Here is a 144,179-nt window from a genome sequence, read left to right as displayed (position 1 = left end):
CAGTAAAGTACACAGCGTCATCTGTATGCAATTCTGTATGTTTTTTCTTCGTACGGATAAAAAAAAAACATATATTAAAAGTAGAAAACGAAATAAAACAAGACATGAAACTTCATCATATGAAGGTGATTCAAATGAAAGCGTACATTCGTTATAAATAGGATGCTTGCATGGAGTACAACATTAATGCTTTTTGGTCAACCAAAAAAAATACATGTACTTGATGTAAAACTTTTAAATTGAGAGTAGAAAATCGAAATGTTACTATAGTTTATGTATTCTAAAGCAGCATTTTCATTATTTATCAGCCTAGTATAATCGTTTGCATGTAATTTAGTTTCTAGTGTAATTTGTAAAAGTTTTATAAATTGGGTTGTGAGTGAATTGTTTACCTTGGCATATCTCTGCACACTAGACGTTTGTGCCGATGAAAGATGAAAGCTCACATGTAAAGAATGTAATTTTGTGGATGATGGCCATTTTGAATTACAATTATTTTAGTTTATTTCTACATTCAGTAAAACTAGGTGCTTGTCCAAGGACTCTTATTCCGCTCTGTTTCAAAGTATGCAGAATACGCAGTAAGTAAATTGATTTGTGGTATTTACAATCAAGGGCGTGTTTCAAACATCAAAACATCTGTGTTGTGTCGACTCTGTCTTTGTTGTTTGTATACAACAGCAAATGCAAGGTTCTGTCTGTTTACTGTACGTAATGTAGTAGATCCAAGACCCTGTTTGCTTAACGCGAAACTCATTGACAGAACAATCACAGCCATTTTTGGTACCTATAAATTGGGCATGTCTGCAGAGATACCTGAAATTGGATATTTATTTCCTATTGTATGTTGAACTTTAATTGAAAAATAAGTTAAAGGGGTTCTTTTTATTCCTTTTACATTGTTACATGCTTTTTTTGAAATCTTATTTAGGCCAAGATCAAGGTAACATTTTTAAGTAAAATAGCTTCAGGTAAAAAAATTTCATTATTATTACTGGTAACAGGTTTCCCTGACTATAGAGATGATATTTTATCATTTCTTTTCAACAAAACCATTGAATACCCGTGAAGAGCATAAACAACAAAATATTTAAAAAGACCATATATAGACATTAATGAAATGACACTCCGTGAACTTGTCTTGCGTCCCTCATCAGGTATTGGCCTAAAGTGTTTACTGGATGGGAAACAATGTCAAACGGTGTTCTGTACAGTCGCTAAAGTCCAGAATTTAGCCATAGACTGATGATTGATATACTTACGTACTTTGCAAATTGCTTATTTTGCAAATTACGGATTAAGAAAGCATACATTATAAGTAAAACGTGTAATACACACAACGAATTGAATTATGGTTCCACATACAGGAAACTAAATTCTTGTACACTTTTTGCATTTCGAACCTAATATGGTTTTTTTATTCATCGATATACCTTTCGGATATTCCCCAAATCTGTTTTGTTAATTTTCTAATACTGAATTAAGTGCAAATCGGTAAAAAGACTGGACAGCTATTCATTACAGAATACGCGATCTCTAAACGGATCATGAATTTTTACGGATATTAATCTACCTAGTCTATCATTACATTTCATTTTCCATATATAGACGACACAGATAAGTTTTACCATTAATAGACGGAATTGTGAAAGAAAAAGTGCATAATCATGTCAAAGATTTAAATAAATCAAACATTGAAGCTCTTATCTTTCCCATCCGCATAGTTCTTTTTTCTGTGTCAGCAAGCTGTTTCTACAGAGATAGATCGTTGACCTAACAATTCAGGAATCCAGTCTGTCTGTATTGCTGTTATCCATCATCTATCTTATCGTTAATCCATTTAGGTTATCAGTATCAGATACAGAATATGAAAATGTCGCTTTTGAAAGGACACCATTGTCATTTAGTCAGGAAAATAGATTTATAATCGAATCGTGGGAGCTACTTAGATAAGAAACAGACAAGGAGATGCAAATTGTGACGGTCTCTTCCGTACAGTACAAATTGTGACCGTCTCTTCCGTACAGTACAGATTGTGACCGTCTCTTCTGTACAGTACAGATTGTGACCGTCTCTTCCGTACAGTACAGATTGTGACGGTCTCTTCCGTACAGTACAAATTGTGACGGTCTCTTCCGTACAGTACAAATTGTGAAGGTCTCTTCCGTACAGTACAGATTGTGACGGTCTCTTCCGTACAGTACAGATTGTGACCGTCTCTTCCGTACAGTACAGATTGTGACGGTCTCTTCCGTACAGTACAGATTGTGACCGTCTCTTCCGTACAGTACAGATTGTGACCGTCTCTTCCGTACAGTACAGATTGTGACGGTCTCTTCCGTACAGTACAGATTGTGACCGTCTCTTCCGTACAGTACAGATTGTGACGGTCTCTTCCGTACAGTACAGATTGTGACCGTCTCTTCCGTACAGTACAGATTGTGACGGTCTCTTCCGTACAGTACAGATTGTGACCGTCTCTTCCGTACAGTACAGATTGTGACCGTCTCTTCCGTACAGTACAGATTGTGACCGTCTCTTCCGTACAGTACAGATTGTGACGGTCTCTTCCGTACAGTACAGATTGTGACGGTCTCTTCCGTACAGTACAAATTGTGACGGTCTCTTCCGTACAGTACAATGCGGTGTATGCATGTCTAGGGCCAATGGATATCTAATCCTGACTTTGATCTTACATCCCAGATTATAGTGATTCTTTCTAGTGTAAATGATTCTAATTGATTATGTAGTTTAGGGATAAAGAAAATTCAATATGGAGTACAATATGGAGTATAATATGGAGTATAATATGGAGTATAATATGGAGTATAATATGGAGTATAATCTTGCAGCTCATATTAGGAATTTAATATTTTCAGTATGAATGATTTAACCTTTGCAGAAATGTCGTTTTAATTCTTCAAATAGAAAACCACATTCAAAACTTAATTATAAAACTATTTAGCCCCAAAATGAGATTATTTGAAGGCTCCACACCGTCAAGGACCGTATCATTGTATTAATGGTAACATGGAGCAAGGTGGCATTTACTGCCATCAGATGAATTTTATGTGCATATTTCTAAATTCGTTATAATGATTTATATCTCGTTGTTGAAGATGGGATAACATTTTAAGGGCAATTACGTAAATAAGTCTATCTTTATATATACTTACCAAATGAGTCACTTGGTTGTCAGCATACCGGTGTTCAACGGAAATAGAACTTGCTTGTTTCACGAAACAACATTCTGCATCAAGCTCCAGTGCAATTTTATTACAGAATCATTACCCCCCCCCCCCCCCTTTTTTTTGGCACATCCTAACAAGTCTAGAAAATAGATGTCTTTGAATTGTGCAGATTGAAATACAAATGTTCCAGAAGGACAATGATTTGTCTATGTACTGTATTATTGGTCAACAATCATCAAGATAATCCATTTAAAAAAAAAAAAAAAACCAGAGGAGTAAGCACCTTTTGGTCGACAGATTCCAGAAGGTCCTGACCCACTGTCCTACAACTACTGCGACAGTTTCCATCTTAAATTAGAACCAAATTCACGCTTCCTGGAGCCATTAAGCATTTTTGGCGTGAAGTTATTTTATTGTATCAAAGAAATTAGACATTTGGATGTAACAAAGTGTTTAATGACTTTGACGGCCACATAACTTTGTTAATTTCACTAAAGTTGACTCCGTGTAGGCGTCAGAAAATCTTACCTGTCCATTATCTTATCTGTCCAATCTTACCTGTCCATTATCATCTAGGTCAGCGTGCTAGTCAGTGTTGGTCAATATATCCATTTATCATTATATAAATTACTGATTTATTTCATATTTTCTCATAAAGCTGAGAAAGTGAAGCATATTACGTTTTATTTTTAAATAGATCAGCAATTAGTCTTGATGTATTTATTACATACTAAAAATAAGAAAGTATAGTAATTAGATTTATACTAATTATTTACATCATCTTTGCTCTAAATACCACATTAATTTCTAGCTATGACGAATTTATCGTGCGCTGCTACGGAAACATGATACAAATGTTCTATACCTAAAACAGAAACAATTAAACGGGGTAATTAAAATTCTGCAAGACTTGCAATCAGAGCACAGTGACTGTTCATGCCACAAACGTGTAGATTACAAAAATGTCATAAATATCGCCAAACTCTTGCACCTTTCTGCACCCCATATCCATTGCAGACAGAAAATGCTGTCACGTGACTTTCACCATGCCTTTTATGGGCATGTTTTAAATTTAGCTATTAATAATAGTGTGATAAATTGAAGACCTTGTCACAAAAGTTTTCTTTTACATATCAAATTTGAAAACAAATGAGAATGGCAATCATTTTGCTGCGGAAGAGTTATGTTTTCATTTGGCCGTAAATCACGTTGCATATTTTTTTAAATATGCATACATGTATCATCAAGATAAATTTATGTAGAAATTTTTATAAATGTTTTAAGATAATTTTCAAGCAGGCTATGTTATTTCTTCGAATTTTTCTTTTTCTTGCTGGTGTTAAACATAATCTAATTTCGAGGACTCTTTGAACTTTGTTTTATTGAACAATTAATAGAACGATGAAATGTTTCATACTTTAAAAAATCATGATAGTTTCTTAAATATGCTTCACGATTCCCTTTCTTTTCGTACAAATAATAAATTGTACATGTATACGTTGAAAGTACGCCAGCAAAGTCCCTCGTCTTTAGTTTATTGAGTTACATACTGATTTCTACAATATGTATTTGAATTTCTTAACTCCTGATACCAGTGCACTAGCAAGGCCGTGTTCTGACATTGTGACACTGCGTAGATTTGAATTTCGTGATTGAGGCCATAAACATTGTAACAGTAATGCACTGCGCGTTTGCTATCTGATCGTGGTCGATGTACCTTCACTTTAACAACTCCGAGCATTCTTACAATCTAGTGATCAAAGTGAACAGAATCCACGTCTTATGAGATGCAATGACTTTGTACTTTATAAAAGTTTATTGGGTCAACTTTCAAGGTTTTCTTGAAATGAAATTTACTTTTTATTAAAGTAATATCAATAAATTTTTAAAAATATCTATCCAGAGACATTGTGCGAGGTAAACTGAAAACATTTATACGAATACTAATATATGACTTGTTGGGCGGAATTATTAAGTAGATGGTCCCTGGTCTCTGGTTCAAATCTGTATGAGTGTCATTGTGAGCTCACAGAAATAGTTGGACATTTTTTTTTTATCATGCTAAATCATCATCGGGGTATTAAAAGCTCGTTTATATATTATGGTAATGAGCTTAAAATGTTGATTATGTTGAAACAAAGAAAACAATTCTTGGTCTTTTCTTTCCGATGTCCAACAAACGAATTCCTGGGGTTGATTTTGATATAATAATCTGTTTACTTCCAAAAACATTTACGGGCAGCAATATTTTTTTCAAGAATTTTGGAAAAAAATATTGTTTAACATAATTAGATGAATGTTTATTACATTCCAATAATAATAAAGTTTTAACTATTTTAAAATAGATTCTATATGGTCGTAAACATTTTTTTTAAATATGCATCACCTAAGTAAATAAATCTAACAAGGAAATCCATTAAATATAAAAACAATATTTATCAACTTGGGTCTTAAAATAGAACAATTTTGTGGTGATGCATATAATCTATGAGAGTTTTTAAATTATCACTTGCATCAACAATCTGACCAAAATGTTTACATAAATGTCGTTTTGTGGGGCATTATACTTATTAGCCTTTAACATGTAGACATGGTGCCCTGTTTCTGATGACACAGTGTGGCTTCTTGAACAATTAGCAGTTATAAACATGGTACCATGAATGGGAGCCATCAGTGTGGCAATACACGTGAGGGTAGCAGGTAAACTTTAATGGCTTCATTTACGATTTCAAAATCACATCCATCATTTTTATTGTACGTTGTTCGGTTGTCACAAAATACATGGACATCTTTGGTTAACAAACATTACAAGAAAGGCGAGGGAAACGATTTCTCCGGGACAAAAAACACCATCGCAAAAAAATGAAAATAAAATAAAACTGGAATAAATAAAAAAAATAACGAAACCTCCTTAAACACCGTTTGAAGAAGAATTAAATATGAGATAAAATACACTTCCAATACAATTTATTTATATGAATATTACAGTGTTATTTAATACTTGTCATAGGTTTCTTTTAAGTTTCTCTACAGGGTGACACTGCCTTCGAATTTGCTAATAAAAGGTGTAGGCGGTTTGCGTGTAAACACGTGAAACATTCATGAGTCCTCTTTATTATTTTGATGATATTGCATAACAGCCTTAATACATCTGTGTTAGATTTTTGCATATGAAAACGCAAGTATGGAAACTATCACATTTCACTTTTTCGTAATATTTAATTCAGACCTCTTCGGTTACTTACTATTTGATGATCAAGTTCAGAAAGAGGGTCCCGACCCCTTGTGTGATACATTATCGGGACAGATTCACCATTTTGAATTGATGAAAGGTTTAGTATGCCAAGGTGAACATTTACATGATCTATGTTGATACAAAGTGATGAAAATGAGAGAGATCAAAGAGAGGATCAGAAAATTGCTTTTGTAAATAGTTTCATTTCGTTTCATGTGAACGAGTTACTAGCATACACATATCAACAATATTTGATTTTTATACAGAATTTTGTTTTGAAAAAAATGTTAACCCTTTATAATTGAACAGAAACCATATAAGAGTTGAAAATGTCTTTAGAAAATATGAAGTGTATGCAACTTAAAGGTCCTTCTCAAACTAACACGCTTTTTTAAACAAATACATATAATATTATAATATAACAGCAGATCTTGTAGAAGAGAAAAGAATGTAAATAGCTCATAACCTGATATTTTCAAGAAAAGACATTTACTGGAATATGATTTATGTAATCCGCCGTTTTAATCAGGAGATAAATCCTTCAAAAAGAAGAATAAGAATCGGGGATTACTTTACACATAACCTTAACTGTCAAGGCAATTTGTATTCTTATTTAAAAACTTAATTTTTTGGAATCATATTATTATGACTTATAATTAATTGTTGACTAGAAAAATCTTAATTAATGCCACAAATATGGCGGTCCATTTTAATTAGTATATATTTGCTCTAGTACCTTGCCTTCCACAGTATCAAATCCGGTTTTATACCGAGTACACTATATAAATAGTGCCTGTTTGGAAGGGTAACTGTTGAAATTAACAACGACGCGAAGCGGAGGTTGACAATGGTTTTCGAGGGGTGTCAATTTCAACAGTTACCCTCCTAAACAGGCACTATTTATTTTATTATACTGAATGTCTTAATTAAAATTTTTTTTACAGCTTTTAAATAGAAATGAAGTAAATTCTACGGCGAACCGTACAGGCATAATTTACGCGCATGTAACAATTCGTTAGTTACCCGTTGCCAAGTGTGTTGCTAACGCTGAGGGTAATAAAACGACAATATATAAACAGGCACTATTTATTTTGTTATACTGAATGTCTTTTTTAAAATTTTTAAGAATTTTACTGCTTTTATATAGGAATAACGTGAATTCTACAGCGAACCGTACGCGCATAATTTTCGCGCATGTAACATTTTTTAATGTTACCCGTTGCCAAGTGCGTTGCTAACGCTGAGGGTAATAGTAAATATTATTAACTGCGTCTTAACCAATCAGATTTCAGTATTTAACATGAAAGTATAATAAATAAACATGTTACAGGGTACCAACATGTATTATAGATGGGCTGAATTCAACAGTTGGTGAAATGGCTCTCGTGGAGATTTCAGAGATGCAAGGAACGATATTTCCAACTGTTCAATGTCTTGTTGAGAAATTCCTGCTTGTTGGCACACTTCTTTATTTCTTGAAAGTGAACTTACCGATTCATTGTAAAATATTATTTTCCATTTGAAAACTATAAATTTTCATGTATTTTGCGTTATTAATCACAAACTGTTGCTATTATATAAATAGTGCCTGCTTGGGAGGGTAACAGTTGAAATTGACACCCCGAGAAAACCATTGTCAACCGACGCGAAGCGGAGGTTGACAATGGTTTTCGAGGGGTGTCAATTTCAACTGTTATCCTCCCAAACAGGCACTATTTATTTTGTTATACTGAATGTCTTTTTTAAAATTTTTAAGAAAATTTTACTGCTTTTATATAGGAATAACGTGAATTCTACAGCGAACCGTACGCGCATAATTTTCGCGCATGTAACATTTTTTAATGTTACCCGTTGCCAAGTGCGTTGCTAACGCTGAGGGTAATAGTAAATATTATTAACTGCGTCTTAACCAATCAGATTTCAGTATTTAACATGAAAGTATAATAAATAAACATGTTACAGGGTACCAACATGTATTATAGATGGGCTGAATTCAACAGTTGGTGAAATGGCTCTCGTGGAGATTTCAGAGATGCAAGGAACGATATTTCCAACTGTTCAATGTCTTGTTGAGAAATTCCTGCTTGTTGGCACACTTCTTTATTTCTTGAAAGTGAACTTACCGATTCATTGTAAAATATTATTTTCCATTTGAAAACTATAAATTTTCATGTATTTTGCGTTATTAATCACAAACTGTTGCTATTATATAAATAGTGCCTGCTTGGGAGGGTAACAGTTGAAATTGACACCCCGAGAAAACCATTGTCAACCGACGCGAAGCGGAGGTTGACAATGGTTTTCGAGGGGTGTCAATTTCAACTGTTATCCTCCCAAACAGGCACTATTTATTTTGTTATACTGAATGTCTTTTTTAAAATTTTTAAGAAAATTTTACTGCTTTTATATAGGAATAACGTGAATTCTACAGCGAACCGTACGCGCATAATTTTCGCGCATGTAACATTTTTTAATGTTACCCGTTGCCAAGTGCGTTGCTAACGCTGAGGGTAATAGTAAATATTATTAACTGCGTCTTAACCAATCAGATTTCAGTATTTAACATGAAAGTATAACAAATTCAAATATTCACCAAAAAACCGAATCTGCATTTCCTGCACATTTCATTTACTATCAATATACTTTATCTTTTTAAATTCTTGATAAATTACACTATTTTGTTGTTTTCTTCTTTACAACATAGGAGCCTTATAGAATTGCAAAACTGTGATAATGTTCGCTGCAAACGTGAGAACTTATTGCACGTTTTCTTCGAAAATGGGTTTTAGCGACAAAATTTACGGTATAATTTGTATTCATGGTATGATTCAATTTACTTAAATATTACATTAGTTACAATAATGTGTCAGTAAATATTATAACTAGATGGAAATAATTCTGTGGAGGAAATAGGGTTAGTAGAACAAGTTAATGTCTTGGTTGAAATTATCTAAAAAGTTTCAGACTTCACGTGTTTCACCTGTAAAATAATTGAAGACAATGAGAGAGAGAAGAGAGAGAGAGAGAGAGAGAGAGAGAAATCGATCTTTTGATTTAAAATCACCAATGATATTTGCTGTCTTGTGTTACTTCTGTTGCTATTACACAAGGATTCTAGTCAATGGAATTGAAAAAAGAGCTGTATTTTTCTAACATTAAGTTTGTAAATAGGTGTAAAAGTTGTTTTACTACACGTATTCGTTGCAAAAATCACGTTTTAAGCATTACGACATTATTCAACTCTGCAATTACAACCATAAAAATATTTCAATTATGTTGCCAAAAACATCCATTACAAATGTTTTAGACCGAATCTTAAGGTGGATCTAAAGTGAATCTTAAAATACTGATCCATACATTTCAAACCAGGGTGATCAAAGCTGCAGAATTTGACTTTGTCTGGTGTAATGCATCAAGGTCGCACTTTATGAAAAGTTCACTGGGCCATTATAAAGCCCGGAGAGCTCTGTTTGACATAGAAAACAACATGAAGTATCTGGAGGATTTATATATATTTAAAAAAGTCTGAATGTCAAAAGTGCGCAATTTCTCAATTACTGTAATAAATATCCCCAATAATCCCCATCTTTCTTATAATTAACATATCTATGTCATTTTAATATTATCCCATCTCATGACAATGATTTTTATTGTCTTTCCTTTTTTGCGATACTCCACTTTCAACCTTAATTTAAAGTAGTAAAGTGGGAAGGTTTTCACATCAAGTTTCCGCATACGACGATGAAATATTGACATTTTCCCACATATTAATAATTTTATCAATGAACAAAAGAAAAGCTACTCAAATTTAACTATTTAAAGCAATAATGAAAGAATCAATTACTTAAAAACTTTACAACAGATAAAAGACAACACGTTGTTAATGTCAATTCATTTCATATCTTGTCCTTTTTTCCGCATTGGTGGTATTACTGGTTATAGATCAAAGCGACCAAGCATGGATGACTGGCAATAGAATACGGCGCCAATTAGTACAACACTATTAGATACTTTTACTTTAAAACAGTTTCCCTGGAAATAGTAGATGTCTCATAAGATTAATTCACTAACAATTTTAAGCACCTCGTTAAATAGTTTTCAATCGTTTAACTTCTGCCTAATTAATTAATGATGACATATTATACATAAATTAGCAGTGGTCCCCAAGAGAACTGCGTCGTATAAGATATCGTAATGGTTTTGTCCTCTGTGGTCTATAAAAATCATCTCTTATTATCACCGTGGTCAGTGGGCCTTCTTTCTATAATTCTGTTCATATAACAGCTAAAATCTGGCTTGAAGTGTTTAGAGCAATTATTTAACCTTCATTTGTATTGGATAGAAATGAACCCATGTGTTCTATTTGTAGTACTGCTTGGAACTTTTTTTTTGACTTTTTACCATTTATTGATTCCTTACAAACAAGAATATAACAACACGTCTTTCATGATGATAACATATCAGTACATCGCATATGGTGAAAAAAGATTTACAATATATATCAGGTTTTTATAAACTAAAAAAATGTAACGTACACTGTACAAATTATGTATTTGAGTTTATCAGAAAAAAAAATCTGCTTGGAACTTAAATGAAATCATGGTTTCAAGTTCACGTATATAAAATAATAGGATGTTAAAAAATCCAGTATGTAAGCCCATCTTAAAAAACTCATCGATTTTAGTTTTCGTTTTACGTCCAGAAGTTTAAGCTTACATTTTCTAGTGCATCATACTGTATTTAATACAAAGAATCTAAGAGAAAACAGAAAATTTGCCATTTAAATTATTGCTTAAAATTCAGAGAGTAAAAATAGATTGTGCCACCGAGTTCTTAATTGGACGAATCTGATTCACACATATAAATACAGAGTACCGCCAAAGTTTCCAACAGAAGTATTCTGCTTTTTAATTTTGAATGGTTGTGTCAATGGATAAATATACAGTACAGTGTTCTTTGGTTGGTGATGCCATGATTGGGAAGTCTTCCCTTGCAAAGGCCATCACCGGACAGAACTTCGACGAGGGATACATTGCTACTACAGAAGACAGCTATTCAGCCTCCTTATCCGTGGCTGGGGACAAATATTCTCTCAGCATTCTGGATTTATCTGGACAGGTATAAACATTAAATTGAATTTAACTATATTAACAGGATATTCTACTTTGGAAATGTAATAGTTTAAACTTTACAAATTTAAAATGTAAAATTAGATCAGTTCTTGATTTTTTTTTCATTTTAGCATGATTACGATCAAGTCAGAACGCAGGAATACAGAAGCAACGATATCTTTGTCGTCTGCTTCAGCGCCGTGGATCGGGAGTCCATGGAGAGCGTGCGTGACTTCTGGGTCCCCGAGATCCAGCAGGTGGACAGGAAACGACCTGTTGTCCTGGTGGCCACCCAGACGGACCTCAGACAGAGGGAGACTGACCACATCACCAAGGAAGAGGGACAGAGCCTCGCCAAACAGATCGGAGCGTTCTGTTACGTAGAGTGCTCAGCAGCCGACAAGACGGGCGTCAAGGAGGTATACGAACAAGTGGTGATGGCCACCTTGAAATGCAGGAAGCGCCGCTCCAGTCTCATCAAACGAGTGTTCAGCCGATGAAGATTATATCCGGGACCTGTGACGACAGACATTGGTGTATTGATCACCCTGATTGATCAGAGAGAAAATGGTATAGAGTCAGTCAACAGGTTAACATGTAATGGGGACAGAAAATTGCAATGCAACTAATTGCAACTATTTCAGAACAGTTTACATTAGTATACTGTTTCACTGACTCCTTGCGATAATCTGCGTTTGATTGACATTCAACAAAGAACACCCCGCGATAACAGGAGGTAATACTTACTAAAGATCACAGACAAAGGCAAATTCAACAAGGAATATACATATAATTCCTATCCACTTTACAAAGCCACCTGCTACATGTATCTGCAGTTCTAAAAACACCAGGAATCATTGTAAAATTTTGTTTTAAAGTAATCAATACTTTTGATGAGCTTTAAAGGGTGTTTAATAAAACATGTACAAAAGTGGATATAAGCAATGTAAGGATATTGATAGTGAATAAATACGACTAGTTTGATTTCTTTGATTTTTGTTTTTGCTTAAGAAAAAGGTTAATTTGATGTGGTTGATGTAATACTGAAGCGGAGGCCGCTGGACTCCTCATTATTAGACTTGACAGTGTTTTACGCAAGAATCATGTTGTACATTGAATAATGTAAAATGTTAAGGTTCCCGAATAACATGATACAAATAAATGTACAATATGATTCTTGCGCAAACACTTTCAAATCATGAAGTTAGTAATTTATTATTGTATAATAAACAAATACATTTTACAAAAATATACTGAATTCTGACAAATTATAATTGATGTGAACTCTTTACGTAAAGAACATAAGTTAAAGAAATTTAATTACCAAACTCGGTATCTTTAAATAGTGTGAACATTGCTATCGTCAGTACATTAAAGAATTCGACAACACAGCGTGCACTACAAGCATGTTGTAATTATTGAGGTATTGCAATAGAAAGAACCGCAATATTGTGGACAGATAAAGACTTATTCTGTAGCAGTAAATGTATGTAACCCATCGTTATCGAGTGATTGCGGTATAGGGTGATGTTTATGGAACGTTCACAAAATCAATCGGGGTTTCCCTTCTATCTTTAGGAATTGTGGTTGATTGGTTTCCTTCCAGTCTTTAGACAGTACATGCATTTCTACAAAAAAACCTCAAAAACAAAACCCCCAAAATGAAATCATTATACTAACGCCTACAAATGAAACCTCAACTTTCAATGTCACTCTTTTTTATAGTTCTATCAATTGTTGTTAACCAGAGAGTTTTCAACAAAACAAGATCTGTGATCATGCATTCTTTTTGATTTTGAAATTTAACTTAAGATTGTCATTTATACCACCCTAAAAAGCAAGGTAACTGCGCAATAAATCAAATAGGAATATCCCTCTAGTCTCTACAGTTCCCGACAAACAAAACCACAAAGGTCAACTCTTTTGTGCGTTTTTTTATTTTTCTTTGATTTTCAGTTAATACTGATCTACAATGGTTAACTGTGTTCCCGTTTTGCACACATCTGAAAATCTAATACAGAAAAAATGGGTTGTTCCCGTTTTGCACATCTTTGGAATTTTTTTTTATTGGAGAGACTTAAAAGTCATTGGTTCGAAATCTGTAGGACTTTTACGATATCAAACTCCCCTGTGAGGACTGGGTGGCCGTGGCTATGCTTAGACTGTATTAATCTTCTCGAGAAGAAGAGCTCGGTATGATGATATAGGAAATGCTCCTTAATTATTTGGAATGTTCTCTACTAAATGATAATCACCTTAAAATTGGTGACGTCACTTACCTCCCACGATGTGACAAGCTACAAATAATTTGTTGTATTTTTTCAGCAATATAATTCTTGAACAGAACACAATATAAGATTCGCAAATGATGATCTGTTCGGCGGAAGGAGGAAAAATAATTTCGTACCTGTAGTAACCAAATCTAGGAATGTTTAATAAATTTGCAAAATTTCCGAAAACCTTTAATTTTATTCGTACATAGGATATGAAATAAGGAATAAAATGTGCCAATAAAAAGAAAATGTGGACTTCATGGAAAATATGCACTTTTCAAGTTCTTATACCGTGCATAAATTTTATGCTCTCTACCATAAAAAAAATAAAAGTACAGTTAATTGTTTGATTTTCTGTTTCTGTTTGTTAATTCAATCGTTTGATCTCAAATAAATTAGTGTTTTTGTTGCTTGGAAGATTTATGGTCTTTCATGCGACCCTAATAATTATTGTGCACTTTTCTTTTCATACTAACTAACAGCTGTAACAAATTGCTTAATTTTTTATAGTTATTTTAGTATATATCTATAATCATTTGTAAAAATCAAAGTTCTATATGTATACAAGTTTCAGACCCCCTGGGATTTTTTAAGTGTTTTTTTTTAAATGGTCCCCAGTTATTCGGTGCAGTTCCACATCGACCCTATCACTGTAGAACACATTAGAACCGAGAAAACTGGGAGAACTAGCGTGTCTTTACCCCGATGTCGCGGGGTGTAGAGTTTTTGTTGTGTAATAGTGAAGTGGTCTGCATTCCCCTTTTTCGAAGCAGAAGACGTGCCGCTACTCGATATGCTAGTAATTATAATATTGTTTGTCGTACTTTATTGCACTTGACAAAGACGATCACTTCCTCATATTTGACAAGCTCCTGGGTCAGTGGTACTGGTCCAGCCACGCAAACAAGGTCTGGTTGCTATTAGCAACCAGACTGTGTAGTTCCGTACTTGAAACAAACATCACCAAACAACACAGTAAAACATTGAGGGCATTCCAAGACATAAATCATATGTAAAACATACGTCAAACATGGCATTTATTGTCCAATAAAACAATGTAATGAGCAGTTTAAAAATCAAAAGTCATTCTTATTGAATTCATTAACATGGAACGTCGGACGGACCTGGTGGTTTTTAGCACGGCGATTTTGACCGAGTTCCGACTCTCAGGTCGTTTGGTCATCACCGGTTCCCATGCAATCCGCCACCACACAGGTGGGGAGGCGTTGTCTTGTAGATATACATCGATGCCGTGATGCCCATCATAATGATGCTTAATTAGAGGTCTGGGATATACAAGGCTATGGACCATTGTCTCGTGCCTACAGACCCCCTACATCATGTTCCCTGATCTGATCTCCCACAATTAATCAAACGGTGTAAAAAAAAACCCTGCACATGCAGCACCTGAAAGCTTTTAGTGCAGGTGGGATAACACAATAAAAAAAACTATTTTCCCGTTCAAGAAGCGTGAAGACAATGATAACATTCAAACGCTCCGTTTGACACAAAGTACAAATTTAATCCACCTGTGTGCACCTCCAGTTAATTATGTTCAAAGTGCAAGGTAGTTAAGCTACCTTCCTCAGAGATATAATACGTGTATTGGATTCCATGATTAAATTCATTGTACTTCTATCCACATCACTAACTGATTTTTAGATACTTTCTTAAAATATGTATTAATTAAACACAAAGACAATCAGTTGAGTCATTTAATAATATTGCATTGAGTTTACATCATATCAGTTAACAAGACAGCTTAAAGCACCTACATGCATGCTCTCACTACAAATCAAAGCTTGAAACCAGTCCAAAAATCAGCAGAAATGTTTCAACACAGTGGTGACCATATAAGTTCAGTTATTGATAGTATATAAAAAAGAATATTGAGGGAAAATAGTTTGCGAGACAACAAAATAAATAATTTACTTCTTATAACTTTTGGGACGGCAGCACATTCATGCTAACTAATTTTATCTACCTATTTATCATACAACATTAAAGGTTTGAAAATAACAAGAAAATGTATCCTTTAGAAAAAAGAAAGAAAATCAACAATTTATGTAAAGAGCCCTATATATGTAAATAGTAAACTACATGCTGTAATTCTTTGTGGATTACAGAGTAAAGTTCTTATACTGTCAGGTATTCAAAGTATAAGATGAAATCTGTAAGCACTGAAATTCCAACTGGACAGGTAAAATTCCCTTCCTGTTGCGCAATATTGGACTATTGATTATGAATAACAGTAATAAATCTTCATTTTTACATTCTACTGAATCTATTGCTGTATAGTGCAAAATCAAAATAAAACGTTCAAAAAGTATCAGATGTAGGTGCCTTTACATATCAAGTGTTCCTGCAGTAAAATATGGATTTCTACAGACTTCATGCATCATACAGATCTATTTTTTAAGAACTTGCAATGACTGCAACTTTTGGGGATAAAAATCTCACGTTTACAACAGGCACATCTAGTTTATTTAATCAACAAAAATAAACAACTTCTCTCAAAAATAATCTGTCAACAAGTAACAGCACATGAAAATACTTGGTTATCATGCACACCTGCATGGAGTTATCTCCCTTTCACTCTATGAAGACATCAACAATTGCACAGAACACCTAATTTCATACATCACTTTCTCAGTTTGCTAAATCTGCCACATATCTTAAACATGTTTGATCACAATACAATACAGCAGTTTCTATAGAATACTGGAATGACTACAGTTTACTGAGGTTTTTACTTTCTATGTAAATGCTTTCATTAACTTGTACACAAAGATATAAGCATTCAGTTTTTTCACATTTATCTTATGATATGAAGTTCTTGTACATACACATACAGAAAATAAAATCCATCTAACATGATTCAAAGTCTGTGGCTAATGATTGCACCTGAAAGTTGATATCTACGCACGGCTGTATATATAAGTGACAGTTTAAATATTACTTTCAAACAGTCCATCTACAGTGCTGTAGGAGGGATATTATGTCTTCTTCAAAATTAATGCACAAGATTTCTAACAATTAGGCACTTTTTTTACATTACAAAATATAAATCATGAATTACAAAATGAAACAGTAAAAATGGATTATCGTGTACAATGTACATGTATTGATTTAGAACCACAGAAATCTTATTTACTAACTCTGACAAAGTAAATTAATTATGCAGTTTTCCCAACAATCAAGACTATCAATTATGGTAAATAACATCCTGTTACAATCTTAAATCTCTTGAACATCAATAAGACAACATCATTATAGGATTTTGATTTGTATATATCATCACTTTATACTATGACTATAAATAATGACTATAAAATGTACACAAAAAAAATTAAATGGAATGTCTGAATTCTCAGGAGCACTTATAGGTGACAATTTGGCTTCATTTTTTTCTCTGGACTGTGTCTGTCTATTTTTACACAGTAGATTCTCCATTTCTTTTTTATATAACAGAAATCAAAAATGCATTTGCATTATTTCATAAATGTCATATTACATTCTTTTAGCAGTCTGTCAATTCCTTTTCTTCAGCAGTATTTAAATCATACACAAGTGTCATTATACAATAATACATGTCACAGGTAATCTGATTGGTCCTATCACAGTCGCTATGGAAACAGCAAGGTTTCTCTGGATGCATCAATGTGCGCAATTCAGCTCCTCTCACTACACCAGATTATCTCGACTTTTTCCTTTCCCTAAAAGCAAAATCAGAATATATACATGTACTATCTATGTTGCTCTTTCTCTCTCAGAGTTTTCATTGTGATTCCTTGTTACTTCATTTATCACTAAAAAGTCATGATGACACAACATTTTGGTCAATTGTCAGACATCACATATTGGGCTTTTTGGTTCAGCAATATCTGGCCAATTCAGTCTCCAAAACTAACCTGAGAATATGATAACTTGTATTTTTTGTGGAAATTAATCCTTATGATAATAATTTTTGACAATTTTCCAAGTCTGTTCCTGTAAGTTAAGATGTCTTTTGAGCCAAATTTACCTGTTATATAGAATACATATAAATCACCAAAAAATAAAAACGAGAGACGTACTTGATGGAGGGAGTGAGTGCCCCATTACTGCCTTTTGCTTTTGGAGTCACCTCTGTCAAAAAAGATGTTCAAATAAATCATTCTGTCAACAATCAATCAATACACAATAATAATCAATAATTGTGTGTCTAGGTATTCAATTTTCACCAGTGGCAGAGAAATTCTGTTACAAAAACCAAACATATACATATTATTTTATTATTCATGAGGGAAATAACCTTCATTTTACTGCATGTACGTACCAGTAAATACAATATTCATATACAAACAAAATGACAAACAGTTTAAAGCTGATGATTAACTAAATCCTGAACTTTCACCGGTGATTTATGCTTTGTTGAGTGTAATTAATCATAACATTTCACAGGATCTGGGTGACACACTCTAAGGTCTATAGTAGGGCAGTTCTGTCACTGTAGTTGTTAAGATCAGAAATTTAGAGGAACTGGGGGAAGAAACTGTGAAATAAGGTACTGTAAACCCCGGGCTGGGGGTGAGGGGGACTGTGGGCCGGGGGTGAGGGAGTTCAGATCTATGTTAGTTTGTGAAACAACTCAAAACATCAACAATAAATCAATCAAGAAATCAAACTTTGAACACAAGTGTATTAATAGAAATTGCTTCAAAATCTGGATTGATTATTTTAAATTGTGTCTATTAAAATCAAGACTTGAATTAATGGTTTTACAGCACTCTGAAGTCTGATGCTTGCCAGTTAAAGCTTTAGCAAATTTGGACAAGGAATGGGAGGTAACTCCTATCAACATTTAATCACAATAATATCAATATGTTAATAGATGTAAATAAAAAGGGTAAATGATTATCAGAATCAATCAGTAACCATTTTTCATTCTGTTTTTAAAATTTTAACTTTGTCAGGCTTCTGTAAGTCTTTTTGTTATATCTACATGTAGAGTCTTTGTAACTGTATTTGGTTACTGGTAAGTTTATTTATTTTGATGCATAATATGTATTTAAATTATATCAATTTAAAAAAAAAACCAACAATTGATTTGGTTTACTGATATGTATCATATACCTAGAACAATGTAATTCCAATATGTTTCTTATCTAAATAATAACAATTTAATTAATAATACTGTGTTAGAATACACAGCTTATTGGACAAAAAGATGACATAAAAGATAAATCCTGCAAAAAATATCATTTAACTTTAATATATTATCAAAAATAATAAATTGTTGAACTTTTATATGGTGCAGTGATTTGGCATGTTTAATAATTTGTGTAACAAAGAATGATCCGTGTTGGTGAATGTCTGTGCAATGGATAAATTTTTTTTTATCTGCCTTTTTATATATTGATATAACTTATCATTTATATAAATAAATGTACATAAAGTCTAGCTAATATAAAACTAAAATTATAACTATTCTTAACTTGAAGAATATATAAAATTTCACTTTTCTAGTATAAATAATTATAACAGAATGTTGATATACTGATCAAAATGAAAATATGAGCTTATAGATTCTAGAATATCTTTCTATGTGCAAAAACTGAAAATAAAATTTGCAGAATTAAAAATTTGCACTTTAAGCTGCTTTACTGAATAAAAAACCTAATGATGATATATTTGGCAGAATCAGTTCCAGCTGAAAAGAAAAAACTGCAGAAAGGGTAACAAAGCTGAAAAAGTCAGCTGTCTAAGCTAGCCAAGCCAAGAACAGAAGGAGTAAGCGCATGTAACTACCGGTGGGGAGCTGACCGCTCAGAGATCCTCTTCTGCTGGTGGAGATAGTTGGGACCGAGGCCCTTCTGAAACACCAAACAACACACAGAGTGGAGGAGCAGCTACATACAACACCCAGTGAACACACACAATGCCGAAAGGTGTCCGTGGGATGGGTGACCATTGCTATCCCCCCCAAACTGATTCTTGATTATCATTGATTTTACCGATAGTTTTATTGAATTTTATTTTTTGATGTGTTGCCATTTAATACCCATCCCCTTTAATAAAATTTTGTTTAGAGATAATAAATAATTAACAAGATTAGTGTATACACATGAATTATGCTGTCCCAATATTGAATACCAATAAAAACCCCTGTATTATTAATGCTATCAATCAAGCCCCATGCAGTTAATCAGGCAACTTCAATAGCAATCCTTCAACCATTAATGTCCTTTTCCAAGTTCACCTAGTGTAAATACTCCATACAATCCTCATTGACATTTCTATCCCCCAGTTGAGTGTAAATTCTATACGACACAACTTTCCCATTTTATAAAAGTTACACTAACAAGAAACACTATTCCCAGAGAAAGTTTAATTAAACAGATACATGTAAATAGTTTATAACTACTCTACATCAGAGCAAATAGATAGTTTATCAATCAAGTTTGAACCATCATAGATGGATCTAACAGTCCCATACCTCCTACATCTAAAAGCAATCAAGTCAGGTACAAGGGCGAGTGAAAATTTAGAGTTGAATTGTTTTTATTACAATACAAATTAATTAAATTAAAAGACTTAATTATTATTCAGACATGAAAATATGAACAAAAGGTATCAAGGAGAATTTTCTGAGACATTTCTGAGTAGATATCTTTGAAGGATTGAGGAGTTAAGTCAATGAGCAGCCCCATTGTGAGAGCTTTATCACAGGACTAGCCAAACAACACAACATTTGCGTGGACACGCCCCTCTACGAGGACAGAAGCTGAGGGAGAGCCTACCTTGTTCCTGCACTCCCGGGGGCGGGGATGCCACTCCCACGAGTCGCCTTAATGGTTTTGTTGGTTGAACTTGTGGTTGAGGCTGAAATATCAAATCGGATAGTTATTTTCTCCTGCAAATAATTCTTTGCTACAAGTTGCTTCCCTTTGTGTGGCAAAATAAGAATATTTTTTCCACTCAATATGTATGTAATTTACTGATGCAATGATTTTGGCATTCGTTCATGAAATACATATGAAAACATGGTTTTTTGAAATCAAATGATCTCAGTTGTCATATGTCATTTCTGAAACAGAAAGTAATTGTGAGATAGGCACACAAAACTCTGATATACACATGCACAGCAATATAAGAACAACTATAAATACAAGATTTGTCAGTAACATTCAGCAAATTAAGTCACATATCACAGCATCTCAGCAAAAAATAAACACCCAGATGGTATTGAACATTCAGGAAAGAATTCCTAAGAGGAAAAATAAGATCTCAAACATACAGTTGTAAAATGGAACTAGAAAAACCAGAAAGAGAGCAATAGATCAGGCTTCTCCTTTAAATATTTTATTGTCAATCATCAAACAAATAATACATGCTGATGAGAAAAAAAGAGAGAGTTCTCCAGGAGTGATTAAGCCCATAGTGTAGACACATTACAGCTTGATACCCTGCCACCATATTGCACACAGATACAGACATCAAGCTCTTCCACATTCAAATCAGTCAGCCAACGTGAACAAGTTAGAGACACACTGGGTGTCCAGGTGTACGATACACAGAAACAGAAAAAGCTAGCACAACTTTGTCACAAGAAAAAACTGAAAAAAAAATATGAAATAGAACATGCCCCTCCACCAACACAAGGTTCCAGTCCTCAAACTCAGTTCATGCTGTACAATGCTGTTTAATGCTGTAAATGCTGTATAATGCTTCACAAACACTAGCCCTCCTCCTGGCTCACCTTTGATCGGGATGAGGGAGGGAGATGAAGGTCGTCCTGGGTGTAGATTCGGATTGGAGTTGTACAGAGGCAGTCGGGAGAGCTTAGGGGAGGACACTCTCTTTTTGTTAATGTTAGAGTCCCCTGTGGAGGCCTTACTGATGTTACTGTTCACCTGTACTTTGTTACCTTAAAACAGGAATTGCTCAATAGAATACTTCAAGTGACAGATCAAAGTCTGAAAATTAACTTCTGAATTCATATGGCGATAAAAATACTGAAAGAAGAGAGTACAAACTACAAAGTCAACTTGAACATGGAGGAATAAATTCCATCCCCACAATTTTTTAGTTCAACACAAAATATCTCAACAAAAAAACAACCAAAAAAATTTTCAATATACAACCAAAGTTGTTAAAGACAACACATTAGTTAACATAGAATAAAACCACCCATTTGGATCAGTCAATTAAATCAGAAATAAACCGAACACAAAGGCTTCTCCCAAACAAAATAAACAGACGGACAGTTGATAAATGGTTGGACACTTGATAAACAATTGGACAGAACAGTTCATAAACGGTCGGACAGAAACGTTAGACACTACAACAGCCAAGGGGACACAGACATATACTGACCTGGAGATTTTCCTGGGGTAGGGGCGGGTGAGACTATCTTAGTCTTGGACAGATCCTTGCCATCTGAAGCACCAAAACAAGAGATCAGACATGTCAAATCACACACGGAGACACGCCCCCTCACAGGGGGCTAATGTTTGCAACCAACATCTGGAGATTGCGCAACACGAACAAATCCACTGTATAACTTGAGTCACAGTTAAATTGTTGTTTAAAATTTGATGATTATTATCTAAATCAAATAATTTTTTTTTTATAAATGAGCATATGATTTACCTATATGAACACAGCATATATACATGATTCATTTGTTTCACAGAATGCATTCATATTTCATGACAATGAATTTTTTTTACATGTATCAAGCAAACGATAAAACCATAATCAGACATGCTAAAAACTTAAACATGTTCAAAGAGCAATTATCATATCTGGAAGAAGCTGGAAAAAAAAGGTCAGAAGTCAGAATTATTCAACCTACCGGTCGATAAAATGATTGCAAAGTCACAATAGAACAAGACACAGATACAGTTCACTTATATAATCCACATAATAAATACTAGAGTTACTGTAACTTAATGTAAAAAAGATTCCATTGGATAAAAAAATTACATTATAATACACTACACTATTGATGTTTTCAAAATATTTAATCCAACTTTATTGCCTGCAAGAAAATTTCTTGAGAGATTGGATGTTTACCAGAACTTTGCCACTTGGAATATTACTTTTCATTTTACTGAAAAAAAAAAGCTTGGCAACAAATTATTCACCAAGTGTTAGTTTATCATAATAAATTGTGAAAAGAAATTAATTGGCTTACAGTGCCAGTAACTGTATCTTGGTGAAAATATCATACACCTCATCTTTATTGCGCAAGTGAGCTCACAAAATCTAACCCAAACATTTGTAAACTATGTATGCTCTGTCTAACTTCTTGTCTTAAATATTTTAAATTCATACTGGTGTACCCCCCCCCCCCTTTAACAAAAAGAAAAAGCCTGTGAGATAAGTAAAAACTTTGGTATACATGTATACTGGGGTATAATCTAATTTAGTTGTTGTATTTCAGTGAACTACCGTGCTTTTGCCTGATCTTTGTATAACTCAGATAAAGATATTAAAAAATAAAGGAAGAAAAAATTATATAGCATACAAGAACAGTTCATGCTTTCACATATTTCATGAAAAAGCATGCTTTATTAACCTAAATCTTCGACATCTACAAAAATAAAACAAAAACATTACGGGAATGCAAGCCATCAAGGATTTTCAAACCAGGGACGCGTCAATGCATCAGACATCACAAATAGATACACATGCTTGTTTCGTTTACCTCGCCTCGGTATTTGAGAAAGACAATTGATGGACTTAGATTTGACCAGCTTATTGTTACTGGTACCTGCACCCTTTGTGTTGGGGGATATTGGTTTGTTGTCATCTTTAATAAAAAATAAATACAAATATTTTAGAAGTGAACTGTATCTTTACAAAAATCGCATTCCACCACTATGATCATCAATATAAATATCATTATTCTGTATCAAATTTTTCAATCTGCATGTTAAAGTCATGAGAATTATTTCCTGAAATATTTTTCTAAATTCAGTTTAAAGTCACATTATTTGACTACAATGCAGATTAGAGTTTCCTCTGGCTGGTAATTTTCATAGAATTCATCTTCATTGACAGATAGCTCTCCTCTCATTTATCATGAGGTCTGCCTACTCTATTGGCTATACTCCTAAATACATATATAGGTCTTTCTCAAAGCTTATAAGCTTTTTCTCAGCTAAAACCAGAGGAACTGACAAATCTATGGCAATTTCCACATATATGCTCAAAAGATGGACATAGGAACTCTCTGCTATTGGTTAAAAAGTTTACCAATTAACATATATTCATCTTAAATGTTTGTTCTACTGACAACAAAATCTGTGATATTGTGATTTATCAAGTCACTATTCTATTATACACTTACTGATCTAAAACTAAACAACGTGCTCATCTAAAGAGTTCCGACTTGTGACTGTACATTGTACATGTAGAATTAATGTACTTGAAATGCAAAGGAAAAATGAATTTGAAAAAAAAATCTACAAAAAACTACATGTAATTGTTCTTTTTACTTGATATATCTACAATGAGCTAGGTGCTTCAACACAAAAAATAAATGCTTCATATTGAAAAAAATGTGACTGGTTCTTAATAACATACATGTACAATGAATGAAACTTCTTACATTCATATAAAATAAATAGTTACAAGTTAATTAGTTTAGATAAAAAAAAAATGGGTATATATAAAAATTATTTATCAGTAACCCTTCACCATATTAAAAGTAAAATAGTATATGTCATTGGAACCTTTTATTTATACCAAGATATCGGTGACTCCCTATAGAATAAACAGAGTTAGAACCCACAGAGGAAATTTGGCTCTTTTGTGACTACAAGATTACAGTTGAACTTCGATATCTCGAACAGATATATAATAAATACAATGGTAGAAGTGAATCGAATATCCCCAACCACTGTTTCTTAAAGTATCTACATCTCTTTATCTCAAATCTTCTGACATCTCAAAGTTTTTCTTAGTCCCACCAAGTTCGAGATACTGATGTTTGACTGTACATACACAAGATAATCATCAAATAAAAACAGTAGTCAGGTCTCTTGATATAACAAGCAGATATATAACTTGAGCAAGCAAACTGTAGAGCTGAGCATTACCTTCTGGTGCTATGTGTGATGGGTATAAAAACTCTGTCAAAACACAAAACCTCTGTTACATTCAGAACTCTATTTATAGAGGTCAAATCACAGAGCAACCAAAAGGTGATGGCAAAGCAGACATTTCTTACAACACTGTCAATTGCATCTGTGTTCAAAACGGGCCGATACAAATTTTAAAAAAAAGGACAAAAAAGAATTACAATAGGGATGGAGGTAGGCATGCATTTTTTGTGTGCTTGGTGAAGACATGATTTGATGATAATAAAAGTCTGATGTCCAACTCAAAACAAAATTATTAAAAACAAAATCAAAATGGCAACAAAGAATTTTGATGGACATATTCAGAATGACATATGTTAATGTGCTCAGAAAATGCGGAGTATAAGTATAATTATCATAGTTCATAATTTTATTGTTTCTAGGAAAATAAAACCTGCGATGAACCAGACAGAGGTGACGGAGGTGATTAGTGTGAACGTGGAGGAAACAGACAGCAGGTGTACAGTGTAAAACTAGGTCAAAAATAAGTAGGTGTTCTTACTCTTTGTTGTTGAGTTTGAGCCTGACAAGCCAGCTCGTGAACCTGAAAACAGCATCAGTATTTAACACCTGTCACAGTGAAAGCAGACAAAATCTCAGATGTGAATGATTTCTTCTGACACCTGTGCCAGCCTCTCACCTTTCCGAGGTCCTGGGATCTTGCTGGAGGAGCCATTCTCCGAACCCTTCTTGGCCGACACCAGATTGCGTTTGTCTCCCTTCTTCTTCTCTGCTGCTTCCTCCTCTTTTTTCATCTCTTTCTCCTCCTACCATACAAAATTTTTTTAAAGTTAACAAATGAGAAGCATTCTTTAAATAAACACATAAATTCTTACTTAGTTTATGACTCTTTTAAATAAATAGGATGAACAGTAAATTGGTATAAATTGAAAAAAAAAATATTATACTTGTGCTTGATACAGCTAGAGCATAAAAACCTACATTATCCAGCAGTAATTTCTCTTCTTCCTCTTTCTTTTGATCTTCTAAATCTTGTTCAAATAAGTTTCTTCTTGTCATCTAAAATTGAAGGAAAAACATCATACTCCTAAACCATAAACAGAATAGTTCAATCCTGAACATTCCTTTGTAAATTGCATGGATATTTTGCAAAATTTTTAAACTTACAGATTGCATTGGAATGTGAATTTTGTCCAACTCTTCAAGTGCACTCTGAACTCCGTCCGTCACATCTTTATCTTTTTCTGCCACTAATAACTTACGAACACAAGCGTCTAATTGCTGTAGGAGACCTCGGTCCGTTGGAAGGATTAATAAACGTTTTAAGTCAGGTAAAATTGAACACAGATTGAGTCTTATATTGGGCACACTGTCCGTGTGTAATTCTAAAAGATATTCATAGAAAGTCTCCTTGAAGAATTTTTTAGAGTACAGTTCTATCACAATTCTACAAATGTCTACAAACACATTCCTCAGGTAACATTTCCTGGCGTGACAAAACTCTGCAAAAGAACACAATCTATGTCACTACAAACATCAATAACTCATCAAATTGTAAACAAAAGAAATCCCTGAAAATTTTTAAATTGCATTTTCAAAGAGTATGTATGCTAAACATATAGACCATGGAACACTTCGTAATGTGCCAATTATTAGATTCCTTACTGATAAAAGAAATTCTTACCATGAATTAAACCGTGGAAAATTTCATCCCTCTGCTCTCGCTTCTTCACCTTCCTTGTTAGTTTCAGCAAGGACCGAGCAGCTGCCACTTTCACTGGTAGGGCCCTCTGTAAGACAAGACCTTCTTCATCATCACAGTACATTACCAAATAGCTCAACCAAATTAAATTATTATTAAAGAGTTGAAATGATTTAACGTTAGAGCCCTCTGCAGGAAAACATATTTCATCAACACATTGCCAAATAGCTCAACAAAATGAAATTATTGTAAAAGAACTGATATGAAATTGGAATTGAGGCCCTGGCAAGATGCATTGAGAGAATGATATCTTACAGCTTTGAGGAGTTTTTGCCTGAGAATTGGAATGACTTTGTTGTAGATGTTTTCACTAGAGTAACACTTGTTTAGGCACGACAAGTTGTTCATCAGCATCTCCTGTAATCTCCAGTTGTTGGAGGTAAAAACAGCATTCTCTGATGCCAAAAAGGCTGGAATGATATCGGATAGAGGTCCAGACTGAAAAAGAAACAAAGCAAATGACACAGAGCCAATCCAGACCAAGGGAGAGAGGAGCTGTTCTGAGACAGTTAATCTGTAGACACACTAGAGTTATCTTTCTTGACTGACTAACCTTGGACTCGGACACAGTGTGGTTGCTGCCACTTGACATGTAACAGTCCAGAATGGCCGGCATATTGCTCACAACACCCTTAAGTACCTGAAGTTATCAAAACAGTAAGTTCTATAGTGCCAAAGGTATTAATTTACTACTGTGTATAACATGAACTAAATACAGAAAATGTGTATTACCATCTTTAAAAAGATTAAATTTAAGGATACATATATGGACATGAATTGAAAGATTTTGCTACAGATATGTCTATACTTGGTACAACAGGCCAGCTGATGTAATGCCTACCTCGATTGACTCGTCCTTCAGTAGAGCCACAAGATCTGATTGAATCAGATTCGCACTGTTTCCGAGCAACTTACAGACCTGTCAAAACAAACATAGCTCCATTTCCAAAAGCACATTGACAATACATCTAATACCACTATAAGCCATTTTATAATGCCTCTTTAAATAAATCCTACATTTTGAAAGGTTATACAAGACACTATTTATAAAAGTGTTTGTTTTTCATTTAGAGGAAGTGATGTCTTTAGGCAAGAGTGAAATGAATGTTTTGTTTAAACAGTTGGTGCTCTAGACTTACTTCATGGAATCCCCCGGAGATCGTCTTCCTCACCATGAAGTGGGGGTCTTTGCACAGATGTGTAAAGGTTACGTGCAAATCAGGTTTGAATTGTTTTGCACCACAAAATAAAACCATTGCCTACAAAAAATGTATAAAAACCAGACATCAGTCGACGGCAGGAAACCCATCAAGTGATCTACTCGATTGTGTCCACTTATTTCTTCCACCACTGATTGATCAATTGTTCACTTAAAGCAGGCATATTGATTTACAGAAGAGTTCTGGTAATGTTTTGTCTCTGGGATGACAAAAATAGAGAAGTTAATCAAAAACATAGACCTAGAGAATAGGCGAATAAAAACTTACAGGGAAATTAAATGCACTGTTTTTCCTGCACTCCACCAATTTGTCTTCTAGCTCAAAGATATCGGTTAGGTCTGATTCCTGCAAATTTATCTCAAAATCACAAATTGGTTTAGGTAGAGCAGTCACTGTAAATCAGAACTCTGTATCTGTCTGGTAATGTCCAATATACATGGAGATTTCAAAACTAGCATATTGACTAACTCTATAGACTTTGACAGAATATAACAAAATTATTTTGGCATATTTTCAGTAGAAAATAGTCCATAAAATATATATAAATATTTCCAGTATTTTTACTTTGTCTGAATGTAGTTATTGTTGATAAAGTTATATGGAAACAGTTATGTTTAAATATTTCTGGTATTTTAACACTGGTGTATAGAGTTATATAGAAGATTCAATCGTTATAGTTTCAGTCAGAGTCATGTTAACTGTGAATAAAACGCCTCTACTAAGTACTTGATGGTCATTAGCTGGATCAGTCTAGAGGAGGATTAGAAAGCTCATCTACCACTGTGTATGAGTACAAACCCTTTACCTCGGTAGCTGTAAGTTGGGATCAAGCATGGAAGGGGAGGGGTGGGGTAGGGTTACTGTTTTTACAGAGATACACTATAAATACTAGTACTTAAACTTGTCAATTAGAACAAGCATTAATATCTTTATTTAATGAACCCATTCCATCGTAATTGGAATTAATTTCATTTCAACAATTAATGGCAACTTTGAGAAGGTATAGGTCAGGTTTTATTGTCACAAAAAACAAATTATGGGAGGATTGGGATCTATTCTATAATGGTTCAAGTTTCACTCTAATGGAACTCTCCACAGAACAACAACTAAACTAAATCAATTTCCTGGGATAACCAAAAATAAACTGACTTTTAAAAAAAGAGCTTTCTCTGCAGGCTAACAACTGCAGGATATCTGTGATAGGGGTCAGTTGTTGCTCCATGCATGATCCCACCGTGTAAGAAGTAGCCGCTCCCAAGCACTCAAACACACTGATGACTTACTTTACTGCCTCCTCGATCCTTGTCAATTACCGGCGTGGTCACTCTACTACTTGCCTTGTTCTTTTCCAAACCCACATGACAAAGTTTCTTATAGAAATCTATAAACCACTGCTTCTGCTCATCTGTGAGGTTGTCTATGCAAATTAAATAGAAACATGGAAATAGTTCACATACAGAATGATAGGACTCATTATTCTACCTGTAATACTATAAACTAAATATAAATTCTGTTTGTGACAATTTATTTTTCAGATTGATAAAATGAAGGTACATGCGGACAACAAATTCCAAAAACCAATATGAATTTTTTTTTTATGCATTGAAGTTTACAAGAAGTGGTACGTGACTTTGACTGATATTCCTGCCAAGGAAAAACTTGCAAATGTTGTAAATATTTCTATCATGTGAAGAAAAGTTGGTTTACAGTAAATAACACTGTTGACTTCTACTCACCAGCAATACCATGGCACAGTTTGCCGAGCTGAGTAGCCACCACTGGCAATGTGGCATCCTCAGCTTGCACCGCCTGCTGACAGATCTTGCACACAAGTGGAATAATGGTGGTACCACAGGTTTCTGAAGCAAAAAATAATACAAGCTTCAATAAATATCAAAGCTTTAGTTTACATATATTAATACTTTCATCAAAGAATTAGCTTGTCTTAATAATAGACTTCAGTTGTTATTATTTTAGGATTTAGTGCCCCATGTCTAAGATCAGCAGTGTCCTGCATTCTATGGAATCATCTATTGTAACATCTTCCCTAGCCAAGTGTACGATTCATTTTTCTCCCCCTGGGAGATGAGAAAAACGAATCGAACACTTGGCCAGCGAAAATGCTAGTGTAAGAGAGACAATGGGTTATAGATTTCAAAGGTACCCCACACCACCAAATTCTTCATTGTTTTGGCATTGTATATATCAAAGTTATGATTTATTCAAGAAAATTTGATTTCCTTAAAGTCTGGGCTTACTCCAGAGATATTAAAACAAAGCCTAAAAATTGTCCATTTGTAATTAATTCCAAAATTTGCCCTGGGATTGGCAATGTACCTATGATGTAGCTACAATATACCCACATTGTACATTCTGTGTTAACAAAAGTGTACCTTTAGTATACCCACAGTGTACTTATTGGTATACCTACAGTGTACCTTTAGTATATCTAAAGAGTACCTACACAGCACCCACAGCGGACCTACAGTGTACCCACGTGTACCTACGTACCCACGTGTACCTACCTGCATCGAGCAGACTGAGGATATTGACAACCGTCTCCAGTCCCGCGATCCGGACATGACACTCCTCGTCATTGGTCAGCTCCACCAGTTCTGGCAGTATTGCACTCTTTGTGGCCTCCAGTCTACAGTAATCAAACACACATATACTCTACTGAAGGCATAGGAGACAGGTTTAACAGGCAAAATACTCATTATCAAAAGCACTGAATCATATCAGAAGAACAGGATGGAAACTAGCTATACAACCAATTATTTTTGTGGGTAATGACTGTTTTTAATTGAGAACAATGACTATCAGTATAATGTGAACAAACACATCCATGCTTGACAGCTGCAGGACTTTTATAGATATAGCTTAACACTGTGAAGGCTTTAAAGACATTTGAACACAGTGACCCTCCACATGTATTGAGTATTGATTCACATAGAGTGTGCAGTATGCCTGGCAGCAGTAAAATGCTAGTCTGCCCCGTGTTGTGTAATACAATAGGACTGAAACAAACAAATCATTATCTTGTACCTTGTTAACTTTCCTGGTTGGAATATTTGCACAAGATGCTGTTGTGTGATAAATATCCTTGTTAGATTAAAAATTTGCATTACACTAATCATTATTAGTCTGAGAATCACGCAACATATATTTCAGTAATGAGATTTCTTAGGTAGCAATGTCTTTTACTATCCATTTATAATGTTGGTTGTATTTATACAGACCCCAGTCCTCTGGCAACACAATCCAATTGTCTGCACATACAGCCCCGGACTTCATAGTCCACATCCTGACACAGGGACTGCACCACAGGAAGAATCTCCTTCTTGATTCTAAAATATCAAAAAAAAAATTGACTACATGTTGTGTATGCAACTGCAAGTTACATAATTTCATATGTCTACAGCTATATATCAACTTTTATTCCATGAAAATACTTATTAGCGCGTGAACATCTGTTTTCAATAAAACTGATATAATTGCTTTTAATAAAACTTATTGCATGAAAAAAACTTTTCTTTGTATGACGGATTAGTTTTAAATTATAAGAAATGCATGATGATAGTTAACAGTAGTAGAACACCATGCTCGTGAAGGAGACCTACACAAAAGGTTCAAACTTGGTGGAGATCTTGCCGAGGATTCGACAGCAGGCCAGTCGGGACTGAACAGACTGTGCAAGCTGTCCCTTTGAAATGGCGGACCCCAAGATCTGTAATAAAACAACATTCAAATGTTTAAAGTTCAGCAAAAGCTCTCTAACTAACAACAACATTTAAAAATCTTACATAATGGCTCCGAGCCGATTCTTTATCACCCAGTATAAAACCTTTAGGAGCTTTTTATACTTCCTATTAAAGACAATTTTTTATTTAGTTTGGCACTGAATAGACTGAGCCAGTCCTGCTGCTTTTCCAGTTTTGACATTAGATGTGGTATAATACAGACTTAGTGGTTGGTGGGGTCTGAGGGGACCTGTCCTGGGGGTAGGGACTTGAACTAACCTCTTTTTTAATGACTTCTTTCGGCAGGAGGTCTATGACATCAAGTAATGTATCTAACCAAGCTGAGGCCACGTCTAAAACAAAAGTCAGAACACAACAATAATCAAACATGAGCATTTTCTGACATATAAAGTAAGTCAACATTGATATATTTCCTGACATTTACAGGTATTTGTTAAGATCTTATACCCAGTAGGCATCTATAGAGGTAATTTCTGTGTAAGTTTAGACTTATCAGTGCTACATTTACAGAGGGTTTTTTTCAGCCCTGAGGTAAGGATGGGACCCCGAGGGTCTGTGTTACCTGGGTCCTTGCTGTCCACACTATTGAGGATTGTCTGGAGGAATGTCTGTGAGTAGTTCTGGATGGGCACCAGGTTCTTCTGTAGGATCTGCAGGAATGCCGAGGTGGCAGCAAGCTGCATGTCTGTCTGGGCCAGGTGTAGGACCTCCTGAAAGGCACAAATACAATCAGAACTTTGATTACTAGGGTGGAAAAACGGGGTAGTGGGGGGGGGGGTGTCTTGAGAATGAGTTAACTAGATCTCAGTTACAATCATACAAAGATATTCAGTACAATCAAACCATTTACTACAGAAACAATTTGACATAAAGTACCCACAATGTGGAATCTTGATCAAAATAGTCAAAATCCACAAAATTAGAAACTGAAAATGCAAATGAAAGACCCTCAGTGAAGTTTAAATTACAGCATCAGCAATTTCATTAACCAATAGGAAAGCTCTTGTTGATAGTTGATACAGGGACTTCTGAAGGATCCATCATTACATTTATACAAAATACAAATTGGGGGAATTCCTATAACATCAAAACACAGAGACATGATTGCAACTGAAATATGTTTGTTACAGACTTTTTACAGTCATAAAATAAATTTCTAAAATTGTGCATTTACTTACAGATTTTTGATTTTTTGCTATTCTTAGGAAATAGCTTGTAATCAATAGCATGAGTTCTGCCCATACATCAGTGTCATACAAGGCACTGACAAAGAACATTACGCCATAATCTGGATGTTTGTGCAAAATCAGGCAAGGATGTAATCATTATGTAACTTCAGCTTTAGTATCATAAAAACTTGATCCCAATGCAACATCTGAGACATCCAATGTTATTAACAATAAACAGACATGGATTCTTTAGGAAACCATAGTTAACTATTCTGCTAGAGCAATATAAGTACTCACCCCCCTTCCCCAGTTTCAATTTATGCAATTATCCCAATCCCATCATAAACATTCAACTGAGACAAGACTGCGCATATGAGGCAAAACAGTTCAATTTTTATTTCAATTTGATTTATTATAGAAAAATTTGTGATTTTTGCAAAAACACAAACATCTTGATTTCATTTTCCGGAACAAACCAGTTCTTTAACTTACATGCATCTTGTGGGTTTTATTTAAAAATATATATATTGGCTCAGTTGCAAAAATCAGTTTTATAAACCAGAAATCACAAAAAAAAGTTGCTGTAAATAAACATTGGTTTACAGTAAATGCATAACCATCAATTTCTGAATCAAATCATTTTTTATTTAAAAAAAAGAAAAGACAACAAAAGGTGGTATAAGACTGTCAGCCTATCCGAGATAGTGTGTAACCTTTTTATCTTTATTTGGCAGTAAGAACAAGATTATGCACCCCTAAATCAAAACTTGGCTCTATCCCAGCAGTCATTACTGAATATAGATGTTTACCGTCACATTTAAAATGTCATAAACACTGTTTTTTTACCAGTAAATGTCCTGTGAATTTATGTGAAGTGGTATCTCTTTATACAGCAGTGTGAGCTACCCCATGTTCTTTATCGTATCTCATACTGAATAGAAAAACGTCCCCGGATCAAGTGGAGATGGGTATGGAGATGATAAATTACAGGTCCAAACTGATAAAGTGATGTACCAGGGCCATTTGTCAGAAACCACAGAGTAAACATTATCTGCAGCCAAAAAAATACTACTCCACAATATTTGATTACATCATAAACAAATATACAGTACTTCTGATGTGCAGTTTTCTGTGAGAGCTTTAAATTCATCAAAATTCAGTATTAAAAATGAATCTCAATTTTGAACCCGAATTTTTTAAACAGAACCACAAACCGGCGCCCTTGGTACAGACGCACTTTTAACTGCTTGGTGGTTTTGAGAAACAAATGCCATCATCTCAGGTCAAAGTGAAGTACTACAAGTGCACAGTTTTAAAAATAAGGAGTGCAAACATTTTTGGAGGTTTTTTTTATATGGGTTACAAAGTGGTTTTCCCATTCCTAAACAAGTAGGTTCCCATCATCTGTGTGTGTGTAGAGACAAGGGTACAAATCTTATGCCATCAATCAATATAGTATTGAAGTCGGGGTTAACTCTAAAACAAAAGCTTAGAAGCTATTACAAAGACAAGTAGATTGGCTCACAATGAATTTAATTATAAGAAACTAATGCATTTCTTTTCTGTCTGACACTGATAAAAAGTAAGAGACTTGATCAATTAAGCTAGACTTTATGTTTTATAAACATACAATCCTAAATGGATCCAGGCTTTTATGAACTATTTAGCTTTACCATTTTTTGTAAACATACTTAAAGGTAAATGTATTTCCAAACTGTGTATGATGAGCATTTGTAAATTTTGTGGACTACCTATTACCTTATACAATAACATTAAGTTCTTAAATGGAAAAAAATATGAATGATTTTTGTTCTACCGGTACTTAAGGTGTGTATATTGCAATTACATATAATCATAAAGCATTTTTTAAGATCCTTTTAAATCCCAAATTGTTAGAGTATCAAATAACAAGTAAATTGCATAATGTGAGTAATTTTTTTTGCAGGTAAATGTTGTAATTATCAAAAACAAAAACGAAAAAAAAAAAATTCACCAAGACAAAATCAAAGAAACAAAAATCGCGATGTTTTCTTCTGTAAAATCAGGACTTGTCAACAAGATGTAGGTTATTGGTTTTAACATTACAAATAGACAAATATTTGTACAATAATTGCGTTAACTACGTACATTCACATTGTCAAGGAGTTTACACTTCATGCCTTGCTATACTTAATCCCCTGTAGAAAGCCTAACAGATTTCAGTTCTGGTTTTAACTGCATGTTCCAGAAAAAAAGGGGCCCAGGTGTAATAGCAAATGCAATGATCAAATGTAAGCTGGATAACACAAAGCAAAGGTCAAAATAGGCTCCCCAACCTAGGACCTCTTGTATTTACAGATTACACATTTCATGGTAATTTTTTTTTATAAACTTAAGAGTCTACATTAGAAGTGTCTTTTGCATTTTATTTGCCAAAGTTTATACTCCACTAAAATTGTATGTAACATTTAATTTTTTTCAAACATGGTTTAGCTACCACAGCAACAAAATATTAATTTAATTTCATCAAACATGGCGACAGACACGTTCTGAAGATGATCCAGACTTTGATTTGACAAGTTAAAGTTAGTATTTTGGTCCAGAACCCTTACTGAAGACATATATATCTGATTCATATAGATAGCACATAAATACAGCAATAGCATTAAATGAGATGAGATTCAGTTCTTGGGACTGAGAAGTTTTTCTCTTAGCAAGGGGACCTACTTTTAAAACATTTGTTTTTCTGTTTAACTGTAGTCTGACATTCAAGCCACAAACAATAACTTTGAAAAATTCTGCTTGTGGAGCAACTCCAAACCACCCATGTACAGTTCTACACATTTAATTAAAATTCCCAAGATCTCTGGATTCGACAGGGCTTAATATGGTGCCTCAATATTTCTGACAATAAAGTTAACATGAACTGTTGATTTAAGAAAGAAAAAACCCAAGAAGGGGGCTGCCATCCAAGCTTAGAATTGAATAGAAAATGATAAAGAGTATTATGATTCATAAAAGAAGATTGCAAATCCTTGTCATTTCTGAACACCTGACCTAGCAAATATTTTTTAGCCATTCCAAATTTTGGTTTTGATATGATGGAGACTTTGGCATTATCCCATGCAGTATAAACCAGTGCAAGTTTCCAAAGATTAATGGAGGATCAGAAATTCATAACATGGCATTCATCCTTGCGAGTGTGTTTGCCGATCAATACGAGCCCGGGCTGACTTTGCCTAGCATTTGTTTCATAATATGAAAGACAAATGTTTACCCCAAGTCAACATGGGTCAGCCACTTATATCTATACATAATTCCCTTTTATAGCCTCACCAAATATATGATTTCCAAATTTCCTCTTGCACCATCATAATAAAGATAACTTTTCATGACACCTGCTCAAGAGAAGATTTAAAAAGAATTGACAAAAAATTTCAAGCATGTCTGACAATACAAAGAGACATTACTAAGTATCTTCTACACAATTTTCTTTTTAGTTTTGGAGGACTCACTTCTAAGCTTAATCCCTGCAAAAATGATTAATTACATACCTATGTACACAAATATTATATACATTTAAAACTCTAACCAAGTCTGGCATTGAATTGTGGTTGAATATTTCCCTCCCTCTAAGCTATGAGAGTACCCTTAGGCTATTGCCTCTCTTGAGACTACTTCAGCATATCATAGAGCCCTACTTTACACTGTATACTTTAACAACTTCTTGCACTGCAACAAGTTTTTTTTGGTACATAAAGGTCATTATAATATCACTTAAATGTGTTAAAAAAAAATTCTTCTAGCAAGTCAAAATCCAGTCATTATACGGGCCTCCATATGTTCCTAATTTGTACACAACAGTACTATTTTTGACCATTTCCCTTTTAGAAGAATGGTATTGATAGGTTCATATACCAGGTACTATCTAACATTCCTAATAAAAACTACATGTATTGTAATTCGTATTTCGTATTATTCGTATAAATATTGTATTGTATATATACTATCTAATATTCCTAATAAAAACTACATGTATTGTAATTCTCCTAATCATACATGAAATCTTTTGTCATTTTGTTTTAATCTGGCTGAATTTCTTACACTTGATTCTGGGATTTTTACTCTCCTAAGTCACATGACTTGATAATGATGCTGAGTAATATTTCCCTTTGGATACAGGTGTTACTCATTCAATTGAGTTTACCACAATCATTCAAACTTACACTGCAGTAAACCATATGTTTGTACACCTGACAGAGTGAATTGATTTGGAAGCAAGAAAATATTGACAAGTAACACTAATGCAGGCAATCTGCACAGAGCAACTCATACTTAAAGGAACAATCAGTGGTGAACGACTGGGTGAATAAAAAACAATGCCACACACAAATCACCAAGGGAAAATATTACATCTATGTAATGTACATAATTTTAGGTCTCCTATATTGGCCTTTTCACAGTCATGCCATAACTGTTCTTGTATTACCATGATAAATATCTTTTATTGCTAAGGAACTCTGCCATTTCACTCATCTTTTATTCAATATACCAGTAGAAAAACTTGATCATTTGAAGTGACATTTTCGAAAAATTTTGTTGTTTTGCTATTATGTTCCATATGTATCCATATCAAAGGACTTTTAAGTAGGCAGTAAACCAAAGAGTTAAAAAGTTAATTTCTTCTCAGAGACATGAAGGCACATATCTCCGGTTTCCGTGGTGCTAAGTGGATGAGAATCATTGACTCCCCTAGGATGGGACACCAGTCCATCGCAGGTTGAACCCCAGCATAAACTGGTACCCAATTGCATCTGGGTAGATTGAGACAATATAAAATGCCTTGTGTAAGGACACAACACACACCATTTAGTGACCACAGCGGGCCTCAAACTAGCAACCTTTGGGTTACTGGCCAGACACCTATGACCACTGAGCCAATGCAACTCAGTAAATCAAAAAGATTGAAACTAATTCAATTATTATAATTTGCTTCACTGAAAGACTCTTTTTTTTTTTTTTTTATCAAATCCCTGAACTATTTCATTGATATCTAAATTAAAGACTGCATTCTACTGATACGCACGATGAATCAACTGCCTATTACGCCAAAGTACAATACAATTGTTTTTGAACAACAAATATTTCTGATTCAATGACTGCTTTTAAAACCCTTGAGTAGGGCATGGCATATGAGCTATTGTAAAATTGACATGCATTATTTTCAAAGAACAAAATTGTAAAAACAAAAACAGAATTGTTCTTATTTTAAAAATTCTTTTCATCTTGAGATATTTTTAAGACAAGGTGTGCCATCAATGTGTACCAATGTTTTCCCTGTTTACAGCATGTAACTTAAAACCTCTAATAGACAATACTATGACCCAATATTGCAATCAGACCTTGACAAGTAAGCCCCATCCTATAATTTCAAAAACAATTCAATGAATGTTGAAACAGTGTTGAAAAGACTGGCACATACCCTCCATACGTTCCTCATTTGTACACAACTGTACTATTTTTAGCCATTTCCATTCTAGTAGAATGGTTATGATAGGATTCATATACTATCTAATATTCCTAATGAAAACTCCATGTATTGTAATTCTCCTAATCATACATGAAATCTTTTGTCATTGTTTTAATCAGAAATATTCTAATTGCTATAGATATGAGCAACAGGAAATGATTCATACTTAGTTATGATTCCTTGTTTCTACTTTGAAATACAAATACCGGTATTGAATATAATAAGTGAATGATTCCCTAAAACTTTTACTCGTTATTTGCAAGTTTGATATTTCTTCTCTAAATTTGAAAACTCAAATTATTACCAGATACTGGTTCAAGTAGAAAAGCTTAGTCTCCAGAAATACCACAACTGTGTAAAAAAATATACTTTTACTTATCAATAGCTGTTTTAAGACATTCTTTGATACTTTGGTCCATTTTAACACAATTCAAACCTATGGCATTGATGTTTGATAAAACTGCTCTAAATATACCTCCTTAGTGATCAGCGAAGAAGACAAGTACAAATTGTGTACTAATTTTAAAATAACTCATGTTTAGTTTTAACTTTGGGCCCAATATATCTTGAAGATTTATAATGGAATAAAGCAATTCAAAGTGTTTTAATGTTAATTGGAATAAATATCAGTAGGATTCAGAAGTTGTTGGTTGTCCAATTCAGATGACCGGTGAAGACACAAGACTTACCCTGACTTTGGGAACAGGACAGATGACTTACCCTGACTTTGGGAATGAGACAGAAGACTTACCCTGACTTTGGGAACGACCCGCCGCATACATTCATCATGACTCTCTGTGTCTCGAAGTAAATCTGGCAAATTGTGAATGACGCTGATTCTCTGCACCTCTTGTCCAGAACTGCAACAACAATGAAATATCATTAATTATATACAAGGCTCTCAAATCATAAACAGGTATTAAATATTACAAAAGAAGGTACCAGTACAAGTAATTCATTGTCAGGATCCTTTTGCCTCAGTTATATTGGAGAAGGGAAATATCGTGAAAATCACAGAACCATGGACATGAATGCTAAATTATGGTAGTTTCTGTTCACTTGACCAAGATACAAAAAACTTCTTTATTATTTTAATGGTAACACACATATATTGGTAGTAACACAAAGTAAAGACTTGTATACTTCTGTGGCTTCATCTTTTGAACTGACACACCTAACAGATTCACAATGCTAGAGGAGTATGTTATTTGTAATGATTTCTTTGATCAGCTGGACAAGTAAAAGATCTGGAAATAATACATGTACAAGAAACAAACACCCCAGACCTTATGGCTGGGCTTTTACAATATCAGACAGACATCCTGTGTGTGGATGCCCAGGTTAATGAAATAATCTCTTCTCTGGCAGGTTTTTGATGTCTGAACGTTAAGATTTGAATTTATTAATTCTTATAATAAAGATCTTATCCTTGTTTTATCAGCTTGTACACACAAGGCTTATGAGGTGTTTCTTGCGGCATCTGGCACAGAGGCTTTTTTCTACAGATATAACCCCTTTTTATTGGATAATTACTCTCACTACAGGAAAGCCATTTTTACGACCACAGTTATTAAATTGAGGCGTACAAAACCCAACAAGCAGGCTATCTCATACATCAATTTGCCTCTACGGATTACATAATGGTTGAATGGGAAAAAAATCATTGAATTTGGCTTTTGAATCTGCAAAAACAAAAGCTGCCAATACACAAAGTCTCTGACTTGCTCCAGGCAAGATTCATTGGATAAGCAAAATAAAACTTTCATCAATTGTGCATCTTCTTATTGCTGAAATTTTTCTCCATCATAATTGACCTTTTTATAAGATATATTACAGAGAAAATGACTTCTTTGATGGCAGTCACTTTGAAATCAAGTCAACATCTACAAAGCACTTATTACTCAAAAGTGATTTAAGACAATTATCTCAATGCGTGAACAAAATATAAATTCCTATCTCCAGCAACTGATTTTCTGAACAAGACTATTAAGTATCACAAAGGAATTAAAGGAAAACCCCGAGAAGAGGAATAACCATAAAGTCAAAAGGCAGACTCATCAAAACATGGCTGATCAGTAAGTTGTGTGGCTGATGGCTTCGTGATGCCTGTCTGGCTCTTTCAAGAAGACAACGATGTGTATACAAGACAAAACAGACAAGGAGAAAATGACCAACATCTGCCACGGGAGGCAAGCTCTGCCTTCTGGAGGTGTCATATGGAACACATTATAACAGGGATAGACTTCGTATAATGAGGCCCCACACTGGGCTATAATTAGGGGTCAGACTGAAAGAAACAAGCGAACCCCATCAGAAAGTTACTTCTTGACCCCAAGGGAACCCTGGGTGCATTGAAAGATCACTTTCTTTATTATCTCCTTTTAACTCATTATTGAATTACTATAAAAATCTCTGGTTACTTGTAAACTATTAGGCAAGAGAAAATTGCCATTCAACTCAAACTTATCTGTTAAGGTGAATAATGTCAGAGTAATCATATTTCATTCTCAATATGCCATTCAGCTTTATAATACATGTAAAAGGAGCTAGTGATTGTTATCAGATTGTTGCCTCAGCAGCGATATCACACCGTGGGTACGACTGTCACTACCTGATCTCCTCCTTTATGCTGTATACGATTATAACTACTCAATGACATCTAGCTATACCCTATGATTCAGGAATAGAATTGATCATAATTATAGAAGGAAAAAAATGCCTGTTCGTATTCCCGCACAAATATATACGCAATGGATTAAACCACAGGCGAATCAATAAGTGACCAACAAATGTAAATATTGACTTTTTTTTTAGATGGGGATTTCACAACATTTGCATTAGTCAGGCTGGACTGGGAAGATGCTGAGTGTTGTGATATGGGAATAGGAGGCTGTAACACAATACGGCACCATCCTCCCAATTAATAGATAAAGCAGGTCAATCTATCACCTCCTGAGCACTGTGTATCACAGGCTAGAGATTGGAGTCATCAGCCTTACATCACCAGCTGTAAACACCAGCTGAAGTTCTTCAGGATTAACCAGCCTTGAGGTTACATGAATTTAACATACTTCTTTATATATTGACAACTGATTAAAGTAAAACCTTGGGTATCCTTGATAACTATCGGTGCCTTATCAGGTTGAAACCTGTATATCCATGGATGTTACCGTGAGTTTGGGACTAATTCCTGACAATTTTTTCTCGAAGGGTTGGAAATAGTCATGAGATGAAAGATAACCTGAACTTAAATCTTATAAAACTTGATAACCATCACAGCTGATCTTGGATCACGCGTCACATTAAAATCACCTGATCTGGCAAATCAAACATCTACTCTAGATGTAAACTGACTTTCAAATTATTTACTGTTCTATATATTTTTAACTGACATCCCATTACCCTGCACATGAATAACCTATTCATCATTATTGAAATTACAGCAATTATCACCAAGAACCCGTTAAACCCGGGCAAAAAGAGTCCAATACTTGCTTTAATTCAATTTCAGTCTCCATCCCTTACTGAAATTATGCTCTTGTAAGCAAAGAAATGTGTACATTATCTGACAATAACTTTAATTTTGCCTTCAACATTTGAGGTCGTTTTACTGTTGATCTTTTAATCCAATCTAAATTGCTCATGATTTGATCCTCATGAAAAGATTTTAAAGGTAATCATTGTGAATTGAACTGAAAGAAATTCTGTGTTTATACTCTGACGGTATGTTCAAAGATTTTAGAATAGAATAGGGATGCTTTATAAATATGACATGCACTATCAATCACTTAGGTCAACAAAATACAGGATGAGGTTTTGGGTTTACTAAAATTCATGGAAATAAATATACTACTAGAGTATTTAAAAATGAGAGTGAGAAATATTTCCTTGTTTAATAATCCCAAAACTGCTTTTTCCTAGAAGTTTCCTGCTTTTACAAGCTAGAGAGGCCGGGAACATGTGTAAACACTTGACAAATTTTAAACACAAAGAGCAGTCTAAACTAATTCATATGAGAAAATATTACACACACATCGTCATCACTTAATTATGATGCATACATTTTCCTGTGCTTCAATTTACAAAATGCACACATGCTTCAGTGCTATAATAAATACATACCCTCCAAAAATAACAAACTAACCAACAAGAGCAGAGAATCTGCCAATCTCAGATTTTGCACAAAACAAAAAATTTGAAGTACTCGACTCCTATAGACATTGATTTTCCCTATCACGCTAGTAAAGTATTATTAGACCATTACAAGTGCCATATAAACTACAAAAAAACATGTATACTCAAAGACAATAAATCAGAAACATAAACAGTTCAGCCACCTTGTTTCTTGGTGACAAAACAAAGCCAACAAATTAGTGTCTGCAGGTGTAAACAACCTTTATCTATCCGTCTATTCTTGAATTCATAAGATTTCATCAACTCTGACATTGAAAGTCATTGACAGTCTTCCTTACAAGCAGAGGATCCCCTTCACAAATGTAAACATACCTTGGAAGGTCATCCTCCTCATCCAGGGATGAACTGGGCACCTCGTCCCAAAACAGGTTCACATTCTCCCCTGTACTCGTGTTCTTATAACACACTTCAATATCTTCCATAACAGTGAGTTCAAACACAACATGTCCCCATTACAATGAGATGTGACTGCACTCCTTCTACACCATAACAACACACACGCTGATCGCTGATGCATCAGCCTCAGTTCAGATAAATATGTGGGCAGTCACTTGGAGCTTTCTCTTCCGGCTCGAAGCTCAATGAGCTGTCACATTCCCTCCAGTCCACTGTGAGCTATTTCTCTCCAAACATTGCAATTAGAACCGATTTCTTGTCTTGAATGGCCCGGAATGACAATTCTACATTGCTCCATGCTTCACACATGCAGGCTTATCGGCCATTATGTCATCTCTGCTATCAAAGGATTGATTTAACAGTTCCGACAGAAGCTATTGAAGAAGAGGAGACCCTTTCTGTGTTTGTATCCTCTTTTCAATGCTATGCATAATTGAGCCAGAGAGATTGTTTTCTGTGTTAATGAATTATGCTTTTCTAATTTGAGGCAATTTTTCACTGCTGATGGGATGCCTTTCTAGGGTGGAAAATTCTGAGCTAATTGATTTTCCAATCATGGATTTTTTTAAGGATAATATGTTATCACATTTTTGTATTGTGTGCACAACTGTCTAAATGTGTTGGAACACTAAAGGAAAGCCATGATTAGGCCGTGTTTATTAGTGAAGTGTGCAATAGTTTCCTGGCACTGACATGCCAGTAACAACAACCACCTCAAAACAAAATGGAATCTTTAAATTCCTTTTTCTAAAAATAATTGATATTCTGCTTTATCACATATTTCAGGAGTTTGTTATTACAGATGTTGAGCAATCAATAATGTATGCTAACCACCTAAATATATACTTACAGACCAGTGAGACCATGATTCACTCTAGGAGCATTGTCATTAACTGCATTCTCTTAGCTTTTAAATACCGATACCTTGAATTGATCATGCCAGAAATGGATTTGTTCAAATAATATTACATAACAAACAGTTAAGACACTAATTGCCTATATATTTCATACTAGGTAACTTCTTAATTGAGAAATTCAAAAATTAAATCTAAATTGTTTCCAGACAAAATTCTCATTTGTTGACATATAGTCATTTAAATTAGCTCATTTGATTCTCTTAAATCTGTTTTAAAAAGTAATAGGGATTTGCATGCAGAAAGGCCACTGCATGTATTAACAATTAAGCCAGTGAAATATCATCAGGAAACTTAATTTTGCAGTACATGTATTGATGACAAAGCAATGAATGTGATTATACTGATAAAGTTATATTTGTATTTGTTTATTCGTGTTTTTCTTTTAGGAAATTCAACTAAACTGTAAATTATATTGCATGTAGCTATATAAACTTTAATAGCAAAAAATAGAAAACCAAACCTTCAGTAATGCCTTTCAATTTCATGGCTACATATCAAACAAATCTGTGACCATAAAAATTAATCCTTTGAACTCTAAGTAGGGCTAATTTTATTGAATCAAAAGGTTTGTTCTACAAAATCATTAGCAAACAAGAAATCAATACAAGGTTTTGCCTTTTTATGAGCCACTAGTGCTTATAATTACAGCTTTAATAGTTTCTCACAGACTGACATTTCATTTCCAGACATTTTGGCGAATTGATAAATCTCGAACATTTCCAATCATAATAAAGTAGCAGCCCTCTGCCACCATGCTTGTGTTCGGGGGTAGGGGCCAGTGGCTGGGTGTGAAGATCTGACAGCATTGACAATCAGTCTTGTCAGACGAAATCAGATAGCACCAGGAATACAACATTGACTTATGACTTACGTGTTGGTAATATATGACATAGAGGACCAAGAGGAAATTGTGCTTTAGCATGAAGCACAATGGAGTCACCTACTTCACAGAGTGGGATCAATAGATACTAGCTTTAATTATACAAACACTCTATACACCCAGATATTTAAATCTCTACTCCACATCTTTTGTTAGTACTCTTTTTGGAAGTCTACATTTGTTTACACCAGACTAAGCCTTCTTTATGTTCATTCTATGGATAATTTATACATAACTGCTTTGTGCATTTCCCCAATAATTAGGGGATGGGGGAGAAGAATGCCACAAATATAGCTTTAGTGTCTCATTCACGTAAACTATATGTTCTTGAATATTCAAATTATAAAGACTATTTAAAATTAATGAATCTTTACCTTTTAAAATCACCACCCCCTCCCTTCCCCCTCCCCACCCCTCAAAAAAAAAGCCTGGCCATATTTTCAATAACTAATCATGCATGAATCAAGAAGTGGAATATCCAAGCAATACTGTACTTGTTGTGACCATTGAGCATGAATAAAAGATGAAGTTCTCACTAGAAAATATCAGGCTTCTCAAACGAGTGACGCTCAAAATATTTTAATGACAAAATGAACAACTAGGTATAATCAATTCATAATGCGAGCATTCAAGCTCAAGTGCTCGATTGAATTCAATCGGGTCAGTGTTTGAATATAATTAAATAATGGTAAACAGATTATATGGCGTACATTTAATGCTTCAATATGGCAGATAAATTCACATTAGGAAAATTGATTGCTCTATTCTGTTGCTTACACTAGGTATATAATTGTCAATAATGTAGGTGCCAATTTTACACATATTTATGGCATATATTTTAATGCCAGACCATCTGATTGATTCTAACTTGCCCAGCCGAGGTGAAAATGGAAAGGTTTTAAAGATCTATAAAAAGCTGTGATGTACTCTTCCAGCACATTGCATGCAGTTACAGATTGATGGACAGGTCACAACCTGAATCATTATCTGTCTAACACAGAAGATTTCCACATACATATATAACATACACAGTCCCGTGAACTGAATTCACTTTAATAATTCTTTCTGTACTTCTAACTAAGAGGATTTCATCCTAAATATAACTGCTTCATGTGATAGGAGTGCGCTGTTTATCTTATAGGATTTCAACAAACATACATGACTGATTGGACTGTGCTATACTATACCATCCTATTCATAATATCCTTACTGAGGATTTCATCATGCATACATCATGTAACATGTATAGCATAAAGTCCTGGACTTAACCAATATGACCAAATTAATAAATTGTCACTTTTAATAAACTAACCAAAATACATAATAGGTACATAGATTGAAAATGTAAATAAATTCAACATAAACACAAATTTTATACTTCCAAATATATTCTAATTCTTTAATAAGTTCAAGACATAGGGTTATCTATACTTAATACATTAAAAAGGATTATGTTTCAAATCAAGTCTTGGAACTAATGTTTGCTACTATTTAACATGTATCGTATCAACACTCATAATTCCATTTAAAGGATTCCTAAAGGCCATGTGTATTTTCCATGAAACAGAAAAAACTTTATATTGAATAATATTGAATAAATTAATCATTTATGAAGGTGACTTTAATATTGTACAATAACTATTAGGTTAATGAAATTCTGTATCCTCCATTTTTGAACTTTTTATCTTAAAAAAAAAAAATTAACCGATAAGTTACCATTGATTTTCACTAAATGAAAAACTCATGAACCACACATAAAATATTTAATGATAGTCAATTTGAACATCAAAATCTTCATCCGAAACATATTTTGAGTACTTAGTAATATTGCAATGAAAAGGTATCACACATGTGTCATTAACCAAGAAAAAAATTACACCCCAATGTTCGATTCATGAACTGTATTGAACATCTCCAAGTCAAAATACATAATCAGTAAACGAAAATCTTGCAATCTGTTTTAATTCCCAAAATTGTCCTTTATAAATGGTAGTTCAAAGTTTGATTGGCTCTATTTGATATGTGTAATCTCAGTTTTTATTGTTTTTTTAGTATCGATACTGTGTCTCTAATATAAACACAAACCAACTCATTAATTACAAGCAACTTGACTAGTCATAATTCTTGCATACACATAAATGATTTTAATCTGACTAAGAGGATATTGGCTGTGCAGATATTAAAACACAATCTGCCCTTACTCCTTGCCATTGTATTTAAAAGCAACAACAAGAGATTAACAAGGTAGATAATCAGAACTGGTATTTAAATTCCTCGAATTAACAAACGAATGTTAATGTCATATGAGGGCTCCGATATGTCTAAAAAATCACATAGTCTCTAAATAACATTATTTCACACGCCATCCATACTCACCTTAGCAAATACACTGATCTCTCTATATCACTCAAGTGTTCATCAACCGTTAACTTTTCAAGTTCTTCAACGGACTGCAAAAATTAAAATAATTGCATATGCATTGATCAATTTCAAATAAAATACTCGCATTTATTGACAGTTGCTGTAAATTTCGACTGTTGGGAATTACCTTGAGACCCTTGGCAGGTCTGTCCAGTTGCAAATCCTGCAAGTCCTCGGCGAGCGACGTCGACGTCGCATCTACAGAACTTGACATGTTATTAGCTGAAAATAAATCTATCCAAAACTCTGGTCATAATTAACAATCATCCAAAGATACATATTTACAGGGGTACACAGAATCTTTAAGGACACTTCGTTTTTCAGAAATAAACAAGCTCGAGAAAGCTTCACTTGACAACACACTTGGCCTCCATGATGGAAATGTGCATAATCTCGTTTTGTCTCGCGAGATATGGCAACGAATAAAGGCGCGAAAAAGTATTTAAAATCCTAATATCACGATGTATACTGTAGATCTACTTCTTTACATAGATCTTGGTCTCCAAAATTGAAAAAAAATGTGAAATTCCAAAATATTTTTCTTTATTTCATTACTTCAAAGCGGAGTCTCTTATTTCGCCCATTATTTAGTCATGTAGGTTGATTTTTATTTCCATCATACTAGTGATATATATATATACCTAGCTTACTAAAAGTCCTGGACTTGACTCATTTGAAACTGTGATGATATTAAGGTAATCATTGTACAGTTCTTCTTTTCTTTTTCTATTATATATTCAGAAAAAATAAAAGTTTAAATGCATTCCAAAAATAACTTTACGTCCTAACGTACGTTAAATACATTGCATCAGTGTATTATATACTCTTGGGCCAAAACACTCACCCGTGATACAAACCAGGTTTTAAAAAATACCTGGACAATTAAGTAGGGTACCATTGGCGGATCCAGAACCCCCCCCCCTTTCTCTGGGATATCTGATTTTTTTTTTTTTGAAAACGTTTAATACCTATTACATGTTAAAGGCAATTTTCCCCATTTATAACTGAAATACTGTAATTATCTCAAATAAATGCTTTTAAAATTGCTTATTTCAAAAATTTCGTACAACGTTTCATAATTTTGTTCTTATATGAAAAAACCCTATCAAATATCGAACAAAAGAAAGCCTTTTTCTGTTTTGTTACCAAGAATCGGAAATTCTGTTACAAAAATACCGTGTAAAGGGTTTATATGCAAACCATTATGAAAATGCACAACTTTTCAAAACTTTATAAAAATTTTATAATATGATCTCATCAGTTCAGTCCGGATGATGTAGCGCACCCATTAGAGAGGTCACATCAAGTTCCCTGGGACGACAATTGCTTTTACCATTGTGTTACACACGAACCATCTTTTTAGCTGATAAATCATCCCCATTCTCTTGCCATACCCTATCATTTAGACCTTTATTTAAGAAGGCAATCGATAGAAATCAAAATAGATAAATAGTTCAGATTTAAAAACATCAAAGCCATAGAAAATTACCAAAATATCCATTTTTATAATACATGTAGTTTTTCGTAATTAGTCAGTTATTTTTTGTTTCTTAGTGTTTCTTTTCTATCAAGCATAGCACTTTCTCATTGCTGGAAACTTGGGTTTCTTTAGGCTAGATATTATGTAAATCTTCCTTACTTAAACCAAAACAGCAAAACGCTCAATACACTGTATAATGCAATGCACTTTGATGTTGAAATAGATGTGAAATAGATAGTGATGAGATAAATGTGTATTAAATACAGTTGTATACGCACTGAAAACGTTCAAAAAGTCCTTGTTTATTGACAAATGATGAATTTTGCACATATTGATTTTCATCAAATCGACCCTCCCCCCTTTTCCAAATTGCTGGATCCGCCTCTGGGTACATTAAGGTAATGTTTAATCAACAAGATTTTCTCCATTTATTCCTATGCAACACCCCCCCCCCCAGTTGTGGTCCACTTAACTCCCGGGATCATTATTTTTAAAAAAAATGTATCTGCACTGACTACACACATGAGGATGCTTTCACACAAGTTTCAACCTCCTGGCCAAATAGTTTTAGAGAACATTTTCAAAGAGCTTTTACTATTTATCATTATGTAAAAATTCGACCCCTCCCCCTATTTTGGCCCCATCCTACCCCGGAAATATTGATTTAAAATAAACTTGAATATACACTACCAAATGATGCATATACCGCAGTTCTTCTGCTAGATGGTCAGAAGTAGAGAGAAAGAAAATCAAGATTGCGTCAATTATTTAGGATTTCACCAAAAACGTACGGTCTCTTGGGACGGGAGTCACGAATTTCACACAATGTTTTTTGCCTTCCTTACACCATCTACGTTGTATATAAGAACGAAGTTCTACATGTATATTAGGCTGTTTGTTTCCGTGAAGAGGCTGCCAATGTTCAGAAGTTAACGACCGACGGCCCGAAAACGCACGACGAATGACAAAAACTATACTTACTCAAATGTCTATAATGTTCAAGTTTAATGTTCCTATTTCTCTTGCAAATTTTACCGTGTTCCAGAAATTTTAATTTCTGTTTTCTTTCATTCTAATCAAACATGCATCTATGTTTGGTATCATTTGACGGTATAAAAGAGAGCACTTATTATTGAACATAGAAACTTGAGCAAGTTTATAGACAGAACAAAATGAAGCATGATCGAATGAGACGTAAATCTGTTAGCAACACATTTGGCAACGGGTAACACAACGAACTGTTACATGCGCGTAAATTATGCGCGTACGGTTCGCCGTAGAATTCACTTCATTTCCATATAAAAGCAGTAAAATTTTCTTTAAAATTAAGACATTCAGTATAATAAAATAAATAGTGCCTGTTTGGGAAGGCAACTGTTGAAATTGACACCCCGAGACAACCATTGTCAACCGACGCAAATTGACATCCCGAGACAACCATTGTCAACCGACGCTTCGCGCGTTGGTTGACAATGGTTGTCTCGGGGTGTCGATTTCAACAGTTACCCTCCCAAACAGGCATTATTTATATAAGAGTAAGGTATGTGGCATTCCTACTAGCTTTGTCGAGTAGGTAAACCCGTTTACCCTTTCGCTCGATCGGTAGAGTGCTGGACTGGCATGCCAAAGGACCTGGGTTCAAACCTCAGCAGAGGCAAAAAGTGTTTCTGTTGCATTGTTATACAATATGACAATATTGTATGATATCATAGTAATAATCAAATCCATCAAGCAAGTTAAGTCAGGTAAGGCCTGCTTTTCTAAGCATCCTTTATATTGAAGATCAGGCTATGTATCTGAAGTTAGTCAAATGTATTTCATATCTAAAGTTATATCAATCATGAAAGTTTGTCTGGACAGTGTTTTCTTCCATATTTCAATTCAAATCAAATAATAATACATGTAATTGTAAACGTATATTTGGCGTATTTTTTTTTTTTTACCAAAAGGGTAAAAATTTGAATATTAAGCGTATTATTCTTACACATACAAACACATCTTTACATTTACAATGAAAGAAAAAGTGAACAAGCTCACAAGCCCTACGCTAACGCATAATTTGACATTGCTACGCGTAACGCAGGATACACAAATTACACGTAACTGAACAAAGGAACATAACTCCCAAAAAATTATCAACTACAAAAGTATCTTCAACATTGGCCATAATTTTAAGTTTAAGGGGGGGGGGGGGGGGGGGGGGGGGGAAATCCCAGAAAACAGGAATCAGAATTTCCTGTAGATGTGCACAGTTTTACGAAATTCTACTCAGTGGTTTCAGAGTGGCTAGTAAACATTTTTCTGCAGCATATTCAATACAATGGCCAAACTTGAAAGTTCGAAAAATTCACGAAAAAATGAATGTCTTAATTTCCTGTAAATGATTCACTGAACCATGCCAGCTATTCCAAGAGCAAGATTATAGATGATTTAATGATTTAATTCTGCATGGTTGCAAAGCCTTTTTGATTGGATAAACAAATTCATCTACAGTTGACATTTAATATATCGAACCATGATATCATAAATACAATTGTTATGTTGAAGCAGAGACATAAATAACAGAGATTGGCAACTGATCGAAATCTCGCGATCCCTATTGTAAAGTGTTCCCAGTTTAAATCAGTATATCTTTCTAATAAACAATTATATCGAAATATAAACAGCTAAAGCCTATTACCAACACATTCAAAATTATTTTTTATATTATATTTTTCATGAGTTTGTGTCATAAGCCTATACACAATATTAAAAGAGGAGTTTTAGAAGGCAGTTGGCCACCTGTCGTCCGAGATTTCGCCGATGTTATATAGCTGGTCAATATATTTTCTATATATTAATCTTATTTTCAATTTTTTGTTTCATAAACGTCTAAAACATATGCACACTTTTCATTAAAACAATATATCTTTGGCTTAAGATTATTATCTCAGTTTACTAAAATGTAGTTCTCCAAGTAAGGTTGGTCCCGTACCATTTTTCAACAACAAAACATGCTAATGGTGGAATTGCCAATCTCCGTTATTTATGTCTTTGGTTGAAGTGATTTGTAAGTCCCAACCACATATTTTTAAGTATTTTACCCTCGATAACTCAAATACTCGAAAATCTCGAAGTTTTTAATCAGAGCAATCTAGTTCGAAATAGCGAAGTTTTGACTGTATGTTGTATATCATAACTATTTCCCTAATTCACAATATGATGCGCATGCAGACGTAATCTAGCAAATCTCGTTTGAAAGCATGTACACTACGGCCAATATAACCCACTTGTATAACATTCAAATTTTACACAAATGTATACAATTTTTTACATATATTTAGGCTTAGCATTAGAAAACAAAATTATAGGGAATAAATGTAATTTCTTCATGTAATACTCAAATTAAATTGTTTAAAGACGATTTAAGGTGATTTTCTGTACCATAAAAAAGATAACAATATTTAAGACCGAGATTTACTGTTATGTACAAAATGTAACAATTTATTAACACTTGCATTCATGGCATTACAACCCTGACAATATTGTGGAATACATGCATCAGTTTAACAATCTAATATCAACAAAGATTTTTACAAACAATCAACATTTGATTTGACAAAACTTTCTTGTTCAGTATATTTTCTATGGTATAATAATTGATGGAACAAAATATTCAATGATATACATGTACAAAAGTATTTTTTCCACTTAAAAAAAATCTGATAGTCATTGCAGGCGTACACTCAAAAAGAAAGAAAAATCGAGGAGTCTATAGAACAAAAGTTTAAGGACATACTTGGTGTGAAGCAACATTTACTGATCATGCTGTTGTAACTTTAACAAGAGGCCCATGGGCCACATCGCTCACCTGAGGAACAATAGGTATGATAAAGTCAGCTTAATGGAGTCATAATACAAACAATCTGGACAATGTACAATAATACATGTAGATCCTGTATAAATAAAATCCATTTTTCCCCCTTGGAACTCGGATAGCCCTGATTGCTGCTAATATTTACAAGAGCAGACTTTAATCACCGCTCCTGCACATATATAGGGACTCAACGTTACTCAGGCAGGGATGACCGCACACCTACGCAACTCAACAGGCACCAACGTTTACGCAAGCTGGGATGACCGCACACTATCGCCAACAGCTCAACCTAAAGCAAGCAGGGAGTGCCGCACACTTGCGCTAGAAAGGCCTGAACATCAACAGGAATGACCGTACATTAGTGCTTCGCCACAACCACCACCAATACAAGCAGATGTGACTGCACACTTGTATTAATGCGATATAGGGCAGGAATGACCGCACACTTTGTATTGAAGGTTAGACTCAATCTATCCATCCCTGATCAAGATTAACCCCAAACAGTCGCACATCGAAATGCAATGGACACTGTCCCTATATACGTGCCAACCTAAAATAATTCATAGTATCTAAAAATTGGAAATCAAAAATAAACAAACTAATCCGGCCTTACCCAAAACTTCTTATGCAGAACAACTTATATACATTGAATATTTATTATTGTATAAAAATAATCATCACAATAATTGGTTAACAGTGGATGCATTAATTAAAATAATCAAGAATCAATAAATCAAGGGCAATAACTCAATGCAGTAATACAAAAAGATTCTAATGAAAAAATAGCTGCCTGCTTCAATTTTATAGTCCTATCACATGTTCAGTATTGCAGTTCTCAAAAAGATTCTTTTTAATTGTTTATAGATGGGATATTTAGCTACATCAAACTCTGAACCTTCTTGTGAGGCCGAAGAATTGTCCTGGAGCCAAAGTTTTAACAATTATAAAAAATCATCTTGCTGATTAGTTTCTGAGAGGAAGATTTTTAAAGATTTACTTTATATATTCCTATGTAAAACTTTAACAACCCCCCCCCCCCATGTGGCCTCACCCTACCCCCAGAGATCATGATTTTCACAACTTTGAATCTACACTACCTGAGGATACTTCCACACAAGTTTCAGCTTTCCTGGCTGTTTAGTTTCTGAGAAGAAGATTTTTAAAGATTTACTTTATATATTCCTATGTAAAATTTGACCCCCCCCCCCCCAATTGTGCCCCATCCTACCCCCAGGGATCATGATTTTCACAACTTTGAATCTACACTACCTGAGGATGCTTCCACAACAGTTTCACCTTTCCTGGCTGATTAGTTTCTGAGAAGAAGATTTTCAAAGATTTACTCTATATATTTCTTTGTAAAACTTCGACCCCCCCATTGTGGCCCCACCCTACCCCCGGGGGTCATGAATTTCACAACTTTGAATCTACACTACCTGAGGATGCTTCCACACAAGTTTCAGCTTTCCTGGCTGATTAGTTTCTGAGAAGAAGATTTTTAAAGATTTACTTTATATATTCCTATGTAAAACTTCGACCCCCCCCCCCCCATTGTGCCCCACCCTACCCCCAGGGATCATGATTTTCACAACTTTGAATCTACACTACCTGAGGATGCTTCCACAACAGTTTCACCTTTCCTGGCTGATTAGTTTCTGAGAAGGTTTTCAAAGATTAACTCTATATATTTCTTTGTAAAATTTTAACACCCCCACCCCCCCAATGTGGCCTCACCCTTCCCCCAGGGATCATGATTTTCACAACTTTGAATCTACTCTACCTGAGGATGCTTCAACACAAGTTTCAGCTTTCCTGGCTGTTTAGTTTCTGAGAAGAAGATTTTTAAAGATTTACTCTATATATTCCTATGTAAAACTTCGACCCCCCATTGTGGCCCCACCCTATTTTTAAAGATTTACTCTATATATTCCTATGTAAAACTTCGACCCCCCATTGTGGCCCCACCCTACCCCCGGGGGTCATGATTTTCACAACTTTGAATCTACACTACCTGAGGATGCCTCCACACAAGTTTCAGCTTTCCTGGCTGTTTAGTTTCTGAGAAGAAGATTTTTAAAGTTTACTCTATATATTCCTATGGTAAACTTCGACCCCCCATTGTGGCCCCACCCTACCCCTGGGGGTCATGATTTTCACAACTTTGAATCTACACTACCTGAGGATGCTTCCACACAAGTTTCAGCTTTCCTGGCTGATTAGTTTCTGAGAAGAAGATTTTTAAAGATTTACTCTATATATTCCTATGTAAAACTTCGACCCCCCCATTGTGGCCCCACCCTACCCCCGGGGGTCATGAATTTCACAACTTTGAATCTACACTACCTGAGGATGCTTCCACACAAGTTTCAGCTTTCCTGGCTTTCTGGTTCTTGAGAAGAAGATTTTTGAAAATTTCTCGAAATTTTTCATTAATTTCTAATTATCTCCCCTTGAAAACGTGTGTGGCCCTTAATTTTCACAACTTTGAATCCCCTTTGCCTAAGGATGATTTGTGCCAAGTTTGGTTGAAATTGGCCTAGCAGTTCTTGAGAAGATGTTGAAAATGTGAAAAGTTTACGGACGGACGGACGGACAGACGGACAGACAGACGACAGACAAAATGTGATCAGAATAGCTCACTTGAGCTTTCAGCTCAGGTGAGCTAAAAAAGCAACAGAGCTGCAGAGGAAATAAAACAAAATCTATAGCTACAACACAACATTACATTGCATGTTTAAAAAGGTTTTGATAAGGCAGTTTTTATTGTTATTCATTTGATCAACTATCAGATTTAGCACAATGTGTATGGTACATAAACTCAAAGAATCTTATATTACTATTGTTCATTGTGTTAAATGCCAAACAGTCAGCCATCTTCAACTATTCAAGGGAACAAAAAGAACATACAAAATATAGAATGATGTTGGTGTACATACGACATCCAAAAAACCTCACACTGGAAAAAAAATTGATTCTCCCATTGAATGTTGAAAGTTAAATGCAAGACCAAATTAAGTTTATAAATGGAAAATTTCAATTTTGAGTGTATACAGGAATAAATATTCTAAATGTATGGCATCACATCATAGCAATATCCTTGCAACAGATATAAAAAATGTGAGTATAATGTATGATACATGCAATAATTTTACACTTGTGTTCATTACATAATCAAACAAATGTTATTCACTGGTTATAGAATACAAAACATTCTAGTTTATATGACTGTACATTTGTTTAAAATGATGCCCTGCATTACAGGTATACTTCATACACTCCAGACTCATTTGATCCTTCTACAATTTCAAAAATCACCATCGTTTCAAGTGATGAGTGATAGGCATTGGAATTCTGTATCAATTTCAAGGCTGTTAAATGTTTTGATGCTTGATTAATACATCCCTCAATCACACTCATCCTTCATCACATGAGAATCATAGAACTGTATTTATTCACCACACTGAAACTAACTCTGATTTAAAATAATCAATCAAACTTTATTTATTTAGAAATATATATTTATGGAGATATTTATGCAATGATACAGCAGTCCAAACCTACAAAATCAGACTAAAGATTCAAATGATAAATTCTCTACAAAACCAAATATATTCTTTTTAAATTAACTAAACCAAAAATTCAAAATACATGCAATTCATTTTTTTTTTACCACTGCAGTGTTTATTTCAAAACAAAATAAAAAGTAAAAAGAAGACAAAACTACAAACTGCTATATCAGAACAATCATTGGCACCTTATTTGAGATGTAATGTACAAGTTAAAAAAGACAGATCATGGCTTCAATTAATAATACATGTATGTAAGCAACAATTCAGTTCACAGACTCATGCTCTTAAAGATAAGAATAGCCTTTCGGCATCACAACATATGGGTGTTATACATGTATTTTAATACAAAACATGCAAAACTTAATTTTCCATTTTACTAGGATAATAGTGCTGCAATGTTATTAATACAAAGATCAATTCAAAATTTTCATAACGCTATCCATACAGGTAACTGTTGTAAAAATGCACTTAAAAAACTTTCAATGTCATATTTCACACACTTTTCTGTTCCCTTATTGATTTGAAATGCTGAAGCATCTCTAAAAAAATCTCCAATATACATGTTTGCATTCTTTCCTTAACAGAAATTGATATCCTATAACTCATTATACAAGAATTTTACCACAAGATTATGAAAATGCAAAAGATGAATAAATTTAAGATTTCAATCTCTTTTTTTTTTTTAACTGGGGTAATACTGGTAGGTGTAGGTTAAGAAAAATTATACAGTAGGAGATTTTACAAAAAAAATAAATCAATCTAATTTTTTTTTTAGCTTCTTTTCATTCAAAAGCAATACATGTACTTCTGATTTATAGATTGTTTGACAAGAAAACTTCAGCACTTAATAAAGGAAGACAGAACATTTGCGCCAGACCACATATATATGTACTTTCTAAATATCACCAAAAAGTAATTCTAATTAAGAATTCAGGACAGACATTGATATAATTTGCTATTATAAGAATAGTAAAACAATTTTACATGATATCTTAGAGTACAAAGTGTTCCTAAATATTACTATAGGTAACAAGAGGCCCATGGGCCACATCGCTCACCTGAGGAACAATAGGTATGATAAAATCAGCTTAATGGAGTCATAATACAAACTATCTGGACAATGTACAATAATACATGTAGATCCTGTATAAATAAAATCCATTTTCCCCTGGATATTCTTATGTTTATAATCATTAGTCCCTTTTCTAACAAGATGATTTTATAGTCTTATCATATGTTGAGTATTGCAGTTCTCAAAATGATCCTTAACAATAGTTTATATATTAGATATAAACGTACATCAAACTATGAACCTTCTCGGGAGGCCAAAGAATTGTCCTGGGGCCAAAGTCTTAACAATTATAAAGAAACATCTGGCTGATTAGTTTCTGAGAAGATTTTTAAAGATTTACCCTATATATTCCTTTGTTAAATTTTGACCCCCCCCCATTGTGGCCCCACCCTACCCCTGGGGATCATGATTTTCATAACCATGAATCTACACTACCTGAGGATGCTTTCACACACGTTTCAGCTTTCCTGGCTGATTAGTTTCTGAGAAGAAGATTTTTAAAGATTTACTCTGTTTATTCCTATCTAAAACATCGACCTCCCATTGTGGCCCAAACCTACCCCCAGGGTTATGATTTTCACAAATTTGAATCTACACTACCTGAGGATGCTTCCACACAAGTTTCAGCTTTCCTGGCTAATTAGTTTCTGAGAAGAAGATTTTTAAAGATTTACTCTATTTAATCATATGTTAAACTTCGACCCCCCATTGTGGCCCCATTCTACCCCCAGGGGTTATTATTTTCACAACTTTGAATCAACACTACCTGAGGATGCTTCCAAAGAAGTTTCAGCATTGCCGGCTGATTAGTTTCTGAGAAGAAGATTTTTAAAGATTTACTCTATATATTCCTATGTTTAACTTCGATCCCCCATTGTGGCCCCACCCTTCCCCCGGGGGTCATGATTTTCACAACTATGAATTTACACTACCTGAGGATGCATCCACAAAAGTGTCAGCTTTCCTGGCTGATTAGTTTCTAAGAAGAAGATTTTTAAAGATTTACTCTATATATTCCTATTTTAAACTTCGATCCCCCATTGTGGCCCCACCCTACCCCCGGAGGCCATGATTTTCACAACTATGAATCTACACTACCTGAGGATGCTTTCACACAAGTTTCAGCTTTCCTGGCTGATTAGTTTCTGAGAAGAAGATTTTTAAAGATTTACTCTATATATTCCTATGTTTAACTTCGATCCCCCATTGTGGCCCCACCCTTCCCCCGGGGGTCATGATTTTCACAACTATGAATTTACACTACCTGAGGATGCATCCACAAAAGTGTCAGCTTTCCTGGCTGATTAGTTTCTAAGAAGAAGATTTTTAAAGATTTACTCTATATATTCCTATTTTAAACTTCGATCCCCCATTGTGGCCCCACCCCACCCCCGGAGGCCATGATTTTCACAACTATGAATCTACACTACCTGAGGATGCTTTCACACAAGTTTCAGCTTTCCTGGCTGATTAGTTTCTGAGAAGAAGATTTTTAAAGATTTACTCTATATATTCCTATGTTAAACTTCGATCCCCCATTGTGGCCTCACCGTACCCCGGGGGTCATGATTTTCACAACTTTGAATCTACACTACCTGAGGATCCTTCCACACAAGTGTCAGCTTTCCTGGCCGATTAGTTTCTGAGAAGAAGATTTTTAAAGATTTATTCTATATATTCCTATGTAAAACTTCGATCCTTCATTGTGGCCCAACCCTACCTCCGGGGATCATGATTTTCACAAATTTGTATCTACATTACCTGATGATGCTTTCACACAAGTTTCAGCTTTCCTGGCTGATTAGTTTCTGAGGAGAAGATTTTTAAAGATTTACTCTATATATTCATTTGTTAAACTTCGACCCCCCATTGTGGCCCCACCCTCAGGTGAGCTAAAAAGGTTAAGTTTACAATACAATAAGTTGTTAAAGTTGGTTTCTGGAAGAACAGACTTTGAAAATTTTCTTAATAAATATTGACAAATATTTTACTTTTTTAAGCTTTAGTTTTTAAGATCTGTGTACAAACATAGAATTGTGAGCAAATCGCTGTATCTTGCTTATAATTCGAAGCTTAACACTCAAATATGGTTAGTAAATAGAAATTGTAAACAATTAAACACAAGAAACATGCACTACATGTATAACAAATAAAGAACACAATTTATTTTTTCGAAATGAATCATATATATATACATGTATATACCTACATATTTCCGTCAGCGATATCAAACTCTATTTAAACTGAATAAACTCGAAAAAATGCCGAGCATCTCAACAAAACCTATTGCATTAATCTACATGTACCATTACGCAAAAGATAATGCCGAATTACCGATAGAATGAATTGTATTTCAGTACCCGTCCCCTACATCTGATTTTGCTTAATTTGCGCAGGTAAACAGTTAACTGTTTGATTTACCGAAGTCTCTGTTTGATTTGATACGTAAAAATCACGAAATACAGACGATAGTTTCCAGGTTACAAAGCATAATGAGAACGAAACGAAAATCAGAACAAGCTAACACCAACGTCATGTGTGAAAACTGTCAACGCATTGAAATATTTAGCCTCAATTTACTTCACAAAATCGGCACCAATATATTTTGTATGTTTCAAAATTTCCCTTCATACGCGAACTGTTGCACAACAAGCAAATTCATCATAGTCAGATCGACCCTTTTTCGTATAATGTCATGGCTGCTTTAAACAAAGAACCTCGTTTTAGAAGTATGGAATCATTTTACCGGATGCCGAACCCGAAGCTATTAAACTGATTGAAACACGCATTTCCTTTATTATTATTTTCGTAATAACTCAGATTTGAAACAAAATTTCCACTTAATTTTTGCAATTTATATTTTCCTTCCCATAAGGATAATTTATGCTAAACTATGTTGAATTTGCCTCGGTAGTTCTTGAGAAGAAGATTTTTAAAAATGCACCCCCCTTTTTCTACAGTTTCAAGGTTTTCTCCGCTTTGAATACAGATTAAACTTTTATTTCTGCAATTTATATTCGCCCTCCCATAAGGATGATTTGTGCCAAATTTGGTTGAAATTGGATAAGCGGTTTTAGAGAAGAAGTTCAAAATGTAAAAAGTTTACAGACGGACAGACGGACGGACGGACGGACGGACAGACGGACGGACAGACGGACGACGGACAAAATGTGATCAGAATAGCTCACTTGAGCTTTCAGCTCAGGTGAGCTAAAAATCATATACATCTAATTCTATGAGAATAATGTATGTACAGTATATTGTACAAATATGTAATGCAATGTTTTGAAGCTTGCTCCCATAAAATTTAGTGGTATTGCTAAAACTGTAGCATATTTACAAGGCAGCACATTTATTAACAATGCTAACAACTTTCAGATCTACAAGTGACCACATAACAAAAAAATTAACATGCTAAGAGTTGACTGCAATATTGACCCCAAACGGAACAATAATCTTGCGAAGATCGTCAACAACAGGCTTTTGGTCCTGGCTATCAGGATCCTGGACATTTAACATATCTGCCTGGTTTTCTCCTAAATCTAGAGGTTGGTCCATCTCTAGCTTAATGTCCACTAACTCCTCCAAATCTCCCGTCACAGATATGGTACTACTGTCCGAGTCTGACTGTCCGTCCATATCAACTGACCGCCGGGACGGAAGAATGGTTTGTTCTTTACTTTTTCTTCTCTGACGCTCCGGACTTCTTCTGTAAGGTTTCGTGCGAATTTTGGCAAACTCCTCTACGCTTAACCACCGAATTCCATCCGCTGTTAGGAGTTTTCCATGTCTGGTCTTCAAGTGTCTTTTGTATGTATTCCGAGTTTTGAATCTTTGCGGACAATCTGTGCACACGAATGGAGTTTCTCCTGTGTGTCTTCTCAAGTGTTCCTAAAGTAATCACAATTAATGAAATATAAATGACTTAAAATTCTTAAATAGACAAAGAGTCTACATGATATGTAAACTATATATGTTTCTGCTGCATTACCCTACAGGAAAATATGGATGATCAGCAATTAGAAGTACTGACAAATTGAGGGATTAATTACAAGAAATGTCAGAATTTAACGAGGCCAGGTCTAATTTGTTCTGCCCTAGATTTTTAAATGAAATTTTTTACATGAATATCTACTGATATAATTATCATTTTAAGATAAAAAAAATAAGCCATTTACCACATCGTTTGTTTAAGGGGTCATCTCAAAGTTTGTTAATTTTAACATAAGACCCTATGGGATTTTGCTTGAAATGTATCAATTTTGCACATTTTTTACATTTTCTTAAAACTTCTGCACTCGGGATTTTTTTTTCTGTTCTACATATTAAAGCTATTGCTAAAAGGCAATCAAATGGTCAAATAAAAAAACCCTTTTACCTCCTGGTTTGTTCCAGGGGTCTGATTAAAGTTGTTTTTTGTATGCCCAATTTCCCAGATTTGTTAGATAATGGCTATTTTTTATTTGACAAAGGCGGAAATGGTGATCTTTATAGTATTATTAAAATTAATTCTTACACATACATACCTTGAAATGACTTGGATGTCTGAACTTTCGACCACAGTCTTTGCATGTAAATCTGCTTTGGTTGTTGTGAATGAGCATATGGTAGTTCAAGCTGTGCTGCCTTGTAAATGTAGTATTGCAGATAAGGCACACAAATGGTTTTATTCCTGCAAGTAAAGATTGTGGTAAATATACAATATCAAGCACTTAACATGGAAATTAATAAATGATCTTTTTTTTAAAAGTTGTGTTAAAGGAAAAAGTTGCTCAGGGATTTATCCTTACTTTAACCATTCATAAAATTCATAAATTGAAAATTCTTATCCCTGCTTCCCGCTCTAAATATTTTTCATCCAGTTGTTTTATTTCAGTTGACTGAGAAACTTATATTACAATAACTTGAAATAATAGTCAGATCACATCAAGCTGCTGGGCAATGATAATATCAAACAGGTGATATTTAGGGGCCAAGTTTAATCTGATAACCATGTCTGGCAATGAAATTATAAAATAGGACAATATTAATCAATGTAAAAGTTAGCCCCCCCCCATTTATCTTCCGTTTCTCTGACCAAAACTTTTAATATATAATGCAGCAGGCAGGAATCTTATTTTCATTGTGATGTTAGTTAAATACTCATTAGATGTAAATTAATCAAATGAACGTAAAGAAATGAAGCAAAAAGAATGTAAAAAATTCCAATTAAATAATAAAATCACCATCTGGACCTTTTTTTTTATTGCATATCAGGATGAAAATCTAAATGCATATTAAATGCGGCCAAATTGAGACTTACATTTACATCGAATATCATTGTCTAATGTTGACTACCTATTGTTTCTTTTCATTATAATTATTATAAAGAAACACAGTGCCACTATATGGACTTGCCTACTGTATACAGGGTTATTTTTGCCCTGTATAATTTTTGCCCTTTTACACTTGCAGTTTTGTCCCGTCTTGAACTTGCCCAGACAATGTTGTGTTTAAAGAGAGATAATTTGAGACATTGGAATTAGCCCAGTCTCAAATTCGCCCACTGACAACGAGGGGGAAAGGTGCGAAAATAAGATGGGGGCGAATATATCCCTGTATACAGTATATGTCACATGTTTGGCAGATCCCAAGACTGTAAGCAACACAACAATTACCTGCATGGCTTCTGTAGTGGTACATGAGGGTAGCACTTGCTGTAAAGGTTTTGTCTTTGCATATTCTGCAATAAAGTGGCTGCTTGTCTTCCTTCTTTTTACCTTTCAATTCACGGATACATTTCAGGGCTGCCTTCTACAAAATGTAAGCATTTTACTGAATTGGTGTTTTTCACTTCTATTAACTTTGTATTCATAATATTTGCAAACCTAAATGTGAAACTTGTAACAATGTTTCCTCTAATATAGTATAATTTACAGATTTTTTAACTGTACCTGCCTCTGAGGTTATTTTAAAGATCCTCACCAGCCCAGTAAAGTGAAGAAGTGTAGTTTGATCATATGAAATACATGTAATGGCAACTCTTGATCTGCACGTTAATGAAACATGCATGAAATTCACTTTACAAGGCCAGTGGGCATGTTTAAAAGAAAGTCAAGGGCAAGTAGCATGAAAAAATCATTAGTTAAATATCTGAAGAATATCTTCGCAATTTTCTCAGAAAGTGTAAAAAAAATAAAGTAAATGGAACTAAAACTAGCACAATTTGTAAATTGAAGTTTTTTGTCTGTGAGGAACAGTAGCTCTATGACATGTAAAATCAAATTTTTCACAAGAGCTATCGATCTGCTGCTATCCTATAAACATAGGTAATCACAGATTACAAGGCTCACCGAGACGAGACATCACCCTTATGAGACTTCACCTTATGAGACCACCTTTATCATATTATATGAAAATCATACTTTATGATCTTGGATATTCATGGATTCTGTTTAGACACAATATCATATATCATCTGTTAAAAAATTGTATGATAATCATATGTTCATATGTTAATCAATACAATAATATAAAATTAAATATTGCATCCTATCATATTTACAACATTTATGATACATATATCATATAATACAATAAAATACCATAATAAACAATGATGAGATATGATATTGTAAGGTATGATATGACATTGTATTGTGTTAAAAGTTATTGTATTTGATCAAATAATACAATATCATAATATATAAAACAATATAGTATTATATTACTATATTATATTACATAATACATCATAACATTGAAACATATGAAATTAGATTGTATAATATGGTATGATATTGTATGATACTGTATCATTTTTTATACATAATATGATATTGTATCATATGATACAATATAATTTGATACAACATTGTATCATATCAAATGATACAATATTATGTGATAATTAAAAGTAAAATATAATATAATACAATATTATATTATATATATTGTATCCTATGATACAATTATATATTTTACAATATCATACAATACAATTTCATATGATGTGATAATATATCATATAATAAACAAATATCATAGTATACAATATCATATGATACGATATTATATAATATTACAGTATCATATTATACAATTTCATGCGATATTATTCTATATTACAGAAACTAATATCATATAATTTTATTATACAATATCGTTTGATACAATATTATAGAATATACAATATTGTATCATAGGATACAATTTTATATTTTGCAATATCTTATGTAATAGTATCATTTGATACAATAATAAATTAATAATACAATACAATATTATACAATATTGTATCATAATATACAATACTATACATACAATAACATAACATAAAATATAAAAAAAAAATTCATACAATATCATATCGTATCATATAACTTTTTATGATATTACATATGATATTATATTGTATCATAATAAACAATAATGTTTCATACCATACAATACTATATCATAGGAATCATGTTATATCATTTATCAACAAACACATCTATCTTTTGAGCTGGTTTGAGTGAGGTAGGAAATTTCATTAGCATCCTTGATAATGGAGATCAGGCTCTGCATCTGAAGCAACCTCTGCGTTTCATTTATAATATAGTTAAATCAACTATGCAAGCTATCATTTATAAAACATGTGACCTGTTTCAAAAAAACTAAACCTCATCCAGCATCCGAAACCTATGGCTCAGATTCAGCATTCAAGCCTGTCAGGTGCATCAGTATACATAAGACGCATCTCCATGCAAGTTTGGTGAAGTTCAGAACAGTAATAATTAAGATATCATCATCAGAGGGCACTAGCAATTAAAACCTTAACCTGCTCCAGCATCCGCAACCTATGGCTCAGATTCAACATCCATGCCTGTCAGGTGCATCTGTATCATAAGACACACCATCCATTCAAGTTTGGTGAAGTTAGGACCTGTAATAACTAAGATTTATTTTTTAGCATCCTTGATAAACGAGATCAAGCTCTGCATCTGAAGCTTCCTCTGTGATTCATTCATATTACAGTTTAATCAACTATGCAAGTTTGAAATAGTACTATTATCTATTAAACATGTGACCTGTTCCAAAAAACTTAACCATATCCAGCATCTGAAACCTATGGCTCAGACTCAGCATTCAAGCCTGTCAGGTGCATCAGTATCATAAGACGCACCATCCATGGAAGTTTGGTAAAGTTAAGACAAGTAATAACTAAGATATGATCATCAGAGGGCACCTGTTTCAAATACTATAACCAGCTCTAAAAACCTTAACCTCCTCCAGCATCCGAAACCTATGGCTCAGATTCAGCATTCAAGCCTGTCAGGTGCATCAGTATCAGAAGACGCACCATCCATGGAAGTCTGGTGAAGTTAGGACAAGTAGTAACTAAGATATAATCATCAGAGGGCACCTGCAACAAAAACTTTAACCAGCTCTAAAAACCTTAACCTCCTTCAGCATCCGTAACCTATAGCTCAGATTCAGCACCCAAGCCTGCATGCTGCATCAGTATCATAAGACACCCCATCCATGCAAGTTTGGTGAAGTACGGACCAGCAGTAACTTAGATATTGCTATCAAAGGGAACCTGCAACAAAAAATTTAACCTGGTCCAAAAACCTTAACCTCCTCCAGCATCCGAAACCTATAGCTCAGATTCAGCACTTAAGCCTGTCTGTTGCATCAGTATCATAAGACACACCATCCATGCAAGTTTGGTGAAGTACGGACCAGCAGTAACTTAGATATTGCTATCAAAGGGCACCTGCAACAAAAACTTTAACCTGGTCCAACAACCTTAACCTCCTCCAGCATCTAAAATTTAGGACTAAGAACCAGTATCCAAGTCTTTCAAGTCCATAAGTAGGTCCAGATGCATCATCCATGCAAGTTTGGTGAAGATAGGACAAGTAATAGCTTAGAAACAGGACCTACAACAAAAACTTTAACCAGGTCCGGACGCCGACACCGAAGCCGACGGTATAGCATAAGCTCCCCCTGACTTCGTCTCGGTGAGCTAAAAATGTCACTTTGACCCTTATATGAAAACATTCAAAAGCAAAACAATATGAATTACAAACCCTTTCCCATTCTGCAGAACCTTCTTTATCCATTTTTCTTCTTTTCCGCAACATGCTGAAGTCTTCATCATCATTGAAGAGTTCATCATCTGCTATCCTCCCTTTCCAAGCCACAGGAAACCTTGGCATTGGGGGATAAGGTCCTGTGAATAAAGGTGAATTTGACATTTCTTATCAGAGAGAGAGAGACAAGTTTACACAGCATTTAATAAAAATATTAAATTAAGTTAATGAATATCAAAGTTAAAAGTACCAGAAGCAGGTCATCTTGTCATTAAAATATCGTTTTGTCAATATCTTATTATAAACAATAGCAAATTATACTTTTACAAGTCTTTTTTATCATCCATATAATTCCACAAGTTTGATCTCTTTATCTAATTCATTATCGGAATATAACTATGAAAAATAAATCCTGAAAAAAAGAACACTAAATTAACCAACTGTAACCATGGTAACTAACTGAAACAGATACAATACAGTAATTCAAAAACAGTAACAAACTAAAACTATCAAAACCAATTAAATGACATACCTCAGATTGATTCATTTTCCTAAGAAATGGGTTTTTAAAATAACTAATTTTCTATACATGTACATTTGCAATAACAAATGTGATCTACATGAACTAGAGGTACTGTGAGCAAGCTCACAATTGATACCCCCGCTGAGAAAAAAATCATTACGCAATGCCATGTATTTTTGCTATTATAGAAAATATTGGATGAATGTATTTCACTGTCCATTTTCTATAAATAATAATTGCTCTTTTTTTTTTTAAACTGTTAATGCTAATATGAGTAAACAAACCAATTTCTATCCTTTAATTCCATTTCATTTTAAGTTAACTGTTAATGCATGAGGACGTTTGCATCCTTACGTTAACAACCATTTAATATTTAAACATTTTGAATTATTGGTATACTGAGCCCGATTTTTTCCGAATTTTTTTTTCCACACATTTTTGAAACAATGACCTTGAACTTCCTCAATTGACCCTTGGTTAAAGGTCATGACACACCCTAAGGTTATAAGCAGTATTTTTGTGAATTAAGAACTTCAATATTTGTCCGTAAGAAAGATATGGACTGGACATGAATTTTGCACTTTCTGCCAGTGACCTTGACCGTACCCAAATGACCTTGGGTCAAGGTCATGACACTTCCTTAGGTCATAAGCAATCTTTGTGTGAAGTAAGAACTTCCAATGTTTCTCGTTAGGAAAGATATGGACCGGGCACGAATTTTGCACTTTTTCTGCCAGTGACCTTGACCCTGCCTGAATGACCTTTGTTCAAGGTCATGACACACCCTTAGGTCATAAGCAATCTTTGTGTGAAGTAAGAACTTCCAATGTTTCTCGTTAAGAAAGATATGGACCGACACAAATTTTGCATTTTTTTCTGCAAGTGACCTTGACCTTGCCCAAATGACCTTGAGTCAAGGTCATGACACACCCTTAGGTCATAAGCAATCTTTGTGTGAAGTAAGAACTTCCAATGTTTCTTCATAAGAAATATATGGACCGGACACAATTGCACAGACGGACGGAGGGACAGACGGACAAGGTGATTCCTATATACCCCCCCAAACTTTGTTTGCGGGGGTTATAAATATACTCAGAAACAACAGGCACAAGTTAGGCCAAGCACCTAGACTATACAAGGAAAGTTCTAAAGGGGGCTGACTAAAACTATGCAAAATTGTGTATAGTATAGTATAAATATTAATACATTTGTCCACATATTTACCTTTAACAAAAACAATTTATATATTAATAATCAAATTTAAATTTTAACACAAATTAAGATTTCTTTTCAGATAGCAGAAAAAAAAGAAAAGAAAATTTCTAAGATGATTTATCATTTGAATGAATGGGTTTCAACATTAGGTTTATGGCACAATAAACTGAAGTTTTTTGGTTTAAGAGGTTACGTAAAAATTGTAAAGTATATTTTTTTGTAATCAATCAAAGAAATCCATGCCTCCTTTTGGAAACTATTTTATAATGTAAAATGTATTAGGTTGTATATAAAGTTCAAATTAAAAATAGTTTCTCATACCTCACATTTTTTACACAAATGCCCAAAGTTGGCTAAAATTACAAGGTGCAAAGACTCTAATGATGAGTTGCTATAGAATAATACCTATCTACAGATTGAATCTTTCAATGCCCTTACTTTTCCCTGAATCTCCCAATTTCTCTGTTCCCTCGATTAAGTTGATTTCTTCCTCAGGGTTTTCATCAATGATCTCCTCAGCACATACGATTATTGTTTTTGATGCTTCATCAGTACTCGTTCCACTGCTGGACAATTCATCCATAACTGATACATTTCCTAAACATAGGATAGGTTCAGCCTTCCTATCTGGATGGATCACTCTTTTGCCATAATATTGATTGTTGTCATTATTTACTGGGACTTCATCTTCAGGATTCTCAAATTCTATCTGATCAATGATCTCGATTCCCTTTTTCTTTCCAAAAACTGTGGTGTATCCATGATCATGATGGGGCTGGGTTCTCCTCATCAACTCAATGATAAACTGCTCATTTTCTTCAATTCTTTTCTCGGTGTCATCCCCAACATCACTGTCCTCTCCAACATCTATACATGGTTCTTTGGCAGTTTCTCCTTTTTTCTGAAGCTTCTGCTGTATTCTTGTTGATTGTTTATGAGCGTATTTTCGAAGCATGAAACTTCTCTCTGAAAAATGGTGCTGAATTAAGCTTTCCTTATCCTCTGCATCAACCCTTTCATATTGTACCTCTGCTTCATCCACTATATTGTCTTCAGAGGTATGAATATCAAGATCTGTGTATCTTTTCCTTTTAGGTTTACTGGTTCTGTTATACACATAGTTCTTGCTTCCTGATGTTGGTTTTCGTTTTGGTCCCATGATTTCTGTGAACCAAAACTCTGATCATCAAAATTAATACCCCAAATAAGATTTTCAATAGAGAATATCATTTGTTTTTTTTCTCTCTTACATTAAGAATATATACTCAAAGTTTGTTGTTATTTTTGTAAAAGTATACAGGTATATGTACTCTCTGTAAAGTCTTGTGCAGTGTAGCTATTTTATGAAATACAGTTAAACTTCGATATCTCGAACACTGATATCTCGAATACAATTGATACTGTAAATTGCTGATTAAACGCGAGGAAATAATATCCGCGTAAATTCGTGAGAAGCCCGTGAATTTTAAAATCTCGCTTTTAATTTTCAAACATATGTAAACTACATGAAACTTTGATAAAATTTCGACATTCGCGATTTTATGGGAAACCGATGAATTGCGGAATTAATTACTGGAGTAAAATAAGGAATTTACAGGATGTCGAGTGATTTGTAAGTCCTAACCACTTAGTTTTTTAAGTATTTTACCCTTGATATCTCGAATACTCGGATATCTCGAACTATTTAAACAGTCCCATCTTGTTTGAGATAACGAAGTTTGACTGTATGTTCTACTTTTTAATTTGAGCACATATTTGATGAACTATGTACAGTACCTTTCTGTTTTCTTTCCTTTACATGCACTGGCTCAGCTACAAATTCTGGTTTGTTGTTATTCTTTGGATCTTAAAAGAATACATTGCAACAAAAATTAGTGGCTTCCTAAAATTATAGTACCGTATATACAACTGATGGACCTTCATATGTACTGTGGTTTCATTAATTTTCGTGGGTATCAATTTTTCGGGATTTTCTGAAAACCACAGTTTCAAGGATACAGAATTTCGTGGCCATTGATCCTATCAATAAAAAATGTTAGTTGATATTGAACTTCAGGGAACATTTAATTTCGTGGATCAACTTAACAACAAAATCCACGAAAATTGGTATTCAACAAATATTGATGAAACCACAGTATATATATATATATATATATATGGACTGATTTAAAGGTCATGAATCTTTTAAGTGACTATCTCTCTTGCTCTACCAGTTTAAACTTTTCAAGAATTGGAATGGCAATTGGAATTTGAAACAGCACACAGCCACACACAATTAAAGATTAATAAATGTTATGCATATATTCACCATTTTGCTCTTTCAAAAGATCCTGTATATGGGCATTCAAATGCTTCTTCATCCTCAGTCTTGCTTGTGTTTCATTACCAAAACTCTTGTACTGGACCTGACATTTGTCTGGCATAAGTGCACAGGTGAAAATAAAATTTCTGGTGATTTCATTAGAAGTTAAATCAGAGAAAAAGTTGACCAAACATCTTTCAGATAACAGCTGAATCTGCTCCAGGTTGAACACTTCCAAGTTCTGAACATTTCTTTTTGTTATCTGGAAAAAAAAATCAAGAATCTATGAAAAGAATATGGCATTTGTGGACAATATTTAAAAAAAATAGTCCAGCAGTCAGACTAAGTCTTTAAAATCCATAGCTGTATCTGTAATTGAAGGAGTCCTGTCATTTCTTGGTATTAGTCACTGAATTGTAATTAAATCATCTCTCTTCCAAAAGTTAAATTTACAATGCAATGAAGCACTGAACCAATTTTAATAAAATTGACATGTGAAGTTTATAGAGTTCTTCACATAAATAATGACCAAAAAGACTGGAAAACATGTGCTTTTTAAAATGAAGTAAAAATTGAGCAAGCTCACATACTCCACCTCCCCCCCCCCCCCCATTATTTGACAAAAAATAACCAGAAGAAGTCTAAGTGCTTAAGAGCCAAAATTCACAGAAAAATAATGGAACCAGAATATTCTGGTTATATGCAAAGCAACATATGATATTGTGTCCTAATATGCTAGAAAGTTTTATGCAGCAGATTAAGGGGAGTTGTGCTTACAAAAAAACCCAAGACTAATGGGTAAAAAAAATTATACCTCCTATAACAAGATGGGTAGGGTATAACAACAAAAACAGGACTGACTGATGGGTCAAAAACATTATGCTACTCTCAACTTTTTGGCATGGAGTATATAACTAGAGAGTCTGCATTAAACTTGTGCTGAGTTAGGTAAATATCTTATAAACATAAAATTAGCCAACAAAATTTGTTTTTTTTTATTGCTTTATGCATCAATCAATTCTATAACAGATAATAAAATCAATTGGAACATTTGATTCTTTAAATACTGGTAACAATAACATTTAATATGATTTTCACAAGAATTTCTTGTGAGTAAAAATAAGTTTGAGATATTTACCCGTTTAGCAGGGGACTTTGGTTTGTTTCCAGTTGGTTCTTTCTCCAGTGTAGCTGATGCAACTTGTGCCAGGACATCCAAAGACATGTATGAGGAGCTGTCTTCATCTTCTACTTCTACTTTTATCTTCCTCTGCCTTAGAGTTCTATCAGACCCTGTCAATATCAACATTTTTTTTTTACTTTACACAAAAAATTAATGAATTTTATACATCAATTCCTGTCAAAAACTGTACATAATTAAAGCAATGGATGGATAGGATATTAATAAAAATGGATTACAATTTAGGAGATTTTTAATATGATAAATCAAAAGGAAAAAAATGAAATTGATAACAATTAAATATTATCATGATTTTGTTTCAATTCCTAAGCCATAACATAATCTATAAATATTATAAGAATTAAAATTTGATTATTTTGAAATTCATATGATCTATATGTAAATTTTAATAAAAGTAAATTGGAGCCTGTAGAATGCAGTTTAATTGGTAATTGGAGAACTTGTGGTATTTCAATGGGCAGAAATTAACTACAGAAATATTAATGGACATCCAATAGCATTTTCAATATTGAAGATGAGTAGAACTTTGTGTAACTTTCTATAACTTCAACTTCCTACTTCTGATAATTTTTTTCATATAATATTCTATCATTTCGCGTTAATTACAATAAATATCAAAACTTCTTTTACATGTATCTATTTATAGACGAAACAGAATTGATTTCTTGCCGCCATTTTGAAAGCGTCTGCCATGCCGAGAAAATACTTTTCATTTGAAAATCATAATATTGCCAAGTATTAATGAAACATGATTGCATTCCTTATTATGTTTTCAACACAACTGAAGATTGTCACAAATAATAGATGATGTTATTTCATAATCTTACCACACTACTCGTTTGTTTCATCGAGTTGTGTTGCTGTGTGTTACAATATAGCAGCCGACAGAGACATCTCTTTGTTTATGTTGTGAATTGAAATTAATTGCGCTTACCATACTCTGGATTCAATCGAATGACACAATACAGATCTCATATATTATACTACCTGGAGACACAGCCTTTTTAGATTTCTCTTTATTCAACTTTTCTTTCTGTTTTGGTGTCGCCATTTTCGCGCACCTTGCAACTCGTCTGCTAGACCTTACCACATTCCCAAAGGATCAAATTAATTTAAACAAAAAAACGAAAAAAAAATTTCGAAAGTAATTTATTATTCATTTCACCAAATTCAGGCCGAGAAAACTTAATTTAGATATTTAATATAAATAATTACGATTTTTGAATTAATGGTTAATTTAGATAAGTCGTTCTTCGTATATTTTAGGTAGCCTGATAATTTCACTCCCTATTGTTTGGGACCCATTCAATAGGGTACACATTTAAGGAAAATCGAAAAATTAAAACCAATCATGAAGCAAGCCAAAATTTAATTCTAAATGCATACGGAAAGAATAGTTAAGAATAAACTAAACAAAAGGACATAAATATATTGTTGAGAATATAAAAATTTAACGTTATAAATGAAAGTGCCGACAAGTACAAATTAAGTGCACTTAAAGAATTATAGCTTGATGAAAGGTCATAAACAATTCAAATTCCAGAAAGTGTGTTTATTTATGCAAAGAAATATCCACATCATACAGCATCACATGTGTAAAACGGTTAGAAAACACAGTTGAAATGCGTGCAATGATTAATTCTGATTCATAAAAGATGCTAATCCACGGTAAGTTTATATAGTCGATGACATGGCTGAATCAGAATTAATCGTTGTACATGCATTTCCACTTTGGAGAAGATATATAGTGAAACGAGAGAGGTTTATCACGTGTATGGAACAAAAAATGAGCATTAAATGCATGTCTCATCTCTCTCTCTCTCTCTCTCTCTTCTCCCCCCCCCTTCTTTTTTTTTTTTTAGGTCACCCGAGTCTCTCAATTATTATGTCTTGACTTAGACCAGAGTCTCTCTGCATTGTCCCTATGTCCTCTTTTTGAATTGGGATTTTGTAACTTACTGTACACAGTAGCCTAGCCATAGTAAATACATTAAACTCCTTTGTCTTTACAATAGTTTGATAGCTGAAGACTTCCTGACAGGTCCATCTACGGGCTCAGATGACCGTCAAAGCCTGTGGACCTCTTTTTTTTTGCTTTTTAATTGAGGTTTTTGTTGTTTGTTTGCTTGTTTTTACGTTTATTTTGTTTTTTACTTATTTATTTTATTTAGGCCTATTTATTTTTTATTATTCATTTATTTCATTTTTTTTTTCTTTTGTTTTTTGCTTAGCAATCTCAAAGGGTGGGTGTTTCAACCAGTAAACTACCTTCTCTAGATTGACTTAGACCATTTACTGCTCTTATAATATTGAATTCTCGTTTCTTCTCTGTACTACAAAGCGGACCGAAGTATCAGCTGGACAGATGGACTATACACCGATATATGACGTCATCATTGTTTACAAATACCTTGGTGAGGTAACGCGGCCATTTCATAGAAAGGCATGACAGTTCTGATGTAGAACATTTTGGAGTTGACAGTAAGATGATTTCATGAATTTGAAATGTTCTGAAGCATGATTTTTTTTCCAAGTGACTGGTGAATTTCCCTAACGTTTACATCGGCTAATTTGGCGGTCAATCATAATGTACATGCATGCATGAATTGCGAAAGTGCAAATATATAAGTACTGTACTAGTGGTCATGAATATAATATGGCAATCTTTTATGCTTTTTTCTGATGAGTTAATGATACAGCTTTACTGCAGAGACACTTTTTATCTTTTGACCTAATAAGTAAATAAATAAGCTATTCTCTAAAACTATTCCTGCATGCCCTCTAGCTTCTTCTCTAAAGAGAGTAACCAAAAATGAGTCTTTATGCTAATGTGATTTAGTGAATAGTGTATTATTTGCCTAATACTGCCAATTTCCAACTATCAATCATACTATAATTTGGGTTACATCATGCACAGATTTTTTCCTTGAAAAATTCAAACTTATTAGATTCACATTTTAAAGTTATCAAAAACAGTCCCCAGAATCCTCCAGTAAGCAAAATTATCCTGAAGACCCCATGGAAAAAAAACCTCTTGATTTGTGCATGGGCTTATTTAACCATTTGTTTTGTGGGTAAAAAATCATCATTTAGAAATCAAAAACTTTAATTAGAGCCTTATTTGTTGTATGCATGTCCAAAGATAGGTAATTTCCATATGACCAATGCTTGCCCCGGATCATTTTTCGCCATGCATTGTTGTCATTTCATCAACACATAGAATTATGTATGAAAAATCATATAACAATGCACTGGTGAGATGTGGTACTTGACGAGAATTCAATATCTTGAATTCCATGGTTATATAAAAGTGAGTTTGAATTCGATCACTGTCTCTTTGGGTACCAGTATTTTATCTCAAAATCTTGAATCTTCAAATACGTGTATCTTTAAATTTATTTTGGTCCCCTTATGTTTAAAATAAGAAGGTTTGAAAATGTAATGCTGATTTTTAAACTGCTATTTTTGAACACCAGGGTTTAAACCTTAGTAGAGGCACTCATATCTCCCACCGTAACATATTCTGGTACTTATTTGCAGGGTCTGCTTCTTTTCTGTAGATATACATGTATTACAATGCTTCAACTTGATAAATTAGATACGTTTTAGCTTATAAATTACATAAGGAACTGCATTGTATACCAGGTAAATGTACTTTTCTTTGTAATAAGTATGCTCTATTGAATGTTTCAGTTGAACTTTGAGCTGCCATCATGCCTGAAAGTGCGCAGATTAAGGTTTATGGGCGCTGCCGTCCTCTTACACAAGATGAAGCAGATAAAGGATTCAAAACTGTAGTCAAGTGTTCTGGTGACAAAATGCTCATAGAATCGGGTGGGAAAGAGCATTCCTTTTCCTTTGATGGAGCGTACTCAAGTGATGCAAAAGTTAAAAATGAGCAGATTTATAAAGAACGTTGTGAGCCATTTCTGCAGCGAGCAATGGAGGGATTCAATGTCAGTATCATTGCGATGGGTGCAACAAATGCAGGAAAGACTTACCTTATGTCTGGAACAGACAGCGATCCAGGAATTGCTCCCTGCTTCATCCGGAATCTTTACCAAGCCATCGGAGAAAGAAGCAATAAGGAGTTCTTTATCTCTGTGTCCTATTTAGAGGTTCTTGATGAGAAAATGAGTGATTTGTTGAATCCACATGTAAACCAAATGAAGATAAGGCAGCATCCTCATAAAGGAATATTCATTGAGGGTCTATCAGAGATTGTTGTTCACAACTGGGAAGAAATGAGCCAGTTGTACGAACAAGGAACCCGTGTTAAAAAACTAGGAGCAAGGGATATCAAAGCTAACCAGGCCAGGGCACATTCTGTCTTCACCATCACTATAGAGCAACGCACAAGACAGTCCAGTAAAGTCGGGGTGAGATCCGTCGTCTGTCTGGCAGATCTTGCAATGGGAGAGGTGGTGGGGACATCCGACCCACATGCTGTTGCTGGACTTCAAGGTTTGATGAATGTGTTAAGTGCTCTTGGAGGTCCAAAGAAAGGCAGCAATGTGCCCTTTAGGGATTCTGCCATCACTAGGGTGCTCCAGGACTCTTTTGGGGGAAATGCAGTCACTCTCATGTTTGCTGTTGTCTCTCCTGTTGATAAAGTACATAAAGAAAGTTTGACCACCTTACAGTATGCCTCCTACGCAAAATCGGCTAAAAATCATGTGAAAGCAAATATGGATGAGACAGCAGAAATAATTGCTGATCTCCGAGATGAAATTTCAAAATTAAGAGATAAAATTGCATCAACGTCCACTCCAAGTAGAGATGATGTTCAGAAGCTTGAAGATCTTGTCCAAGATCTGCAAATAGCAAAAATGTCAACTTGGGCTGAGAGGGAAAAGTTGTCCAAGAAGGTCGAAGAAGAACGAAAAGTGAATTTAGCAAACAAAGGAATACTGGACTGGGTTACTGATAATATGAAGAAAGGAAACAGAGAACTTCAGGAAAAGATGCTGATTCTCCAGAAAGAGAAAGATGTTTTGACTGCTCAGTACTCTGAGAAGCGAAGTACTGTAGATGGTTTAAATGAAGAGCTCCAGAGAAAGATAGCCGAGTATTCCAAGTACCAGGATAGTGGAAAACTAACTGATTCAGAGACAAAGAAAAGGGTCACAGCCATCCATGATATAAAAGAAAAACTGAAGAAAGAATCTGAGATTTTAAAGCAAATTAAGTCCCAGTTAAAGGATGTTGCAGAAAAGCAGAGGGAAGAGAGAGATGAAGCAAAGTCCCAGATGTCAGCTATGAAGGGAAACACTGAGTTACGCCAACAGGTGGAAAAGGAGGAGCGATTGAAAGTGGAAAAGGAAAACAGGGCAATGATCGCAGATGAAATGGAGAAGATGAAGACAGAATTTGAGACAGAAAAATCTCACATTCAGTTGAAATTGACCGAAAATAAAACTTACAGTGCCCAAGAGGTATCCCATTTAGAGGTCCAACTGGCAGAGATGAAGCTAGAAAAACCTGTGACCACCATGAAGATTCATCTGATGGAGCAGGAGAAGGAGCGACTGGTCAAGGAACTGGATGATGTTTACCAAGTACACAAAGACGAACTTGAATTTCAGAGGCTTCGGCACTTGGAGACGTTCCGAGCATACCGTGAGATGTTTGAGGAGCAGAAGGCAGCTCTGGATCAGAGGTACCGCCAGCTTCTGGAAGATGCCATACAAGATGCTGTCTTCCTGTCCAGCCGAAACAGTGAGCTCCTGGAAGAGAACCAAAGCTTGAGGCAACAAAACGCTGAAATGAGAGATTCCATCACCAAACTGGGTGGACGTCTTCCTAGTCAAACTGTATAAACGAAATTTTTCATTTTCTGATTGAAAGTTACAGAGATTTTAGAAACTGACAATATTTAGTCCTGAAGGCATAAATCCGAGCCATATTTATAAAATGCATGTGATTAATAACTTAAAGCCAATGGTGTTATTTGATGAAGTTATAAAAAGTTAGAGTTGGCTTTGAAAATGTTGATATAACTCACATTTTGATGAACATTATATAAGTAAATACAATATAATTTATTCTTATTTATATTATATATTTATTCAGAGAGTATCTAACACTTAATTCTAACTGATTTAACAACACAACAGACTGTTGTGATTATAGATAATTGAATGTTACTGAAATGATAACACTTTCAATTTTTAAAAAAAAGGAAAATGTAACTCTTTTGTTCATGATATACTTGTATAAGCAAATCATCATGTTTGAAAATCTTACCACAATGAAAAAAAATGTAAGCCCCATAGAAATTATTTCAACGAGCAAATATGTTTCTATCATATTGTAAATTGAAAGCAAAAGTTCAGAACAAATTTAAGTTAATTTTGCATGATTTTACTGGTTTAAACCTCTATTAAAAATGCATATGTGCTAGCTGTATCATTCCAGTAATTCCATGTTAACAATGTAGATTAAGATTGGCATCTTTGTGGAATACCCTGAAAAAGTCCAACAGATCAATGCTTAACACTTACATGCTCATTTTTTGTATTAAATTGTTTATATTATATTGATTCATATTGATCATACTTACAAATGTTCTATCTATTTGTTATAATTCATAATGTCACTCTCTTTCCCTTAACAAATGTTATTTTTTTCTATACATGTATATATGTGCAATCTTATTCAATTTACACATCCATTTTTTTTAACTGTGATAATTATTAAACTGTTATTAACCTTTAAGTGTTTAATATTCATAATTTTGGCACATACATGCATACAGATGCATTTAACATATACTGGATCGGGAACAGCTATATTTAGTATATTCAGATCATCTCTCTCTCTCTCTCTCTCTCTCTCTGTGCAGGCATGAATTATAAATAACATGTCACACTAAACTTACTTTACGTGTGCAAAAACAAATTTTGTCTTTTTTGAAATATTATATTTAGAATACATGTACAACAAAATTGATTAGCTCAATTGGAGACATAAATAGCAAATGTTATTTATGTCTCTGGCACAAATTAAGCAAGGATCAAGTAAATAAAAAAAATATATTGATAAAAGGGTGTAATGAATGTGGTTGGATAAAAATATATAATGCAACAGCTGCTAAAAGAAACTAGTCCAAGGCATAAATTATCAATCAGTTACAATTTTCTTTTAATTGTGTGTGTGTGTGTGTGTGTGTGTGTGTGTAAGGGGGGGGGGGGGGGTAATGAAGAGAAAAGGAACAAACTTTGAACGAGTTATCTAATTTAAAAATAGTAGCACTAAAAGGCGTAAATTAAAGAGAACTCCTTACTGAATACTTTTCTTTTACCAATAACTTGCCTTGAACCAAATTAAGCAGAACATCAACGAAAATCCAACATTACACTTTATCTAAACATATAGACTGTTTAAAAGGGATTTTACATATCTAAATTAAGCCAAATTTTAACGGCGGTTTTTCCGAGAGAGCAATGTTATTGTCACGTGATTATAATGGCATTAAGAGTTTATCCTGTCGTAGATCGTGCTGAGGTCGACGTGAGTATTTTACGTGCTCGTTCATTTATTTACTGTATTGGGTGTTTAGAAATCACCATGAATCGTTTTAAGATAATTCTGAAATGACTAGAGTGTCTTCTTCCTCTCCTGTCGCGGTGATGTGTTTTATGTTGATGAGGCGACGTGTAGAGATGGTTATACTATAACTTATAGTACCGACTTGTCGGATGGGGATCCTACTGACTTCTTCAGCATCCTTGATCCTGCCTCACATAATTCTATACTATACTACATTTAACAGAACCTTATCTAACGAGTTTTCTTAGTGTATTCAATTCTCGAGACATGTGAAGAATTAAAACTACTTTGCAATTGGAAATGTCAGTGTTTAGACAATGTGTTTATTTGCTGTGTTTTTCATCCTTTTCCACTTAACGATAATACATACTCATTACATTTGTTTAGATTCTATTCTCATGTTTGGTCAAATCATTAAGAATTAAGGATTGCGGAAATAATTAACTGACCAAATTGATTAATATCACTGACCACTGCTGAGTATATCATTTGAGAGAGTTTTGAATGAAAATTAAATAAATGTTAAATTCAAGTTTAAATATTTTAATTACCTTGAAGTGACCAAATGTTTACATGTTTCAGTTCAGAAATCGTTTCTATAGCTGAATCATAAAGGTGGTCATTGAACATTTTGAAATTCTGAGCCCTTGTGCTGGGTTCAAATAAAAAATATGATATGGTACTTGGTAATTATCGTGATAAGAGGTTGTAATCTATCACATGTTAATACTACACATCTCTGCCTCAATTCTGTTAAATCTTGTAGACTGTATCCCACAAACTCTCTACAGTCAATGTAGTTTCAAATCAGCAATTTTCGACCATGTTTCTATGTCCTTCGAGATCGCCAATGGCAGGTGTACATTAATGTTTCATTTAAATCACAATCCTGGCATCAATAGAATGAAAAAGAAGAGAAAGAAAAATAATGACCCACCATCATAATTTTCTGGAGGACAGCCCCCATGCGCATTGCCTTTTAGGCCCTGTGGAATGGAGTTTAATGCTTATTTTGATGCACACTTAAAATAACATTCTTTTCTATGCAATGTACATAATGATATATTCTCTTTTGAGAAGTGGACAGGCATAGCCTAAGTGGATGTAGGCTATGCCTGTCCACTTCTCAAAAGAGAATACATAATGATACAGTGGGCCGCATTCTTCATGGTTTTTTTCCTGATCCCACCCCATTTATATCCAACTTTCAGGTAGAAATTTTTTGTCACATTGATACTAGGGTACTTCATGCTGAATAACTTGAATGCTGGCAAGTTAATTAATAGAACCTTTAAAGAGGTAGAGGGTCACTGCTATTGGATGAGAAATCCAAGGCATGGTTAATTCATACACTGGAGGAACTTGTTTATCTATTCATGAATAAATCATGTGGTCATGCATGGACCTTATAAGCTGGATTATTTTGATCATGAATACTCAATGAGACATGCATGATATTTTGTACAAGCCTATTTTCAGGGAAGATACATTGTAGGTGTGATTCAATTATCAATTCCCTCTTCCTGTTTGATAAGAACATAATGGTTTTCCTCATCATACCACTTCCTGTGATAAATTTTTGAAGTATTTTAAGAAAATAGAAGTCTTGAAAGAATTGCCCAATACTTTAAAAAAAACCCAAAAACTTGAAAAAATACATGTCTTTGTAAGATACATCATTACATGGTTAGCTTCATATAATATTTGAGTTGTGAATTTGCGTTATTATATGTATAATTATTATTATTTTTCCCTCATCTGAATTTAAACTATTCATTATACAAGCTTTAATGTACATGTACTTTGAACTATTTTGAAATTGTGAAGTATTTTTATGTAGAAAAATTATTTTGAATTACACTTCCTTGTAAAATTTTCACCAGGTTCTCATTTAATGGAGAAGGTTGAGCTATCCTGCTACTCTAGGATGTTTACAGTTTATATTTAGTTTCCCTTTTGTCAGAATACTGAAGTACAACAATTATATCGCAATTATGTCCACTTGTTATTTTTTTTATTCTGGAGATGATCTTAGTTTGAAAAAAAATGTTTGTTAAAATGATTTTATGCGACCATACTTATCAGTTTATGTGCAAAAAGAGTTTTGTTTTTATTTGTTTTAGACACAAGTAAGCAGGTATCCAAAAACTTTGTCATATATTTTTAAGCTGATCATTTTTTACTATTGATAATGATGTTTGTTTTGTATATGTATGGTTATTCATAAATCCAGAGAAATTCCGTACAAGAATCGTCCAAGGCTAACTGAGGATTTCCCTCCCGAACTAAGAGACACAAGAAAAAAACTAATACCATTCCTAATAAAAGCAAAGAATAACGGGAAAAAGGCCTCGCTTACTAGAGATAAGCTCCGAATCGAAAGCAAAATGTACTCTTTAGAAGATCTGGAAAACGATGCTCATAAATAGGAACTCGGCCGCCCACTGTTTACTGTAAATAAGGACATTGTAAATAATGACATTACAAATGATTATTCTATTGTTATTGAAAATGTACAACCAGTGATGAACATTAGTGTTGTATCATGGAATATAGAAAGTTTAGCAAGTAAATTACGCTCCAATAAAAGTGAAGTGTATTCCCTGATACAGCATTATGATATTGTTGGTTTTATAGAATCATTTCAGACAAGAGACAATGAATTTGACCATGAATTTGAAAGTAATGAATGGGTAATTTTTTCAGCCATGCGTACAGTTTGTAATAAGCCAGCAGGTGGTGTAACTGTTTTAGTCAAGAGGTCTTTGGTGCTACAGTACAGTGTAACAAAAATATTAAGTGTTGATGATAGATTGTATTTGCATATTAAGGATATATTTAGTGATCAAGAGTGCCCAAATTTAATTTTGGGTTTTATTTATCTACCCCCACAGGGGTCTATATACTACAATTCTAGAGACACTGAATGTGGAATAGACCTTCTAGCAGAAGATGTATATGAAATAAAAAATGACCCAAGATACAATAACTGTAGATTACTACTGGCTGGTGACTTTAATGCAAGAACAGGTGCTAGTGTAGATTATATGCTTGATGATTCAATTAAGTATATCCCAGTGTTAGAAGACTGTGAGGACGAACTGTATATGTCGGATAAATTCTGTAAAAAGCGAAAAAACCAGGACAAAGAGTCAAATCATTTTGGTAAACAATTACTAGATCTGTGTGCTGTGGAGGGAATTCATCTTGTGAATGGTAGAACCAACAGTGACTTGTTAGGAAACTTTACATTTATTTCTAACAGAGGGTGTAGTACAATTGATTACTGCATAGCTGATTCAGCAATGTTTAAGTACATTAGTGATTTTAAAGTATTAGATGTAGATATTTCCCTCCATCTTCCCATACTTTGTACTTTAAATATTGTTAAAAATAGTATTGAAGTCATGGAGGTTGATGTACAACTTGAACATTTACCAAAATTCAAGTGGGATATGAGTAAATCTGTTGAATTTTCACATAATATGCATAATCCTGATGTGTTATCAGAAATTAAATGTATTACTGAGTCATGTAACTTAAGTACGCAGGAAACTGTCTGTAAATTGAGGGGTGTCTTGGAGAGGTGTGGTGAGCACATGGAAGTAAAAGGTGAAAAAACAACTAAGGCAAATACAGAAAGAATCAATCAAAAATGGTTCGACAAAGAGTGTGAACAACTCAAGAAAACAAAGTGCCAACTTCTTAACAAGTACAGAGTAACGCACACAGCAGAACAGCTAGATGAATACCTTGAATGTAAGAAAAGATACAAGGACCTATGTATAAGTAAAGAAAGAGACTATAGAGAATTTATGAAAAATAAATTGTGTGAAGCGACCAAAGACTCTACCGAGTTCTGGAGAACTATAAAGTTGCTGAAGTCAAGCCAATCAACAGTGAAGAAAAAACCTGTTATTTCAGCCAGAAAATGGGCCAATTACTTCTGCAACTTATTTAACCAGGAAGAGACCATAACAAATGACTTTACTGAACATGTAAATATTATGCTAGAACAACACAAGGAAGGCTGTGATTTGTGCTCGTACAATTCTGATGAGATTCTCGACAATGAAATCACAGAAGAAGAAATTCAGGAAGTTATCAAAGGTCTAAAAAACAATAAAAGTCCTGGACAAGATGGAATCCCAAACGAATTCTACAAGTATTCCAACAAAGAAGTAGGAAACCTACTAAGGAAACTTTTTAACCAAATATTTAATTCAGGACAATTTCCAGAGTCTTGGTTCAAAAGTGTGATTATTCCTCTCTTTAAAAAAGGAGACAGAGAAGACCCTAATAACTATAGGGGAATCTCACTACTTGATTCCTGTAGCAAAATATTCACAACAGTTCTAAATAAGAGACTCAATTTATGGTCTGAGACCATGGGTTGTATTCCCGAGGAACAAGCAGGATTTCGTCATGGATATTCCACAATTGACAATATTTTTGTTCTACAATCTGTAGTGCAGAAATACATTACAAAAAAACGAGGGAAGATCTATTGTGTCTTTATAGACTTCTCCAAAGCATTTGACTCTATCGATCGTAAAAAACTATTTTATTGTCTTATCAACAAAGGTATACATGGTAAGATGATCACAATATTACAGTCTATTTATCACCGTGTGCTAAGTTGTGTTAAAATTGGAAACAAAATTACTGAATATTTTACATGTAATGTCGGTGTCCGTCAAGGATGTATTCTAAGCCCATGGCTTTTCTCTATGTACATAAATGAATTTATTGAGATGCTACGCAACTCTCAGTGTGAAGGAATCCATATTACAGAACAAATATCGGATATAACAGCCCTCCTGTTTGCTGACGATCTTCTTATGATATCAGACACTGTAAATGGACTTCAAAAGAAACTAAATGTACTACAAAAGTACTGTCTGAAGTGGAACCTATCAGTAAATATGGACAAATCAAAAGTAGTGGTTTTCAAGAGAGGTGGAGCAATTGCAGGGACAGAAAAATGGATGTTCAACGGGAAACCTATGGATGTTGAGTCTTACTACAAGTACCTTGGTACCACATTTTCCTGTCGACTGAAATGGACCCAATGCTGCAAGTTACTGGCACTACAGGCACGAAAAGCATTAAATATGTTAAAACATTCTTTGAAAATCCTGAGTAACCGTGATCCCAAGGTGTGTTTTAAACTTTTTGACAGCATTTTCGTTCCTATTCTAACATATGGAGCAGAAGTCTGGGGAACTGATATCAACGAAGAGATTGAAGCTGTACAGAATGACTTTTGCAAATGGATATTGGGAATAAGCAAAAAAGCTACCAATATAATGGCTAGAGGAGAATGTGGAAGACTACCCCTTTATGTTATATATATGATAAAACCAGTGAAATACTGGCTAAAAATACAAAATATGGAAACTACAAGATATCCAAGACAGTGTTTCGAGATGCTTTATAATTTGGATTTGTGCAGCAATCGTTCAACTCCAAACTGGGTATCTAAATTGAAATCAGTCTTAAATCACTACGGCTTTGGGGACGTTTGGTTAAGTGGTGGACCCGGAGATCCAAAGGTCTTTATGTCAGAATTGAACCAAAGGGTGAGAGACTGTGCCCTACAGGATTGGAACTCAAAGTTAGACAATTCACCAAAGTGTGCTTTCTATGTGATGTTCAAAAAACAACTTACATGTGAGAGTTACCTCACCTTTCTAAGCTACCCCTTAAAACAGGCATTAGCCTCTTTCAGGTGTTCCTTACATAAATTACGTATTGAAGAAGGTAGATTTGAGGGAATTGATAGTGCGGATAGATTTTGTCAACTTTGTAATTTAATACAAATTGAAAATGAAGTACATTTTCTATTTCACTGTCCAATGTTAGCGGACTTAAGAAGAAATTTTTATTTCACTGTCCATCAGAAAGAAAAAAGGTTCCAATTTGTATTGACCAGCTTTTTAACAGCAATGACCAAAATGTCATCAAATGTACAGCAATTTTTATCAAAAAAGGTCTGTCAATAAGACAAGAAATGTTAACTCTATGACAATCTATGTCAAAACAATACAGTATTGTTACAAATTTTGTATGTATATGCATTATGTATATAACATGTTTATGTTGCATATTAATATGATGCCTAGATGTACAGTGGGCAATGGCCTTTAAGTACCAAATAAAACATCTTATCTTATCTTATCTTATCTTGTATATGTAAAAGGAAATCAAGGTAATTTTTTTTGTATTGAATTTTTGCAGATGATGTAAGAGAGAATGAGTGTTTGGAAGAGATTGCAGAGGGTGGGAAAAGATGCCTCCAAATTCCAGTTCACTGCCTCATACCAAGAGCTGGAAGTAGAATGTACCAAAAAATGGTGAGATAGAACTCAGCTAATTACCTAGAAACACATCAAGGATATAACCGGAGTGTTCCGATGTATAACTGGTTTTTCTGCATACAAACATTTTTATACAGTTGATATAAGGTGATAGGAATTATATTTTAAATTGAGATATCAACAGAAAAAAATTAGTGGTAAAAATTAAGAAATGTTAGTTGAATTTATTTGATTTTAATATCATGTTGAAGTAGGTATCGATTATGTTTTAAAGTGTTACATGGCTTAGTATGGATATGGCAGATTAATTTAAGATATTCTTAGATTGCGTTATGATACAAGAAATTCAAAGATTATAATGTACATGTATGTCTGGAGGAAGGCATTTCTAAACATGATAAACTCAAAACATTATATACAGTATACCTGATAAATTCAGCATTAATTGTACACATTTGATTAAAGCTGACATGAATTCATAAAAGCATTTGGTCGCCATGTTAGTATGGATCGCTCCTCTACTGCCAATGGAGTATATATACCGGTTGAGAAAGTTATGGTCGGTTGCTTTCCGATCGAGGCATTCAGGTTGCACGGACTTCTACATGCATAAACCACACAATGTAGTAAAATGTTTGTAATGAAGAATATGAAAGGAAACAACAATAAATAAAATAAAAAATATATTTATTCTTTAAAAAAATCCAAGGTATCCGTATTATTTTGCACAGAAAGTGCTGTCTTACTTTGCATGCGCATCGAACACGTGTGTCGTTCATACATAGTGCATAGCGTTTGCATCCTTTTGAAAACCCCAGCGGCACTACATCAAACACAGTAGCTAAATGATAGTAAATCAAAGAAAATTACAACGTAACATCATTTTCATCGGTTTCTACAAAAAAACACTCCGTTTCTAAAATCCATGCGATCATTGACATTGCTCGATCTGCCACAGTGTGTGGTTTGTGCATGTGTGCATGTGTGATACTACAACATACACAGGAAAACAGTCTACAATTATCTAGGATTTTTGAAGTATCTGTGCCTGGATTTCAGTCTGTCTTGTTTCGTCGTTCATTGGATATTCTTTGCCAGCGCAGTGGTTGTCATATTATTTTTGTTCAAATTGGTTTCTACACGTCTTTTCGTCCAAGGTAACGTGTTCGGGTGTATGAAATACCTGAATGAGATGAAGCACGAATAGAGCTCTCGGCCTTATATAGGGGGTGTGTAGCGATGAGCAGAACAATAGAAATCGACAACTTATATGGTGGTAGTCAGAGATAGAAGGGAAATAATGCGTATTTATGAATTCTTGTCAGCTTTAATGTGTTGTCTAAATACAGCTATTGTTAGATAAACACTTATTAAGGCCCATTGACAAAGAGGAAATTGTTTTTGATAGGAATTTAAATAGCTTACATATTTTTCTATTATTGAATAATGACAGCACAATATGTGAAGATGCCAGGAAGTATTGTTTAATTGATATCTGTGTAACCCTCAATTTTATGATGTATCAACCTCTACATATAATAATCCCCCTCCCCCCAACACACTCACAAACACACTCACACAGCCTCTTCTTCATTCATAAGGCCAGAAAAGCCAATCTTATTTATGATTTTAATAAAGAAGGACATCTGTAATATTTTCTTAGGCAACCCAACAAGTTATGTATTGTTTGGACGCGACGAAGCAGACGAAGGTCTACAAAGGTAAGTTTAGTATTGTCTGTTCATCTGTACCCAGGAAACAACAGTACCGTACATTAATTCAATATCAGTACATTTATCAATAGTATCAGTTTATATAAAACCAACCCAAAAGACTGTTATGAATTTATTTAAATTTCCTTTTGGAAACTACTCGGCTATTATGTAACAAAACAAGTGCCTCACACTTGCTCACAAGGCCGTAGGCCTCATACACACAAAGTTTTCATCCTAAATCAGGTACCTGGTACAAGCTATTGCCTACCACATATCGAGCCATGGATCTCCTACATTATGTCTTTTTACAGATATTGCAGGCCTTGTTGTCTCCATCCAGTTTTGTAAATATACAAAACGAGTGTATTTTTCATACTTACTGTATGGTTTGTTACATGATCGCTATTCACTGGAAAAATTTAGAACGCTCATTAATTGTTTCAATTGTTTACACCTAAACTTGGTCCAAATTACATGTGCTAGAAAAGGAAACAGAAAAAGAGCTTACCATTTGTTAATTTATATAAGGTTACTGATAATCCTTAATCTGAAATGAATAAGTATTCAAAGCAGCCTTCTTAGATATGAAATTTTAAAAATGGTTGATTTTAGCAAATTGTTTGGAATTATTTTTCAGTCAGTCTGTAAAAAATATATAATTAACATTATGATATGGTCAAGAATATTTGAAGTTTGTGTGATTGATGGGATGAGAGTAAGATGGTACCTGTTTTTATGATGGGGTCTCTACCTTTAGCTCCACACCTGGGAGCCAACCATTCAAAATCCATACAAAGGTATGGTGACCTGGACTGTCCCAGAAAACATTGAAATCCAGGTGACTTTGTTCAGAGACGGTCAGCATGTGGAGTATGAAGACAAAGAGTGGATATTCCAGATCGAAGATGTGAGTTTTAAAGCATGAAATTTGTAGGAACTGGGAGGTTGATTTATGCATGAAGAGAGTAGTGTCAGCAAATGAAGGAATTACCAGTAACTGTAAAAGCATAACTATTCGTTGGGATGAAACTATATAAATTAATGATTTAAAATGATATTGTGGGTATATGTACTAAATTTTGTTAAAAGAGCAATATTAAGCATGAAACCTTATGAAATATTTGTTGGGGATTTAAGTTCGTTGTTGAATGTTTTAAGGGAAATTAACTAGATTTAATTCCCAACTAATATTTTGTTTTTTTCAGTATCTCAGCAGTGAAAGTATATTCTTGTTTTGCAGTGATATGAAATTTGTCATAATTTTTTAAATTTTTTTTTACTGAAATCGTTTCTTTTGTAGCAATCCATGGCCGGAAGGAGAAAGATCCTGGCTACGGCACCAATTAACATTAAAGAGTTTGCCTCTTCTTTACCAACTCAACATACCATGAAGCTAACCTTGAGACCTACAACTAAAAAAATTGTCAGCGCCTCAATGCAGTTTACATTGTCTTGTCTGTTCCTAAGGGAGGGAAAGGCCACGTAAGAAGTTATCATTTTATCATTTAAGGTGGCTCGACACACCAATGCATTATTTGATGGATCGATGAAGAATTCTCTTTGAGAAATGATTATTCAAAAATGACACCTATATTGGCCTCTGATTATTTTATATGAATTTTTTTGTATTTTTTTTATAGAAACCGGAAACATCGTTTTAGCTGCGAACAAGATATATTGGAGCTAAAAATTTGTTATCAATTAATGCACAATACAATTATCTATAAATAAATATCAAAAACGGCCAGATAAACTTTGAAATATTTTTGTAAAAAAAATATTTATGAAAATGAAAAAAAGGATTGTAGATATTTTTTAAATCTATGGATAAAAACTGCAGATAAACTGTTACTCGCATTTAACAATTGCTGTACAATCATTTTTCAACAAGAAATTGAAACCAAATAGTGAAATTAAAGTATAAATGGAAAATTTTAAAATCGAACCGATCCCGATTGTAATTAAACTGATCCCGAACGAAATCACATAAAGTTAGAATGAATCAGAATTTTGCAAAAATTTCAGGTTGTTTAGCTGTAAAATGGTTTCGTCATTTACTAACTTTATAATTCATAACAATTACTTAGAAAAAAACTGCAGTTTATTTGTAAAATTTCAATTTTAAAATAATTCTGATCGGGATCAGTTTTTTTTCAATCGGGATCGGTTCAAATTTGATAAATAGCAAATTTTCCAAAATTTCGCATTTTCATTTCAATTTCTTTATAAAATATCATTGTTTAGTAGATAGTTTATGTGACTATATGTTATTTTTAAAATTTTATCCATAGATTAAAAAGATATTAAAGAATTACAATTTTGATTTTCAGAAATATTTTTTTAATTAAAAAATTAAACACTTGACCAAACGATCTTTGGCATGAATTTATTTAGATTTATATTACACATTAATTGACAACAAGTTTTAAGCTCTAATATATTCTGTTTGTCTGCAAAACAGTTTTTCCTATTTCACTGAAAAAATACAAAAAAATTCGTATAAAATAACTGAAAGCCGATATTGATCTCTGTTTTGTGGAATCATGTTTCAAAACAGATTCTCTGTCGATCCATAAAATAAAATTTTGGTGTGTCGAGGAACCTTAAGAATAATTTTTTTCCAGAAAAAGATTTATAAGAATTATAACTTTTTAAGTTAAAAATTTTCTCAAGAAACTTTAATGCTACGAGAGAAATTCATTTGTATGTATCAAACAGAAAACTAAAGTAACATTACTTTAAGGTCAGACAACACATTTCTCAATTTTAAATAACTTTTTCCAGGAATTTGTTATAGATTTACTACTAATTGACAAGCTTTCTTGCAAAAAATTAGGGTATCTTACCAGGCAATTGTGCAAAAAACTTAAGTATGCAATTTCATATATAATCTTATTGAAAATACACTTGTATTGCTGATATAAAAATTTTGGCATATATATATATATATATTCAAAATTATTATCATTTTTAAAAATGATAATAAATAATCATTTAATTTGGTACATTATAAGGCCGTTGAAAATTTGAAAAATAGTTATCATTTTCGAGGAACATGTTGTCTGACCGTAATGCTGTTTTTATGAGATAAAACCAATGATTTTCTCTGGACAGAGATGAGGACATGCAGTCAGTGGCAAGTCTGATGAGCATTGGTAAGACAGACATAGGCGTGATGGAGGATGTGGAGGAGGTGGATGAGGAGTCAAGCAAGGATTTCTCCTCGAGGCTCTCTGAGATCACCTCCGAGTTCGCTAAACTCGAAAGTCACCATGACGGTAATCCGTTTGGAAATCCCTTTGAGGATGACCTTGACCTGGAATGTGACTTCTGTGGTATTGTGTGCTTGGCTTTTTTTTTCTTTCTTTCTTTGCAATTTTGATTATTTGCAATTACTGTTATGTTTTCTTAATATTGTAATTTTGGTTTGTTGAAAATTTGAAAAGTTTTCAGAATTGCATGATACGTGCATTTGTTACCTGACTATTTCAAGTGAAGTTAATAATGCAAGATCTGAATATAACACCAAAAAAAGAAAGAGTGTGGAATTTTAAAGATAGAAATAAATGTTCTAACTCAGTTCTGGCACAGTATTAGCAGCTGCTTTATTATTGTAAATATAACAAACATATTTTTGATTTTGTTGCGTCCTTTATAATGAAATTTATGTTATGCAATGTAATTACTATAGATAATAAGGACCACTATCAATATAGATTTAAACAATTAATGATGTTTAATGAGATGTGCATCAGATCTTCATGTACGGTAATTATGTAAGTTTTTTTACTAGCAGATTCTTCCCCCTTAAAGTTACATGTATGAATGATCTTTGAACATGTGGAATGATCCAGAAAACCAAAACTGATTTTTCTGTGTGCATTTTTCATTAGTTTGGGAATTGCACTTTATGCTTGTGATATTTATTTTCTACACTTATTTCATACAGGCAAAAGCATGCAAGCAATTGTAAGCTGCAGCTTCTACAATTAATTTTTCGTAAAACTAACAGTCAATAACATCCTTTGCCTGGGAATATCTCACTCTGACTTTCTGTGCCTTTCAGACCCAGTGATAGAACAGAAACCTGTTTCTCTGAATCCCTTTGAGGAGAGTGAGGAAGAGGAGGAAGCCACTAACCCTTTCACTGAAAACTCTGCTTCTAATGACTCTACAAATGCTCTCACTGCTAGTCAATCAGTCAACCCCTTTGACTCCCTTGACTCTGTAAAACCAGAGAAAAAAAGTGATATTTTGCCTGTCAAGAAAAGACGGGCCCCGCCCCCTCCTTCAGGGAGATCTAAAAGTGACATGTCTAACAAAGAAAGACCTCTCTATACAGGCACGCCCCCATCCTCCCCTGAGGAGCAGAGAAAGAGAGCAGAGAGGGCTATAACCCCTCCCTCGGAGTCCTTGGACACCTCGGCCAGTTCCTCCCTCACTGCCAGCCCCTCCATACAGTAAGTGACTCCCCACAAACTCGGACTTGTAGCACTCCAAGGGGGACAATTCTTACTTCTGGAAGTTCTTCACCACACTTTATAGTTATTTGAAAGCTACCGTAGTGTTTTGGGAGTAAATATTAGCACAACAGTAATAGGTCTACAATGTATGATTGGTGGTTATTCATTCCTATTAATGGGTTATTTATTCATATTAGTTGAATTTTTTGCTATTTACATGTAAGTAATTGTAATTCTTAAAAAAGTAGGAGTTTTAAATGTATGTATTATCCTGATGTCCATTCCTTAGTCCATATTATTTATATTAAGACAACCACTGAAGTATACAGTACATAGGTAATTGAACCTTGATCCATTGTGTTTAGCTCTGCCATGTTAATTGTCAGATTGATGGCATACAAGATCTGAAATATGATAAACTAAGAGTACACAGAGTTAATCAAAAATCCTTTCATCTCTGCATTCAGTCCTTCTGTGTAGAATACAGTGCGTTAAGATACAGGTACATGTGTTGGATTTCAAACGGACTTACACCAACTGATTGAGCTGTGGCATTTTATATTGCAGGTTGTCTCCACAGCATAACTCAAGTGATCTGGAAGGCGACCGCAAAGTCTTAGAGCCACTGGACATGAACCAGGTGATCAGATAGTTGGTTCTACCTGTACATGTATACAGGTGTTCTGTACATATTTAAACAATAATATGAACTGATTCAGGAGTTTTGTTTGAAAGAAAATATATATGAAAGATGTAGATTGGAAGTAGCGTTAATGACCTGTCATTTGAAATTCAATGTGCAATTGGAAAAAGTAATGTTGTTTACATAATACAAATTAATTTTGTTCCTTTTTTTTTGTTTTAGAAACTATGAATTCTTTTCAGATGAAATAAGTATGGTAACAAATAATTGAGAGATGTTTGTTTTTTGAACAATCAGAACTTCAGACAACAGTTTCTTTTTTTGTGTAATCAACCATTTCTTTACAACATTTAAGTTCACTGAAAAAGAAAACAGTTAAGAGAGATTAACTTTTATATATGTATATATATTCCTGCTTTGAATGAACGGCTTCAGAGAAAGATGCAGCTGCTTTTATTGTTGTTTGGACTTCTATTATTGATCAAACAAATTACAAATAGCTTAAAAGTTTGTTGAAAAGAAATGATAAGAAGCAGAATTTATAATTGAATCAAATTGTAAATGATTTTCATTACAGCTGGATTCTCCATCCAGAGCACCAGACTCAACAAAGAGCTTGCTGGACTGGTGCAAAGAGGTCACTAAAGGGTATAAAGGGGTCAAGGTCACAAACTTAACTACATCTTGGAGAAATGGAATGGCCTTTTGTGCTGTGGTTCATCATTTCAAGCCAGATTTAATGTGAGTTTAAGTGTCATGAAATGTTTGACAGTATTCCAATATACATACAGGTTCTTTTAAAAAGCAGCAGTAGCAATAACATCTGAATATTGTTTTATTTACTTTTAACATATATATATATACCATATATATATGTACCATGATCTCTAAGCATTTTGCTTAGAATAACAGCATAGAATATAAGATACATATACATGATGATTATAAACTTTGGAGTTTTTTATGAGAATAAACAATATAATTTGAAAACCAAATTTAATTTACCATTAAGTGTATTTTTTTTTTTGGTGTAGAGATTTCAAATCACTGGCTCCCCATGATATAAAAGGAAACAACAGGATTGTAAGTACTGGAGTTGTGCTTCTTGAAGTTAAAGACATCGCTACATACTTGTTGAGATGGGTTTCTATGCTGTATTTTCTCTTTATCAGGCATGTGATGCCTGGCACAGACTTCACTATATATCTGTCAAGACAAGTTTCTATGCTGTATTTTCTGAGGAGTTTAATGCTGAGGACGTTAATATTGACACTAGCGAATGTTTTCCCTTATAAAATACTGTTTTCGCAATCTGCTGTTATTTCTGCATAACATCATTATGGGTCGAGAGGTCAAAGTAGCGCATGAATAATCTAGGTCACTGCTTTTTCTATGAACTCAAACTAACGACTGAAACACACCGTGACACCTACATAATATCGTAATGAAAACATAATTTAGGCATAAATGAAAATAAAATGTATCTGTATTTTGTTATATGAAGTTTTATTCATTCATTTTCTTACAAAATGCACAGTAACATTAATTGCAGGGATAACTGATTCATGTAAGATAGGCATATAAACAGAATAATGTTTATGGATCAACATTGTAATGAGGCGTTCTTAAGATTACAATCGCAATTTGTCAAAGGAGTTAAAATCAGTTAAGGTGTAATATCCCTCTGCTATTAATTTTGCCAGATATTTTAAAAAAAAATTTCATACTGATTTTCATCAAAGTCAATATCAATCGATTCATACGAAACAAAGTTTAAGTGATGAAGCGCTGCTAGATTTTTCAAAATTGATAATGTGTCTTATCATGAAATGAAGAAAACTAGACATAGTGATTAGAAAAAGCAAAATTTTACCATCGCAGCATAAAATTAAAAATCTAAGATGTATCTGAAAACAATGTATAGTTATATACATTGCCAATTCATATTACGAAACATATTGAAGCGCTGCATTTAAGTTCAGAATAGCACTTTGTTGTATAGGTTTGCAACAAAAATTGCTTCAATCAGCAAGAGTTATCTTTCTTTATCATAGACTATTGAAGGTTTTACATACATGTTTTACATACAGTGCATGATAAATTGCCACAGTTTCTAAATTTTCAGAAAAGGTTTTCTGTTTTTAAATTTGGATAAGATAATAGTAAATGGATATATATTTAAGAAATCCTAAAAATGTAAACCAGAGCATTTGTTATGTAACACAAAAAAGGGGAACAAGTGAATAATCTTCCAGTAATTGGTATGATATGGGTTTTTTTCAATTTGTTTTCCCATATCTGCTCCCACAGAATAGAAAAGCCTTATTCAATTTTAAACATTTGAAATGTTATAAGTTTTAAATGAATTTATGGGAATAGTCATGTAGATATTGCCTCATAAATATTTTATCATTATGAATCATTTCTTGTAATATTTCATACCTGTTAACCCTCCCGCATTGCGCGGGAGACTCCCGCAAAACGGCCTAAAAATCTAAGATCTCCCGCATCCAACCTATCTCCCGCGCGGGAGACAAATTTCTCCCGCAATCGTATTTGTCTCCCCCATACCCCCCCCCCCCAAATTCTGAATCTTTACATGCAAATTTCAACAACCACTGCGGGTTTTTCTCTGATTTTGAGCTCAAACAGCTGCTGTGTAGCTTGAATATATCAAAATCCATCCAAGTACTGTCTACCGTGATCATAGTATGACATGTTAAAGTCCAGTTTACTTTTTACGATTACTTCCGGTTTTGACTTAAATCAGTTACGTATTTAGTTAAGCCATATAAAAAATAAATAAAAGCTTAAAACATCTTGATTTTACTCTGTAACACCAAAGAAAACAATACACAGCCAGTGGTGTCACTTAACGGATGCACAGGTAAAGCACCCAAGCCACGTGCAGTGAGTCGTGACTAATTCTGTCTGGCCAGCACAGTCGGTAAAAATCAAAGTGAGTTTTGAACACTGGGTGTTTATACAAGCTACCGATAAAAGTGAAGCTCGAGGAAAAAGTGTAAAAGCATTTCACAAGAGTTTTTAAAGTTTATAGTACCGGTACTATGAATTACAGGGATGCTATAGACATTACAACAGAGATCATTTTTAAAGATACTGGAGAAATACATGTTGTTTTGTGAATTAAAAATCTATCCTATATATAAGGCAAAACATAATTTTAATGAATATTATTTACTGGTATTTTCTTAACTGGGTTTCAAAATAAATTTTCTGTGTTTATCCTAGATGCCAGCATGCAGTGATGGTTCAATACTGAACAATAAGAAGACTTAAATATAAAAAGTGGCATTATTGACTTCTTGTATTGTACCTTGCAAACAAAATAATAGTTTTCTGAACATGTACAGCAACACAAGTTGTAATTGCACACTGGTAGTCATAGAAATAATAAAATTTAAAATGATTGCAAATGCATTAATAACAATGGTAAAATAAGGTATCTAACAGTATTTTTAATATATATTTGCATTTCACGTGAAAAAACGTCGTTTACGCAAAATCTCCCCCTTAGCCAAGTTGGTAAGGGGGAGATTCTCCCACATAGCAGCTTTGAAAGGTTAACAGGTATGATATTTTGAAAAAGTTTTCTTTACTTTTTTGCCCCCTGCTTCAAAAGAGCCCTGGGGTTCAGTTCGTTCCGTTCAAATTTTCTTTTTCAATATTTGAATTTAAATAAATGTATAGCCTTCCAACATAATTTGGGACCCAGCACCACCTCCCTTGTTGTTACATGCCTCAATAATTGTGAGTTAACAGAAAAAAAGTGATATTATTTTCTACAGAAGTTATCTCTCTTATCAGAGGGACTTTCCACCTTAAAATTCATTTCTGACTCGTATAACAAGCCTCGATCAAAACCGCAAACACAGTATTACAGACCTTTTGTGTTTAGTCCATTCATGGTCAAATTTAACTCTTTGTGTTTCTCCATCCATTTTCTTCCAAATTGCTTTCCTCTATAATGTCAGAGGAAAATCATTATGCTCTTCAATGTGATTCTGCGATAGAATTTCACATGAAAATGCCTGAGTAGACTCTTACTCAACTTTCAATCGCTTTGTTTTCAAATTTCCAACTGCTCTGCGACTTCAACAGAAGTGGTACTATTCCGCCAAGTTCAATTTTTTTTTCAAGTAAATTTTCTTTTCTGTTTCACTTTATTATAATAAAAAAGCGCTGTCTTATCAAAAGTGGTGTCATATTAATTTATCATGATAATCAAATACTTGCAACATTGTTGTACTATTTTTTGTTCCGTCATCTTAATTGAAGCGGTTTTCTAGGTCATCACAAAAAAGAAAGTATGGAGCATTGTTATTGTCATAATTTGCAGCAATTGTAACTATAAGAAATAAGGTATCATTTTTGGATGTATATCTGGATATAAATACAGGTTGGTACGTAATCAAATCTTCCATAAAGCCCTTCGGGCTTCTTGGGATTTAATCACGTCACCAAACCCATATTTATATCCCGATATACATCCAAAAATGATACCTAATTTCTTAACTACATACTTGTTAAGACAAGTTTCTATGCAGTATTTTTTCAGGCATTTTGATGCCACATCTTGCACTACGTATTTAATCCTGTTTTAATGCTGTAATTTTTCAGGCATTTGATGCGGCTGCGACGTGTGGCATCCCCCGACTGATTGAGCCCTCGGACATGGTCCTTTTAGCGGTCCCTGACAAGCTGTCTGTGATGACCTACTTACATCAGCTGAGAGCGTACTTCACCGGTCAGACGTTAGAGGTTCAACAGATAGGTGGGCTGAACAATCTTTTTAGTCTCCATGTTGTTTTGAAAGCAGACGTTCTTATTTCTTATTTGATACATGTAGTGCAATAAATAACATTTGACTAGATATTCCGAACTTCACTGTTGAGTAAAGTAAAAAGTGGTAGAATTGCTTTCAAAACAACTCTTGAATTATTTAAATAATGCTATCATGAATTGACTATAAAGAATGATATATATGTAACTCTCGAATTTGTATTCAACTACATTGTATTTATTCAGGTACAAATGCAAGAGAAAGTATGTACACCATTGGAGATATGGATGCAAATACTCAGAGTGAAATCAGCAGAGAAATGTATGGAAAGAATCTAGTCAGAGAGAGTAACAAGAAACACAGCAAAGAAAGTAGTCCTGTCAAACAGGACAGCAGAGAAAATAGTCCCCAAAAATCACAAACTAAAGAAAATAGTCCCACAAAATTGCAAAGCAAAGACAACATTGATGTTGCAAAATCAGAATTTCAAAGAAGTAAGAGCAAAGAGTCTAGTCCCCCAAAGCCATTAGACTTCTCGCAAAATGCCAAAGTAAGTTCTGTGATAGATGAATCTGTGAAATCTGCTAGTTCCGCCCCCGCTGACAGTGACGATGATGTGTGGCAGCCCCAGAGTGGGAGTAAAGCCTCCTCACCACTCAGCGGCCCTGGATCTGACCGTGGTAGTAGTGTGGGATCGGTGGACTCTTCTGTCTCTCCTCGGGCCCTTTCCCCATCCTCTGGGGGCAGTGAGCAGTCATCACGGGCCTCCACCCCTTCCTCTCCCCCCTCTAGTACTGCTTCTCCCAAGAGAGGATCTAGTGGAGCGTAAGTTATTTAAGGAATTTAAAAACAATTGGATCTTTATAACAATTATTATGAATGGTGCATTACAATGTTTGTTATTCTATTGTATTTTTCTTTTGATTCACAGTATTTAACATTTGTATTATATGTACTGTTTCTTTTTGCAGCAAAAAGATCAATATAAGCGACATTGACACCATTTTTAAACCTAAAGTACGTATACATGTAATTACGTGTACTATCTGTAGATTACTTCTGAATAATTAAAACTAAAGTGTTTTATATGATAAATATCATTAATTAAGGTGTTTAATATTAGAAGTTGTTTATTTTGCTGCTTTATATCTTTAAGCAGGAAGAACAAAGGAAGTCTCGACAAGAGGAGTTGAAGGAAAGAGCAAAGTTTCTGTTGGATCAGGCCAGGAAAGAAGCAGGCATTGGGGAAACTCAAAGCTCTCCTGCAAAGGAGGCAGAAAAAGATGTCTCTGTGGTATGTGCTAAGTAACATAGATGACACATGACACAGTGATAAGACCAACTTGTCAGCGAATAGTTTTATGTGTACATTTGTTATACATATGCACATATAGGACCATATACATGTATGTTTTAAAGTTTGCCTTTAAATAATTACATCATGCATGTATAGGGTGAAGATAGATATTTATTTTTCAAAAATATGAAGTACTTCAAATTGCAACCTGATTTTTTTTATACCTTTCATTTGGGATCTTTTACGAGAAATTTATTAGATGAAATAAATCTATGATTTATTTTGTCTAATAAATTTTTTCAAAAGATCCCAAATGAAAGGTATAAAAAAAAAAGGCAGCAGTTTGTTTGAATTTGTAACAAAGAGTATTTTTATAAACACTGCATAGTATATTGAAAAAAAGAGATAAAAAGTGACAGGAAGATCAAAATAGATAGAGTTACTAGTTGAAACAGTTCTACTAGATTTAACCCTATAGTTAAAACCCTTTGTACAATTATCGTAGGAAACTGAAGACAAACAGAAACGATTAAAAGAGCGAGCTCGACAGCTTATAGAGGAAGCTAGAGCTGGGATAGGTCAACCTGAGGTCAGCCTGCCAAAAAGACCCAGCCAGGATCTTACAACAGAAAACGGTAGGATTTCTATCCACATCAGCCTGCTCATTTCTATAGTGTATGCTAGTTAATATGAGTCTGTTTTCAAATTGCTAGTTCATTTGAATTTCTTTTCTCACTTTTAAAAGCAAAAGCATCCTTTTACGTAAATACACATTGTGTATATTCATTACATCTCCTATCGTATCTTATTTCAAGTGGTTTTGTTTTTTTTTGCAACCATTTATTTCTTTTTAAATTATGCATATTAACATTTCATTTTCTCCCTTTTTATTGCATGGATGTCGTGCTTTTGTTTTGATGCCCAATGTGTTTGATCTGTTTCATCCAGACTCTTGTAAATCGACGCTGCGAATGCGACGGATTGTTCGTACTCCTGGTCTTTTTATCATTAAGAGCGGTATGTAGATTTGTACTCTGCTAACTGCTTCGTGTTGTGGTTTTGGAAGCTTTGTGGTGACAGTCGCTTTTCTTCTTTACTTAAATAGTTGACATACAGCTCTCTGTTAACATGTATGCTTGCTTTTACTTGTAATAACACATACTGCTATGCACTGACTTGATGTTTAACAAATTAACTTGTGGTGTTTTTCCTTTTCTAGATTACCGGGTACATGTACCGTAGCTTTTTGGAACAGGCATTTTGGTAGATGTTTTATTGTATAATCAGAGCTGATCATATAGAAATGCAATAATTTATGTTTCATGGTCACTCGCCTTGATTTTAAGTCAAAAGACATTCATGTCCATGATTTGGCAAAAGTTTAGTTATTGTTGATGGTTTAGGATTCTACACTACACCATTCTTGGCCCAGTGCTATATATATATTAATATATATTTGTGCAAATAAGAAGTATATATCTATTCAATGTGTATCATTTCTTTCCTCTCAAATTGTCATTTAACTGTATTCGACCTGTCTCAAATGACCGTGTAGTGAGCTACCAGTCCTCTAGGTTCCCTTCATCATCAAAAGCAAGGTTTTTGTAGTGCTTTGATGGCGAATTGGTTAGCGTGATGACCGCTCACTGCTAGGAGAATGGGTTCCAGAAGTCTTGAGTTCAAGCCCTGGTTGGGGCGGAGGGGAGCACCATTATATATACGATATTTCAATGGAAGATCTATTTTTAGTCCAATGTAGAGAAAATCAAATGTTATATTGACCTCTTACATTACATGCTGGTGAATATAATGTATTAATTTTATTTAGATAGTTGGATATGAGCCAATCAGAGATCTAGGAATTAATCAATCATATAATGAAACTTTTTTTTATTGTTTTTAGATTGTTGGATTTCAGCTTTCCAGAAAGCCTTATTTAATTTTACAATTAAGTAAAATCTTTCTTGTTCTTGCATCACAGGAAACAGAATGTCTTCTGGTATAGATGAATAATCTCATTGTGATCTAGTTTACTATAAATAATTGAGTGTGTATGATTTTAGAGTCATTGTCTCTCAATAATGGAGAAACCAATAAGACCGAGCGAACATTGAAGAAGTTCAGCCTCAAACAGCCAATGCTCACTTCATCCCTGACAGAGACAGCAAAGGTCGGTTGAATGTTGACTTTGATTTTGTATTTACATTAGTTGAATTATCAACCTTCATGTACCGGATAATTGATATCTGATGTGATAATTGAGGTGACATCTGTAACAGAAACTATAAACCTTAGTCCTACATATAGGTGTGCATTAAGGATATCAGATGACCTTAATATCTGAAGTAGAAATATGATAAACAATTCATAAGTACTAGTATTACCTCAGTTTCAAAGATACTGTTCAGAAGATTTTGGCAAATAAATATGATATGGGTGATAGCAATTCAACAATAGCATAATTTTCTGACCTTGGGATTTCCTGTGACATTACTATTCCATATCATGCATAAAGTCTAGTTCCATAAAACACTTTTAATTTATTTTTTCAGTAACCTTGAAACAAAGATGCAATTCAGCTATTTCATAATTTTCTGACTATGACCTCAGTGACCTTGACTTTTACAATTGGAGTACTTATACTATTTCAAGGACACTGTTCATTTTCATCAAACTTAAAACAAGGATTCAAATAGGTAAAAACAATTTGACTGCATTCAATTTTTTGACCTTGTCCTTTCCTATGACTTCATTATTTCTTATTTTACATTAAGCTTAGTTTCAAAGACAAATTTCATTTTTTTTCCCTATCAAATAAAATTGACAGAAATTCAACTGCTCATTATTTTTTTCCCTGGACCTTCTCTTTGATTTTGACTCGGTTCTTCCTTGCTATGTATTTATCTTAGTCGTAAGGAAGCTGGTCAAGAAAGTATCCCTTTGCAATCGTTTTTCTTACAAATGGTTATTCACTCTTGAAACTATCTTGGACTGTTCTGGTATTCCCTATACCTGATGCTGGAGGGTTATAGAAAACAGTGTAGGGAAAAACTGTAAACCTAAAATATAGCCTTGATATAAAGCGTTTTAGTTGATAATTTTGAATTACATGTATTATAAACAGGAAGAGTCAGCAAGGGAAGTTAGTCCTGAGAATGAAATGGTCCATTCAACATCGGATTTCTCCTTAACAGAGAGCAGTGAGGGCTCCCGTGACGAAGGTAAATCATGTGCAACAAGTCTGATAACAAATTTTAGTTAGTCAGAAAGAGAAGGATTCTTTACAAGTTTTTGGGTGACTTGAGTCATAAAAAAGCTGTAGAACTGTAGCTTATCAAAAATTCATATAAAATAATTGAAAGCTGATATTGTCTCTTTGTTGTGAAATCAGATTTCAAAATGATTCTTTATCAATCTATCAAATGAAATATTGGTGTGTTGAGGGACCTTAATATGGTTATAGAACAAACATATTACATATTAACCTTAGATTAGACCAATTCAAATATTATGATAAGGAAGTCATTAATTGCCATAAGTAATTGATGTTGATAAAGAACAATGTAATTGTTGTTAATTACTGTAAATGTAGTGTTGGCATAGTCATACATGTATTAATCAATGATTGGCCTGACAATTCTTATGGTATATTTTCTTGTCCTTGACAGCCCTAATGCTTTGAATTTTTTGTGAAAAGTTATTTATCATGGGAGAATGGTTATAAAACACTTGTCCACTGCATTTCAGTTGAAAGCGAAAATGATTGCAATATCTGAAGGGGGTACTGCAGAATATGGAGTTAGATACCCTGTGTTATTATAATACTATAGGGTAAACTTTTAATTACAGAAAAAAGCACATGTGCCTCTTAACCAAGAAAAAGAGTTTAAGTAAATATCGCCCTACAAAAATGACTACCCAAGTTACAGTAAAACACAATTACAGCAAACATGTGAATAATGATTTCATGATTACAGCAGTCAGTTTCTTTCCCCTTACATATGTTAAAAATTCATGATTAATTTATCAGAAATTTAAAACGTATCCATTATAACCATCTCAGGCACCTTGCTACAGGAATGTCTTACTGCATATGTCATTTTTTTTAATTTTTTTTTTTTTTTATTAATAAGCCATTTTTTTTTTTTTTTTTTTTTTATTAATAAGCCAACTGCTTCTACATACATCATGTACATACAACATCACAAATTTTCAAGGACACAAAGTATGTTTAAGAAAGCAACGAAAACAATTACATCAATAATGCATATATAATGAACGTTTACTAAGAGAAAAAAATAAATACATATTGAGCACCTTTTTTATTGAGAGAGAGAGAGAGAGAGAGAGAGAGCATGCACTCTAGAGTGAGTTAATCACAGGGGTCCAAATTTCCCAGTCTGTATTGAAGTTATCCATTTCACTTCTTTCCTTTGCACAGAATTGGAATACTTTATATAACTATATATGTCATATCTTAGGCCCAAAAAATTATTTTGCTCTTGAGTTTCTAAAACAACAAACAGTTTGAAATATAATTTAACAAACAGGAACTTTTATACTATTTCTATTGTCGACTTTATTCCCTATTTCAAAATGGCTACAAAAAATGTTGAAACAAGTGTTGACTATGCATCTTTGTTGTTTTTTTATTCTCATTTGTACTACCAGATACCATTTTAAAATATATTAAAAAACTTTGGTTTTTGTTTCAAATTATCTTGCTAGTTTTTAGCTCACCTGATCTGAAGGCTCAAGTGAGCTTTTCTGATCAAGATTTGTTCGTTGTCTGTTGTTGTTTTCATCATTGTTAGTGTTGTTGTCGTTGCAAAACTTTTCAAATTTTCATCTTTTTGTCAAGAGCAGATTTCAACCAAAGTTGGCACAAAGCATAACTATGTAAAGGGCATTCATGTTTCTTCAAATGAAGGGCCACACCCTCTTTAAAGAGGAGATGATTAAGAATTATCAAAAATCTTCTCAAAAACAATTCGTCCTGAAAAGCGTCAATTTGTGTGGAAGTATCCTCAGGTAGTATAGATTCAAGTTTGTCCAAATCATGGTCGCCAGGGGTAAGGTGGGGCCAAGATTTAGGGATCGTGTTTACATAGGACCACATAGAGAAAATCTTTGAAATTCTTCATATAAAAAACTATTAGGCCAAAAAACTCAAATTTGTATAGAAGCATCCTCAGGTAGTGTAGATTAAAATTTGTTCAAATCATGGTCCCAGGGGGTAGGTGGGGCCACAATGGTGGATGGATTTTTACATTGGAATAATTAGAGAACATTTTATAAAACTTTTTTAAAAAAAAACCATTAGGCCAGGAAAGCTCAAATTTGTGTGGAAGCATCCTCAGGTAGTGAAGATTTAAGTTTTTCAAATCATGATCCACGAGGTATTGTGGGGCCACAATTTGGGGGGGGGGGGGGGGATGTTAAATTTTTACATGGGAAGATATAGAAAAAAATCTTTAAAAATCTTCTTGAAAATGATTCAGCCAAAAAAGCGAAAACTTGTGTGAAAGCACAGATTGTGCAGATTAATGTTTGATCATGATTCATTAGAGAAAACTAGGAATAAAGATATATCTAAAAGAACAAAAGGGGTTTGGTAATATGTGAATAAAAATCAGCAGATATTTTTTACTTTTTGTGTTAGATCTACTGTAACTAATTTTCAAGATATTTTGAATTTGATACTATTATGCACATTTAATCAGAGTTATGGCTATTGTTGCTCAGGTGAGCAATGTAGCCCCAGGGCCTCTTGTTTGATAAATGGTTAATCGTTTTCAATTGAGACCACTAAATATGATATTTAACTTTTTGTACAATAGATGATTCAAGTTCCTCTCCAGATTCTCTAGATATTGATAACCACGTCGAAAGAAAGAAGGATGAGGTAAGAAGCACTAGCATTTTTAGCTGCCAACTATCTTAGTCTTCTAAACATGTCTCACAACTACCCCAAATTCCCTGTGTCTTGGTATATAAAATATAAAAATATATATCATGCTGATGTGTTAACAATTTTGAATAAACCTGATTTTCATCAGGTGCATTGGTAGTTGATTTATCATTAGAAATACAGTTGAACTTCGATATATTGAACACTGATATCTCGAACACAATGGATATGTCAAAGTGATTTGTAAGTCCCAACCACTTATTTTTTAAGTATTTTGCCCTTGATATCTCAAATACTTGGATATCTCAAAGTTTTAAAAAGTCCCATTGAGTTCGAGATAACAAAGTTTGACTGTACATGAGAATGTCTGCAGATGATAACGTAGAGATACAATTTTAAAAAAAAACCTGAAACCGAGTAGTTTGGGAAATAAGGATAAAGTGCCTTACAAGTTTCTGTCATCCAACATCAATGGTTACCAGAGAAAGTGCACATTATACAAAAAACTTAAAATTACCGAGCAATAATATTTGAATTATTTTAATGTTTCAGAAAGAAACATATCTGTCTTTGAAAGTACTTGATGATTAATAGTTTGAAGGTGTTTTGTTGAAAACTATATGAATGGAGTTTTTTGCTAGACATTGATCCTTCATCTCCCAACATAAGTGGTAATGCTTCAGGATTTTTAAGGTGTTGATTGTACTATTGATATTTTAAAATAGAAATTAAATCTTGCAGCATCTGCAGGACACCAATCAGTATGTCCATAACGAGATGGAGGCCCTGGAGAGGGAACAGACTCAGATTGATAGACAGGCAGGAGAGCTGGAGGCCAAGCTGAGGAAAATCATGGGAAAATGTGAGGCACCCCCACTCCCCACCCCAGCCGAATTCTATTCCAACCTTGTATCTTTGATTAAAGGCTGAACATTTTACAAACCCCACTCCATTTTTGTTTACCTGAGTGTACAAACTTGAGAATCATGCAGCATGTTATTCAAGTGAAAACAAAACCAATGATGAGTATATTTGGCTGTTTTGATAATCTAAGTATGCTCTTGTCTTGACCACGGAATACTGTTAACTGATGTCATATGATATTTTGAACCCAGGTTCACTATATTGCTGTGATATATTGAAGCACCCCACACACACACAAAATATTGAACCCCGGGCCCGGGATCAATATATTAGGGCCGCGATACATTAAACCCCCCTTTGCTTTTCAATTGCTTTCAAAAAAAGGGGGTTCAAAATATTATGGCCACGATATATTGAACCCACCCCTCTTATTTCCAATTCTAAATGGAGAGGGGGTTCAAAATAATATGGTAGCGATATATTGAACACTCTATTTAGTGAGAATTGGAAATAGGAGGGGGGTCAATATATTACGGCCATGATATTTTGAACCCCTCTCTCCAATAGCAATAAAAATCAGAGAGATGTTCAATATATCGTGGCCATAATATTTTGAACTCCCTCTCCAATTAGAATTGGAAAAAGAAGGGAGGGGGGGTCAATTTATTGCAGCCATATAAACAATAAAATGCTTTCTTTAGTGATTTATGCGCGATATGAAGGTGGCAATATTGTTGAAAAGATGTAAATTTTTCCTGCAATGATCGCTACCTTAAAATGTCATAACATAACATCATCATGATTATTTCGTGAAGACCATGATTTTTTCATAGGTCATTGTAGGTTTCAACCAATCAATAAACAGGGTGGGTAGATTTCACTCCGGCCCTTTCTATAGAGCTTTGAATTAACTGTAAATTTCTGTAAGAAATAGAGGGAATCATACTCAGTAGATGTAAATATAAATATTATGAACCCCCTCTCCAGTAGAAAAAAAAAAATAAGAAATGGGTTAAATATATTGCAGCTGTAATATTTTTAACACCCTCTACAATAATAACAAAAATTATTTTGAACCCCCTATCCAGTTGGAATTGGAAATAGGAGGGGAGGGGGGGGTCAAATTGTGGCCATACTATTTTGAATCCTCTCTATAGTAACAAAATTAGATGGGGTTCAATAAACCATGGAATCATTAGATTTTGTGGTGGCTCAATTTTCGTGGAATTCGTGGGCACTGCTCACCTACAAATTAACATCCTACACAAATAAATAAATTAGGACCATTAAGTCATATTTCCTTTTGTAAGTATCAAAAATAGAAATTACGTCCCAACAAACCTGTAATATTGAAGCAATCCACGAAAATTGGCCACCACAAATTTTAATGATTCCACAGTATTGTAGCCATAACATCTGAATCTTCTCTCCAGTTGGAATTGGAAATAGGAAGGGGGGGGGGGTGTTAATAATCACGGCCATAATATTTTGAACCCTTTGAAATCCCTCTCTCCAATAGCAATGAAAATCAGAGAGGGGTCAATTTATTTCGGTCATAATATTTGGAACCCACTCTCCAATTGGTAATAGGATGGGGGTTTAATAACGTTTAATGGGTATTTTCTGCTGCTTGAAATATTTGCGGTTTAGGCCCGAAAAAGTATCAAATTATAGTCTGTGTTTTCAATTTCTGCGATTAAATTAGACCGCAAAAAATAAATCAAAACATTTAACGTATTATCTTAATATACTGTAAAATCATGAAAATTTTCGTGGATTGTGGAAATCTTATATGTTCATGGGGACGTAATTTTGTGTATTTTTTTATTCCTATAAAAGAAAATATGACTTTATATAACCCTAATTTATTAATAAGTGAAGGATTTTTATTCATGGGTGGGAGGTACCCACGAATTGCATGAAAATTGAGCAACCACGAAATCTAATGATACCACTGACAGTATTGTATCAAATGTTGCTTTAGGCTACGTCTTTCATACATTTTCTGTATTCTGCTTGGGGTATTACCGCCAATACCATGTGTAATGAGGGTGTTAATTTCTCATTACGTAACAGCCACCTGTTGATTCAAGATGTACTAATTGTCGCAAGGTCAGTGTATATCTAACAATTTCTGGCAAAGCATGCAAATGTTTCATGTTCACAAATAATGATTAATTACAATCTCTTTTTAACTTCTTGTGTCCCGTAACAATGTGTCAATGTATCATGACCATAATATTTTGAACCCCCTTTCCAATTGGAAATAGAGGGGGGGTTCAATGATTACAGCCGTAATATTTTGAACCCCTTCTACAATAGCAATGATAATCAGAGGGGGGGTTCGATATATCAGGACGTAATATTTTGAACCCCTTCTCCAGTTGGAATTGGTAAAAGAAGGGGGGGTTGATATATCACGGCCGTGATATTTTGAACCCCCTCTCTCCAATAGCAAATGAAAATCAAAGGGGTGTTCAATATATAGCGGCCATGATATATTGAACCCTGGGTTCAATATTTTATGGGAGGGTTCAATATTTCGCAGCGATATATCGAACCTGGGGTTCAATATATATGGCATAATGTTTTAAACCCAGGTTCAATTATTCGCGGTATCAAAATTTCAAATGACGCCAGTACTTGAAATTAACAACATTTGCTATTTTTCATTTCTTGGGTTAATTTTAGTTTGAAAAAATTATTGAAATTGATTAAACTTATGATCTTTTATTATATTCCCGCTCCGAAGGAGAAGAAAATTCAGACAACAGGAAAGTAACAAAAATATTAAATAATTTTTAGATATGTAATAAATCTTCTCACAACAGTTTCTAAGGTGAGGCAAGCTACTGACAAACAAGTTGATAAAACAGGACTATCAACAATCTCGTTTGAAGTAATCTTTTCATAAGTTCTATGGTCGATACAACGATCTTGTCAGCAAATACAATCCACCACTGGGTTGCATCCTGACTGACGTTTTTCATACTAATTGTTAGACCATAATTAATAACCTAATTGTTTCTATGGACTTTTCCATTTTTTTCCCGATTACGACAGAGAGCACACGGCGGGTGTGACCAGTCAGCAGAGGATGCTCATTCCTCCTATGCACCTGATCCTACCTCTATCTTTTTGGAGGTCCGTGTTGCTCTGCTTCCAATTTGTATTTTGTTTTATGGATTTTTGAGATGGTTGACAGTTTGTTATTGTCATTTTTTCATCAACTTGTAAACACAAATAAATTAATTAACAAGGTAAATTTTTATTAATTCTTTATTTCCAGTGTATATTATTGCTTCCTGTGTTTCGAGATATGAATCAGAGTTTTATACCCAGATGCCTTTAGACTGCAGGTCCAGGGGGCATTCACACTTATTTACTAGTTAAGCACCCCAGTAAAATGTATAACCTTTTATGGAAGATTGTGTCTAGTTCAGAACAAATTGCCTTTATATATAGTATTCTTCAAATGAATTGATTATATATATATTTTTTTAAATTGCAGCCAAATACAAACGTTTAGAAGAGAAATTAATGCAAGATTGGTTTTTATTGGTTAATAAACGGAATGCCTTAATCAGAAGACAGATGCAACTAAACATCCTGTAAGTAGCAAGAGTTATCTCTCTTCAGTACCCTGTGTCAAGTTTTTTGATATAGTTGTCTTTCTTTAACTTTTAATTGTGTGTTTGAGTATTTTTCCCTACTCATTAAGTGAGATTGCCCTTTGAATATCCCAATTAGCACTGTGTGGCGTGTCTACATCTGCAGTAACTGGTCACTGACATGTGCTGAAAACAAGTGGTTGCTTTTTAAGTGACGTTTTTATCTAAGGCATGTAACTTTTCTAGCATTCTGTGTTAATTGAAATTTTATTTTTCATTCACACTCAGTATAAATGCATGTTAGGCTGCTGTGATTAGTCATAATAGGAAACAGCTCTTCTGTAATTTTAGAGGACAATTATTTTATATATTACTGCCTGATAAACTAAAAAACTTAAGAGATATGTTTATTATTGATGTAGTAGAATTTTTTTTTGGACAGAGAATGAGAGAGTTTTTGATTTTGAACTTTAATTGTTAAGATCTGGAGATCGAAAGAAAGAGATAATTGATGTTGCAGAGCTTTAATTGTACATAAATGGAGGGGGGGGGGTAAGAGTGAGAGAGAGAGAGTGTCTGAGACGAGGCTGATATTTCTGAGAAGCTGCTGTACACATTTCATCAGGGATTTGTTATTTTGTGATGGATGTTTATTCCCTTTTGTAAATCAGGCCCTATAAAGTCAGAGACAGCCCGGCTAATGATTCCTTGCCTAATCCCCCTGAACTTTTCAGTTCTCTTAAAGACAGTGACAAAATGTTGACATGGTGAGGCAAATTATTTATCTCCAGTCGCAGTCGGAGTCTGATAAAGACTGCAAATGTTTGCTCGTATTCTGGATCTACTGCTGCTGCTGCTGCTACGAAAATCAAATCATGTCATTCATTGTCTTGAGCACACATGAAAAAAATGTACATCATGTCTGTAGAAATATCAGTGAATTTTATTTCTGAATTTTGCTAGTTGTGTTTAATGCAGTTAATTCACACTTTGATGTATACGGGTATTTTATTTAGATTACCTTGGTCATGGACAGTTATTGAACTGTTCGCACATAGATGAACCTTACAATGAAAGGATTGTCTTAACTTGATATCTTGTGCACTTCTCTTTCTTTGATATATGTATTTTGTTCTCTCTGTAGAGAGGGGCATTTTTAGAGTGAAATTCCTTATATTTTAATTCTAACTGATTAGGTATTCTGAACTGTATGATTTAGTGAGCATTGATTTGCTCAGCTAGTGTCCCATGTTGTTCCTTACTGCCATCCCTCACACATCATCTTGACATGTGATAATTCATTAGAATAAGTTCTTGTACATTTCTTCCACTTGAGATCTTTCACCATGAAACAATTTCATACTCCAGAAATTTAATTGCTTGGATGGCTGATATGTGACCAGCAGTATATAGTAAAACATGGGACAAGCTCGTCCACTTATTTACCCATTAGTCACATCTGTGGCAAGAAAGATCGGCAGCCAGAAATTCTCCTTTCTGCTCCCTTTTATGGCCAATTTTTAATGATGTACATGTTTTCTTGAAAGAGCTTATACCTCGACCTCACTTTTTTTTATCTTCTGTGTGTGGAAAAGGTTTTGGATTCAATTTGAGCGATATAATTTGCTGTTCTCCATCTTGTTCCAATTTATGTTTTGTATTTTTGTGCAAATTCACCTCTGGCTCTCTATGAAATTACCATGATAGCTTTAGATTGATTTTAATTTACTGTAATATATGCCAGGGTGATAAATACTCTTGTCAAACCATACCTATCCTATGAAATTATAACTATTATTTGAAAGAAACCACAATAGATTTGTTACCCATTGGTTGATATTTTTCATCTATGAACTTCTGAGTAATCCAATAAAATTGAATAAATGAATATTATCACAAGAACTGTTGTCTCATACAAAGATTTAATTCCCTACGCAAAATGTCAGAGATCGATACTAAAGGTGATCATGTTACAATTTTATTTCATTTAATTTGCAGGCATAATTATTATCAATATATATGTAATATTTCAAAAAAGAGATACTGTAGATTCCTTATTTTATGTGAGTATTTAATACAGAGATTCAAACGTTTTGCATCAAATCGCAAGAATGTAAAATCGTGAAAGCCAAATTTTAATAATTCCTTGTTGTTTAATTAGGATGTCATTTAATATGATGTCATATTTCTAAATTGTTGGCACGTGAATCAAAATGAAAATTATGAAAAAACATCACTTATATACCTGTACAAAGAAAACAAAGAATTACAGTAAAATAATGATGTTCATTTTAAGGGTCATTTTAGGCCCATATCATATATAGTTCATTGATGGGTTTGCATTGATATATGTATCCTGAACTATGAAACAATTACAGTAAAACTCGGTTGTAGCCAAGTCATGGTATCAAAGAATGGTATGATCATGAGTCAATTTCAGGTAAACTTGGTTAAAGTGAAACCCTACTAGTAAGGTCTGTGGTGTCACTTTGCTGTACAAATTTTTAATAATAGGTAGAGCAAATGCACGTTTCCTTCTTTCCGTTTGACTGTCATTGTCTTCATTGAGGAAAACAAACAAAAATCTGTTTGGGAAACATAAGCAGACTATCCCAGTACATTAGAGTATATTCAGTAAAACTCAAATATACCAAGGACGGGCTATTTTGCGTAGTTATAAACATAATTTGTTATATCCATAAACCTCACAATATGTTTAAAACGCATTGAGAATGAAAATCACTACACTATTAGCATCAATTCATTATAAGTGTGTTTCAATCAGTAAACCAATTCATTATCAAAGCTGTAAATTTTGATATTTTTAGCGACTCATAATTAGTTGGCTATATTTGAATATTTAATTATTACATGTATCAATAAGTTTTTCATAATCTAAAATTTTTACATTGATTTGTTAGAACACAAATTGGATTGTTATAATTTGCCAGGGATACAACAAAACATTTCAATACATTAATCCGTTCACCCTTAACAAATTTAACTGTTATAATATTTCTACAAGCAATATATAAAATTCCTTCCATCCATCACAGTTTCTGTGTTGTGAATCTTATGTAGCTGGTCAAGCCCTGGCATGTTTATTAAATGTAGCTGGAGTTAAAAAAAATGTTCCCCCAAATTTGAAGGTGGCTCCTTATAAAATGCACTAGCATGTACCATACTAGGGATTATGACATTTTTACTGAATACATTTTTTGTTGACAATGTAAAATTGAAGACTTGCATAGTCTCTTTCGTAGATTTCTTGGTTGTCTTTTACTGTTGAAATTGTGTTTTTCAAAACTTTGGACATTTCAAATTCTCATCAATTTGTAAAAATACTGTAAAAGGTATTTTGGATATACAGTGTATGATAGGTTGCTGTATTTGACTAGTATTTTGTAAGCAACATGCTATTGAAATACTTCTTTCCATGGGTCAGCTAAGCTATGTTGGGTACCATAGTTATTTAAATTTTTAAGGGTTTGGGGGTGGGGTTGATTATTTGTTGTGTTGCAGAAGTTAAATAAATAAAAGATTCAGAATTGTGACACAAAAATCTTGAAAAAGGCTTGATGTTGAATAAGTTTTATTTTGTCAAAAATTTGACAATAAAAGCTATTGAAAAGATATATAATAAAACTAATTCATTTCATGTCCCTGTGGTCAATAAAAATTAATCAAAAGTCATATAAAGGTCAAATAAAGGGGTCAAGGTAGCATTTGGACTGAAGAAAATCTGAATAGAGAAATGCAAGGACACAAGTACGGTATATTTCTCTAGATCAATTCTTTGTTATTAATGAAGAGCGAAGAACTTCCTTCAGATCTTTGGAGCTAAGACAGGCTCTTTATTTTTACAGATTTCACAATATTTAACGGGCCTTCTTTTTCTTGGAGAGGGTCAGTGAATTTGAGATTAATCCCCGACACTTGAAATATAAAATGTGATTACACAAATGTTCAAACACAGGGAGTCGGAATACCGTAGCTCTTCACAAATTATGTCATTTCTATTGGGGTTGTTGATGTTATGTTTGGTGGAACTGTCCCTCCCCTCTACAATGGCAGGGGGTCACTGTTAACTAATTAGACTGGTCAGTTCCACGAACAAACACATTCTATTGTCAATGTCAACACAGAGTTTCTCTTAGTTGTTAAAATATTGACATAAAAATGTTTGTACAAGCTCAAAATTATGTTAACAACTTAATGTTTTCCTGAATGCTACAGTGCTACAATTTAAACCACCCTTTTCTTTTGGCCTTTTCAAGACTTTATTCATTTCTATAATTATGTCACCTTTATGGAATTTGATATCTCGAGGATGTTTGTAAAAAGATGGTGTGTTCAATAGGAAATGTTTTGAAAAAATGGTTTTTAATAAAAGTTTGAATATAGAGCTTTTGACTACTATGGTGAACCCCTGGGGATCCTTAAGAATACATTTTCCTCCGATGTTGACTTTGGCTAAAATGTTTCTTAGGTTTGAATTAAGGTTCTGTTGGTCTTTGCTTTGCTGGGAGGGTGTTGTTTTAGCAAGTTGCATAATGAGTTTCCGCTTCATTTTGTCGTGGATTGTTGTTTGACATGGCGCCAGCTTGATTAGAAATCTTAAAAACAATTTGATGACAGGTTATCTTTATTAAATAAACAATGTCACTTTAATTTTCCATACTGTCAATCCAGAAAAAATGAAACTCTTGTTTTTAGATTTAAATTCTGAAATTATGGAGTCTCATCCCAGCTTCTTTAGATTGCTGAAAAAAAAAATTTAATTGTAACTTAACATACAGAAGTAAAGCTAAATAATGTTGATATTTGATTGCCATGTTTATTAATTACACGTAATTATTTACCTTTGATTATTGTTTTATAGATCATGTTTAAAGATAACCTAGTTGACATTTAGTACTTAATAGATCCCTTAAATACTCTCCAATATCTCTTAAATGCTCTCTTGGAGTAGATTTTGACTCCATTATTTATTTGATGTAACATTTAAGCATTGTACGGTATTAAGACAGATTAAAAATTTAACTTTCTTATTTCAAATATCTGTAAAATAAACTGATTGTACCTAAGTTGTGGCCAGAACAGTTAAGCTTGATGTTGACCTAAGATTTAGGGAACATTGAGGGCAGCACCATTTGTGTATTGTAATCTGATTGCACACGGTATATCTTGTAAACTAAATAAATACAGTCAAGATTATCTTCTTACCCCGCTCTTACTAATAGCTACAAGTAGACTCAGTCACAAATTGGTGATCAATTGCAATATTTGGTGTGTAGAAAACTTTAAACAGAAGTTGGACTGCATCCCCTAAATTCCAGCTAATCCTTGCCATGGGTCCTTACTAAGTCCTAGAACAACAGAAATGTTTTAGGTGATCCACAACTTTGTATTTTTTCACTGGGACATCAAATGTTTGGAGGGGTTGTAGAAACACGCTATTATTGGTAAGGGATTATTCCAAAGAGGATTTCAGACTCTAATCCATCTTAATTCCATAACAGGTCAATTTGAGTTTCAACATGTTCAAAATAGTACTTATTGGTCCCTATCTTAATAGGACAGAATTGGCGGTACTTTTTTGTTGTTGATTGGCATGCCATGGTTAGTCAAATCAGAAATATTTCTCTGAAGTAGATAAATTCCTTACATTTATGAGTGTAAATTATTACTCATCTGAAATACATTGAATTGAATTTTTACTCTAATTGGAGATTATGATGTAACATTGGTCATTTATTTTGGAGCCTGATGTTTCTGAACACCTGAAGTAATATGCAACAAGTTCTGTCAGAAATCCTTCCCTCGCTTTACCTCTGGTGTCAGCTGGGGCCATGACACCCAATAACACACACTTATGTACATTATAAAAATATGGAAATTTTTCTTCAAAATTCTGTTGTTTTAAAAATTAAGAAATCAAATTGAATTACCAGTGGATTCAAATGATTTATAATTCAGATACAATGAATTTGCCAAACAAGAATTTTAATAATCTGAATAGGTTGATCTCCAAAACCAACAAGCCTCCTAATTCTGTTAACTTAAGAAACAGTAGAGGTAATCATTTTAGGAAAGAAAATACTCCATTGAATAACATGGCAGTGAGGGATCTGTGCATATTTCTGATTAAGTCTGAGATTTGTTATATAATACCCCAATGTAGAAACTGACTTAAACATACCAACACAGATCAATATTTTACTAAAATATTGGCATCATAAACCTTGTGATAATACCATAAAAAAGTATTAAAACAAGAGCTATTTAAAAGTAGGTTTGACTTGTGAATATTTGTATATGTCTTTTTATTTTACACCTGGGTATGTAGTAATCTGGTGGAAATCCATTAGTTACTACTGAACAGGTAGATTTAGAAAGTCTTTAAGGTGAATTCTCCCAGACTGGTGGTCTAACGAGGCTTGGCTACATGCCGACCAACTGCAAAGAGAAAGGTCCAAGGAGATTAGACCCCTTGTTAAATGAAATTGTAATTCCAACTGCAATCTACATGGGCGAGAAATGTTTGTATTTTGTTTAGAAGGATTAAAGATGCTCTCATATTGTTACCTACTTACAAACCCAAGTATATCTGATCAGATAAATAATTATCCACACAATTGAGGGAAATAATCCCATTGGACACAATTTGTAAATAAATAACACGTCATGTGTGTCCACACAATATACAGTCTATATGTACAATACACAGTGTGTATCAAGACTATTTACAAAGTAAACTTTGCATGTATCATGGAATTTAACAAATGTACATGTTTCTAAAAAGTAAACAAAATGTATATCATCACATCCTGTAACAATATATAAAAAAACCAGGGTGGAAATATTGTATCTCGAAAATTTATATTTTAATGTTTGATGTAAAAAGGGATAAAGAATGTACATTATAATTTTAATGAAATGAACAAGATGTATTTGAACTAATTGGGAAAATGAACTAATTGTGAAGATTGAAATTACTAGTCTTAAAATTTTTTTTAAAGATCCATTGTGTATTATGCGTTTGTCTTCAAAAGCTTTTATTATGATTACAATTTGTCTATATGCAAAAATTATGTTGACGATAAATTTATCAATTTTGAAAACAATAAAGTAATTAATGTGAAGCACAAACATACATCTTTGCAAAAATGTGAATAAATGTTATCAAAATTAAGAAACATTGAACGGATCAGATTTGGATAGATATACATGTACTGTATTGGTTAATGGGAGTTGAAGCCGACCATTAAACGGTGAAATCTGACATTTAATTGGTCCAAAGATAATAATGTTTGCTATGTTAGAATTTTACAAAAGTTTGGGCAAACAAGGAATATTTGATGGAAGCAATGAAACTGGAGGGACATTTCTCCATTGATTGACCTGCACAGAGTGTGTGAAACTTACAAACACTCACAAAGGATCTCTGCTTGAACTGGTTTTTATTCTTCAATTATGATTATTCCCGTTAATATTTTGTTCATTGGTCTGAGAAATTTCCCATGATCTTCAACAAGAACACCCATGGACATTACTCTCGTTCTACACAAAATTGAAATGACTAATTTGTTAAAATAAAAAAGAGACATGAAGAGGGGGGGGGGGGGGGGGGAGGGAAGACCAACAGAAAATGGTGTGCCATGAATAGGGTCCTGTGAGGATTGGAGTTATTTCCCTTTCGACTGTGTAAGATGTGTGATCATAGTGGAATAATATGAGCATTTTCTTTGTTTCAACCACTAAAACAATTCATCACACAACCTGTTCAGAAAAATCCGTGTTTAAGAGCCTAAGCTATAAAGAGATTTCAGATTGACTTTAACATGGGGGACATCAATATTCAATCCTTGTATGATCCTATAGCAAATCCCTTTAGCTTCTTTTCTTTTTATCTCTAAATTCTTCTTACATAGGGCCCGTGTTATTTGAATACTTGCAGTAGGGTATCATAAACTCCCGAGATGTTCTGAAGAACGTCAGTTGGAATAATAAGATTTTCTGTGAATTAAGGTTGTAATAAGGATCAGATCCTTAATATCTCTGGAGAAAACTTCTAAGTCTTATAAGTATATTGTGAAAATATTATCATCTTTAACTGTAAACCCATTACTGTAATACCTGTTAAGAAATCAGCTTTTCTGCAAACTTCACTAACTATATAAACGGAAGAAGTAAATTTACTTCAAGTTTCATTTTAGAATTTTGAAGAGGAAATATTTTGACATGTTGGGAATTATATTATTGCAGGGAAAAAGAAGACAATTTAGAGAAAAGATTTGAGTTGTTAAACAGGGAGTTACGTGCAATGATGTCTATTGAAGGTAAGACATTTATATGTTGTTCTGGTAACTAAACATTAGTTTACATAGTATAAAGCAAAATCTGAAAAACAAAAAAATTAATTTTCTAATGATGAGTGGAGCTTTTAACTCGGGGAATTATTTTGCCAACCGAATACAGTCTAAAGTGCTATACTAGTAAACATGGGAGTGTTTTACTGAATTCATAAAAAATATTCAGAAAGGTTGAAATAATTTTCAAGTGCTTGAATTATTGGCCACTCTTGATTAGAACATGTTACAACCTCACTAGTTTCAATATTGTGAAAACATTGCAAATTTCCTCGAGTTGAAGTGTGTGTCCAATTTGCCTCCTGCTCCGCGGGGTGAAGAGACTATTGTGAACGGGAATACAAAACTGAGGAGATGTGGGTAAAAGGCTCTCCTCACAAGTGTCCCGGAGTGTTTGTTTTATTTAGTCAGGCTTTTAAATCTTTGTTCATACACAATCCAAAAACCCGGGTATATGTGGGGAAAGTGACATGCTTTTCTCTGAATGACTTTCCAAAGCAAATGTTGTTACTTGAGTTATTTGAGTTGATAAATAATAAGATAATGCTACCTTTACTGAGATTTCATTAAAATGTTGATTTGATTTCGCAAAATATATATGGTCTAGTTTCCGTCCGAATTAATTGAGTCGCTTGGCGTGTGTTTATGTTTCATATTCCCGTGTAAACGGATGAATAAGTTGTATCTAAATATTGATACGCAGTTGCCATTTATTTGGGAACCAAATGTTTTCTCTCCAAGTAGTTATAAATCAAGAAGAAATTTACATTCACACATTAACTTTTGAAAAAGGAAACCTGTTTCCTTAAATAGAGATATTTCTATACTGCTGTCTTGGAACTTTTCATGATATGCCAAACGATTTTTTAATCCTTATTTACAAAATGAATTGAAGGAACTACTTTAAAATACTAGTCTAAAATAATTCTCTCAAGTTTGATTTCTTTTCAGAAACCGCCACTGAAAATATTATTTTCTATTTTATTTATTTTAATATTTATTTTACTTGTTTAGTGTACAAGATAAAAACCTTTTTAAAATACAAGAATTAAAAGATATTTGATAAAAAATACAATTTCTTTCTCTCTCTATACAAAAAATATTGATTTTAAAAGTTTATTCACATACCCTGATACATGTAATATAAAAACTGTTCTATATATATAAATTATATGCAAATTTACTTGTTATCATTAGATTAAACTTACTTCCTTAATGGAAATCAAAATAAATGAAATTTTACATTATTCTAATTTCTAGGAGCATCGAGTTTACAAAGCCTTTTGTATCAAGTTTTGTAGTATATTCACATAATGATCAATATTTATTATAGTCAGACATGATATTTTTTTTTAAAAGTTACCAGACTTCTGACGTCAACAAATATATTGCGAAGGTGCCTATTAAGTGCTATAAATTGACATCAATATTATTTATAAAACCTGTTAATTATTTTCCTCAGGTCCTCTGTTTTATTTGGGTTATTAGAATCTTGTTTTCTCCAAGGATGTTAAGAGACTAACCTGCTGCCCTTAATAACAGTGCGTACTAAGTGAGATATTTTTGAAATGTGCCTTGGTATTTTTTCATCAACATGTATGAAATAAATAACAAGAAAGGTAAAAACAAATTAATAATAAAATCGATGGAAACAATTTTATTTTGCATTCTTCATTTTTAGCTCACCTGAGCTGAAAGCTCAAGTGAGCTATTCTGATCACTTTTTGTCCGTCGTCCGTCTGTCCGTCCGTCCGTCCGTCCGTCCGTCTGTCCGTCTGTCTGTCCGTCTGTAAACTTTTTTACATTTTGAACTTCTTCTCTAAAACCGCTTATCCAATTTCAACCAAATTTGGCACAAAGCATCCTTATGGGAGGGCGAATATAAATTGCAGAAATAAAAGTCTGATCTGTATTCAAAGCGGAGAAAACCTTGAAACTGTAGAAAAAGGGGGGTGCATATTTAAAAATCTTCTTCCCAAGAACTACTGATTCCAATTCAACGTAGTTTAGCATAAATTATCCTTATGGGAAGGAAAATATTAATTGCAAAAATTAAGGTCTAATTCTGTTTCAAATCTGAGTTATTACGAAAATGATAATAAAGGAAAGGCGTGTTTCAATCAGTTTAATAGCCTCGGATTCGGCATCCGGTAAAATGGGTAGACAAGTCTTGGCCTGGGCAAAACAAAAGATAAGCAGTTATTAATCTGCCAATCTCATTAAAATTTCAGGATATTTGATGGACCAGTATATTTGTATTTGCTGTAAATATTGCTGCAAAATAATGCGTATTTGGAATTGACGATTGCCGATCTGCCCCGGCTTTTATTTTGCCACGGCCCGGTTTTGCTTACCCATTTTACCAAGACTCGTATTCCATACTTCTAAAACGAGGTTCTTTGTTTAAAGCAGCCATGACATTATACGAAAAAGGGTCGATCTGACTATGATGAATTTGCTTGTTGTGCAACAGTTCGCGTATGAAGGGAAATTTTTGAAACATGAAAAATATATTGGTGCCGATTTTGTGAAGTAAATTGAGGCTAAATATTTCAATGCGTTGACAGTTTTCACACATGACGTTGATGTTAGCTTGTTCTGATTTTCGTTTCGTTTTCATTATTTATGCTTTGTAACCTGGAAACTGTCGTCTGTATTTCGTGATTTTTACGTATCAAATCAAACAGAGACTTCGGTAAATCAAACAGTTACGTTAACTGTTTACCTGCGCAAATTAAGCAAAATCTGATGTAGGAGTACTGAAATACAATTCATTCTATCGGTAATTCGGCATTATTTTTTGCGTAATGGTAGATTAATGCAATAGGTTTTTGTTGAGATGCTCGGCATTTTCTCTAGTTTATTCAGTTTAAATAGAGTTTGATATCGCTTACGGAAATATGTAGGTACATACATGTATATATATGATTCATTTCGAAAAAATAAATTGTGTTCTTTATTTGTTATACATGAAGTGCATGTTTCTTGTGTTTAATTGTTAACAATTTCTATTTACTAACCATTTTTTAGTGTTTGCTTCGAATTATAAGCAAGATACAGAGATTTGCTAACAATTCTATGTTTGTACACAGATCTTAAAAGCTAAAGATGAAATCAAAGTACTGATAGTACTGAAAAGCGCTAACCCAGCTTCTGTATGTATATAACAGATATATGTATATAGCATTTCAGCTTCTGTATACGCACTATATTTCCTCATCACTGCATGACAGTTCTTGCAATGATGTATGTAAGCCCCGTACATTAATTTCACAATAACCCGTAAATTAGATTCACAATAGCCCGTGCAGTTATGTGCATAAACCCCTGAAACTGGTTCCCTAACCAGTTTAAATGATGTATACTTTTGCTTAGAGGGGGCGGTTATTCGATGCACCGGAAGTTGAAATCTAACGACAATAAAGGGCTGAGCTATGCTTAGCGCTTTAAAAAGTAAAAAAATTGTCAATATTTATTACGAAAATTTTCAAAATCTGTTCTTCCAGAAACCAACTTATTGAATTGTAAACTTAACCTTTTTAGCTCACCTGAGAATGCGGCCACAATGGGGGGTCGAAGTTTAACAAATGAATATATAGAGTAAATCTTTAGAAATCCTCTTCTCAGAAACTAATCGGCCAGGAAAGCTGAAACTTGTGTGGAAGCATCCTCAGGTAGTGTAGATTCAAAGATGTGAAAATCATGACCCCTGGGGATAGGGTGGGGCCACAATGGAGGGTCGAAGTTTAACATATGAATATAAAAAGTAAATCTTTAAAAATCTTCTTCTCAGAAACTAATTGGCCAGGAAAGCTGACACTTGTGTGGATGCATCCTTATTTAGTGAAGATTCAAATTTGTGAAAATCATGACCCCCGGGGGTAGGTTTGGGCCACAATGGGAGATCGACGTTTTACATAGGAATATACACAGTTAATCTTTAAAAATCTTCTTCTCAGAAACTAATCAGCCAGGAAAGCTGACACTTGTGTGGATGCATCCTCAGGTAGTGTAAATTCGAAGTTGTAAAAATCATGATCCCCGGGGGTAGGGTTGGGCCACAATGGGGGATCGAAGTTTAACATAGGAATATATTCAGTAAATCTTTAAAAATCTTCTTCTCAGTAACTAATTCGAAGGCAAAGCTGGAACTTGTGTGGAAGCATCCTCAGGTAGTGAAGATTCAAAGCTGTGAAAATCATGACCCCTGGGGGTAGGTTGGGGCCACAATGGGGGATTGAAGTTAAACATATGATTATATACAGTAAATCTTTAAAAATCTTCTTCTCAGAGAAACTAATTAGCCAGGAAAGCTGAAACTTGTGTGGAAGCATCCTCAGTTAGTGAAGATTCAAATTTGTGAAAAGCATGACCCCTGGGGGTAGGTTTGGGCCACAATGGGAGGTCGATGTTTTACATAGGAATAAACAGAGTCATCTTTAAAAATCTTCTTCTCAGAAACTAATCAGCCAGGAAAGCTGGAACCTGTGTGAAAGCATCCTCAGATAGTGTAGATTCAAAGTTGTGAAAATTATGATCCCCAGGGGTAGGGTGAGGCCACAATGGGGGGGGGGTCAAAGTTTAACAAAGGAATTTATAGGGTAAATCTTTAAAAATCTTCTCAGAAACTAATCAGCCAGATGATTCTTTATAATTGTTAAGACTTTGGCCCCAGGACAATTCTTTGGCCTCATGAGAAGGTTGAGAGTTTACTGTACGTTTATATCCCATATATAAACTATTGTTAGGGATCTTTTTGAGAACTGCAATACTCAACACATGATATGACTATAAAATCATCCTGTTAGAAAAGGGACTAATGATTATAAACATAAGAATATCCAGGGGAAAATGGATTTTATTTATACAGGATTTACATGAATTATTGTATATTGTCCAGATAGTTTGTATTATGACTCCATTGAGCTGATTTTATCATACCTATTGTTCCTCAGGTGAGCGATGTGGCCCATGGGCCTCTTGTTTGATGTCAGGATTACTTTTGCTTCAATAAAGATGGGGTACTTAATTTGGTGAGGTAATGTTGATGAAATGCCAACACCTTTGCTAAGACATTGGTATAAGACAAGCCCATTTTTGTGCAATTTTGAATGAAATAATGAATTGAAGCAAATGTGTAAAATTATTTCATGGAATTGTCCAACCCTCGTCTTTTCAAAAAAAGGATTTAACATAAGAATAGGGAGGAGACATGTGTGCAATCCTCTTAGATTTTTATGAAATTATATCTGTCCATTAGATTGCCTTATATAACATTGCATGTAATAAGCTGATTAATATTTATCTATATCGAGACTGTGTGAACACAACATCTCGTAACATGTACATGGGTAAGAACACTGGCCACACAAATAGTAGGTTTCCTAGCTCTTTTTGTCTGCATTTTGTACAAATTTAATTTTTTTACACGAATGAACAAGCTAGAGGACTCCATTTTCTGCTTAAAAGTACTTTTAATATTCAGTAGCTTAATAATAAATGAACTTTGATATTTAGCATATTAATAAACAATATGGATCAAATTATATATTCGGATATCAAATAGAGTTTATTTATAACTGGCCTTTAGGTCTATCAACAGTGGGTTTTTTTTTATAAAACAAATAAAATCAGCATTGTATTGTTTATTACCAAAAACCATACGGTTCATTGGTGCATGTACCATTACAAACGGTTACATATATGCATGAATTACTTTGTTACATGTATATAGTACTCACAAGTATAGATAATCGTAAGCTTACATTAGATTATGGAATGGTGATGTTACATTTTTTAATAATAACACATTTTTATACTGTCAGTGATACAATTATTGTAAATATTTAAATGGAGAGGATAATTTCTGAAATATTTTTGATATTAATTTTTAACATTTTTTCCCCCAGTTTACATATACCTTTGTAACATTTTTCTGTTGACTGTTAAATGTTTCTGTTAAGATAACGTTTTTAAGATAAAATCTTTAAATTTCTTTGAAAATAAATTTGGGTCTTAATTAAAAAAATTTAAATTTACCATTAGTCTCAAATAAATTGAAAGTATTTCACAAACTTTGCTAGTGAACATAATTTACAGAATCTTTCATTTCCTGGAATTTTATGAAATCTCTCCATTTCCGCTCTAGTTGATCAAAAAATACATTTATTTTAGATCAGTTTAAAATGTTACAAAATCAGTCAATGGAATACCAAAAGGGAACATGAATATAAATATTCTTGTAATACCTGAGTTAAGCATGCAATAATTAAATTATCATGAGCATGACCTATTTCATCTTGTGCAACAGTCATTTATCTGATTTGTCATCGCAGTCAGACATATAGAATATATGTCTTAACTAGGTCAAATTGAAGTAAAAATAGATCATTGAAACCATCAAAAGAAAACAGTATCTTTGACCTTGATTGATCAATTACAGTGACATACTAAACTTTTGTCAATTTTAAAGTTCAGTTAGAAAAACACCTACAAAAATTAGAATGTTAGTGAGTTGAGAGGCCAAATTTAAAAAAGAAGTCAGGAATAGTTATTTTGCCAACACCATTTTTTTTCTTTTTTTTCTTCTTCAAAATGATACTGCTGACAAAAGATCAATAAGGCTGTCTCCTCTAAACAGTTCCTGGCAGTGCATGTCCTGAAGCTTTCGGTAAATCTTCTTAGAGTCATAACTTTGGAAGCTGGTGGGGTATTACTGTAATCCCTCTGACGAGTTGGTAATTAATTAGATAATTATCTGGGTATGTCACACGACACCTGATACTTGCATGGTCAATACCAATCAAGAAATAAATAGACGGACGATCGATGTGTCAAGTTAACAACAAAAAAAGACAACAGTTGGGTACATGTATCTATTTATAATGAAATATATTTGTTCCAAAAAGAGAAACATTTTCATGCATGCGTTCTTACAATATATTTTAAGTGTTTGTGTATTGTATCTAGAAAATTTGTTCAGTGCAAATCTAGTTTTTTAATATTATGAGTACAAACTAACAAACTGCACCTTGACTTGGAGCTGAGAAAATGTATTTTCATTGATAGAAGCATTTACTGTGTGGAGATACCAAAGCCAGGCTTCAAAGCTCGCTGTCTTGTGGTCGTGTTGAATAAATATTCACCTGTGCAGGTCTTTTACTTTCTCAATAAAAACATATTTTACAACCATCTTGTAGTGTTTGATTAATACTTGGGTTTGTGCATTAGACATTAGGACCTTCACATGCTAACATATGGCTCATCATTTCAAATGTTTGCACAATCATTTCACCATGAATTGGAATAGTATTCATTGAAAAAAAAGGCAGGATGCTTAAAACGTTTGCTTTTAACCAAAGATTGAAAGTACATAACACTCGCAAACTTAAGATCACTTTCAAAAAAAGGAGAGAGAGAGAGAGAGAGAGAGAGAGAGAGAGAGAGAGAGAGAGAGATTTCATTCAATTGTAAAAATATTCAATCTGATTAAAATTAGATACTAGTACTTAGATCCGCTGTGTGGCATTCTAAGTATCTTATTTTAATTAGATTGTAAAAATGCTTTAGGTTTAATTGTATTGATGAAAATATGCAGAGAAAATATTCCAGGTATAAAAAGTATGTAGATAAAGATGGATACGGGTGGTTTGGTGTCGACCAGGTGAAAGGTCAGGCCAGACTCAGGAGCCAGACGCTGGCTTCACCTGATACCGACCCAATCGTTTTATCTGAGAGTCGATAGATTTCAATGTCAACTATTCTCTCCAGGAATGAAAGGTAGAATTGATGAAGGGAAACTTGCATTGTGGAGTGGCCATGTTTTGTGTTGTCAAAACCTGATGGATCATTGATGGTTTAATATCTCTGGGTGGTTTTTCTTTCTTGTATGTAATTGAGCAATCTGTCGAAACCCATATGCTCTGTTTTTCTTTCGTTCTGTCTGGAGGTATGGCCATTGTCTTAATGAACTTCACTGTATTAATGTGCAATTTGTTGGGGTCATTTGTCAATTTGTATGCCATCTTTCATCCTCTTGCGGATAAAAAAATTAAAATAATAATTGAAGCATCAGAGTAGAAATTGTTCATTGCAAACCCCATTCATCTTGATACTTTAGCATTCAAGGACATTTTTCAAATTTGGTTACACAACGTGAAAAACATTAGACATTAATGTTCCTAATATTCAGGCTTTGAACTTTTTCAGGTAGCATTAAGGCTTAATCACTCAATATCAGATTTTTGGGGTGTATGCACCTTGCAGGGGATAATTAATTTTTGATCCTCCAGAATTATATATTGGCATTGTCGTACTTAACCAATCAGCTAGCTCATCAATCTTCCCTTATGACTGACGCTAAGTCTGCTTGTCTTGTTAGCCAAGAATGGCAGACTTGTTTTGATCAGGAAAAAAAGTCATGCAAATTAAATTTTCCATGTATGTACATGAAGATGCAAAATTGTTGACTGAGTTTACAGAATTATTTAAAGTCTACAGGCAAAGTTAACTGACTTTGGCTGTGTACATGCTTAGTGCATCCATCTGTAATATATATGGCCAAATTTTAGTTCTCAGCTGTTATATAGAAGGCTATACATTTATTTTTTTTATCAATTATTGATTTTCATCATTAATAAAAGGGTAGCAGGATTTTTAATATCAAATATTGTACCTCCTGCCATTTATAAATACATGTTATGGAATACCAACATGTTAAAAGAGCTCTGTAGTTTAAAAAAATACAAGATAATGGAATCTGTGTATGCTAATAATGCTTTATTAATTAACAAGTACAATTTTTTCTGTTCTCCTCACTCTCTCTCTCTCTCTCTCTGAAAAAATATGAGCAAAATTTCAGACCAATCTCTTCGAAAATGTTACAAATCATCAGGGAGGTGGACAAAACTAATTATTTTGATACAGAGTTTTTAACTGAAAAGGCAACACATGTGGCCATAAACTGTCAGAGTTGATCCCCATCAATTTTCTGTCTGAATAACTCTTGGCCTATGAATGTTGAAAGTGCTAAAATAGAATTAAATCAATTGCACCATATTGTGACAAAGTCAAAGACGATTTTAATCCTTCTCTTGAGTTGGTGTTGAAAATCGGTTTATATTGTGATATCAGGGGTTGAGCTTATGTGTGACAAAATAAGGATATTCATTTATCAACCTTTTCATATCTTGTAAGACTAACTTATTGTATGAAGAATAGGATGAAAGCTTGTTGTTTGATTTTTTTTTGACATTGAAAAATTTATTTTCTTACATTTTTCTGTTTCAAAAATTTCATTCATCATTGTTATGATGTTGTTTTCGTTAACATATGATTATTTTCTTTTCTTTGTCTTTTTCATGTATTTTAGATTTTTGAGATAGAGAGCTATCATGTTCACAAGCTGTACAGATATGAGAACTAAGTTGGTTTAAAATGAATTGAAAAAAAAGAAAGAATAGACTGATAAAATTGATTAATATGATATCATATGTTGAAAGTTTTAATGTGTTTGGAGCTATAACTGTTGACTTTCATCCAAAATCTGAAAATAAATTTAAGAATTTGCTGGAGTCAAGACTCAATTCTGTTTATTTAGGCAAGGTTTAAACCTGAATCATAAATCATTATTATACTGTTAGTTGTTTTAACTCAACAGCATTAAAATTTCACGATTTCTCAAAAAGTATCGATTGCGATGGTTTTAATTTCATATGCTGCAATTAAAAAAATTGCACAATGATCGAATTTTAAGCATTGAAATGTTTTTAAAAAAGTATTGATGACAAGTTTAAAATCACGGAAAAATAATCAATCACCAACTTAGTACAGTTTGTTTATATATATGAAATAACCCACGTCCGATTCCACAATCTTTTCTTTAATCACAATGTGTTTCAAGAAATCTTCATTGATATCACTGCTGCACAATTACATCTCATTGAGGCATACAATTGGCATTAGCATAATTTACAAGATTTTTCTTAATGATGATGAATGAAAAGTCTGTCAAAGTGAGGGTGATTTATTGCTTATTTGGTACTGTTGTGTAAATGATGGACATCGAAATGACTGTTGACCCATTGCTAAATATTGTAAGAAGCTTTATAGTTGATAGAGTGTGTGTCTGTGTATGTTATTGATGGATATCTCCAACTCATTTTAATGGCTTCTAATGTCTGACCAATTACTCGCGCTGAGCCCTGATTGGTCAAATGTGGTCAGCTTTTGATGCAGAGAATTTGTTTGGTTTTAATTAAACATTCTGCACTAGGAGATTACCAAATTAGATTTACTCAGTGTCATGAAATCAAAATTGTTTTCTAAAGAACTAAAAGAGTCATTGTTGTGAATAATGTTGGCCATTTTACATTTTTCTTCAATAAAATACTGGTAATATATCCATCTGATTTTGCGGATAGAAATATTTATATCCATTTTAATATATTTGTATGTTTTATTTTATGACGACTCTAAGCTGGTTAAGTGATTACATATAAAAGACTATATGATTTGATTAAACATTTTATTGATAATTTTAATGAGGATTAGAAAACAGGCACAGCCTATAACTGAATATACACATTGTACAAAATATGAAATTCTTGGGGGCAGAAAGTAGCACTCTCATGGAAAAGACCTAGCATAATCAGGTGTCCTGAGAAAGAATTAGGTCCTAATTTGACCCTTATTTAGATTAACTTTAAGGCAAAATGCGAATGTAAAATAAATCTTTAATTATTTTCAATTTGACCTATATATGATCCAATGTAACAATAACAAATAATATACCACCGTTTTATTAAATGATTCGTTCAATGAGAATACCTGACTGGTATCAGTTGTAAGCTGAAACAAATATGTTGTTTTTATATTTATCTTTTCTTATTTCAAGGATATCTTAAGTCTAGAAATATGATTGGAAAGCAAGCACAGCCTATTTTCTTCCTTTTTCGATGAATGAGGTCACAATAAACTTGCATATATCACATATTTATCACATTTGTATCTATTCAAAATGAATTTTTTTATTCATACCTGTTTTTCTAAATGATCATTTAGAGCAAAAAATTAAGAAAAATCTTGAAGTACTTTTAAAATGTTAATTTAAATTAGGAGAGCGAAAATTGACTTTACTTTGGGTTTAACACTCAAAAGTTTGAGTCAAATTATCATTATAATATTATAATATTGTAATATGTGAATTATCGTAAACTGATGGGCTGTATTGCCCAAGGTTGAATTTCTAAATAAATAATAATATTTATAAAAAAAAGAAAGAAATAAATTGATTAAATGTCACAAAATTATTTTCTGAGGGATAATTGTTAGATAGCTGTGAATGAATTACAAAAATAATTAATGTAAATTTCTCCTCCTTGCTGTCAATTTTACTAATAATAATTAGTTTTTTTTTAAAATAATAAAAAATATTTATTTTGATACATTTAAAGGCAATACATGTACATTATCATGATTCAATCAGTTTACCCCTTTATATGTTATATTGTCAAACTGATAGACAGAAATTAACAATGGCTTAACTATACTGTAGATTAACAAGTTAACACAATTAAGGAACCTTAAATTTTACTTGTCAATTATATTGCATGAAGCATCTTTGCTGTTATTTTTCAAACAGTTTTGAATTACCATACATAAAAAATCCTTATTTTTGATATATAGGTTTCAATAATTTATACTTTTAGTGATACCAGGAAACAAAAAACAAATATTTTCTCTGAAAATGGATTAAAAGTTTGGAATGTATAAGATTTTAAGTCCTAACAGGTCATTTTATTGAATGCAGAATAAATGTTGACTTATTTTTGAGATATCCAAAGACAGTGACTACTTTTGGGTAGGCATTTCTTTCTTACATAACATTAATTACCATAACCATCACTTTATCAGTGTGTGGGTGGTGCCTTATGACCAGTATAGACAACAGTTGATGGTGTTTTGACACTATATGAATATCTGTTGACACTTGGCTTTATTGTCCTCACACACATACACACATACAAAAGCACGTCAAAAGATGCTGGTTTTGTTTTTGTACGTATTCCAATCTCTATCACTTAAGCCACCCTTAAGCCCATAGTCTGTTGTTTTATAATAAAACAAACCTGAATAGGTGAGAAAGGCAAATATTGGCGGGATTGTGTTTTTTGTGACATCAAAGGATTTTGATAGCATAGCTAAGACTGAGTTAGTACGTCATGATGAGATAAATGTTTCCTTCTTAATCGGGGCAGGAAACCAATCCTCCTTGTTACCTTTTTTAGAATTACTCTTTAATATATAGATAAAAGTATATCTACCGTACTTTTCTTTATTGTAACTTAATAAGATTTTGGGATTTAACGTGTTTTAAGATTTCACTTAAATTTTCATTATCTGGTTTCGCATGCAGGTTTATAAATTTACAAATGTCAAAATATTAATCCAATAAATTATACTTTTTTTTTTTTGGATGAATATATGAATTACTGTGGACCAATATTCGTGGTTTCATGGGTAACCCTTGCCCACAAATTTACATCCCCACAAATGATATACAAGCATTTGTTTTATAATGTTTATTAAAATTATCCAGAATTTGGTACTAATGAAATTATGCCCCTACGAAGCCGGAAAATTTTGGCTACCCACGAACATAGACCCCCACAAGTAAAAATGATTTGACAGCATTTTTATTTCCATAAAATTATCACTGTGTGTTTATATTATATTGTCTTTGAGATTTTTTTTTAACAAAGATAACAGCATCTTTATTATATAATTAAAATAAATAGGTAAGGATATATTGACCCCCTGCTTCAGTAAGTTAAGAAACTTAAAGTAAATCATGAAAAATATTAGGATTCAATTCAAATATGAATTATTTTTTTAGACTGGCAGAAAACTGATGCCCAGAAGCATCGGGAGAAACTTCTTCTGGAGGAACTAGTGGACATTGTGAACAAAAGAGATGAAATGGTTCAACACTTGGACTCACAAGAAAGAGCGTAAGTACCACAACAAATATTATACTTTGTAGCCAGAAACCTTGGTAGAAATGCTTACAATTTGTTAGAGTTGGTGTTTAGAAGTCCAACAGAGGAACTTTTTACTGATTATTCCAGCATGTCTGAAAGATCTGTCACCTTTTTTCTTTCTGATCCCTGTGCCATCTTCAGTCAAATGCAAAATGAAGCTTAACCTTGTGGATAATGTTATTAAATATCATTTTGAAATGGTGAAACAAAGGGATGCAAAAGATCAATGGCTAATTGAGGCATCCCAGCTATCCATCTATTTCAAAGCGTAACCAGTGTCATGTTAGTTCCAGATCAAGTCCCGCTCAATACCTAAATTATAGGTCATAAAGATTCAAATTAGTGGGTGGATTTTTAGACATGCTCTTTCTGGCTTTGTCTTCTGATGGTGTTTGACTCTGACCGATTCCTGCCAAAGTCTCATTTTGACAGAGAATACCTGTTTTAGGCATGCTACGACTGTGCAGCTCTTTTGAACAGGTGGAATAATTATTGGCAATTATAATTAAAACTTTAATTCATATTCTTTCTGTAGTTTGTTTTCTCTCAGAATGAAATAAGAATTGAATTAAGATATATAAATATATGACGATTTTAATTTGTAAACATAATGATTAATATTGATTTTTGCAAGCAAATTAGTTAATGTATTTAAAAAAAAGACTTCATACAATTATTTGGAATGTTCTTTTTCATTAAGAACAACAAATTCAAAATCTTTTTGGAAACAGTTTGGAATACGATTTATTTTACCAATCTTCAAGGAAATATTCACATTGCATTTTAGTTTTCATATCTTCCTTAACAAATACTCTTTCCCTCTGTCCTTGATGAATGTGTACTCTTGGTATCAATTATACAATAAAATGGTCATCATTTGATCCGATTATTAATCGAATAGTTATTTGGAAGATGTTAGCTTAAAATTATTTCCAGTGTAAATATTTTATTGGTGAATCATTCTCTTCAGAGTGGAACTTTAAGAACTGGGACCTTCTTCTCCAGAAATAAATGTCTCCGTTTCTTTTGTTGCGTTCCAGGGGATTTGTCTCTCTAATCTGTGATTGCCGCTTTAAGAGTCTTTAGTGGTAGTCTAATCTTATTACACTTCCAAATTCTCAAAACATATGCATGTCATTACTATTTCAGAACATGAATTTCTGTTCCTCTTTTGTTCCTAGTCGTGTCACATTCTTGTCCAGATGTCTACATACTTACATTTTGTTTTATCACAGAGTGAAGGGTAACACCGCTTTTCTGTATACAATGTACATGTTATAAACAGTCTTCATGTATTTAGCATTGTACCTATTTTAAAAGAAGTGAGCTTCTTGTCTGGAAAATATTTTAATGACATCTTAATAATGACATCTTAATAATTTTCAGGTTAAGTTTTCTAGAACAATGAACTCCACTTTTCAAAACTGCTAAAATTTATTTAAAGTTGCAGAAAATAAGTTCAAGACATTTAGATGGCATACTGACACTAAATAAGAGATAATAAAAATTTTGTTCAGTGTGAATTAATGTCAGTGTGATAATGATTTTTTCTGATTTGCAATTACAGAACTTTCACTAGAACATTTGTATTAACCAGGTTTTCAGTGTAACTATATTTTTCTAAACAACATTGTTTCATACTTAGTGGTGCAGGTAAAAGTAATCTCTTGTGATTTTGTGACTGCATACAACCTCTAATGACTCCATTTATACTGAAATCATTCACTTAGTCTGTGTCCCTTGTGAGTTTGCTTGACTTTGGTCAGACAAAGTGTAAGTAATGGCCTGAAATAAAAGCTTTTCAGTGAAGCAGAAGATGGAGCTGCTTCCCCATTATCAGCATTGTGTTGGTAGTGATTTTGTCTAATTAGCTCATTTTAAAATTAAAAGGAATTTTAGGATTGTTTGTCATTCGCAAGGAGTAGATCATACCTTTAGCACTATCATGTATCTGGCCAGAGCAAACATGGTTTTTAGCCAACTCATTGTGTAAGAAATGGCAGGTTAAAGGTACGATGCATGGTTTACCAGATGTTGGCTGAACAACAGTTTAAATTGCTCTTCACACAAAAAAGTAGTTCCAACTTAAAAGATGATGTAGAATGTGTAGCCTGTTGGTCAGCGTACATTTACATTCGATGTATTTATATATACATCACATGTTAATCTTGTTCTTTGTCGTATTCTAAATACCGTTTTGCCCCATATTGTTTTTGCTCTTCTTGACTCGCAAACGGTTTCACCCCATCTTGAATTCGCCCAAACAAGGTTGACGTGTTTTAAAAGAGAGATAAGTTTAAGATATTGGAATTTGCCCAGTCTTAAATTAGCCCATTGACAACGAGAGCGAAAAGAGCAAAAATAAAACGGGCGTGAATATTTCCCTGTATACAGAACTTCATGTTTGCAATATAAAGTTGCTTTGCGGCAGAATACATTGTTTACACAAATAGCCCCTGTTATCAAACTGAGAAAACAAATGGTTGAGGGAATTATTTGAACAGTAAATCTTAGTTGCGGTGTTAAATTTCTGACCCTCCCATAATTTCTTATATTTATGATATCAATATGAATATGTATTAATATGCTTATAAACAAAGTTAATTCATTAATGATGACTCAATGTTTCTATTTAATCTGTTATATAATGCCATTTCATAAAAAATGTTTTCAATATATACCCATCAAATGAGCCTGGATGTGAGTACTTTGAGTACTTTGATCCATGTCTGTTTTCTGTTCTTCAATCCTTCTGTTCATCCATCAGTCTTTGTGATCAACTAATATTTCAATGAAACTGTTCAAGCTGCTTAATGAAACTCTGCTATTTCTAAAGTTACAGTCAGATGATTCAAGAAAACAATTTAAGGTCGGTAGCGGGTTTAAAATTTTGCGCCCTCTGCGCAGGGTATTGCGCATTACTGTTGTAAAACACAAATTTAAAGTAAAATGTTCAATCATAAAGGTTATCATGTAACGTTTTTGTTTCAGAAAAATTACTTATCAAAAAATTATTTGAAGTGAAATGAATTGTTAGAATAATGTCAGAAGTATTTTAATTTTTTCGGCGCTTCTTCAAAATCGACATTATTTTTGTCGGAGTCAACGTCTTAGGATGAGTTGAGACTCTGACGTAACAACTGACAAAAATTAACGTCGTGCATTTTCTATTACAGCGTCAATAATTAAAATCAAAACTATAAAAACATATATGCGACCCTTCTACGTTCTGTGTGAGTGGAAATGTATTTTTTCTTCTAATACATATAAAATTAAATTTGATTCGTAAACATCCTTTTGTTTAATACAATTCTATAATGTAAAATGGCTGGCACGGCACGTTTATAGGATCAAACTATGAGGACGGATAGTCTAAAAACCATCCGTTCAATTTCGTTTTAATTTGGCAAAAAGTTTACTTATACGTTAACCTTCCATCGCTGAAAATTTAAAGAAAATTATATGTTTGTAATTTATCAAATATGAAATTGAAAATGAAAACCCTCATTTTCCTGTATAATCCTACATAAAATGTCGGTGATGAATCGGACATACGACCAAATTTGAGCGCGACAAACAGATAAACTATCCGGTCAATTTATTTTATATTTTGCACATAGTTTACTCAGAAGTTGACATTTCACTTTAAAAAAAATTAAAGGAAATCGTATGTTTGAAACATTCTCCCCCGTGACTCCTTAAAATGTATTTATCAAACATTATACAAAGATATGTATTGCTGAGAATATTCAAACATGCTACAATTCTGATGTTGGCCCTCACTGTGACCTTGTCCTTATTTTGTGTTTATCTGAGTTTCAAATTTCAAGTAAACTGTTCAAGATACCACAAAACTTCATCCTTTACTAATACAATTCGGTACAAAAAAAATATGAAAAAAGAGTCATTAAGTCTAATTTTACTAGTGTGTAGATACAAGGCTCATTTTTTTATGCTATATACAAAAGTGGCATTAGGAGGGGCATTCATTCCCTATGGAAATACATATTTATGATACATAATTATGCTGTTTGTTTCTTTTATCAAGCATTGAAGATGATGAGCATTTGGATAGAAGGATAACTCAGGGTAAAATCCTACATGACAAAAAGGAATGCTGCATCCAGTGAAAAAAGGAATGCTGCATTCAGTGAAAAAAGGAATGCTGCATTCAGTGAAAATAAGGAATGCTGCATTCAGTGAAAAAAGGAATGCTGCATTCAGTGAAAAAAGGAATGCTGCATTCAGTGAAATGGCCATCAACAGAGTGTGTCTGGTTCCCTCGCCTACAGCTCGGTGTACCAGTTGAGGACACGACTTTACTGTGAAGTACTTGACATACTTATACAGAGCTATTGATGTTTCAGTACTGCTTGGATTTGTATTGTATGTACTGGATTTATTCCAATTATCCGTAGAATTGGCTAAAAACCTGACATAATGTCTGTTGTTTTGGGGTTTGTTGAGATTTTTTTTTCAAATAGAACCAGAAAAATTTTTCCAATATTTTACACAAAAAGTAACATAAAATCTAACTTTAACTGAGAATGCTATAACTTAGAGAAATGTGAGTACTTGCAAAATAATTTACATCTGTTTATAATGTAAGAAGATTGTTATTGCTAATAGTACAGTTTAACGTTAAAAAGTACTCCGGAAATCCTTACATCTGTGTGCACTGATGTTACTATGAATTGCATAACCAAGTTGTTGTACCATGGGAAAACAGCTTTATTTGTATATTGATTCAACAGATTCAATTGAGAATTTATTTCACAGTCATACACTTTCAATAATAAATGTTTTACATATTTTTTTCACGGAGGCTTCATCTTCATCTTTTGAATCATTGCTAGGTGTTTTGCCTGTATTGTCAAGGCAAATGAGTACAAATACGTGTACGTAATATCATAAAATTTTTCATGATATAATATATATTATATAATACTGTTTTTGAAAATAAAACTTCTGACTGAACAAAGTTCAGAATTTAACATTTTTTCAGCTTTTGGGTGGACTATGTAAGCTATATGTAACCTTTTGTACTGGTGAATATGCACGTAAGCACATTTCAGTGTATTTATACTTAAATAATTTGAGGGGTGGGAATGTAATTCCACGCCAAGCCCTAATTGTGAAGGAATCACCTTCTAGCTGTCTCTTCAGTTGTGGGACACCCCTGATATTTTTCTTACATTTCTGGGACACCCCTGATATTTTTTTACATTTCTGGGACATCCCTGGTATTTTCCTTACATTTTTGAACACCCCTGGTATTTTCTTATATTTTTTTGGGACACTTTCATTATTTTCCAGGTGTGCTCCCGACCCAATCTGCCTTATTCATTTTATAGAGCTTACTACCCCGGTATTCTAAATTCATGTTTTGTGTTTAAATGGTGCATTTTGGCATAATTGTATGAGCTACATGAATTAAATATAATGGCGGATATCTCATCGACTGATGTTTTTGCTAAATTATTTCAAGTAGGGTTTATTCAAATGGACAATCTTGATGTGTAGCAGTAAGGGGATGGGTTTTGATAATGGTTACTATGACCAGTTGAATCAGTATTATGGCTTGTCCTATATTGAAGATTTATTGTAGGCTCCAGCAAAATGAACTATTTTGTCATCTTTGCAAAAGTGATGAAAACTTTTTCAGAGTTTGTAAAAGATTTTTCAAAAACTGGGCATTAAGAGGTTTGTCTTTGTATTTCATGAAAAAAATTATATTGGATGTATTTTGGAATAGCTTACATGTATTCAATTATATGTCCAATTCATGGAGAATGTAAAAAAAAAACTACATAAAATACTCATTAGACTTTATAAGACACTGTAGCTTTATTTTTTAACTGATTGGTTTTTTTTAATGATGAGACAGATTTGTCCTGCTCTGGTTTGTTCGTCTGTAGAGGTTAGATGTAGATTGATGTATGCATTGAGATAGACTGTTCAGTTGTGGTGCTTTATTTGTTGCCATATATATATAAACCCATGTATTTGTCAGAATATTGTACTGAAATAAACATCTCAAAATATTATGACTTTTATATTCATACCTTTCAGACTTCAGATCTGTGGTTTTTAACAGACTGTATGTCTGTTGAGCATGATAGTAAGCCAAAATCCTGTGGCCTAATTGCAAGTACACCCCATTGTCTCTGAACCTGCTTTTACTTTAAGAGTCTTAAAACTCCCTGTATAGTTGGGTGTAATGAGAGTGAATTTCAGGTGTACCCGAGATGTCCCCATTGACCCTTCACTGCGCTTTCTCTGACAGCTGGAGATGACGAGAGATGCCTTTTTCTGGCAAAATTATTAATTTTTTAATTTTTCTCCAGCAGTTTTCCCTATCCACGTTGGTATAGCATACAAAAGCCTCGTTTTTAGATTGCTACTCCGCTGTAGTTCTTCTCCGGAGAGGTTCGTCAACTGTTGACAGGTTTTTGTAAAGTTATTAAAATGCAGAATAAATAAACCTGTAGGACCTCTCGGGAAATGGGTCCGTTTTCTTTCGCGGGTGAGGAGAGCGATGCGGGTCGAGCTAGGGTACTTACAAACTGTCGGTGAAGCGAGTTGGCTGACATTCCGACTGTGCATCGCTCGTCCATGTTGGTCGCCGGACCACACAAACACCCCTTGTATTGATTGATGGCCCAAACACTGCCATCTTTAGTCTGCACGAGTGTCTTGGTAAAAATATTGGTCGTTTGAAGTCCATTTTGCCGGCGGGGAGAGTAGGTCAATTTGTTGCTGGGGAGAGAGAGGATGTGGGAGGTATATTGTGTGCTACGATTGCAAGTGGGTCCGCTAATGAACATAGAAGAATACCCTGTCTGTCTATACAGATGAGTTCAAAACACTTTTCTTTATCCGTAAGAATGTTTAAAAATGAGAAGAGATTTGGGGAGAACAATGGCATGTTTTGGGTTTCCTTTCAATATGTCGCACGTAAAATGTACAATGTGATTTCAGAAGCCTGCAAATTGCTGCAAGACGATTTGCACAGTGGGACCATCTGTTTCTAACCTAGCGGTCAAGCAAGTTTAGCGACATTTTCCGTCTGATAAAATGCAATCAAATCATCCGCCAATATTAATCGTAATAACTATCAATAGAAATGAAAGAGAAGTCCCGTTTGAATACGAGGAGACCGAAGCACCTGCAGCGGCTCCGGTAAGGAGACTTAATCAGTTTACAAAGTAATTAATTAGCAACGCTTTGTAATGCCGTTATGTACGCTACTTTTACGTTTTCTCTTCATTGAGATGTCGTGAAAAGACGCACAAGTCTTCAAAAGCCGCAAGCTCGGAGTGATTGGTCACCTATGTTACCTAGATCGATAGCGCAGACTTCTGCGGTTGGAAACTTCGTTCCGTGGTAACATTAAAAATAAAAATACCCTAAGATGGCTTTCTTTGGCTGTAAATGGGTAGATTATTACAATAAGAGCATCTTCTGTCACTTGGTAGTCACTGAAGTTCATCATTTTCGCATAATGTTTGATAATGGCACTGATTAGCGCTCACGCTGACCGTCGGTCCCTTTATATTCTGATTAGTTTTAACACATTTCATACGAGATTTTTTTCTGTTGTTTTCCATTCCATTAGATCTTGGACGGGAATATCACAATATTAGGTGACAAGAGAAAATATCTTATTGGAAAAAACCGTTATTTGATGGATAAAAACAGAACTGAGTGAATTAGATTGTCTGTCGAAGTACCGCACGCGACACGCGCACCCTTTCATCTTTTGTAGCTTTTGCGCGCTGTTCCTCTTTGTACCGCGCGAAGGTGACGTCGCTTTCACGGTTTCCTTGATGACCGAGCGCGTGCACCAGCAGGCGATTTGTGGTGTATGCTAACGAGGTGCGGTTCCGGGTAGTGTTTAATTGATTCTAGAAGTTTTTGGAAAGGGTCGGTGTATTTCCGATCTTTTAGTCAAGAAGGTCAAATAATTTTTTGACCCCAATATTTTAGAACTTAACCGTACGACAATTTCTTTTGGTCGCCAATTTGCTGGTTTTATTCTTGATGAAATGTATCACAATTATTTCTGGTGTGACCACATGGTGGAATAAAGGGTGTTGAACGAAAACTATAAGAGTCCCCTACAAGTAAAATAGGACAGGATGTGGGTCCATACCTCTAATTTGGACCATCCTTAGAGTTTATTTTTCGAAAAATAAAAGGCGATGTACTTGCAAGATGACCTTTTACCATGATAGGGTTCTTCAGATCTCAGCGTGTTGTACGCCTCTAAATAGCCAGAGTCCGCTTGACCAGCGTACCTAACTGTGTGGACGAACCAGTAATGACGAAACAAGACCAAAACGTGCGTAACACCCCCATTACCCGTTGCCCGTGGGTCGTCTAACAATGGGTAATGGATTTACAGTCGTAATCATTAGCTTCCAATAAACATATTTTTACTTTTTTATTTCTTTATTCTAGTTGAAAGATATTGTCGTCGCGTTTTCCCCTGTGCTTGATGTATTCAGAGGGAACGCCTCAATGACGATACAGGGAGACGCGAGTAATAATTATTGTCAGATTAGGATGTTTTACCTTGTGGGTTGCATAATTTGTTTGAGAGTACACTTTTAACAAGATTGAGCTGACCGATACCTTCTCACCCGCTGGGAGGGACTTGTCCCTCAAATTCTACGCTACATAAAAAGAGAACTTTGAAATGAATACTTGATCTGATCACATTTTCCTCAATCTATATACAATGTACCTCTTTTGATATATAAACAAATTAAAATACATTAATTAATTTGACTAAACAATAACAATATGCGCTATAAATTAAAACATTCATTGACGATTTAAACTAACTATAAGCGTTCTTTGAACTGAACAATATTGTATTTATTTCAAATACAAGTTTTCTATGACGCATCTTGTTGTTTGTGAGTTGTACAAGGAGTCGCTCTCCTCGCTTTCTTGAGGTGATAAGGTTGTTCGGTGCCTCTCATAGACCCAGTAATCAGCAAGTCGGCTTCTTTTGAAGTTTTACTCCAAAAGGGTGAAAAAAAAGAATCGCGACTGCGAAATTTTATCTTGTTCCGTTCTAAAGATATCCAGACTTTAGCTTTTTTAATCCGCACGGGTCGGCGAAAAGAGTTCTGCGGGGCGCTGTGCCCTAACACTCCGCGGCGAGAAAATCCGGATTAAGTTCCCTGAGCTCTTTGGTCGGCTCGGCTTCAGTGAGATTACTGGAGCCTAGGGGGAGCCACCGTACCGGCATAGCGGTAAAGCACGGGGGACGGAGCTGGTCGTCGCGGGACCGTCAGGTCTCCCACTGTCCCAAACAAAACTAATCTTTCTTGATCACTCCATTCGTGTTTCTCTTCAAGAGAATTATATATTTTGGAGCTGTCCTCAAAATTCTTTGTCTTCAATTATCATTCTTTCATTACTGTATCAAATCAGAAAACTTACCCGTTTTGATTTTATTAAATGTGGTATTAGATTAAAAAACTAGTTTTAAAGCCATGTACTTAACTTAATTTGATTTTATCGAATAAAATTCAATAAACGACACTATCAAATTTTATTTTTTTAATTTATCAGAATAGTTTACCATTGTGTAATTTTTAATATAAACAATATGTAAAAATATTCTGTGAACAGTGTTTCGGTATTTTAAGCCTAGTTGTTTTTTGGTACATGTGTACAGAAATGCGCGGGAAGTGGAATGTGTATTTCATCTGAAGGACCGAGATCGTCCTGTCCTTTACTGAAGTGTTGTGTCAAATCTAGAATCCATGTAGAGTCCAGGTGTTCAAAATCCCCGCGTACATGACAGTTACGTACTTGTCCGCTCACAACTACATGCTCAAGTAGAATGTCTCTTCTTTTTTATTTTTCCAGACTGTTAAAAACTCAGTTATAAGAGGAAAACTGTATGTTTTACATTCAATAAATGGCTGGTGTCAAGATAGGGTAGGCGTTCAAAACGCATCTCTAAAAAAGGTATGTTTCTTGATGTCATAGAGAACATTTTAATTAATTGTTATTTAACAATAGATAACTAACTATATTTAGGAATTGGGCGATTCATAGAATAGTCGAAATACGGGCTTAGAGTTATATCTGCATTTCCTGAGCCCCGGCCACTTGAGCAGTTTCGTTTCCTGTAGGAACACTTTCGAATCCTTTGCTTTATGTTTTTTCTCTTAACGAAACTTACTAAAAGAAAACGATTCCCTATCGAGTAAGTTGGCTTTGTATTTATGATATTTTTGTTTTTTTTAAGTGTGTCTAGGCCAAATCTGTACGTAAAGAAGATATTTGAAGGAAAAAACCCCAAAAACAATTACTTATATTAGCTTATGTTCTCTTTGGACTGAAAACATGAAATGTAATTATCGTTATTTGTATTAAGAGAGAAATATTGAAGTATTTATTGTGCGTAGATAAATTTTAAAGCTCTTTATCCTGCAAATTGTGTCTTGAAATGAAGATTGTTTATAACAAAGGTGCGATTTTCTTTTGTCATGAGGTGAAAATTTGATTAAATAATGAGGGCATATACCGGTATGACGTCATAAACGTGACGGAAAACCTTTTTACATGTGAGAATTCCTGCTTGCTTGATAATGTTCGGCCTTTTAGAGGACCGGATGGTCATTTTTAGACTGTATTGGTTTCCTTGAGAAAAAGAGCTCTGTAAAAAGATATGGGAAAATACTCAAAATTAGAAGCTAAAATATATATTAAAAAAATGTCCTTACTAAATAATAGTTTATAGCTTAACAAATCTCATCTTAAAAAATTGAGGTAGATTTGATGGTTAATTTGTTGAACTTCCAGCCACCTTAAACCAAACAATACATATTTATTGTACAATGCATTTCACAATAACTTTATGCTTTTGATCTGGGTACTTTGTGTTAAAATTTTATCGTCCGTACACTTGAATTTCGTAGTGGCAATTAAATCTTCTGGTTTCCATTCCATTTCCGTGCGCTTCTCCTCGGTGATACGTGTTCTTCCGTAAAACCGACCTCAGTTTCCAATTATATACCAGTTTTTCCCATTTGGAGCTGTAAGCTATTGAAATATAGGAAATATCTCCTTAAAATTCGAGATTTTTAATTCGTTATTGTAAACGATCAATTCAAAAAGTTTTATTTTATATCATTTGGGATTATTTTGAAGTAAGTAATACAAATAATTTGCGCATTCTGTGTTAGATGACAATTAATGAAATTTGCGTACCAGATAGCATTTATTCTGCGAAATATCACGAGATATCACCGGGATCTTCACAGTACGATTTCGTTTTTTATTAGAATATAACGGTATAATTCTGCTAGTATTGGTTTCTTGATTAATAAGATAGCAGGTTTTTATTTAACAATTAAACTGCCGTTATTCAATGTCGTCCGCGGCGGAAGGACAAGCCGACAAGTTCCTGCCACTTCGTGCAAAGTGTTTGTGCTCGGATGGCCCTCGTTCACGGGAGTCTAATTTATCTCGGAAATATAGACTCCGAATTGATTAATTTTCTTTTTATGTATATATTGCAGTGTCTGCACTTGACCGATTCTGACTTTTATCCGTAGAATTACGAATGAATTCAACCGCGCTCCGATTCCGGTTTTCTTGGACGGTGATTGTTCTGCGCGCGTCAAGTGTGCGCACATCGCTACTCCTATTCGCACGTGGTTTGTCGCCGTATTTCAATGCACTGTGTTTTCCGGCTCCATTTCCGCCGCGTTGAAAGGTAGTGCTTTTAAGGAGACAATTGAATAACACAAATTTCCGATATTCTAAAGTAAAACATCGTCAATCGATCGTCGTAAGATTGCTTCCAAGCTAAGGGAGAAAAGCTCGGTCGGGGTTACCAACGAAAGAAATCTATACAACAAAACGTATCTGTTAACTTTATACATTGATAAAAAACCCCACAGATCTTAATTGTTTAATTTTCAAAATAAAAATATTTCTTAATGAATAACTAGAGGGATTTTCCAGCGTGCTTTCGATTTCCGGAGGAAGTTAATTTCGCCACCTTTTATCGGTTCTACTTGAGAGGTCTGTTGTTTCTAGAACCTGAGTTAGACACGACTTTAGCAGGAAGTTGTAGGACAGTTTTAAAAAAAAATAATCACGACTTAAATGCTTTGTCTTAGTATATTTGGATCAGAGAAGGCTTAGGGAAACTCGTGACCAGGGGTCTGCTTGCAGGCGTTGGTCATTACCAGCTTGCGCCGCGTTCTGGACAACAAATTACCACTGTCCTACGCTCTCTCTAGTTCTCTGATTTTTATGAGGTTTTTGGCCTTTTTTCCTTTATAAGGATATAACGTCTGGTCTTCTGCTGATATTTGTTTATGGTTCTTTGTTGTCAATTACACTACGATGATTTTATACGAATATTTAAATCCACAGTCGTTAAAACTATAGCAACGTGCAACCAACCGCGTGGCCAAATTAAGCCTGCTAGGTTCCTCTTCGTTTGCACCAATAAAAGTTGGTGTAGAGTAATATTTTCTCATACCCAACTGTGTTATTTAATTTAAAAATGATATCGTCTATCTGTTGGTGGTTCTCGGCAAATTTAGGATTAATATTTGTTATAGACATATAATGACAAGTATTGCGCACGCCTTTTTAAATTAAAATCGTATAGTTTTTCTGGGCTTTTATCGTGTATGCTTCGTCTTTCTTTTAAACATATACACACTACATGGGTTTGTTCTGAAGTCACATTAATTAATCAGATTTTCAAATCTGCAGATGACTAAGTCATTGATAATTTTATACGATCGCCGTAAAAATGGCAAATTATAGTGAAGTGCAGCGTGAGCGAGTTAGATATGGCCACCCATAGATAAATGTAGCAAATTGTGTGCGATTCGCACGCGACCTTTTCCATCTTCCTGTTGGTTAGCGTGCGCGGACCGGCTCGCGAGAAAACGTGTTTGGAAACGATAAGGAAATCTGACTTGTCATCTAACTGATTCGTCGGCTGGTCCGGCAATTGGTAGGTTCTCTCGTTGCTTTTTCATTCAATTTGAAAGCTATCACCCATCGACAGTCGGGGTGATTGGAGGCCGATAGTATCAACCAAGAGATTTCCATTTCTCTTAAAACAAAAGAATAGTTGGTATGTTACAACGGTGTATCCTAATTCAAGGGGATTACATCGTCTTACGCCGGCGGCCATTGAAAATGGAAATAATATCCTGATTCTGTCATTCGTGACGTAAGGTGGTCCCGAAGCGTAGCCTCATCCGGAGCATTTTCATAAAAGATGCTATGCATCATGGGTATAAGTTGACACATTAGTTTAAATGTACTGTGTTTGAAAATCACGATAACTAAAATTTGATTGCATTCTCCACATGTAGCTTAGAGTTGATATAAGTTAAAATTATGAAATATAAACACTGATCTAAGCAAATAATTACTCAAACATTCAGAGGAATTCAATTAGTGTCCTCTCACAATACCTGTATTTTATGGGATTTGCGGGTAAATATGATTTAGCCTGGTGAACACAGGACTGACACTGGCACTTCCGGTGGTCTGCAAACATGGCTGCGCGCCATACACCCTTATCATAGAATGGATGGATATCCTGCTAATATTGACTAACTTGACCATACCTTGTTTACCATGACACGTGTAGAAAGCTCTTTATTTACAGAGCTTAAAGAATGTCTCTCTTGTTCTCGAATGTCGTGCAGACATCAAGGGTTTTCATTTCACTTACGTGAGATGCATGTATAATATGCGTTTGTTGTGCTCGATTTCTGTTCAGTTATCTTTCAAATTAAAATTAACTGCATGGAACTAAAATTAAAACAATACTTAAAGCATCTAATAAACATGTCATCCTCAGATCCTTCGTCCAAATGGTAGGAAAGCATTTGTTTAAAATAAAAAAAATATCAGTCTGTTTTGGCAATCGAAGTAATGGTGTAACGTAATAATTATGCAAGTTTGTTTATGCGCAATGCGGACTAAGTGTCCACTTGCCCACTTCGGTGTGTTACGTCCCCGGATGTACGTCCCTGTGGTCAATGACCCAGTGTGTCAATGATAAGACAAAACAGAGTTACCCAATACTGCGCCATACTGAGAGATCGGGGACATGGTGAAGCAGTGAATCTGTGCGACCCATGACACTTGGCCCCTATGTAACACGCTC

The 144,179-nt window shown here is 33.9% G+C and overlaps 5 protein-coding genes across 30 annotated transcripts; 3 read left to right on the top strand and 2 right to left on the bottom strand.

The window, feature by feature from the left end:
- The first annotated feature begins 11,084 nt into the window (after positions 1 to 11,084).
- LOC128175504 (cdc42 homolog) lies at positions 11,085 to 12,484 on the top strand. The gene is made up of 2 exons (XM_052841162.1): positions 11,085 to 11,544; positions 11,669 to 12,484. Exons 1-2 carry the CDS (start codon positions 11,344 to 11,346, stop codon positions 12,035 to 12,037), a joined length of 570 nt encoding a protein of 189 aa, XP_052697122.1. The 5' UTR covers positions 11,085 to 11,343; the 3' UTR covers positions 12,038 to 12,484.
- A 3,027-nt stretch (positions 12,485 to 15,511) lies between these two features.
- On the bottom strand, positions 15,512 to 47,522 carry LOC128175501 (serine/threonine-protein phosphatase 4 regulatory subunit 4-like). Of its 18 annotated transcripts, none has more exons than XM_052841146.1 (27): positions 47,260 to 47,522; positions 47,088 to 47,161; positions 39,076 to 39,184; positions 32,209 to 32,356; positions 31,905 to 31,978; positions 31,506 to 31,612; positions 31,125 to 31,232; positions 30,411 to 30,532; positions 29,622 to 29,744; positions 29,169 to 29,302; positions 28,153 to 28,230; positions 27,805 to 27,924; positions 27,507 to 27,584; positions 27,219 to 27,305; positions 26,921 to 27,103; positions 26,588 to 26,693; positions 26,071 to 26,405; positions 25,885 to 25,962; positions 25,583 to 25,709; positions 25,445 to 25,486; positions 24,901 to 24,933; positions 22,169 to 22,231; positions 21,552 to 21,719; positions 20,593 to 20,674; positions 19,601 to 19,665; positions 17,887 to 17,938; positions 15,512 to 17,526 (listed from the first exon to the last, which is right to left on the bottom strand). In XM_052841146.1, exons 1-27 carry the CDS (start codon positions 47,344 to 47,346, stop codon positions 17,505 to 17,507), a joined length of 2,805 nt encoding a protein of 934 aa, XP_052697106.1. In that variant the 5' UTR covers positions 47,347 to 47,522; the 3' UTR covers positions 15,512 to 17,504. The 18 variants fall into 18 exon arrangements, with proteins under 18 accessions (XP_052697106.1, XP_052697103.1, XP_052697105.1 ...); XM_052841143.1 differs by lacking the exon at positions 24,901 to 24,933 and adding an exon at positions 23,505 to 23,609; XM_052841145.1 differs by lacking the exon at positions 24,901 to 24,933 and adding an exon at positions 23,505 to 23,609 and having other exon boundaries at positions 29,223 to 29,302.
- Positions 47,523 to 60,523: 13,001 nt separating this feature from the next.
- On the bottom strand, positions 60,524 to 72,491 carry LOC128176474 (uncharacterized). The gene is made up of 9 exons (XM_052842855.1): positions 72,397 to 72,491; positions 71,347 to 71,501; positions 70,215 to 70,470; positions 69,683 to 69,751; positions 68,345 to 69,070; positions 66,166 to 66,308; positions 62,767 to 62,902; positions 61,636 to 61,781; positions 60,524 to 61,000 (listed from the first exon to the last, which is right to left on the bottom strand). Exons 1-9 carry the CDS (start codon positions 72,458 to 72,460, stop codon positions 60,524 to 60,526), a joined length of 2,172 nt encoding a protein of 723 aa, XP_052698815.1. The 5' UTR covers positions 72,461 to 72,491.
- A 1,293-nt stretch (positions 72,492 to 73,784) lies between these two features.
- Positions 73,785 to 77,951, top strand: LOC128177508 (chromosome-associated kinesin KIF4-like). Its single transcript, XM_052844230.1, has 2 exons — positions 73,785 to 73,890; positions 75,103 to 77,951. The coding sequence occupies exon 2, from the start codon at positions 75,123 to 75,125 to the stop codon at positions 77,226 to 77,228; it is 2,106 nt and encodes a 701-aa protein (XP_052700190.1). The 5' UTR covers positions 73,785 to 73,890; positions 75,103 to 75,122; the 3' UTR covers positions 77,229 to 77,951.
- Positions 77,952 to 78,649: 698 nt separating this feature from the next.
- On the top strand, positions 78,650 to 136,047 carry LOC128175431 (EH domain-binding protein 1-like). 9 transcript variants are annotated; one of them, XM_052841051.1, is made up of 24 exons: positions 78,650 to 78,921; positions 85,201 to 85,316; positions 86,944 to 87,001; positions 87,753 to 87,902; positions 88,296 to 88,477; positions 90,110 to 90,330; positions 91,062 to 91,455; positions 92,026 to 92,098; positions 92,679 to 92,842; positions 93,136 to 93,184; positions 96,743 to 96,896; positions 97,151 to 97,730; positions 97,877 to 97,922; positions 98,065 to 98,199; positions 98,708 to 98,837; positions 99,151 to 99,219; positions 100,266 to 100,372; positions 101,324 to 101,423; positions 104,043 to 104,107; positions 104,855 to 104,975; positions 108,489 to 108,588; positions 116,857 to 116,930; positions 129,856 to 129,970; positions 134,049 to 136,047. In XM_052841051.1, exons 2-24 carry the CDS (start codon positions 85,216 to 85,218, stop codon positions 134,128 to 134,130), a joined length of 3,270 nt encoding a protein of 1,089 aa, XP_052697011.1. In that variant the 5' UTR covers positions 78,650 to 78,921; positions 85,201 to 85,215; the 3' UTR covers positions 134,131 to 136,047. The 9 variants fall into 9 exon arrangements, with proteins under 9 accessions (XP_052697011.1, XP_052697012.1, XP_052697007.1 ...); XM_052841052.1 differs by having other exon boundaries at positions 78,651 to 78,921; positions 90,110 to 90,273; positions 98,062 to 98,199; XM_052841047.1 differs by having other exon boundaries at positions 78,651 to 78,921; positions 98,062 to 98,199.
- Positions 136,048 to 144,179: the final 8,132 nt, after the last annotated feature.

Source organism: Crassostrea angulata, chromosome 3 (genome assembly GCF_025612915.1).
Source record: "Crassostrea angulata isolate pt1a10 chromosome 3, ASM2561291v2, whole genome shotgun sequence".
Classification (NCBI taxonomy): Eukaryota; Metazoa; Mollusca; class Bivalvia; order Ostreida; family Ostreidae; genus Magallana; species Magallana angulata.
This window is presented reverse-complemented; position numbering and strand designations above follow the sequence as displayed.

Excerpts from the sequence above, each read along its gene's own strand:
- LOC128176474 (XM_052842855.1), bottom strand. The coding sequence starts at position 72,460 with ATGGCGACACCAAAACAGAAAGAAAAGTTGAATAAAGAGAAATCTAAA. Across the intron at positions 70,471-71,346 it reads CAAAGTCCCCTGCTAAACGG|ATAACAAAAAGAAATGTTCA; the intron begins GTAAATATCTCA and ends TTTTTTTTCCAG. Across the intron at positions 69,752-70,214 it reads TCTTTTGAAAGAGCAAAATG|ATCCAAAGAATAACAACAAA; the intron begins GTGAATATATGC and ends TATTCTTTTAAG.
- LOC128177508 (XM_052844230.1), top strand. The coding sequence starts at position 75,123 with ATGCCTGAAAGTGCGCAGATTAAGGTTTATGGGCGCTGCCGTCCTCTT.
- LOC128175501 (XM_052841143.1), bottom strand. The coding sequence starts at position 47,346 with ATGTCAAGTTCTGTAGATGCGACGTCGACGTCGCTCGCCGAGGACTTG. Across the intron at positions 31,979-32,208 it reads TGTGGACAGCAAGGACCCAG|ACGTGGCCTCAGCTTGGTTA; the intron begins GTAACACAGACC and ends CTTTTGTTTTAG. Across the intron at positions 27,104-27,218 it reads ACACTGTGTCCGAGTCCAAG|TCTGGACCTCTATCCGATAT; the intron begins GTTAGTCAGTCA and ends TTTCTTTTTCAG.
- LOC128175504 (XM_052841162.1), top strand. The coding sequence starts at position 11,344 with ATGGTTGTGTCAATGGATAAATATACAGTACAGTGTTCTTTGGTTGGT. Across the intron at positions 11,545-11,668 it reads TTCTGGATTTATCTGGACAG|CATGATTACGATCAAGTCAG; the intron begins GTATAAACATTA and ends TTTTCATTTTAG.
- LOC128175431 (XM_052841047.1), top strand. The coding sequence starts at position 85,216 with ATGAGTGTTTGGAAGAGATTGCAGAGGGTGGGAAAAGATGCCTCCAAA. Across the intron at positions 91,456-92,025 it reads ACTGCCAGCCCCTCCATACA|GTTGTCTCCACAGCATAACT; the intron begins GTAAGTGACTCC and ends TTTATATTGCAG. Across the intron at positions 92,843-93,135 it reads CATTTCAAGCCAGATTTAAT|AGATTTCAAATCACTGGCTC; the intron begins GTGAGTTTAAGT and ends TTTTTGGTGTAG.